Source organism: Zingiber officinale, chromosome 9A (assembly GCF_018446385.1).
Source record: "Zingiber officinale cultivar Zhangliang chromosome 9A, Zo_v1.1, whole genome shotgun sequence".
NCBI lineage: Eukaryota > Viridiplantae > Streptophyta > Magnoliopsida > Zingiberales > Zingiberaceae > Zingiber > Zingiber officinale.
In genome coordinates this window covers 65,495,794-65,639,972 of record NC_056002.1, presented here as the reverse complement: position 1 = coordinate 65,639,972, position 144,179 = coordinate 65,495,794, and the positions used below count along the sequence as shown (strand labels likewise).

At 37.6% G+C, this 144,179-nt stretch overlaps 1 protein-coding gene and 1 non-coding gene across 5 annotated transcripts; one reads left to right on the top strand and one right to left on the bottom strand.

The window, feature by feature from the left end:
- Positions 1–78,975: 78,975 nt before the first annotated feature.
- Positions 78,976–123,650, bottom strand: LOC122018578 (aspartic proteinase 36-like). 4 transcript variants are annotated; one of them, XR_006121827.1, is made up of 11 exons: positions 123,190–123,650; positions 122,977–123,106; positions 121,664–121,908; positions 110,396–110,617; positions 105,305–105,467; positions 105,162–105,232; positions 104,339–104,429; positions 96,213–96,345; positions 90,593–90,661; positions 90,152–90,227; positions 82,351–82,412 (listed from the first exon to the last, which is right to left on the bottom strand). XR_006121827.1 is itself a non-coding variant. In XM_042575931.1 (10 exons), exons 1-10 carry the CDS (start codon positions 123,426–123,428, stop codon positions 79,451–79,453), a joined length of 1,254 nt encoding a protein of 417 aa, XP_042431865.1. In that variant the 5' UTR covers positions 123,429–123,650; the 3' UTR covers positions 78,976–79,450. The 4 variants fall into 4 exon arrangements, 2 of the variants coding, with proteins under 2 accessions (XP_042431865.1, XP_042431863.1); XM_042575931.1 differs by lacking the exons at positions 90,593–90,661; positions 96,213–96,345 and adding an exon at positions 78,976–79,596 and having other exon boundaries at positions 82,341–82,412; positions 121,865–121,908; XM_042575929.1 differs by lacking the exons at positions 90,593–90,661; positions 96,213–96,345 and adding an exon at positions 78,980–79,596 and having other exon boundaries at positions 82,341–82,412.
- Positions 123,651–139,152: 15,502 nt separating this feature from the next.
- LOC122022000 lies at positions 139,153–139,258 on the top strand. The gene has a single exon (XR_006122751.1). It is a non-coding gene; the product is annotated as a small nucleolar RNA R71 (small nucleolar RNA).
- Positions 139,259–144,179: the final 4,921 nt, after the last annotated feature.

Sequence of the window (144,179 nt, the reverse complement as noted above, 5' to 3'; positions counted from 1 at the left end):
TACAGGAGCTACTTCAGGAGTCTCACCGTTCTCGATTTGCGATCCATCCAGGAGGTACCCGTATGTATCGAGACTTGAGGCGTTCCTATTGGTGGAACGGCATGAAGAAAGACATCACGGATTTCGTAGCTAGATGTCTTGTTTGTCAGCAGGTGAAGGCTGAGCACCAGAGACCTGCAAGGTTACTTCAGCAGATTCCTATTCCTGAGTGGAAGTGGGATCACATTACCATGGACTTTGTGGTAGGGTTGCCGATGACACGACGAGGTCATGACGCGATTTGGGTAATCGTTGATCGATTAACCAAATCTGCGCACTTTTTAGCGATTCGGAGGACTGATCCCCTGGATCGATTGGCAGATCTGTATTGTCGGGAGATTATCAGACTACATGGTGTTCCGTTGAGTATCATTTCGGATAGAGATCCATGGTTCACGTCTCGTTTCTGGCAGAGTCTGCAGCAGGCCTTGGGCACACAGCTCCGTTTCAGTACAGCTTTCCATCCACAGACAGATGGACAGTCAGAGCGGACCATTCAGACTTTAGAGGATCTGTTGAGGTTATGTGTTATGGATTTAGGAGGCAGTTGGGAGGACCATCTGTCGTTGGTAGAGTTTGCCTATAACAACAGCTTTCATTTGGCTATCCAGATGGCACCGTTTGAGGCGTTGTATGGTGGACCTTGTTGGACACCCGTCCTCTGGGATGAGGTTGGTGAGGCCCAGTTGTTGGGACCTCATAGAGTTCAGCAGGATGCAGAGTTGGTCTGTACTATCAGACGGAGGATGTCAGAGGCGCAGGATCGCCAGAAGAGTTATGCTGATCGGAGACGTAGACCACTGGAGTTCTCTGTTAGCGACCATGTATTTCTGCGAGTTTCACCCACGAAAGGGGTTAAGAGATTTGGTCTCAGAGGTAAGTTAGCTCCGCGATACATTGGCCCTTTCGAGATCTTGGAGAGGATCGGAGCGGTAGCTTACCGACTGGCACTACCACCGTTCCTGGCTGGCGTCCACGATGTATTCCACGTATCCATTCTGCGAAGATACGTGCCCGACCCGATGCATGTGCTGGCAGATATCCCAGTTCCAGTTCAGCCTGACATTACTTATGAGGAGGTTCCAGTACGGATTCTCGACTAGAAGGAGCGTCAGTTGTGGAACAAGACTATCCGGCTATTTAAAGTCGGATGGCAACATCATTCTGATGAGGAGGCTACTTGGGAGCTCGAGGATACTATCCGATCTCGATATCCCCATCTTTTTACTTGAGGTATGTGATTTATTTACCGTTCAGCATTTATACTCTATATCTGTTGTTAGTATTTGCTGATGGTAGATAACGAAATTTAGGGACCAAATTTTTATTAGTGGGGGAGAATGTAAAATACCAGAAAATAGGCGAATATGAATAAAGGAACTTTCCGGAATTTTTGGAAATTTTTCGGGAATTTTTCGGAGCTCGTATGGACGACTTAACGGGGATAAGATTTGGGTTACGGGAAAGCCTGTTTAGGCTACCCATTTAAGTGAGGAAAAGTTGAATTTCTTAATTCCTTTTCTTTATTTATTTTTCTTCTTTCTCGCCATTTCCTCTTTGTCGTGCCCGCATGCCCGACTTCTCCCTCTCCGCGTGCCCGACGCGATTTCTTTGCCTTAACCGCCGGCTGCGGCGGTTTTCTCCTCTTCTTCCCTCTCCACCGCCCGAAGCCAGTCCGCCGGCGACGAGAGCCACTCCTTTCCTTCGAGCACCGGCCATCAGATCCATCGAGTCATCGTCGGTGCCCTAGCCTCAAGCCGCGACACCCATCTCTTCGGCGACATCCGAGCACATCCGACCGCCGTCCCTCTCTGCCCTAACGCCGGCAGACGACCGCCTCCCCAGCGCCGCTGCCGTCTCTTGACCCGAGAAGGGCTATCCTCCTTGTGCCCTAACACCGATTCACTAGCATCCAGTGGCGAGTCTTTCTTCCATCTCGCTACTGCCTCCACATCTTCTCCCTCACTGTGGTCACGCCTCCTCTGCCCTAGTCCCTTATTGCTGAGCCAACAGGTGAGTGGGTTGTAACACTTGGTTGCACTCTTGATTTCCCCTTCTGACCTAATATGCAGGTGTAGGGTTTAGCGGATCACTGATTACGAGGGTAATCTTGTGCTGTTGATTGTTATTGGGTCTGGCAGCCACTTTCCAGCAGCTATTTCTTTCGGCAGCAACCATTTTTAGTTGTGAATTGAGGTAAGAGGTAAAGAATTTGATCATCTTGTAGAGGATTGGTTGATAGGTCAGCAAGGAATGTTAAATTAGGTTATGTTTTGTATTTGGTATGAGTTGGGTTCTGGGTTAGGTTTATGTGATTGTTAATTAGGGATTTTGCCCTAATTTAGAGTTAAAGAATTTATTTAGCTATTTATAGGAATTTAGCTAAAATATCGTATATCTATTGGATATAGGACTTTGACGCGAGACGAGTATCTCGATGTCGGATTTGGACATTCCTATTGGAGGCGGGTACTTTTGACTTATGTCATTTGATATACATAGTAGTGAATATAACAAGTTGCATTAATTATGTTCTTATTTGTTCCGGTTAATCACTACCCGATAATTGTTACATGATTGATTGATTGTTTGTTTTGCATCTCATGTATTCCTTACCTGTTGATACATGCTTATAAGGGTAGTGATATACCATGCTTCACCATGTTCAGGACCTAGGTTTTATACCTTCTGTGTACCTTTGATTTGATTTGATTCGTTGACCTATGATGCACTTTTATATATATATGGATTAGGTCAGGATATTTTATGGTTAGTACCATGCACCATTTGCATGATTGCATGCTGTGAGATAGTCCGCTCCATTATTGTTTAGCACATCGTCAGTTACATGGATCTGCACACACCACCACTCATGGGTTAGTGGTCGATTCAGGCAGAGTGTGTTGCAGCAGGGACTCTGTTAGGCACCGTTGGTCCGCTCATGGGTAGTGTGACACAACGTGTTATCTGGCAGGGATTCCTCCCCGTCATCGTGTACCGGGAGTTGAGAGCATTGCGCTCCCCCATTTATGATTTGGGGTAGGAGGATAGGTGTACTCCGACAGCATCCCGTCCACTAGGTCACTCATCAGGAGTAGTGACGACAGAGTGCACGGTTGTCACAGCCCTACCCACTCGGCCTCACTATTGTGTGAGATGATCAACTGGCGTCAGGGGTGACCAGGACGCATCATTGGCATCATATGCATGATGCATTTATTGCTTGTGTTTGTGTTTGCTGCATTTATATGCTGCATATTGTTTGGATACCTATGTTTGATATGCATACAGGATTTCCATATCACTCGGACTGTTTGTCCTTATACCCAGGTCCTGATTAGTACAGTTTCTCTTCTGTTTACTTCAGATGTATTTTTATCCTTCTTATATCAGGGGATTGTACGCATGATTAGTGCTAGGTGTTATTTCCTTACTTTGTATATCAGTTGTACCTGCTGAGTGTTGGACTCACCCCGCCTCCATTGTTGTTATTTTTCCAGGTTGATGCTGTCAGGAGAGAGTTCCAGTCGCTAGTCCCCTGCTGACCACGAGGGCTTAGTAATCTTTTGGTTTTCTTCTTTATTAGTCTATGTTCAGACTTATTCTGTTTTTGATACTATGGATCTGGTGTGAATTTTATGTGTCGATGGATTTTATTTCGATATGTTTTACTACATGCCTGCCTGGACGGCAGAAGAGGTGAGTAAATCGGATTTGAGCTTTACGAGTGTAGTTGAGTAGGGTTGATTTCGAGTCAGAATATTATTCTTCCGTTTACTTGTTATATAAACTGCGTGGAATGTCTGTGCATTGTATTTTATTTCTGCTATTATTCCAGCCGCATGTGGCTGAGGTATGTGGATATGTAGAAAGTTTCAGATTGTCCGCCGTACAGGGGAGATGCTGTCGAAATTTCTTCGGACAGGGACTCCTCCGGGGCGTGACAAATCTTCCCAAAGAACCCCAAATAAAATTGAAATCATCTCAAGAGCATAAACCATATTGAAATCTCATTACAACCTCCTTAGTCTGCCCACCACATCACAACCAGCTATAGAGAAACCCATATTCCATCAAATCTAAACCGGTTAACATTCGGAAATCCTTCCCAAGGTAATCACGAAGAAGCAAAACCAATTAATCCACTCCCCATTTCATTCAATTAATCAAAACCAATACTAAGAGGCCAAGAGATCACCGAAGTACCAAAACCATCGCTCAAATCTGGAGTAGAAAATAAACAAGATCCCTTGCGCCGAAACTAGGAGAGAAATCGAAGTTCCCTACCAGCCTGACTAAGGAAAACCAACATCCATACCTACTAGAGAAAATCTACTTGCCTTTCCCTCTTTGGTGCTACTGTCGCTGGTTAAATCAGAAGGAAGGGAAAGTTTGACTTGTTGATGATTGGCGGCGTTGGGCATCTACGATCAGGGCTTGCAAGAGTGAATGACTACGGCTAGGGCACGGGGCATCTGCGGCTAGGGCACGGGCACAAAATGAGGGCTTCCGACGAGTGCCTGGTGTCCGTGGCTAGAAGAGGGACGACAGTGACCGGTGGTCGGCAGATCGGAGCAGCGCTGGTTGACAGTCGTGCGATGGGGGAGAATCACGAGGGAGAGGAGCTCGGGAAAATGAGATCAGTGAGGAAATAACCTAGGTTCCCAATTATTTATACTTAGGATTATTTAATCAACCCCTAAGTTAATTCCTCTTTCTTTTAGCCCAATCGATCATTCCCTTAAAACATGTCATACGAATTCGTTTTTAATCCCAAAAAAATGTCTAAATATTCTTAGAAAATTTATAAGTTAACTCCTTAATTAACATTTATTATTTTTCTTTTAACCTGGCTCGTGGGATCTTAACACCAGCCTTCTCGAGCAACCTTCCACTCTAGCTTCTCATCCCTCGAAACCACCGTGCACTTCCTTCCGGTCCACCAGCGTACTCTTCCACAGCGCCTCATCCCTCGGGCGCACCGAGCTCATTGACTCTCTCCCGTGCCATCCTTCTCACTACCTGCGTCATTCACTTATCCTCCTGTGCTCCTAAGTTCTTGCACACTCAGACACAAGACATCAAAACATAATAGTACCTAACTTGACATGATTGATCACATCAAAACTACTACGGGGTACTTACAATCTCTCTCATTTTGATGTGAGCAATCCCAAGTTAAGTTAGGGTAAATCAAAACCAATTAATAGTAAAAATAACAAGTACATGATTTTTAAAAAAAATGTACTCTCCCCTTAGACTTAACCTCTAACTCTCTCCCCTTTGATCACATTAAAAATAAGGTCAAGCTTAAAATGACTTGGAAATACATTTAAAACAAAGTCTAAGAGATAAGAATATAATGACTATTATCCAGAAAAATCATCAAGTTAAAATTTTAAAAATCTGGATGTTTATATTTTATAAACAATATTTAAAAGAAATATTAGAATTATGTTTAATTTTTTTTAAAAAATTAAAATATGTACAACAGTGAAGTAAAAATATCCAAAGCTGTGAAAAAAATTGCACGAAATTATGAAATTGATTTAACTAGTAATAAATTATTTTCCTACAAAGGTATTTTTTTAAAAAAAATGTTTAAAAATATTTTCCAAGCTCATGAAATTGTAAAAAAAAATTGAAATGTAATAGAACAAGTATTTTTTACATAAAAATTATTTTTCAAAAATTGAATGAAAATAAAATTTTAATATTTAAAATATAATTTTTGAAGAAAAAATCATAGAAAAATAATACAACAGTCAAAAGAATTTAAGATTTTGATGGGTAACATGATAAGAGTTCACAAAAAAATAAAGTTTACAAAAATACTTTGAAAATTATTTTTAAATAGGAAAATGTAAATTTTGTTAAAAATTCATAAAATATAATTTAACAGTTAGAAAATTTTAAAATTTTTCCTATAAATAAGTGATGAAATTCTCTTTCTCTAAAAAATTAACTTTAATTAATTTCTAATAGAAATCATGCAAAGCCATTTACTTGACAATATTTGAGAGTAAAAAACTTTAATTCAATTTAAAAGTAAGGGATGCATTTAATTTAAGTAAAATTTTGGAACCAATATAAGTTCCTACCTACCGGATTGATCAAAAATTTACTAGGAACATATTTACATGACAATTTTCTAATTTTACCCGTCTGATATCTAAGGTGTCAATTGAGTCTAAAATTGGAAAGAGTAACATTTGTACCTATAGAATTTTTCAAGTTTTGAATTTGTTCTTTTAAATTTTCATTTTCTGTCTTTAGTTTGTCGAAATCTTCTAATCGACAAGATGTTGCTAGGGTTCCTTTTAAATCATTATTTTCTATTAATAATTTTTTATTCTCAATTTCTAATTTACAGAAAGTTTTAGATGGGATTTTCATAAATTTAAATAACTTATCAAGCAGTAGAGATTGTACCTGAATTACCTTGTTGATCTCATCATCTGAGACTCCTCCTGCTGAGATGCTCACTTCTGACGTTATTCCCGTTTCATCGATACTCTTGATGCTCATTGCAGAAGAGTTTACTTCATCTTCTTCTTCTTGGTGACTTGCCATCAATGCAAGTCTGGCGTAGGCTTCGATTTCTGATTCTGATGAAGTTTCATCCCAAGTCTCCTTTAGGTTCTTGTGCCTTTTTGGGTTGGTCTCTTGTCTTTTCTTGTGTCCTTGTCCTTGTTCTTTAGTTTTGGATAGTTGTCTTTCACGTGCCCTTCTTCATTGCAGTGGTAGCATCTTATTCTTATTTTCCTTCTTTTACCCTGCACTTGATTAAACTTATTAGTTTTAAATAACTTTTTAAATTTCTTTACCATGAATGTCGTTTCGACATCGTCAAGGGATGTTTCAGACTCTTGTTTGTCAGTTTTTGCTTTAAGGGCAATATTCTGCGTTGTCTTCATTCTTAGACCTGTATTTCTAGATTCATGAATCTCAAATATTGAAAACAACTCCTCTAAATCACTTACCTCTAAGTCCTTAAAGATGAAATACGCATCTACTAGGGTTGACCATTCCGGAGTCCTAGGAAATGCGTTAAGTGCGTACCTTAGTGAATCTCAATTGGTTACCTTTTCTTTGAGGTTTGTAAGTCCAGTGATAAGACTTTTAATTCTTGAGTGGAGGTGTACGACAGTATCTCCTTCTTCCAATTGGAGGTTGCAGATCTGGTTCCGGAGCAAGTCCCGTCTCATGAGTTTAGCTTGGGGCATACCTTCGTGTAGCTCCAAGAACTTCTCCCAAAGTTCCTTTGTTGATTCGTAGGCCCCGATTCTATTGACTTCTTAAGGAGGTAGCACACTCAGTAGACGGAATTCAGTTCATCCATTTTCTATGAAGTCTGCTTGCTCATTCTTGGTCCATTGACATTATTCTTTGTCCTTTGGTGCTACAAAACCATATTTCAATATTAGTAATAACTCAAAGTCTATTTTGAAGAATACCTCCATCTTTCTTTTCCAAATAGTGAATTCTCCCTCGAACTTAGGTGGGTAGATGCTTGGCCCAACCATCTCTTGTGATTCGGTCGACGGTTAGTCCTTCTGAAGCGTCCTTGCTCTGATACCACTTGTAGGTCCTTTGTAGGCTGGCAAAATGGGGTAAATTTCCCTACACAAAAAATGAATACCTTTCTGGATCTTTACATCTTGATTAAAACTAACACTTGCATAAAAGGAATTAACAAACTAATTAAAAAGAGAAAGAGGCACCGACAATTACTTGATTTGCAATCAGGAGATTGCTAATCCAAGACATTGAAGGTTCACTACTCAATCTCCTTCACACTACAAAAAAAAACATCCACATAGGAGTTGTTTTTTTTTACTTTTAAAAAAAGTTTTTAAGCGCTCTTACACTTTTACCAATGGTTGCAAAACCACTCCTATTGTTGTCGTCCCTATATCTTATAGTAGTGATTTTTGTAACTGCTGGTATAAGTTGAAAACTGCTCCTATTATTCTATTTAGGTACAGTTTGAAACCAATCTTACACGTTATCCATATAATAACAATTTCAAACCGCTTCTATAGGTATAAATCCAAAAGTGGTTAAACCGCTCTAAAGCCCTTTAGGTGTAAGAACAATTTTAAACTGCTCCTACACACCATGAATATAAGACCGATTTTCAAGCACTATTGATGCTAGAAATTTAGGAGCGGTTTAAACTACTTCTAAATGTCATGGGTATAGGAGCACTTTAAAACGTTGTTAAAGCTAGAAATATAGGAGCGGTTCAAACTGCTCTAGAGCCGATAAGGTTTAATAACAATTTTTACAATATATCAGCAGTTTCAAACCACTTTTAAATGTCATGGATATAGGAGCATTTTAAAATGTGGTTGATCTTGTCCAAAAGTCGATGAGATGGAAAGCTGAGGATGTGGTGCTCCCGCTGACCTCCTATGGACTCCGCTCAGACCTGCAACACAGATTACGTCAGTACCGAGCCAGGGAAGGGGTCTCCGCCATTCGCTCTCCGACGCTCAAGTCAGTCACTAGCGATGAAGTAGAAGGCGGAGCAAAATGAACAGTAGCAAGAACAGTGTCTATCACGTATTGCGTACCTCCGCTGATATTTGGACCCTCTTATATAGAGTTCTTGTAGTGCGCGCACACTCCCCAAGGTGAGCATGCTTTCCAAAGTTTTCCTGAAAAGACTTATCAGTAAAGTGCCCTGACACAGTACCTTAACGAGCTGAGCATATCTCTGAAGTGACAGTGAAAACTTACGCCGTACGATCTTCTGGTTGTCCATGCCCGGTGTCGGGGGCACCAACTCCCAAAAGGATGTCGATAGATATTAGAGGGAGTGTACTGCTAGGCCGAGCGGGTTGGCAGCTCGGCCAGAATTTTTTCATTCCAGTGTCCCATCCAGTCGGTCAGAACCTCGCCACTCCTATGCATGTGTTCGTTCGGCCATAACTTCGCTGCTCCTGTGTCCCGTCCACTCAGTTGTAACTTCACTGCTCCTGTGTCCCGTCCGCTCAACCGAAGCTCCGCTCTGCCAATGTCGAGTTCTACTGTCTGGCCAAGCGGGGTAGCCACTCGGCCCGGCTTCTGCACCTCGTCTCCTCCTCCGCTCGACGTCCAATACTATATTGAGTGTCGGTCATTTGACACCTCCCCGTGTTGAAGGCGGGATTAGCCCGGAAGCTTCCTCTCCCGGTCGGGGCATGCCCGCCCGACCGACCGATGCTATATACGCATTAACTACCTTGACTTTGACCTCCACCATGGCAGCTATCCTTCGCGGGGTGGGGCCCCTCCTTATCACTGCATCAGCGGTTAAAGCTAGACATTAAGGAGCTCTATAAATGACTCTAGAACCGGTGCTCTTACACATCATGAAATAAGAGTAATTTCAAAACTGATGCCAGAAATTAGAGTTGTTTCAACTCATTAATTGATTAAAAGTAATCGAAATAATTTTACAGATTATTTAAGCTACTTGATCAATTATGTAAATTAAAATTATCATGTTAATCATGCAAGATGATGAATATATCAACATAATTTGAGATTAGATACTTGCGAATACTGCGATTGAAAGATGTTTCTAATTACAACTCTAAAGATTCTTTTACTATATGAAGATGAACAAAAAAAGCCTAGAATTCTTGTGAGAGTGATCTGATTTCTAGTTTACTGTTGATGTGCATAGATTATATATACTTTTATGCATGCTTTGACGCACATCTACTTGTATTTCATTGGCATAATCTGTGTTTATTACACCATATTTCATTGTAATATCATACTTCCATTATATTTTGTTCGCAGATATGCTCTTTTCTTGTTTTGATTGATAGGACGCTATTTGGAGCAAAAATGGAGCTAAAATGCACACGGGAGCAACTCTGGAAGAATTCATGCTTGGGTCGTGTATGTCACATGGCCGTGTGGCCATATCATGCCTTGGCCGTGCCAAATGGCACGGTCGTGCTCCAGCACCAGATGTAAAGAAGGTCACGACCGTGTGTCGCACACGGCTGTGCTAAGCTTCCCGTGGCCAAGCAACACACGGCCGTGCCAAATGGCACGGCCGTGCCAAGTTTCCAGAGGAGAGAAAGGCCACGGCCGTGTGAATCCACACGGTCGTGTGGCCTCGGCAGTGAAGAAAAATGCCATGGCCGTGTGTGCCACACGGCCGTGTGACTCAACCAGAAAAGAAGCCGTGTGAGGCCATGTGGATCTCACACGTCCGTGCGACGAAGAACACGGGTCGTGCCACGGCAAAACAGAGCATGCTGAATTCTGGGCAGATTGCAGACTGATTGTAAAACAGCCATAACTTTGCGCTCGGTTGGAGTTTTTGGATGATCTTTATATTGAAATGTAGCAGACTTCAAGATCTACAACTTTTATTCAGGTCTAATAGAGAGAAAGACTTGTCTGCCCGTGCTAAATGGCACAGCCGTGCCTCCCAATAGTGGGTTCAACTGGACCTCTGCCCAGACTGCAGACCAAACTTTGATTTGCCATAACTTTCGGATCAGTTGGAGCCAGGGCTCGATCCAAGTATCCGATTGAAGATGATTTCAAGAGATACAACTTTGGTTCAGGGTGAATCATGAAAAAACCTGGTTTAGTGGGTGAAAATCCCGGTTTACCGGACCCCTATTTTCCTGGTTTTCCTGGGCAATTTGGAGGAGGTATATAAGAGTCAAGATCTACATTCTTTTATTCATCTTGGGAGATCTTGGATCTTGGATCTGGGACTTCGTCCATCTCCTTGGGGGAAGGGTTCTCCCCTTAGGAGAAAACCCTAGAGCTCCATTCTCCTCCATCCCTTGGTGATCCATCCATCTCCGGAGCAAGAAGACATCCCCAAGACATCGGAATCATCAGCAATCATTTCTTCTTCCCCTTCTTCTCAAATCTAGGGTTGTAAGTATGCTTTTATTTATGTTTTGGGGTTGTCTTTTCTTAGCAATGGAGTAGATCTCTAGATCTAGGATATAGGAAGTATTTGTGATGTGATGGTGATGTAAAATTATGTAGATTTGTCATGTTTTCTATTCAATGACTTGTTGATGCCTTGTTCATTTATGATGTAATGTGTGTGTGAATCTTGTTTATATATTTTGCATGTTTTATCAAATGGTTGAGTAGAATTGTTAATCCAGTAGGAGGAATACCCTAGATCGATTATCCGAGGGGCGTACATGACAGACATGCCCGTGTCAGGACGATTTAGGGTATCACCTTGAAAGAAGAAGCAAATCTCCACAAGGAAGTAGGGGATCGGGCATAATCACTATTTCTATTTCTATGTTATTGTGTGTCAATGTGTTTCTATGTTGATTATCCGAGGGACGCACGTGACAGGCAAGCCCGTGTAAGGACAACATACGAATCATTCCCATTTAGTAGCATAGGACATAGAGTAGGAGATAATGCCGACTTATCCACTGCAGGGGAGAGTCGGTAATGAATCTAACTTCCTACAAGAGCATGAACATAGAGGCTAGGAACTAAGCAATCTATGTAACATCACCTAGCATTACAAGGAAATCGAAATCCTAGAATCCATCATCCACCATCCTCTAAGCTCAATCCCTCTTAAGATCATTCTCGCTCTTTCCTCTTTTCTTTCTCTACTTTCTTTTCTCTTACTTTCTTACGTTTGTCTAGATAATTCGTCGTGCGAAGTTAACTAGTGCTTAATCAACAGTCTCTGTGGATACGATATCTTTTATTATTACTGACGACGTAACCATACACTTACGGTTCGTAACAACTGTTCCCTCCGCCTTTCTTCTTGGGTAGCAAAGTCTGGTGGATGTTGGTCACGACCCCACCATTGGAAATCGTCGCACGTGCTAGGAGCTTGCCAAGCTCCTCATCGTTCTTCATGGGCAATTGAATGTGCCTCGGGATGATGCGGCATTTCCGGCCAACTCCAACACCTTGAACAATAAAAAAATATAAATTTAAGTTGAGAAGGGGATCCCTAGTGAAAGAACAAAACAACGAAGCAATTTACCTCAGCATATATGTACTCAAGGACTGTAGAGAGAGATCGGTGCACCAGAACCAATGCACTGGCATATAGACTAAGGTAACGAGCAATGCACCCTATCGGGAACTGGAGGTTAGCCTTCTGCGACCAAGAAACAACCTTCATCCCCTTGGCCTTGCCGCGACCACTCTTAGTCATCGTCGCCCCCACCGTTGTCGTACTCATCGCAAGAGATCGAAGCTAGTCGACGGGAAAAAATTAACAGCAACAATGGATGCCAGATGGGTAGGATTTGCACATGATTTCATTGAATGGGTTGTCACTCAGATTGCCAGCGTAGAACAACTAAAAGCATTAGATGATGTATGAAATTTAGATATTCGACTATCACGATTAACTTTCACATGTGATAATCTTCCTTTCCAATTAAGTAAAATATATTCTTCAATCCTCCATTATCAATAATATTGAATAAATGATAATAACATGATCTAGTATTGGTTTTTTTCCTTTTTGTTTTTAAAATTTTTTACACGTTTTTACATTTTTTTTTTACCAGCATTCCCTTTTTTTATTATTATTTATACGGTTTTACTTTTTTTAATTGTTTACACACTATTCCTTTTTTTTAACACATTTTTCTGATTTTAAATTTTTACACATTTTCCCTTTTTAAATTATAAATGTATTTCTTTTTTTTTATTTACACGATTTTTCTTTTTAATTTTTTACTTGCTTTTCCTCACATTTTTTTTTATTTTTTGCATGTTTTTTTTTTGTATATTATTTATTTATCTACTAGTATAATTTAGACGAATGCAATTTGAAGTAGGTGTCATTTGCAAATCTATTCTTACCCATTAGAAAAAAATAATTTATTACCGTACTAATTTTTACCAATTAGAAGAGAAAATGATTTATATCAGCATTTTATATATAAAATGTTGTTAGCAATTTGAAAATTATTCCTAGAAATTAAGCAATATATAAAATGTTGTTAGTAATTTGAAAGTTATTCCTATAAATTAAGCAATAGAAATAGTAAGTAGCAGTATTTGACATAAAACCGTAACTACATAAATAATGTCAAAGTCTTATGATCCATTGCACCATTACCTTATGGTAGAGCTATCAATTTAGATTGAGTCTAGATTGGGCATGTTGAGTTGATATACTTTAATTATTATTTTTTAAAAATATTATTCATTAATTTTAATTTTGATAAGTTATTAATAAAATTTATTTGGTCAAAAATATTTAATTAGCACATAAAAAAAAGATATGTATAATAATTAGTGGATAAATATAATAGTATAAAAAATAACAACAAAATAGAGAAATTAAGAAATAAATAAAATTCAAAGTGAAATAATCTACTTTAATATTAAATATGTTTTATAAAAAGTAACCAATACATATCAGTTCGGATCCTCTGTCCCCATTTCTTTCTGTCCCCGTGACCCACTGCCAATCGGACGGGCCAGATTACATCTCAAGGATACCTTGCACATCACGAGAATACTGCACACATCTTAAAGATGCCATGATGCATTGAGATGTAATCTGGTTCGTCCGATCGGCAGTGGGACATGGGGACAGAGAGAAATGGGGACAGAAGATTTGAACTAAATACATATTTTAATTTATTAGTGAAACTTAGCTTGTACTAGTGAAAAATTAAATATTAATAATCAAATTTAATTTTGATGAATAATAAATTAAACATTACCAAAAAAAATAAATTTGGCTAGTAAAAAATTACATATTATCGACTAAATCTAACTTTGGTTATACAAAAATTAAATATTATCTGCTAAAATTTGTAAAAAAAATTACAGAATAACGACAAATAGATTTGACAAGTATAAAAATTAAATATTATTGGTCAATTCTAACTTAGTCAATAAAAAATTAAATATTATCGATTAAATATAAATTTGACCAGTAAAAAAAGTATACATTATTAGTCAAATCTAACTTTGGCCATTGCATGAATGAGGAAGAGAGAGTGCAAGATTAAGGTTTGAAGATCAAGAGCTGGATGCAATGAAAAGGATGAACAAATATGTGATTTAGATAGGAAAGAAAGGGAAGACAATGATTGACTATTTCAGTGATATTAAGTAGGGCATAGGGAATAGTAATTTTCAATTATTGGATCAATTTAATCTAATGGTGAATAATATCAAAGTTGGAGCACCTTGCTTGCAATCCATTGCCCTTGTTTTATCCAATGAGTGATTGCCACGTAAATAGACTATTTTAGATCTTAATCAGTAATTCAATGTCATCTTGATATCCTTTTAAAACTTTTTAAAAATTTAAAATACAAAACATTTCACAATTAAATTTTGAATTTAATATGAGTAATTTGAAAATTATTCTTAGAAGTTAGAACAATAGAAGAAATTAGCAACAACGTTTGATACAGAACTGATGTTAAAAGTACCCATTATCAGTAGTTTCAAGATTATTTTTTAATAGTTGTATCATTAAGAGCGATTTACAACAGCAATTAATGCAAATCGACACTAAAACTATGCAATAGAAGCAATTTGGAAATTAATTCTAAAACAATGGAGCAATAGAAGTAGTTTATAGTAGCATTTTACACAAAATGATGTTAAAAGTGTTCGGTAGAAACAATTTGATAATTGTTCTTAGAAGTTAAAACAATAGAAATAATTAGTATTAGCATCATTTGACATAGAATCGTTGCTAAAAGTACCAAATATTAGTAGTTTCAATATTATTTCTAATAGTTATATTATTAAGAGCGGTTTACAGCGGTGGTTTATTCAAATCTATGCTAAAACTATACAATAGGAGTAGTTTGAAAATTAATTCTAAAACAATGGAGCAATAGAAGCAGTTTATAACTGCACTTTACACAAAATGATGTTAAAAGTATTCAATAGGAACAATTTGATAATTGTTCTTAGAAGTTAGATCAATAGAAACAGTTAGTAGCAGCGTTTGACATAGAATCACTTCTAAAAGTACCCAATATTAGTAATTTCAAGATTATTTCTAATAGTTATATCATTAAGAGCAGTTTATAGTGGTGGTTTATTCAAATCAATCCTAAAGCTATTCAGTAAGAGTGGTTGCAAAACCGTTCTGAAAAGTTAAGACAATAGAAATGGTTTAGTTTAAACCGATTCTGTTATTGGATTTTCAAGAGCGGTTCTACAACTACTCCTAATAAACCGCTTCTATATGGGTGTTTTTTTTTATAGTGTTAGGCGAAGAAGCTCTTAAAGTAGTTGAAGCACTCAGTTATAGACCTAAATAAGAAAAGAATCATTTACAAGTGTTGTATTTAGCTATTGGGATCAGGGCTATATTTATAGCCCTGATCGGGGCGCATAAAAGGGTTCTAGGTACCTGAACGTGGAAAGAATTTTAGCCAAATCATACCGGATCGCAGCAAGTGGCTTTGCGATAAACTTTCTGGTCTGGGCGCCTAGAACAGGTCTGGGCGTCCGGGCTGAACCAGCTCGACCAGGGCGCTGTTGGTTGCTACTCAGAATACCGTTCTAGTTCTCCTGTACAAAAATTTGTACAAGCATAGAACTATCCTAACTATCCATGTGCTCTACTGAAGTTAAATTTGGATTACAAATGATGCTTAACATTATTAATCCAAATTTCCCTTCAGAAGTTAAACTGAGATTGGAAATGAAACTTAACATTCTTACTCCAAGTTTAACCGATGTGTTCTTCATAAGTTAAGCTATATTACAGAAGTTAATTAAATATCTATTTTAAATATAGGCTTCCAGGTTAAACATGGCGAGGCACTAGGCCTTCTTGGGTATGGGATCATTCACCACTTTCTAGACAAAACCTTTCAAAGAAATTGGATATTTAACTTCTTACAGTAAACTAGGTTTAACTACAGAGAGCTCAATAGAAGCACAATATCGAAACATGAAATTGAAAAATAAAATCGATAACAAAACGATAACCTAAAACCGATAACCACTTGTGTTTGGTTTTTCAAGATTTATACAAAAAGATGAACTAGTTATGATGCGGAAACAAATAACTAGTTATACCTTTTGTAGCTTATAGACCTCTTGATTTTCTGCTGTATTCCTCTCCTTCTCTTAGACGTCGTGTGGATGACGATCTTCCAAGATGAAATCCACCCAAGCTTCTTCCTTTGCTTCCAAGTTTCGGCCACCAACTAACCTCCAATGGCTGCTAGACAAGAGAGCTTCCTTCTCTTCTTCTTCTCCTTCAAGCAACCGGCCACCAAGAGATCACCAAACTTGATGTCGCCGGCCTCCAAGGAAGAAAACAAAAGGAGAAGAGAAAAGGAAGAGGGTCGGCCACCAATGGATTGGAAGAGAAGAATATAAGATATGTTATCTCATGAGGCACCCCCTCCATCTCTTTTATAATCCTTGGTCTTGGCAAAAAAGGAAAGTTTTAAACATAATTAAAACTTCTTTATTTTCCTTGCCAATGACTAAAAAGGAAAGTTTTAAAATAAAAAATTAAAACTTCCTTTTAATGCTTGTCATGGCCGGCCCTACACATGTGCTCCAAACAAGTTTTAAACATAAAATTAAAATTTCCTTATTTGTTTTTGGTAAGAAATTTTTAATAAAAAATTTCTCTTTTAAATCCCTTGTTGGTTATAATAGGAAAATTTTATAAATTAAAATCTCTCTTTTAAAACATGTGGATGGTTACAAAAAGGAAAGTTTTATCAAAAATTAAAAATTTTCTTTTAACTACAAATAAGGAAAGATATCAAACCCCTCTCTTAATCCTTTTTAGAAAGCTATAAGAGTAAAGATTTAAAATTTAAAAACTCTCTTTTAAAACCATAGCTTCCACAAAAGGAAAGATTTTAAAATTTAAAATACCCTTTTAATTTTTATGTGGCTGACCACCTAGCTTGGGCTCCAAGCTTGGCCAACCACAACTTGGGTCAAATCTTTGTCGGCCCAAGCTTGGGCTCCAAGCTTGGCTTGGCTGGCCACATCAAGATGGGTGAGAAGCTGGGCTTTAAGTGGATATAAGACTTTATAAATAAGAGGCTACAACAGGGACTGATAGGAGGAATTGGTTTTGCTCTCCCGATGAGCTTGAGCTTCCTGTGTTCGCCTGGAACACCCAACTCAAGTTCATCAATAATAACTCATACCACTAAAGAGTTATTATTACACTACCACACCAATCCCATATTACAATATGGGCTCCTTCTTATCATGAGTGCGTTAGTCTCCCTGTGTTTAAGATACCGAATGTCCACTAATTAAATGAGTTACTGACAACTCACTTAATTAATATCTAGCTCCAAGAGTAGTACCACTCAACCTTATTGTCATGTCGGATTAAGTCCACCTGCAGGGTTTACATGACAATGCTTATGAGCTCCTCAAGGGGACATCACCAACCTAGATTACTAGGGCACAGTTTCATTCTATAATCAACAACACACCATATAAATAATATCACATTCCAACTTATCGGCCCTATTGATTTAACGAACTAAATCTCACCATTTGATAAATTAAAGAAATAAATATTAAGTATACGTGCTTGTTATTGTATCATGATTAAGAGTACGCACTTTCATAATAATAAAGGTTTTGTTCTTTTTGTTAGTTAGAGCCATTGAGCCAATCATTTATTGATTGTATGGACTCATTGTATCATATTCTTGTATATTAATAAAGGCATTTAGTTTGGTTATTATACTTACTTATATTGGTGCCAAATAAACTAAGTATAATAATGTCCTTGAGTGGATGGTTCTCACCTATATCAATCGGTTAGTTGAACCGATAGTGAGATGATATAGGGAACACTACTCTAAATCATTCCTAGTCGAGTATTAACATTCAGGGACAATGTTAATACAAAAAGACTAGCATGTAGGTCAACTCGATGACTTGATCTCACAAGTCATAGATATGGAGATATCAAGTTGACACATGGGTATGCATTGCAGAATGTATACTGAATAACCCGTCATGAGAAAGTATCATGGATCGTTATATGAGTGTCATATACTTTCTCATGTGGCTATTAGTATGACTATTAGTCCTTAGACCTAAAGTCACCATGGATCCCTACATAAGGAGTTATGTACTTTGGTTTCGTCAAACGTCACCCGTAACTGGGTGGACTATAAAGGCGATTACTGGGTATGTAACGAATTATGCAGAGGGATGTGAGTGATGTAGATGGGATCTATCCCTCCTATATGACGGGAGTGACATCGATATTCTTGATAGAGTAAGACCACGAAGTGTATGGTCATACCCAAATGAGTCAATATGAGATATTGAGCTCATTTGATTGAGTGAGTCTACTTGGAGTTCAAGATTTAGATTGGTCAGAGGATGACACGGTCTATGCCTCACATTGATCAATCTAGATGTCTAGGATAGAAGGACACTTGTCATATATTGTGAGGAGTCACAATTAATAGTCACAAGGTGATGTTGGATCTCAACATTCTTGTAACTTGGGTAGCAATGATGTATTGCTAGATGCCGCTCATTGCTTATGTTTCTAAAGGAGTTTAGAAACATTACCAACGTTACAAGAACCTATTGGGTCACACACAAAGAACAAGTGGATGGAGATTAGGTTCATATGATGAACCAATTGGATTAGGTTCATATGATGCACCAAAGATTGGATTCAAATTAGACTTATTGAGTTAGACTCAATTAGATTCAATTGTTGAATGAGTCTAATTTAAATTTGATTCATTGAGTCAATTTATATTAATGAATTGAGATTCATTAAATTGAAATTGACTTGAATCAAAGGTTGGATTTAACTCAACAAGGAAGAAATTGGTCAATTTTGACTTGACCAAATGGAAGTTGAAACATCAAGTTTGACTTGATGCATTGCCACATCATGTAGGTTGACTCATCCTACATGGCATGACACATCCTTACCACATCATCACCACCTCATAATGGTGTGCCACCTCATGGAGGTTACACACCCATACCACTTAATGTGGCCCGCCACATTAAATGAGGGGGTTACATTGTGTGGCCGGCCACACAAATGTGAGGAGGGGTTTAGATTTTGTGATAATAATGTGTGCATTCATTCCATCTTCTTCCTTGGTCTTTTCCTCTTTGTTTTGCTGCTGTTGCCGTGAGCTTCCAAGGGAGGAAAAGGTGGTTGAGTGAATTCCAAGAGCAAAGGAAGAGTGAAGGTCACAAAGGAGGGATACTACATCTTGAGTGTATGACATTTCTTTTTACATCCTCTTTTTCTTCCTTTCCAATCCCATTCGAGAGCTCTAGAAAGTGCTAGCACACTTGGGGCTCTTTTCTCCATCCTTTGAGTGTGAGAGACACTCCTTGTTCGTGTGGATATCATTAGAGGAGTGTCTACGTTGACACTCTCGAGATCCGGCGTACCGTTGGACGAGCGGGATTTGCGAGGGCACGCTTCAAAGGTAAAAGCTCTCAACACATAGATCTAGGAGTAGATCTAAAGTTTTTGAAACTCATACTTGTATTTCATTCGGTTTTTTCTTGCACGGATCTACGGCTTTGGGTGATTCGGGGTTTCCACGACGCGAAAAGCGGTTTTCGCGGCCCGAAAAACTCAACAGTGGTATCAGAGCCACGTGCAAGGCTTGTACGAGTTTAAATTTTTGGTTTTATGAAAACTAAAGTTTCTGTAATTTTCTGTAAAATTATGTTTTTTGGGTTTTTATGAGTATTTTTCTCGAGTAATCGAAGCACAAGTGTTTAGACGCTTGTAGGCTTCGACTACCGGGAAGATTTTTCCAAAACAGTGATGTTTCGACCCAAATCCGTTTGGGACAGCGAGCGAAGGCGCTGTAAGATCACTTAGGAGCAACTCACGATAGTTAGATCGTGGGTAGGGGCACTCCCCGTAACCCCGCAAGGGGATTTGCTTCGCGATTGCGCCCGAAATCGCTAATCGGGACCGCCGGGAAAATTCTTCTCAAAGGTTTCGTCCCAAATTGTTTTGGGGCAGCGGGCTAAGGCACTGTAGGATCGCAAAGGAACCCTCGCGATGGTTAGATCGCGGGTAGGGGCGCTGCCCCTGGCCCCGCAAGGGGATCCGTTCCGCGATTGCGCCCGAAACCGCTAAACGGGACCGCCGGGAAATTTTACTCGTAAAAATTGTAAAAATTAATTTTAAAATTATAGAAAATTATGAAAATATATAATTTTGAATTATATATTAATTTTGTGATATTCATGGCCCAAAAACGCAATATGATTGGATTGTGTTGTAATTCATAATACGGCCTGCGTGTCGTTATGTGTTTGTGCGTGTTGTATGTTTTTATTTTTCCGCGACCTGCGCGTCGTGCCTTTCTCATATATTCTGGTTGTAAATTAGATTTAGACTCGAATGTAACTCGAGTTTCAAATTGTAATGTACAAATTGGAGCGGTGGAGGGTCCACACGAGACGGAGTTCCGAGGCGGGCACGAGCAACACAAGGTGGACAAAGGGAGGAGCTTGGAGAAGCTGTTGACCCTAGGTTGACCATTCGATCTTCTCATTGGCTTGAGAAGATCGTAATAGGGTCATGACTACATCACAAATAGATTAATTAGTTAATTGCTTATGTATATGATGCATGTTTAATAAGTAATTAATTAATTAGTGTCTTACGATTAGATTAGATCTAAGTCGTGCACATGATGCACCCTTGCTATTAGATTAGATCTAAGTCATGCACAAGATGCATCCTTTTCGATTAGATTAGATCTCGATTGAACCAACTCTAAATGCCTAACCGTGCCGTGATACCTATCACTACCTTGATCACATGTATTGTTGAATCTGCCAAAGCAGAGCAATACATATTATCTTGGTAGGGTACGGAGGGACAATCTTGGTCCCGCCTATCAACGCATGGGTGAATACAAACTCAATTAGATTGAGTATTCCTAGTTGCTCGGTTAGATCGAGTCAACTATAGGCATTCCTCCAACGGTTGGAAAAGATAGGTCAAAATCACATCTATATTAACTCTCGGGCGTATTAGCCAAAGCTAACTCGAGTTTTAATATAAATGCGGATATTGATTTTATAAACAAGAGTTGCATAGAGATGTAATTGGTAATCGTTACTTACCGATCATACTAAGCCTTGGGCGTATTAGCCAAAGCTAACTCAAGGGTTAGTATGATGTGGATCTTGTCCCACAAGAATTATAGAATTCAGTGGGAGCATCATTTAATTAAAGGCCTAATTAAATGATTTTAAAAGAATATGATATTTATTTCTGCAAATTTTCTGTTGTAGATAACCATGACGTCGAATACGAACTCTTTCTCCCTGCGTTCTGTCCTTAAGAAGGACAAGCTCAACGGAGCAAATTTCCTGGACTGGTACAGGAACCTGAGAATAGTTCTCACTCAGGAACGTAAACTGTACGTTCTGGAGCAGCCCATTCCGGAGGCTCCTCCTACCACTGCCACGCGAGCTGACCGGGATGCTTACAAGAAGCATCAAGATGACGCATTAGATGTGTCCTGTCTAATGCTCGCAACCATGAACTCTGAGCTTCAGAAGCAACATGAGTTGATGTGTGCTTACGATATGGTTGAACATCTTCGTCAACTATATCAAGGACAAGCAGGGCACTAGAAGAGGAACTTCACAGGATACCTGGAAGATCTTAACAAGAAGAGAAATAAGATTTCTACTTCAGGTATAAATGTTATATAAGTCAACCTCTGTATTTCTTCATCGTGGGTATTAGATACCGGATGTGCTTCGTACATTTGTACTAATGTACAAGCACTGAGAAATAGCAGAGCATTGACAAAGGGCGAGATAGACCTACGAGTAGGCAATGGAGCACGGGTTGCTGCTGTTGCTGTAGGGACTTATTTTCTATCTCTGCCCTCTGGGCTTATACTAGAGTTAGACGATTGTTGTTATGTGCCTGCCTTGACTAAGAATATAATTTCAGTTTCTTGTTTGGACAAGAAAGGATTTTCGTTTATAAAAAAGAACAAATGTTGTTCCGTCTATTTAAACGATATGTTCTATTGTAGTGCACCTCTGATGAACGGACTCTATATTCTAGACCTTGAGAGCTCTATCTATAACGTTAGTACCAAGAGGTTCAAATCGAACGATATGAACCACACCTATCTCTGGCACTGTCGCTTAGGTCATATAAATGACAAGCGCTTATCTCAGCTCCATAAGGATGGTTTGCTGGACTCATTTGATTTTGAATCATATGAGATATGCGAGTCATGCCTACGAGGCAAGATGACCAAGACTTCCTTTAGTGGGCACGGCGAGAGAGCGACTGATTTGTTAGGACTCATACATAGTGATGTATGTGGCCCTTTCAATGTCGCTGCTAGAGGCGGTTATAGATACTTCATCACATTTACTGATGACTTCAGTAGATATGGTTATGTGTACTTGATGACACATAAGTCTGAATTCTTTGAAAAGTTCAAAGAATTCAAGAATGAAGTACAAAACCAGCTTGGCAAGAGTATTAAAATACTTCGATCCGATCGAGGTGGAGAATACCTTAGCCATGAGTTTCGTGACTACCTAGCTGAGTGTGGGATTCTATCCCAACTCACTCCTCCTGGAACACCACAGTGGAATGGTGTATCCGAAAGGAGGAATCGTACCCTATTAGATATGGTACGGTCTATGATGAGTCACACAGATCTTCTGACATATCTATGGGGATATGCTCTAGACACGACAGCTTTCATACTCAACCGAGTTCCATCAAAGGCCGTGATAAAGACACCATATAGGATATGGACTAGGAGAGATGCCCAGGTGTCTTTCATGAGGATTTGGGGTTATGAGGCTTACGTACGACGTCAAGTCTCAAACAAATTAGGACCCAAATCCGACAAGTGCTATTTCATCGGATATCCCAAGGAAACTAAGGGATATTACTTCTACATTCCCAGTCAGCACAAGGTAGTTGTGGCAAAGACTGGGGTCTTTCTAGAAAGGGACTTTGTTTCTAGAAAGACTAGTGGGAGCGCATTCGATCTTGAAGAAGTTCAAGATACGAACAATAGCACTGATGCCTCGATGGAAATTGAACTGGAACCACAAAGTGTTGTGGATGATGTTGTTCCACAAGGAGTTGAGGAACAACAACCGGTTCAAGTAGACATACCTCTTCGCAGGTCTGATAGGGTACGTCGTCAGCCTGAGAGATACTCATTTCTCTTGTCTGACCATGATGACATTGTGCTCATAGAGGATGAGCCCACCACCTGTAAAGAAGCTGTGATGAGACCAGATTCTGAGAAATGGCTAGAGGTCATGAGATCCGAAATGGAATCCATGTACACCAACCAAGTATGGACTTTGGTTGATCCACCTGAAGGGGTAAAACCCATTGGGTGTAAGTGGGTCTTTAAGAGAAAGACTGACATGGATGGACTTATCTATAAGGGTCGCTTGGTAGCTAAAGGTTTCAAGAAAATTCATGGTATTGACTATGATGAAACTTTTTCTCCAGTAGCGATGTTTAAGTCCATTCGGATCATGCTTGCTATTGCAGCCTACCATGACTATGAGATATTGCAGATGGATGTCAAAACCGTGTTTCTGAATGGAAACCTACTCGAGGATGTGTACATGACACAACCTGAGGGTTTTGTAAATCCACAGCATACTAGCAGAGTATGCAAGCTGCATAGGTCCATTTTTGGACTAAAGCAAGCTTCTCGGAGCTGGAATCTTCGATTCGATGATGCAATCAAACAGTTTGGTTTCATCAAGAATGAAGATGAGTCTTGTGTCTACAAGAAGGTTGTAGAAAACACAGTTGTCTTCCTCATATTGTATGTGGATGACATACTGCTCATTGGGAAGGACATCCCTATGCTTCAGTCTGTCAAGACCTGGCTAGGGAGTTGCTTCTCAATGAAGGATTTAGGTGAGGCATCTCGTATTCTAGGGATACAGATCTATAGAGATAGATCTAAGAGATTGCTTGGCCTAAGTCAGAGTACATACATTGACAAGGTACTCCTACGCTTTGCCATGCAGAACTCCAAGAAGGGATTTCTGCCGATGTCACATGGCGTGAGTCTTTCGAAAACTCAAGCTCCCTCTTCTAGAGAGGAGAGAGACCGCATGGATCAGATCCCTTATGCCTCAGCCATAGGATCGATCATGTACGGCATGCTATGTACTCGACCTGATGTCTCGTATGCTTTGAGCATGACGAGCAGATACCAGTCAGATCCAGGTGAAAGTCACTGGATAGCAGTCAAGAATATTCTTAAGTACTTAAGAAGGACTAAAGAATATTTCTTGATATATGGAGGCAGTGATGAGCTAGCTGTAAAGGGTTATAGCTTCCGACCGACCAGGATGACTATAGATCGCAGTTGGGGTTCGTATTTTGCATTAATGGTGGTGTTGTCACCGGAAGAGTTCGAAGCAGGATACAGTAGCTGATTCTACAACAAAACATCAGAGGCAGCAAAGGAGGCAGTTTGGATCCACAAGTTCATCACTGAACTTGGGGTGGTTCCTAGCATTGCTGACCCCATTGAGCTCTATTGTGATAACAATGGAGCTATAGCACAGGCGAAGGAACCTCGCTCACACCAGCGGATCAAACACATACTACGGCGCTTCCATCTCATTGGAGAGATCATCGAGAGAGGAGATGTGAAGATTTGCAGAGTACCTACAGAGGCTAACATCGCAGATCCCTTGACCAAGGCTTTGACACAGAGAAAGCATGATAATCACACTAGGTCATTAGGCCTTAGAGCCTATACTGATTGCCACTAGTGCTAGTGGGAGATTGTTAGTTAGAGCCCTAGAGCCAATCATTTGATGATTGTATGGACTCATTGTATCATATTCTTGTATATTAATAAAGGCATTTAGTTTGGTTATTATACTTACTTATATTGGTGACAAATAAACTAAGTATAATAATGTCCTTGAGTAGATGGTTCTCACCTATATCAATCGGTTAGTTGAACCGATAGTGAGATGATATAGGGAACACTACTCTAAATCATTCCTAGTCGAGTATTAACATTCAGGGACAATGTTAATGCAAAAAGACTAGCATGTAGGTCAACTCGATGACTTGATCTCACAAGTCATGGATATGGAGATATCAAGTTGACACATGGGTATGCATTGGAGAATGTATACTCAATGACCCGCCATGAGAAAGTATCATGGATCGTTATATGAGTGTCATATACTTTCTCATGTGGCTATTAGTATGACTATTAGTCCTTAGACCTGAAGTCACCATGGATCCCTACATAAGGAGTTATGTACTTTGGTTTCGTCAAACGTCACCCGTAACTGGGTGGACTATAAAGGCGGTATGTAACGAATTATGCAGAGGGATGTGAGTGATGTAGATGGGATCTATCCCTCCTATATGACGGGAGTGACATCGATATTCTTGATAGAGTAAGACCACGAAGTGTATGGCCATACCCAAATGAGTCAATATGAGATATTGAGCTCATTTGATTGAGTGAGTCTACTTGGAGTTCAAGATTTAGATTGGTCAGAGGATGACACGTTCTATGCCTCACATTGATCAATCTAGATGTCTAGGATAGAAGGACACTTGTCATATATTGTGAGGAGTCACAATTAATAGTCACAAGGTGATGTTGGATCTCAACATTCTTGTAACTTGGGTAGCAATGATGTATTGCTAGATGCCGCTCATTGCTTATGTTTCTAAAGGAGTTTAGAAACATTGCCAACGTTACAAGAACCTATTGGGTCACACACAAAGAACAAGTGGATGGAGATTAGGTTCATATGATGAACCAATTTGATTAGGTTCATATGATGCACCAAAGATTGGATTCAAATTAGACTTATTGAGTTAGACTCAATTAGATTCAATTGTTGAATGAGTCTAATTTAAATTTGATTCATTGAGTCAATTTATATTAATGAATTGAGATTCATTAAATTTAAATTGACTTGAATCAAAGGTTGGATTTAACTCAACAAGGAAGAAATTTGTCAATTTTGACTTGACCAAATGGAAGTTGAAACATCAAGTTTGATTTGATGCATTGCCACATCATGTAGGTTGACTCATCCTACATGGCATGACACATCCTTACCACATCATCACCACCTCATAATGGTGTGCCACCTCATGGAGGATACACACCCATACCACTTAATGTGGCCGGCCACATTAAATGAGGGGGTTACATTGTGTGGCTGGCCACACAAATGTGAGGAGGAGTTTAGATTTTGTGATAATAATGTGTGCATTCATTCCATCTTCTTCCTTGGTCTTTTCCTCTTTGTTTTGCTGCTGTTGCCGTGAGCTTCCAAGGGAGGAAAAGGTGGTTGAGTGAATTCCAAGAGCAAAGGAAGAGTGAAGGTCACAAAGGAGGGATACTACATCTTGAGTGTATGACATTTCTTTTTGCATCCTCTTTTTCTTCCTTTCCAATCCCATTCGAGAGCTCTAGAAAGTGCTAGCACACTTGGGGCTCTTTTCTCCGTCCTTTGAGTGTGAGAGACACTCCTTGTTCGTGTGGATATCATTAGAGGAGTGTCTACGTTGACACTCTCGAGATCCGGCGTACCGTTGGACGAGCGGGATTTGCGAGGGCACGCTTCAATGGTAAAAGCTCTCAGCACATAGATCTAGGAGTAGATCTAAAGTTTTTGAAACTCGTACTTGTATTTCATTCGGTTTTTCCTTGCACGGATCTACGGCTTTGGGTGATTCGGGGTTTCCGCGACGCGAAAAGCGGTTTTCGCGGCCCGAAAAACCCAACACTTTTATGTAGTCAGTATAAAAAGAAACTACCTGAAATGGTCCTTCTCTATACATTCATAGTGTACTTGTGTAATTTTATAGTCAAGATAAACTAATACCAAATTACACTACAACCACTCCAATGGTTTGTCTCATTCCATCTTGGTTGTGAGCTACTATTTATAATTTATAAGGAACTAATAACATGATCTTTTGTGTAGCATCACACACCATATTATCTACAATATAAATTAAATGGACAACTACACTTAATATAAATGTAGACATTTGACCAATGTGATTTTTTATTTCAAAATAAATGTTTATACAAAAAGCTAGACTTTTAGTATACATTCAAACAATCTCCCACTTATACTAACAGACTATGCTGTCATACATCTGATTCTCATCCTCTCAACATGTCCATCAAAATCTCTTGCTGGAAAGGCCTTAGTGAAAGGATCTGCCAGATTATCATCTGATGCAATCTTGGTGACAACAACTTCTCTTTATTTTACGATGTCTCGTATCGGGTGGTACTTGCGCTCAATGTGTTTACTTACCTTATGAGCTCATGGTTCCTTCGAGTTTGCTATTGCACCATTATTATCACGATGATAATTTTGGGCAAACCAGGAATCACATCTAAGTCCATCAATAAGTTTATGAGCCATACAGCTTCTTTAGCTGCCTCAGAGGCTGCCACATATTCAACTTCCATGGTGGAGTTTAAAACGCATTTCTTCTTAACACTCCTCCATGATATAGCTCCACCTCCTAAAGTAAACACAAAACCGGAGGTCGACTTAGTATTGTCCTTATTAGTCCGAATCTGTGTAACCCACAGGGAGCAAATCATCTGCCTTATAAACTAGCATATAATCTCTAGCCCTCCTCAAGTACTTTAATATATGCTTTACGGCAGTCCAGTGTCCCGGTCTTGGGTGACTTTGATATCTGCTATCCATGCCCACGGCAAAATGGATATCCAATCTCGTACATAGCATTGCATACATTAGGCTTCCTACAGCTAAAGCATAAGGAGGTGCCTTTATTTCCTCTATCTCTTTTGATATCTTAGGAGACATCTCTTTAGATAAAGTTACTTCATGCCCAAAAGGTAGAAAACCTTTCTTGGAGTTTTGCATGCTAAAACAAGCTAGGATAGTATCGATATATAAAGCTTGAGATAAGCACAACATTCTTTTCTTGCGATCCCTTATTACTTTGATCCCAAGAATATGTCCACATTCTTCCAAGTCCTTCATATCCAATTGCTTGGACAACCATACCCTTACTTCTGACAACACTTTGACATTGTTGCCAACTAACAAAATGTCATCTATGTATAGTACAAGAAATACCACCACGTTTTCGTCACACTTCTTGTATACACAAGACTCATCCGGGCATTGAATAAATTCATAAGCCTGGATTACTTCATTAAACTGGATGTTCCAAGACCTTGAAGCTTGCTTTAGTCCATAAATAGACCGATTGAGCTTACATACAAGATGCTCTTTGCCCTTTGAAATAAACCCCTCTAGTTGCTTCATATGTATGTTTTCTTCAAGACATCCATTAAGGAAAGCTATCTTGACATCCATTTGCCAAATCTTATAATCCATATGAGCAGCAATAGATAAAAGTATCCAGATAGACTTAAGCATAACTACCGGTGAAAAGGTTTCCTCATAATCGATTCCCTCTTTCTGAGTATACCCCTTCGCAACAAGCCTTGCTTTGAAGGTTTCCACCTTCCCGCCTGTCCCTCTTTTTCTTTTGTAGACCCATTACATCCAATAGTTTTTACACCATTTGGTGGTTCTACTACCTCCCAGACTTTGTTAGAATACTTAGATTCTATTTATGAATTCATTGCTCTTTGCCAAGATGCTGCATCCTTATCTTGGAGTGCTTCGTCATATGTTCGGGGATCAGGTTCATGTTTACCTGGGATCAGGTCCAAAGACTCTCCCAAAAATATGAATCTTTCAGGTTGCCTAACAACCCTCTCACTACGACGAGGCACTACCTATAGTTGTGCATTATTTGTGATACGTGTTGCAGTTTCTTGTGATATTTTATCTTGCACTGTTGGTACTAAAGTAGACGTGTCCTCTTTCATTTCTTCTAGAATAATTTCACTCATGGGCTTGTGGTTCATTACATAGTCCTATTCTAAAAATCGGACATTGGTGCTAACAATGACCTTCTGATCTTTAGGACTATAAAACAAACCACCTTTCGTTCCTTTAGGATAACCTATAAACAAGCGAACTTTTGTACGAGATTCCAACTTATCAGCATCTCCCTTCAGCACATTTGCTGGACTACCCTAAATCCGAACATGTCTCAGACTAGGCTCACGCCCATTCTACAATTCTATAGGAGTAGAGGGTACTGATTAGAAGGTACCAAGTTCAGAATATATACTGTCATTTCTAAAGCATATCCCCAGAACGAATTTGGTAATTCTGAATAACTCACCATCGATCTAACCATTTCCATAAGAGTCATATTCCTTCTTCTGCCACACCATTCTGTTGGGGTGTACCAGGTGCAGACAATTGGGATTGAATCCCAACCTCTGATAAGTAATTCCTAAACTCTCCTGAGAGATACTCACCACCACGATCATACCGTAGTGTCTTGATACTTTTACCATGACGTTTCTTCACATCAGCCTTGTACTCTTTGAACTTATCAAAGCATTCAAACTTGCGGCGTATCAAGTAAATGTACCCATATCTCGAATAGTCATCTATAAAAGAGATAAAATATTCGAAACCACCTCTTGCCTGGATAGTCATAGGTCCATATAAATCAGAATGAACCAATTCCAACACATCTTTTGCTCTATACCCCTTGGCCTTAAAATGTCTTTTGGTCATTTTTCCTTTCAAGCAAGATTCGTAGGTTGGAAAGTTTTCCACCACCAATGAACCCAAGAGTCTATCGGCTATTAGCCTTTGAATCCTACTCAAGTTAATATGTCTAAGCCTTAGATGCCAAAAATATGTTTGGTTCATTTCCGAAGGTTCCTTTCTCTTATTAGAATTAGAGGATGTGTTATTAATTTTCATTTGTTGTTTTGTGGGAGTTATTGGATTTAGAGTATACAAATTGCTAACTAATGTACCAGAACAGATAACTACCCTATTTTTCTTGATAACCACTTTGTCATAAAAAGAAACAGTATATCCATCCAAAAATAGTTTAGAAACTGAAATTAAATTCTTTCTAAAACTTGGTACATAAAGACAATTTCTCAAAATCAAAGTTCTATTCCTATCAAATGATAAGTAAACATCTCCTACTGCAATAGCCGCCACTTTCATAGCATTGCCCATGTAGATGGTTATTTCTCCCTTATATAATCGTCAGGTTTCCTGCAACCCTTGCAATAAATTGTAGACATGATCAGTGGCTCCTGTATCTACACACCAGGTACTGGTAGATAACACCGCTAAACATGTTTCAACTACTAGAGAATATGATATACCTTTATTGTTCTCTTTCCTACGAGGACAGTCCGCCTTCCAATGTCCAGACTGCTTACAAATAAAGCACTTGCCCTTTGGCTTCTTCACTCCTGCTTTTAGTCCAGTACCTAGAGATCGATTTACTTTCTTTGCCGAGCCAGCTTGTTTCTTTTTCTTCTTCTTGTCTTTCGACTTAGAAGTAGAAACATTTTCAACAAAGTGGATTTGAGAACTATGACAAAATAACCCTTCTGCTGCTTGAAGTTTTGTCAGTAGTTCCGCCAATGAATAAATCCTTTTATTCATATTGTAGTTCAGGCGGAACTGCTCAAAACTTTTGGGTAGCGTTTAGAGAATAATATCGACCTGGGTTTCCCCATCGATTTCAGCTCCAACGATTTGTATCTCGTTCAAGTAAGCCATCATTTTGAGGATATGATCTCTTATGGGTGTCCCCTCTGACATGGTAACTGTCATTAAGTTTCTCATAGCCTCTTGCCTAGCAGTCCCATTCTGGTGTCCGAAGAGTTCCTTGAGATTGTACATCATGTTATAGGCAATAGGCATGGCCTGATGCTGATGTTGCAGCACATTTAACATAGAAGCCAAAATGTAACACCACGCCATCTCATCTGCCTTGACCCATTTCTTATGATATTCAATCTCCTCTTCACTAGAATCACTATTAGGCTCATTAGGGCAGACCTCTAACAGTATAAACTTATAGCCTTCAGCAGTTAAGGCAATGCCCAGGTTTCTTTTCCAATCTATGTAATTGGGACTAGTAAGTTTGTTCTCTTTCAAAATAACAGCAAGTGGGTTGAAGGCCATTTGAAATCCTAAGAATCACAAAATAAGTTTTGGTCAAAACTTAAGAATTTAGAATAATATTGATTCCTCAAATAATATCATTTAAATTCACCAACACCTCAAAACACCGTGAATTTTGTATGCCACGATAGTGTGGACGTATACAAATTCAAACATTTGTAAGAGGAGGTTTTACCCATTAATTTTATTCTTTTCAACCTAACTTTATGACAAATAAAATTAATAGTTGGTATTCCTTCGGTCACACAAATAATAGCAGTGACTCCGATGGGGAGGATACTATTAAATGCGCCTAAGTGTATACCATTACTTGATACTTAGTCCATTAAATACAATTGTGCCCCTTCAGATGGAGAAGATCACATACTCCTAAATAATTTCTTATAATCATCCATAATGGAGATCGTGGAATTTATTTAAAATCCCTCTTCCACTTAGTTATTTAAGATGAGGATGTTAACATGCAAGCACACATTACATGCACACACACACATCATAGAAAATAAAAGCAATAAATATGGAAAAATAATTTTCCAACTATTATGGCCTCTTCCATCACTGTCCTCCGTGAGCAGCCAGCCCTAGCAGTTGTCAAACCTAGCCGCTAGCCCTAGGGCTCATGTCGTCGTGTCCATCGAGCTTCCTTTTCCGCTGTGCCTCTGGTCCTCAAATAGCACCACGCCTCGTAAGGATACGATCCGCGACAAAAATAAAATTTTACATATATCGATCCTATATTCCACAAAGGAATGTACATAAAGTCTAGATCGAACAAAATGTAAAATCCTAAAACTAATACAGCTCCTGCTGTATTTAATAAATATAATCATGCACACAAATAAAATGCCCTCGACATGTCCGAGGGTCCAATCACACATAATCACAATAAGCCATAATAGTTAGAGCCTGCAACCACAGAGTTAATCTATTTGCACATCCTACTATTTTCATGCCTAAAATTTGTATGACATGTGCATAATTAAACTAAAAACCAAACACACAAAGGTAAAACCTAGCTCTGATACCAATTGTTGGTTGCTACTCGGAATACCGTTCTAGTTTCCGTGTATAAAAATTTGTACAAGTATAGAACTATCCTAGCTACCCATGTGCTCTACTGAAGTTAAATTTGGATTGCAAATGATGCTTAACATTATTAATCCAAATTTCCCTTCAAAAGTTAAACTGGGATTGGAAATGAAACTTAACATTCTTACTCCAACTTTAACCGATGTGTTCTTCATAAGTTAAGCCATATTACAGAAGTTAATTAAATATCTATTTTAAAGATCGGCTTCCAAGTTAAACATGGCGAGGCACTGGGCCTTCTTGGGTATGGGATCATTCACCACTCCCTAGACAAAGCCTTTCAAACATATTGGATATTTAACTTCTTACAGTAAACTAGGTTTAACTACAGAGACCTCAATAGAATCACAATATCAAAAAATGAAATCGAAAAATAAAATCGATAACAAAACAATAACCTAAAACCGATAACCTCTTGTGTTTGGTTTTTCAAGATCTATACAAAAAGATGAACTAGTTATGATGCGGAAACAAATAACTAGTTATACCTTTTGTAGCTTATAGACCTCTTGATCTCCTGCTGTATTCCTCTCCTTCTCTTGGACGTCGTGTGGGCGACGATCTTCCAATATGAAATCCACCCAAGCTTCTTCCTTTGCTTCCAAGTTTCGGCCACCAACTAACCTCCAATGGATGCTAGACAAGAGAGCTTCCTTCTCTTCTTCTTCTCCTTCAAGCAATCGGCCACCAAGAGATGACCAAACTTGATGCCGCCGGCCTCCAAGGAAGAAAAAAAAAAGGAGAAGAGAAAAGGAAGAGGGCCAGCCACCAATGGATTGGAAGAGAAGAATAGAATATATGTTATCTCATGAGGCACCCCCTCCATCTCTTTTATAATCTTTGGTCTTGGCAAAAAAGGAAAGTTTTAAGCATAATTAAAACTTATTTTCCTTGCCAATGATTAAAAAGGAAAGTTTTAAAACAAAAAATTAAAACTTCCTTTTAATGCTTGTCATGGTCGACCCTACACATGTGCTCCAAACAAGGAAAGTTTTAAACATAAAATTAAAACTTCCTTATTTGTTTCCGGTAAGAAATTTTTCATAAAAAATTTCTCTTTTAAATCCCTTGTTGGTTATAATAGGAAAATTTTATAAATTAAAATCTCTCTTTTAAAACATGTGGATGGTTACAAAAAGGAAAGTTCTATCAAAAATTAAAATTTTTATTTTAATTACAAATAACGAAAGATATCAAACCTCTCTCTTAATCCTTTGTAGAAAGTTATAAAAGCATAGATTTCAAAATTTAAAACTCTCTTTTAAAACCATGGCTTCCACAAAAGGAAAGATTTTAAAATTTAAAATACCCTTTTAATTTTTATGTGGCCGACCACCTAGCTTGGGCTCCAAGCTTGGCCAACCACAACTTGGCTCAAATCTTTGCCGGCCCTAGCTTGGGCTCCCAGCTTGGCTTGGCCAGCCACATCAAGATGGGTAAGAAGCTAGGCTTTAAGTGGATATAAGGCTTTATAAATAAGAGGCTACAACAGGGACCGAGAGGAGGAATTTGTTTTGCTCTCTCGATGAGCTTGAGCTTCTCGTGTTCGCCTCGAACACCCAACTCAAGTTCATCAATAATAACTCATACCACTAAAGAGTTATTATTACACTACCGCACCAATCCCATATTACAATATGAGCTCCTTCTTATCATGAGTGCGTTAGTCTCCCTGTGTTTAAGATACCGAATATCCACTAATTAAATGAGTTACTGACAACTCACTTAATTAATATCTAGCTCCAAGAGTAGTACCACTCAATCTTATTGTCATGTCGGATTAAGTCCACCTGCAGGGTTTACATGACAATGCTTATGAGCTCCTCAAGGGGGCATCACCAACCTCGATTATTAGGACACAGTTTCATTCTATAATCAACAACACACCATATAAATAATATCACTTTTCAACTTATCGGGCCTATTGATTTAACAAACTAAATCACACCATTTGATAAATTAAAGAAATAAATATTAAGTATACGTGCTTCTTATTGTATCATGATTAAGAGTACACACTTCCATAATAATAAAGGTTTTGTTCTTTTATGAAGTCAGTATAAAAAGAAACTACCTGAAATGGTCCTGCTCAATACATTCATAGTGTACTTGTGTAATTTTATAGTCAAGATAAACTAATACCAAAGTACACTACAACCACTCCAATGGTTTGTCCCATTCCATCTTGGTTGTGAGCTACTATTTATAATTTATAAGGAACTGATAACATGATCTTTTGTGTGGCATCACACACCATATTATCTACAATATAAATTAAATGGACAACTACACTTAATATAAATGTAGACATTTGACCAATGTGATTCTTATTTCAAAATAAATGTTTATATAAAAAGTTAGACTTTTAGTATACATTCTAACAGGCGCAAGCCCGAGGTGCTCTATGTCTAGGCGGTCCGGGAGTCTGGAATAGTTTCGAGCACTTGGATCAAAGTCAACTTCTAGTTGACTTTTTGTCTGGGTCTTCCGCTTCGGCTCCGCTCGCTTGGGTGATTTCGGTCATCCGGAATAGAGCTCACCCAGATCCATTTTTCGGCCTTGTCGAGCAACCTTATGCTCCAGCTTCTCGTCCCTCGGAATCGTCGTACGCTTCTTTCTCGTCCGCCAGCATACTCTTCTGTCGCTCCTCGTCCCTCGGACGCACCGAGCCCGTCGACTCTCTCCCATGTCATCCTTCTCGCTAGCTACATCTTTCACTCAACCTCCTGTGCTCCTAAGTTCCTGCACATTTAGACATAGGGCATCAAAATATAATAGGACCTAACTTGACTTGGTTGATCATATCAAAACTACCACGGGGTACTTACATATTAGGCACTCAGACTAAGATTCACTTGTCTATATATAAGCATTGTCTTGTTGGAAAAGCAACTAAAAAATTATTTGGTAAGACTCTAAGAGCTGAATCATCATTGCAATTAATTCATTCGAATATTTGTGGTCCAATAAATATGAAGGCTAGACATAGAACTTTCTATTTCATTACATTTATTGATGAATTCTCTCGTTTTGGTTATATGCATTTGATTTCTCATAAATTAGAAGCATTAGATTGCTTTAATCGTTATTTGAACGAAGTTGAGAATCAATTAGAATCTACGGTTAAAACCATACGTACTAACTGTGGAGGAGAATATTTGTCTGATTGGTTCAAGATAATGTGTAATGATAGAGGGATTATTAGACAATTAACAATCCCAAGAACTCCATAGCAAAATGAGGTTAGGTCTATGATGGCGTAGGGTAATTTACCAATCTCCTATTGGAGAGATGCATTATTAGTTGTGGCCTATATACTTAACAAAGTGCCTTCAAAGTCAGTTCCATCCACCCTATATACGTTGGACAGGTAGAAAATCGGATTAAGTAATCTGAGATCCTAGGGGTCAGTTGTTTATGTTCATGACAGTTCTCACAAGTATGGAAAACTAAGATCTAGGGGTAAGAAATGTATATTTATTAGATATCATGAGACCTCCAAAGGTTATATTTTCATAGGTGAGCAACTAGATGAAACCATCTCCGAAATAGATTCAAGAGATATGACTTTTCTCGAAACAGAGTCCTCAATTAGAGGTGAAATTGATAAAAGTGTTCTTTTTTTTTTAGGAGGAAGAGATATTATCAATAAGAGAGGTGTCAAAAGAAATATCTGAGTCTAGTAAACCTAGTGGGAGTGATTTACCAAGTCATAAGTTGGCTTCTCAACAACCCAACTTACGAAGAAATGTTCGTAAGATTAAACCTCAGAAATACTTTGATGATCTTGTCTAAAATCTACGAGAAGGTGTGTTAATCAAGATGAACTATGATTTCAAGGAAGATGAACTTCTGGAAATCTGAAAGAGCTCCTCAACGATCCTGCGCACAGTGAGACGAGCCAGTAAAGCGTTGGTGACCCAAGACCGAGGTGGGGATCCTTGGCTAGGCCCTCCGACGCTCAATTCAATTCTCTCTCTTGAAGGTGGAAGAAGAAGTACAGTAATGAAAGTATCAAGAAGTAGAGTTTTAGATGCAAGAGTTGCATACCTTGCCAACGAAGATGATCCCCCTTTTTATATTATCTCATATAACCTCCGTAGTTATGAGGTAGTCCTCGATTTGTTAAGGTATGTTAGAAGATGAAGTACCACTTTAGGCTTCATGTAATAATCCTTCAAGGAATCTTTTTTTACCTCAGATGTACCTCTTCTGTCATTTATGACTCATATTCATGATGAAATATGAATAGGAATATGTCCCTATAACTGAAGAAGCTTCTAGAGAATATTTCTTGCCAAATTTGCCAAGCTACCACTACTTGTACACCATCCTCTGTTAAATATGTCTCAGTCGATCATTCAAACTGGCCATGTATATACTGAGAATACGTTCTGTTAAGTATGTTTCAGTCGATAATGTACTATAAGCTTTACAAGGTAGAATGCCCTTTAAACCCGGTCGGGTTTTGTCCGGTCGAGTGCATATAAGCACACTTGTGCTCACTCAGGCTTCACTCGGCCAGTAATACATTAAAAATTATATAAGGCTAAGTGACTTTAAGCTTGGTCGGGCTTTGCCCAGCCGAGCGCATATAAGCATACTTGTGCTAGCTCAACCTTCATTCGGCCGGTAATACACTATAAACTGTATAAGGCTTAGTGCCTTTAAGCTCGATCGGGCTTTGCCCGGCCGAGTGCATATAAGAACACCTATGCTCGGTCAGCCCTCGCTTGTCGATCATATACTAGAAACTTTCATAAGGTTGAGTTCCTTTATGATCGGTCAGGCTTTGCCCATTCGAGTGTGTATAGGCACACTTGTGCTCGTCCAGCCCTCACTCGGTCGATCATGTACTAGAAGCTTTTGTAAGGTTGAGTGCCTTTATGCTCAGTTAGGTTTTGCCCATCCGAGAATGTATAAGCACACTTGTGCTTGTCCAACCTTCACTCAACTAATCATATACTAGAATCTTTCGTATGATTGAGTGCCTTTACGCTCGGTCGGGCTTTGCCCATCTGAGCGTATATAGGCACACTTGTGCTCATCTAACCCTCGCTCGGCCGATCATATACTAGAAGCTTTCATAAGGTTGAGTGCTTTTATGCTCGATCAATTTTTACATATCCGAGCGTGTATAGACATACTTGTACTTGTCCAACCCTTGCTTGGCTGATCTTATACTAGAAGCTTTTATAAGAATGAGTGCCTTTACACTCGGTCAGACTTTGTCCATCCGAGTGTGTATGGGCACACTTGTGCTCGTCCAGCCCTCGCTCAGCCAATCATATACTAGAAGCTTTTATAAGGCTGAATGCTTCTAATCTCGGTCAAGCGTCGCCTAACCGGGCACCTACAGAAAACCTTTCATTTGTTCAACCATTACCCTACTAACCATACATTCACCCAGTTATGGGCCTCTCCTTTCTCTCTCAACCATGACCTCCACATCATCCGACAGGACGGCTTATCATAACCCATATCATTTGATATTGAGAATAAGGTATTAATAACACTCTCAGTTGACACAATGAACCTCGAACATTTAAGTAAGCATTAAGATGCTCGGTTAGAGAAAAAAGGTATGTTATAATGGATGAAAAAATGAAGTCAATGAAAAAGAATTAAGTTTAGAATTTAGTTGATCTTCCTTTGGCCTAAGGGCTATTAGGAATAAGTTGATTCTCAAAATCAAGAGAAAAGCAGATGGATCAATTAATCAATATAAAGCTAGACTAGTTGCAAAAGGATATACCCAAATGAAGGGTATTATTTTTGAAGAGAAATTGAATAAATCTTAGGAGTGAAGATCATGAAAGATCGATCAAAAAAACTCTTGAGTTTGCCTCAAGAGGCTTATATCACTAAGATGCTACAATACTTCAATATGTTGAATTACAATATTGTATCCCAAGACTCCTGAAGAAATAGCTGAAATAAAAAAAATCATATATGTCAGTACTATTGGTAGTTTGATGTACACTATATTGTGTAGTCATCCTACTATAAACTATGTTGTTGGCTTAGTTAGAAGTTTCCAGTTAAAGTCAGGATCGAGACACTGGAAAGCGGTGAAGAGGATATTAAAATACCTCAAAAAGAATAACAGATTATTATATCTGTTTCCAAAATCTATGATGAGCCTAAAGGGTTGTACAGATGCAAATTAGGCAAGAGACCTTAATGACAAAAAAAACCACATCTAGCTATACCTTCTTAGTAAATGGTGGTGCCATCTCATGGAATAGCAAAAAGCAGACTTATGTAGCCTTGTTGACAATGGAAGCTATGTGGCTTGTCTTATGAAGACCCGATTTTGGACATGATGATGGACACTAGTGGTGATACCTTTGAAGGTTAAGTTAGGTTCGACTCCTAGAAATCTTAATACCATAAAAATTGAATCTAAGTTTATGATTACATTGTGTCATGTGTAGGCTTGAATCTTAAGAATTTCGGATATAGGGTCTAGTTACTCATATGTTTCTTCTATGCTCTTCATCATGAGAATTTAATGAGTCACATATTAATTTTATGTGTTTTAAATTTTTATTCTAGTTATATCTATATTTTTCTTGCTTTCTAACAAGATGACATAGTGAGTCATATGTTAAAATTTTATGCCTACATTTCTTTAGGTTTTATCATAATAACATAATAAGTCATGTGTTAATCCTTTTATGTAACTTGGAGTTGTTCTAGCTATGCCTATGTTTCATGTGCTAAGTTGTAATGGTATGGTGACCTTTCACCTAGCCTTTTTAATAGATGACTTTTCATCTAGCCATGACCTTTCACCTAGCCTTTTTAATGAATGCCCCTCCATCTACTTGTAACTTTCATCTAGCCATGACCTTCCACCTAGCCTTTTTAATGAATGACCCTCCATCTACTTATAACTTCCATCTAGCAATGACCTTTTCACCTAGTCTTTTTAATGAATGCCCCTCTATCTACTTGTAACTTCCATCTAGCCATGTGAAGGCGCTGGAATTTTGTTCTGTTTAAATTTTCCTGTAAAAAAATTGTACAACTACAGAACTATTCCTACCAACCCGCATGTTTGATCAGACATGCATTTGATCAATCAAGAAAGTTCTTGATGAATCAAAGTACAAGATCGCTGGCCTCTTGTGTTGGTATTCAAAATCGATAAAAAGAAAACTCGACTAATTACACAGCGAAATTAAAGAACTAGTTGTACCTTTCCTTTGTAGCTAAAGACCTCTTGATCTTCTGTCATATCCCTCTCCTCTTCTTGGACGTCATGTGTGAGATGATCTACGAAGACAAAACCACCCTCCTTCTCTTCTCGGTATCCAAACCGCCGGATACAAAAGGAGGCTTTAGGATGGGGCACATTCTAATCTTCTTTCTTCTCTTCTCTTCTTCCTCTTCTTCCTCTTATTCAAGCCGCTGCCCACCAAGGGAGAAGGGGCGTCGGCCCTTAGCAATAGGTGAAGGGGTGCCGACCCTTAGCAATAGGTGAAGGGGCGCCGACACTAAGCAAGAAGGAAGGGGGGATGGGTGCCGACCACAAGGAGGGAGGAGATGTGGGGCACCGACCATAAGGGGAAGGATGTGTGTCACCGGCCCTAGGAGGAGAGAAGAGAATTATGGGAAAAATTAGGTTTTAGGAGGCACCACCTACCCCTTTTATAACCTTTGCCATCGATTACAAAGAAAGAAAAATAACAGAATTCTATTTAGAAAAAATCTCTCATTCTATAACCTAGTTAAACTAAAATAAGTTAAACCAAACCAAGTTATGAATGGGTGGATGCGAGGCTTTATATAGAGGCTACAACAGGGACCTAGAGGAGGAATTGGTTTAGGCCTCCTAATGGGTTTGGGCTTCCTGTGTTCGGTCCGAACACCCAACCCAAGTCCATCAATAATAACTCATACCATTAAAGGGTTATTATTGAACTACCATACCAATCCCATATTACAATATGAGCTCCTTCTTATCATGAGTGCGTTAATCTCCCTGTGTTTAAGATATCGTATGTCCGTTAATTAATTGAGTTACTGACAACCCATTTAATTAACATCTAATTCCAAAAGTAGTACCACTCAACTTTTTTATTATGCCGGACTAAGTCCACCTGCAGGGTTTACATAATAATCCTTATGAGCTCCTCAAGGGGGCATCATTAGCCTAAATAATTAGGACATAGATTCCTTCTATAATCAACAACACACCATATAAATAATATTATCTTCCAACTCATCGGGCCTATTGATTTAACTAATAAATCACACCCATTGATAAGTTAAAGAAATAAATACTAAGTATACGTGCTTGTTATTATATAGGGATTAAGAGGACGCACATCCATAATAACAGAGGTTCTGCTCTTTTATGTAGTCAGTATAAATGAACAATCTCAAATGGTTCTGCTCAATACACACATAGTGTACTAGTGTAATTTTATAGTCAAGACAAACTAATATCAAATTATACTACAACTGTTCCAATGGTTTGCCCCAATCCATCTTTGGTTGTGAGCTATTATTTATAATTTATAAGGAACCGATAACATGATCTTCTGTGTAGCACCACACACCATGTTATCTACAATATAAATTAAATGGACAATTGCATTGACATATATATAAATATAAAATGCAAACATTTGACCAAAGTGATTCTTATTTCAAAATATTTCAAAACAGATGTTCATACAAAAGTTAGGCCTATAGTATACATCCCAACAATCTCTCACTTATACTAAAAGACTTTGCTGCCATAAATGATGTCATACATCTGATTCTCATCCCCTCAACATGCCTATCAAAAGCTCTCGCCGGAAGGGCATTAGTAAAAGGATCTATCAGGTTTTCTACTGATGTAATCTTGGCGACAACAACCTCTCCTCGTTTTACAATGTCTCATATCAGGTGGTACTTGCGCTCAATGTGTTTACTTTCCTTATGGGCTCATGGTTCCTTCGAGTTTCCTACTGCATCACTGTTGTCACAATAAATTGTGATAACTTTGAGTAAATCAGGAATCACATCTAAGTCCATCAAGAAGTTTCTGAGTCATATAGCTTCTTTAGCTGCCTCAAAGACTGCCACATACTCAGCTTCCATGGTGGAGTCTGAAACACATTTCTACTTAACACTCCTCCATGCTATGACTCCATCTCCCAAAGTAAACACATACCCCAAGGTTGATTTACTGCTGTCCCTATCTGATTGGAAGTCTGAATTTGTGTAACCCACAAGGAGCAAATCATCTGCCTGGTAAACTAGCATATAATTTCTAGTCCTTTTCAGGTGCTTTAATATATGTTTTACTGTAGTCCAATGTACCGGTCATGGGTTACTTTGATATTTCCTAACCATGCACATGGCAAAATAGATTTCCGGTCTCGTACATAGCATCGCATACATTAGGCTTCCTACAGCCGAAGCATAAGGAACTGCCTTCATCTCCTCTATATCCTTTGATGTATTAGGACACATCCTTTTAGATAAAGGTACTCCATGCCGAAAAGGTAGAAAACCTTTCTTGGAGTTTTGCATGCTAAAATGGACTAGGAAGTATCGATGTATGAAGCTTATGATAAGCACAACATCCTTTTCTTGCGATCCCATATTACTTTGATCCCAAGAATATGTCCACATTCTCCCAAGTCCTTCATATCAAATTGTTTGGACAACCATACCCTTACATCTGACAACATTTTGACATTGTTGCCAATGAGCAAAATGTCATCTACGTATAGTATAAGAAATACCACCACATTTTCATCATTTTTCTTGTATACACAAGACTCATCCGGACACTAATGAATCCATAATACTGGATCACTTCATCAAACCGGATGTTCCAAGATCTTGAAGCTTGCTTCAGTCCATAAATGGACCGATTGAGCTTACATATAAGATGCTCTTTGCCCTTCGCAATGAATCCCTCTAGTTGCTTCATATAGATGTTTTCTTTAAGACTTCCGTTAAGGAAAGCTATCTTGACATCCATTTGCCAAACCTCATAATCCATATGAGTAGCAATAGATAAAAGAATCCGGATAGACTTAAGCATGTCTACCAGCAAAAAAGTTTCCCCATAATCGATTCCCTCTTTCTGAGTATACCCCTTCGTAACAAGCCTCACTTTAAAGGTTTCCACCTTCCCATTGTTCTTCTTTTCCTTTTGTAGACCCATTTGTATCCAATGAATTTTACATCATTTGGTGGTTCTACTAGCTCCCAAACCTGATTAGAATACATAGATTCTATTTTAGAGTTCATTGCACTTTGCTAAGATGCTGCATCTTTATCTTGGAGTGCTTCATCATATGTCTAGGGATCATCTTCATGTTCACCAGGGATCAAGTCTGAAGACTCCCCCAAAAACATGAATCTTTCAAGTTGCCTAACAACCCTCCCACTACGACGAGGCACTACCTGTAATTGTGCATCATTTGTGACACGTGTTGCAGTTACTTGTGGTATCTCATCTTGTATCATTGGTACTAAGATAGAAGTGTCCTATCTTATTTCCTCAAGAATAATTTTACTCATGAGCTTGTGGTTCATTACATAGTTCTCTTCTAAAAATCGGGCATTGGTGCTAATAGTGACCTTCTGATCTTTAGAACTATAAAACAAACCACCTTTCGTTCCTCTACGATATCCCACGAACAAGCAAACTTCTGTACGTGATTCCAACTTATCAGCGCCCCCCCCCTTTAGCACATGTGCTAGACTACCCCAAATCCGAATGTGTTTCAAACTAGGCTTACACCCATTCTACAATTCTGTGGGAGTAGAGGGTATTGACTTAGAAGGTACCGAGTTTAGAATATACGCCACCATTTCCAGAGCATATCCCCAAAATGAATTTGGTAATTCTGAATAACTCATCATTGATCTAACCATTTCCATAAGAGTCCTATTCCTTCATTCCATAACATCATTCTATTGAGGTGTACCAGGTGCAGACAATTGGGATTGAATCCCAACCTCTGATAAGTAACTCCTAAACTCTCCTAAGAGGTACTTTCCACCACGATCAGACTGTAGTGTCTTGATACTTTTATCATGACGTTTCTCCACATCAGCCTTGTACTCTTTGAACTTATCAAAGCACTCATACTTTCAGCGCATCAAGTAAATATACCCATATCTCGAATAGTCATCTATAAAAGAGACAAAATATTCGAAACCACCTCTTGCCTGGATAGTCATAGACCCACACAAATCAGAATGAACCAATTCCAACACTTTTTTGGCTCTATACCCCTTTGCCTTAAAAGACCTCTTGGTCATTTTTCCTTCCAAGCAAGACTCGCAGGTCGGAAAGTTTTCCACTACCAATGAACCCAAAGCTCCATCGACTATTAACCTTTGAATCCTACTCAAGTTAATATGACCCAACCTTAGATGCCTAAGATATGTTTGGTTCATTTCCAAAGATTGCTTTCTCTTATTAGAATTAGAAGATGTGTTATTAATTTCCGTTTGTTGCTCGTGGGAGTTATTGGATTAAGAGTATACAAATTGCCAACCAATGCACCAGAACAGATAACCACCCTATTTTTCTTGACAACGGCTTTGTCATCAAAAGAAATAGAATATCCATTCATAAATAATTTAGAAACTGAAATCAAGTTCTTTCTAAAACATGGTACATAAAGATAATTTTTCAAAATAAAAGTTTTATTTCTATCAAAAGATAAATAAACATCTCCCACTGCAACAACCGCCACTCTCGTAGCATTGCCCATGTAGACGGTGACCTCCCCTTCATGTAGTCGTCTGGTTTCATGGAACCCCTTTATTGTTCTCCTTTCTACGAGGACAATCCACTTTCTAATGTCCAGACTGCTTGCATGTGAAGCACTTGCCCTTCGGCTTCTTCACACCTGCCTGCGGCCCAGTCCTTAGAGGTTGAATCACTTTCTTTGTCGAACCAACTTGTTTCTTCTTCTTCTTTCCGCCTTTTGGCTTAGAGGAAGAAATGCTTTCAGCAATGTGAACTTGAGAACTTTGACGAAATAGCCCTTCCATGTCTTGGAGTTGTATCAGAAGTTCCGCCAACGAATAAACCCTTTTGTTCATGCTGTAGTTTAGGCGGAATTACTCAAAACTTTTGGCCAGCGTTTGGAGAATGATATCGACCTGGGTTTCTCCATCGATTTCAGCTCCAAGGACTTCCATCTCATTCAAATGAGTCATCATCTTGAGGATATGATCCCTCACGAGTGTTCCCTCAGTCATTGTGGTCGTCATTAAGTTTCTCATGGCCTCCTACCAGGCAGCTCGATTCTAGTGTCTAAAGAGTTCTTTGAGATTGAGCACCATGTTATAGGCAGTGGGTAGGGCATGATGCTGATATTCTAGCACATTTGACAAAGAAGTCAAAATGTAACATCGCACCATCTCATCTTCCTTGACCTATTTCCTATGTCTCTCTATCTCCTCTTCACTAGAATCTTTATCAGGCATGCTAGGACAGACCTCAAGAAGTACGAACTTATATTCTTCAGCAATTAAGACAATGTCCAAGTTTCGTTTCCAATCAATATAATTTGGACCAGTAAGTTTATTTTCTTTTAAAATAACAACAAGAGGATTGAAAGCCATCTTGAAATCCTAAGAATCACAAAATAAAATATTTGATCAAAAATTTAGAATTTAAAATAATATTGATTCCTCAAATAATATAATTTAAATTCACCAACACCTCAAAACACCGTGAATTTTATATGCCACAATAGTGTGGATGTATACTAATTCAAACATTTATAAGAGGAGGTTTTACCCATTAATTTTATTATCTTGTCAACCTAACTTTATGACAAATAAAATTAATAGTTGGTTCATCTTCAGTCACACAAATAATAGCAGTGACTCCGATGGGGAGGATATTATTAAATGTACCTAAGTATATACCATTACTTGATACTTAGTCCATTAATTAAGATTGTGCCCCTTCAGATGGAGAAGATCACACAAATATAAATAATTTCCTATAATCATCCATAGAGGAAGTTTGATCTAGTAATCCGTAAACAAACTCATTCGATATGGAGGAAGACACTTAAAGCCAATGCGCAAGTTTGAATGCATCACCTACAAACTAGTAATGGCGATTGTGGGATTTATTTAAATAATCTCTCTCCTACTTAGTTATTTATTGAGGAATTTTAACAAGCACACACATCACATCACATAAAACAGCATATAAAGGCAATAAATATGAAAATAAAATTTCCAACTATCGAACAAAATGTAAAAAATAATAATAATACGGCAACTGATCGTATTTAATTATTACAATCATGCATACACAACAACCTCGACATGCCCGAGAGTTCAAATCACACACAAACACACAAAGTCATAAAAGTTGGACTTAGGACGCCTGCAACCACAGAGTTAATCTTTCTAGCACATCCTACTATTATCCTGCCTAAACTTATATATGAGCAGTGCATAATTTAACCGAAAACCAATCAGACAGAAGCAAAAAACTCACTCTGATACCACTTGAAGGCGTTGTAATTCCGTTCTGTTTAAATTTCCCTGTACAAAAATTGTACGTGTACGGAACTATTCCTAGCAACCCGCATATTCGATCAGACATGTGTTTGATCAATCAAGAAAGTTCTTGACGAATCAAAACACACCTTGATCGAAGTAAAAGATCGCTGGTCTCTTGTGTTGGTATTCAAAATCGATACAAAGAAAACTCGACTAATTACACAGTGAAATTAAAGAACTAGTTGTACCTTTCCTTTGTAGATAAAGACCTCTTGATCTTCTGCCATATCCCTCTCCTCTTCTTGGACGTCGTGTGGGCGACGATCAACCAATAAAAAACCACCCTCCTTCTCTTCTCGGTATCCAAACCGCCGGCTACAAAAGGAGGCTCTAGGATGGGGCACCTTCTAATCTTCTTTCTTCTCTTCTCTTCTTCCTCTTCTTCCTCTTATTCAAGCCGCCACCCACCAAGGGAGAAGGGGTGTCGGCCCTTAGTAATAGGTGAAGGGGCACCAACCCTTAGCAATAGGTGAAGGGACGCCGACCCTAAGCAAGAAGGAAGGGGGGAAGGCCCCGGCCACAAGGAGGGAGGAGATGAGGGGCGCTGGCCACAAGGGGAAGGATGTGTGCCGCCGACCCTAGGAGGAGAGAAGAGAATTGTGGAAAAAATTAGGTTTTAGGAGGCACCACCTACTCCTTTTATAACCTTTGTCGTCGGTTACAAAGAAAGAAAAATAACAGAATTCTGTTTAGAAAAAATCTCCCTTTATATAACCAAGTTAAACCAACTAAGTTATGGATGGGTGGATGTGAGGCTTTATATAGAGGCTACAACAGGGACCTAGAGGAGGAATTGGTTTAGACCTCCTGATGGACATGGGCTTCATGTGTTCGGCCCGAACACCCAACCCAAATCCATCAATAATAACTCATACCACTAAAGGGTTATTATTGAACTACCGCAGCAATCCTATATTACAATATGGGCTCCTTCTTATCATGAGTGCGTTAATCTCCCCGTGTTTAAGATATCATATGTCTGTTAATTAATTGAGTTATTGACAACCCAATTAATTAGCATCTGATTCCAAGAGTAGTACCACTCAACTTTATTATCATGTCGGACTAAGTCCACCTGCAGGGTTTACATGATAATCCTTATGAGCTTCTCAAGGGGGCATCATCAGCGTAAATAATTAGGACACAGATTCCTTCTATAATCAATAACACATTATATAAAAAATATTGTCTCCCAACTCATCAGGCCTATTTATTTAACGAATAAATCTCACACATTGATAAGTTAAAGAAATAAATACTAAGTATACGTGCTTGTTATTATATAGGGATTAAGAGAATGCACATCCATAATAACAGAGATTCTGTTCTTTTATGTAATCAGTATAAATCGAACAACCTCAAATGATCCTGCTCAATACACACATAGTGTACTAGTGTAATTTTATAGTCAAGACAAACTAATACCAAATTACACTACAACTGTTCCAATGATTTGTCTCAATCTATCTTGGTTGTGAGCTACTATTTATAATTTATAAGGAACCGATAACATGATCTTCTGTGTGGCACCACACACCATATTATCTACAATATAAATTAAATGGACAACTGCATTGACATATATATAAATATAAAATACAAATATTTGACCAAAATGATTCTCATTTCAAAATATTTCAAAATAGATGTTCATACAAAAGCTAGGCTTATAGTATACATCCCAACACTATGACCTTTCACCTAGTCATTTTAATGAATGACCCTCCATCTAGCCATCTCTTCATATGCCTTGGCCACCCCTTTATACCTATAAATAGCCAATGCATTGTCTTCCAAATGGACACTTAAATCTTTGTGCAAGTTTCTACGCAAGTTCCAAGCCTAAGTTCTAATTAACAAGTGCAAGTTCAAGTTCCATAAAGTTTTTGTCCAAAATCGAAGAAGTTTCTGACCAGGTAAGTGGGCTTTTCATTTTGAATATAGCTGCGATCTATGTTTTTATTTCATTATTGATCAATTTATGTTGTTCATTTTATTTTTTTGAATTCCAAGATGCACTATTATTACTCAAGTTAGATATGGTAAAAGGGAATTTTCAAAAACATGCTAAGATATGACAAGTTATGGCCCTGGTGCGGTGGGTAATAATAACCTATATATGACCTCACCCCTTAGAGGAATTACATATTGGTGACTGATCAGTAAAGGAAAATTTCAAAAACATAATAACATATGACAAGTTATGGCCCTGATGCGGTGGGTAATAATAACAACCGATATATGACCTCACCCCTTAGAGGAATTACATATAGAGGATTGATCAGTAATACCATGGAAAACAAAATGATTAACAGTGCTATATTTTTTATTAAGTGCTATGTTTTCGATTAAGTTATGTTTCTATCATGAATTCTGAATGTCTTGCTAAAAGTATATATTTTTTATTAAGTTATATTTTATCATGAATTCTGAATGTCTTGCTAAAAGTATATGTTTTCGATTAAATTATGTTTCTATCATGTTTCATGAAATATGTTTTCATCATGAATTCCAAATGTCTTGCTATGTTTTGTATTTTGTTGTGCTATGTTCGATCAATCCCACTTACTGGGTGCTTTCCCAAGCACTCACTCCCTTACTCTCATCCCCAGATAAAGAAGAGGAACAAGTCGAGAAGGAGGAGCAAGAGATGTTTTGGGGTTGGTAATGAAGTTGTGTCCAAGTGATTCGTCCGTTTAGTTCATGTTATCTTTATTTGTACGCTTTCGCTTTTGGATTGTAAAGACAATATTTTCATTATATTATTACTAGTTTGGTATGCACTTTATGAGGCTTATTATTTTTGAGTATTTATATTCATGAGCAACGTCGGTGTCACGCGCCTAGGTCACGGGGCATGACATTGAAGTGGTATCAGAGCCAAGTTATAATCTAATTGGGACGTTTATACATAAATCTGACGAAGTTAGATTTTCGACAAACGGCTAGTGCCCTCCGAAATGGCCTACGAATAATTCACGACCCCTTCATCGTGACGCATGCCATTTTTCTACTGAATTCCATTGTTTAGGCACCCGAAATCACGTTTTTGTTGTTTCAGAAAAGTTTTCGATTGCCTATAACTTCTCGTAGGAAAGTCAAAATTTGATTCTGTTAATCGATACTCCTCATTACTTAAGTAGTTATCTTTAAACTATTATGAACCATTTTTCTTATTCGATTTTAGGAAATGGCCGACAGACCCGTCCGGAACAACCGTAACCTCAACTGTGCCAACCGCAACAACAATGAAGATGCAAACCCTCCCCTAAGAGTTAGCATAAGTTGAGAAGATTTAATGGTCATCACTACCATCATAGCAACCACACTACAAGGGATAGCGACCCCAAGTGCTAACCAGAATCCCAACCCACCACCAGAAGCCCAGCCACGTGGCATTAAGTACTACTATGAGTCTCTTCAGAAGAACAAAGCCCCGACATTTGATGGCAACCCCGACCCAAAAGTTGGTCAAAATTGGCTCAAGAATATCGAAACTCAACTTCGACTACTGGAAATCCCGGAGGTGTTTAAAGTGGATGTTGTGACACCCTTCCTAGAAGATAAGGCACGCAAGTGGTGGAAAATCATTTCACCAGCAATGACTGAAGCTGGACTAGTGACATGGAAATAATTTAAAGAGATGTTCTTGAAGCAGTACTATCCGACTGAGTTCAGGTTATAGAAGTCAAGTGAATTTGAAAACTTTACTCAGGCTCCGAGTATGTCCATGTTGTTAGTTAGAGCCCTAGAGCCAATCATTTGATAATTGTATGGACTCATGTATATCATATTCTTGTATATTAATAAAGGCATTTGTTTGGTTATTATACTTATTTATATTAGTGCCAAGTAGACTAAGTATAATAGCGTCCTTGAGTAGAAGGTTCATACCTATATCAATCGATTAGTTGAATCGATAGTGAGATGATATAGGAAACACTACTCTAAATCATTCCTAGTCGAGTATTAGCATTCTGGGACAATGTTAATACAATAAAACTAGCATGTAGGTCAGCTCGATGACTTGATCTCATAAGTCATGGATATAGAAATATCAAGCTGACACATGGGTATGCATTAGAGAATGTATACTTAATGACCCGCCATGAGAAAGTATCATGGATCGTTATATGAGTGTCATATACTTTCTCATGTGGATATTAGTATGACTATTAGTCCTTAGACCTGAAGTCACCATGGATCCCTACATAAGGAGTTATGTACTTTAGTTTCGTCAAACGTCACCCGTAACTGGGTGGACTATAAAGGCGATTACTGGGTATATAACGAATTATGTAGAGGGATGTGAGTGATGTAGATGGAATCTATCCCTCCCATATGACGGGAGCGACATCGGTATTCTTGATAGAGTGAGACTACTAAGTGCATGGCCATGCCCAAATGAGTCAACATTAGATGTTGAGCTCATTTGATCGAGTGAGTCTACTTGGAGTTCAAGATTTAGATTGATTAGAGGATGACACGGTCTATGCCTCACATTGATCAATCTAGATGTCTAGGATAGAAGGACACTTGTCATTATTTTGTGAGGAGTCACAATTAGTAGTCACAAGGTGATGTTGGATCTCAACATTCTTGTAACTTGGGTAGTAATGATGTGTTGCTAGATACCGCTCATTACTTATGCTCCTAAATGGGTTTAGGGCATTGCCAACGTTACAAGAACCTATAGGGTCACACACTTAGGACAATTAGGTGGAGATTAGGTTCATATGATGAACCAAGAGGATTAGATTCATTTGATGAATCATATTGGATTAAGAGTAATCCAAATTGGGCTAATTGAGTTGGACTCAAGTTGATTCATGTGTTAAATGAGTCTAATTTAGATTTTGACTCATTGAATCAATTTAATTTAATGAATTAGATTCATTATATTAAGTTGGCTTGAATCATATGGTTGGATTAGATCAACCATGAGAGAGATTTGATCAAGTTTGACTTGATTTGAGAGGAAGAGAAAAAGTCATGTTTGACTTGACTTTTTGCCACATCACTAGTGAGTTGGCAAGATGTGGACCAATAGGATTGCTCCACATCATCAATGTGTGCCACCTCACGGAGGTTACAAGCCTCCATAGCATTTAATGTGGCCGGCCCACATTAAATGAGGAGGTTACACATGTTGCCATGTCATTTAGTGAGGTGGCAATATGTGGACCAATAGTGTTGATCCACATCATCCTAGAGTGCCACCTCATGGGGGCTACAACTCTTAATGGTTTCATATTAATTGCAATTAATGCAATTAATTTGGTGGTTTTACCATGGAGAGTGGCCGGCCACTTTGGGTGTGAATGAGAATTTGATTTTTCATTCTTGTGTTGCATCTTCTTCCTCCTTCCTCTCAAGCTCTCCCTCTCCCTCTCCTCCTTACTTGGCCGAACCTTACCAAGGTGCTAGCACACCTTTGTGTGAGGTTTTCTCCACCTAAGTTGTCCGTGTGGATACTTCTAGAGGACCGGCACTTGACGGTCTTGAGATCCGGCAACACCTTGGAAGAGCGGGATTCGCGTAGGGCGCGCATCAAGGGTAAACACTTTTTCCTCATAGATCTAAGTAGTAGATCAGTTTTTGAACTCGTACAAGAAATAGTTTTTTCGAATTTTTATACGAATCTTTGCACGGATCTACGACTTTGGGTCCTTCGGGGTTTCCGCGACGCGAAAAAGCGATTTTCGCGGCTCGAAGAACCCAACACATGTTAGAGTACACCTCAAAGTTCAATTCTCTTGGGACCTATGCCCCAACCATCATGGAAGATGACACCCTGAAGCTACATCGCTTCAAGAAGGGTTTGAGTAGCTGAATTCAATCAACATTAGTAATTTACAAGCCAACTAAATTTGTCGATCTAATGGGAGAAGCCATTAGAGTTGAAATGGACATCAAACGACGTGAAGATGAAGGCAAGAACAAGCGACCCCTCGCAAGTCAATCTTCCCTAAGTGAACAAAGGTTAAAATGGCTCAACCTATCAAGTGGCCAGTCCAAAGGACCTTCTTTCACTTTGCCATCCCAAAGCATTAAGCCATGTCCTACTTGTAACTTCAGATATCTTGGAGAATGTCGTAGGATCTCTGGTGCATGCTTCAATTGTGGGAAGAGGGGTATCGAATTGTGGATTGTCCTGAACCTAAGAAACAAGGGGTGGTATCAAATTCTGTTGCAATCCAGAATAAATCAAAGGAGAATAAGCCCAATGCTTGGGTGTTCACTATGACTCAAGAAGAGGTGGACAATACAAGTGATGTGGTGGCAGGTACCATTCTAATCAACAAAATGATTGTCGATGTATTGTTTGACTGTGGTGTCACTCATTCTTTTATATCTTAAAAATTCACTATGAAGTTAGGACTCAGAACTGAAATACTTAGTGAACCATATAGAGTAGCTATGCCCACTAATAAGGTCATTGAAACTCATAAGTTGCATCGAATCTGTCAGGTCAATATTGGTAATCATACATTCGAAGTTGATCTGATTCAACTAATGGTTGAGTTCGATGCCATTCTTGGAATGAATTGGTTGGCCAAGAACCGCACATTAGTGGATTGCCACAGGAAGAGCGTCAAACTTCGGACTTCTAGCCAAGAAGAAATCATTTACCATGGCAAGGTCAAGGAAAAGAGATTGCTCCTGTCCGCATCTCAGACTTGAAAAGCCATAAGAAGTGGTGATGGAATCTATCTAGCTATGATAAGTGAGGTGGAAGAGAATACCAAGGCTAGGCTAGATGAAATTCCAGTCATTCAAGACTTCCCAAATGTATTTCCTGAGTAACTACCTGGCACAGTTCCAGACCGTGAAGTAGACTTTGAAATTAGTTTGGCACCAGGTGCGACACCAATATCAAAGGCACCCTATTAAATGGCCCTGACAAAACTTAAAGAACTAAAAGAATAACTTTAAGAGTTATAAACAAAAAGTAAATCAGACGAAGCACATCTCCGTGGGGAGCCCCAGTCTTATTTGTGAAGAAGAAAGATGGGAGTATGAGATTGTGTATCGATTATCGAGAATTGAATAAAATCACAATCAAGAATAGGTACCCCTTCTAAGGATAGATAACCTCTTCGACCAACTTAAAGGGCTACAGTGTTCTCCAAACTCAATTTAAGGTCAGGCCATCACCAACTGAAGGTTAAGGCCAAAGATATACCAAAGACGACTTTTAGAACTAGGTATGGACACTACGAGTTCATGGTAATGTCATTCGACTTAACCAATGCCCCAGCAGCATTCATGGATCTCATGAATAGGATGTTCAGACCGTATCTTGATAAATTTATGGTGGTGTTTATCGACGACATCCTCGTATATTCACCTAGTGAAGAAGACCACAAAGAGCACCTTTGCCTTACCCTCCAGACACTAAGAGATAAGGAACTATATGCCAAATTCAAGAAGTGTGAATTTTGGTTAAAAAGTGTCACCTTCTTGGGTCGCATAATCTCCAAAGCAGACGTTTCTGTAGACCCCAAGAAAGTGGAAGCAATTTTAGACTGGCCAAGACCAAAGACAGTAACAGAGATTCGAAGCTTTTTGGGGCTAGCCAGCTATTATCAAAAATTCGTTGAAGGATTTTTTTTCTCGATAGCTATACCTCTCACCAAGCTCGCACAAAAGAACTCCAAATTTAAATGGAGTGAAGAATGTGAGAAGAGTTTTGTAACCTTGAAGAAAAGGCTTGCATCTACACCAGTACTAGTACTACCCGCAGAGGATAAGGATTTTACTATTTATAGTGATGCATCAAAAGAAGGTCTGGGATGCATCCTTATGCAAGAGGGAAGGGTTATTTCTTACACTTCATGACAACTGAAACCAAATTTGGAGACACTACTTATATGGTGTCAGGTGCGAAGTGTTTACAGATCATCAGAGTCTCAAGTATATGTTTATACAGAAAGAATTAAACATGAGGCAACGACGATGGGTTAAGCTCTTAAAAGATTATGACTTAATAATAAGCTACCACCCAGGCAAAGTAAACAAGGTAGCTGATGCATTAAATCGAAAGAGCATGGGAAAGACAGTTTTCGCATTGCTCTCAGCACAACCATGCATTCGAGAAACAATCAAGTTGAAGCAGAAGCAAGACCCAATGTTGGCAAGACATACAGAGTAGATCAAAAAAGAAAAAGCACCTGATCTTCAAATAAATGATAGCGGGATCTTATGGATGAAAGGAAGGTTGTGGGTGTCTGACATTGATAATCTTCGACAAGAAGTAATGTCTGAGGCCCACAAATTAAAATTCTCGATCCACCCTAGCAGTACAAAGATGTATAGGGATTTGAAGAAGAACTTCTGGTGGAGCGGAATGAAGAAGGATGTCGGGGAATTCATCTTTAGGTGCCTAGTATGCCAACATGTCAAAGCAGAACCCAACAACCTGGAGGACTTCTTCAACCTTTAAAGATTTCAGAGTGGAAATGGGAGCACATTTCCATGGACTTTGGGGTGGGATTTCTAAAGTCAAGACAAAGCCATGATGGGATATGGGTAGTGGTGGATAGACTCACAAAATCTGCACAGTTCCTACCCGTGCGCATGAGTGATAATCTGGATAAGTTGGCTACTCTATACATGGACAACATTGTGCGGCTGCATGGAATTCCGACAAGCATACTATCTGACAGAGACCCAAGATTTGTGTCCCATTTTTGGCAAAGTTTTTAAAAAGCTATGGGGACTAAGGTCACTCTCAGCACGACCTATCACCCTCAGACTGATGGTCAAACTGAGAGGACAATATAGACACTCGAAGACATGCTAAGAGCATGTGCTTTGGACTTCAGCAATAATTGGAGTGAGCACCTTCCCTTAATCGAGTTTGCCTATAATAAGAGTTATCATAGCAACATTAGAATGGTCCCATATGAGGCTCTATATGGGCGCAAGTGTCGGTCACCTCTATATTGGGATGAAGTAGGAGAAAAAGATCACTGGACCTGACCTTATCCAAACCACGGTAGAAAAAGTGGCTATCATCAAGGAATGGCTCAAGGCTACTCAAGATCAACAGAAAAGTTGGGCTGATTTAAAAAGAAGACCAATGGAATTTGAAATAGGTGATAAGACCTATATAAATACTTCGCCAATGAAGGGGTAGTTCGATTCAATAAAGTTAGAAAACTGAATCCTAGATATGTAGGGTCTTTCGAGATTCTAGAGAGTGTGGGATCACTAGCTTACAGACTGGCATTACCACCGGATATGTCAAGGATTCATAATGTCTTTCATGTCTCCCAACTAAGAAGATACATTGCAGACCTGAGCCATATTTTGGAAACTAGACCACTCCTAGTCGAAGGGAACTTGAATGAAGAATTGAAGCATGAAGAAGTTCTCATTAGAATTATTGACACCAAGGATCAAGTACTTAGACGAAGAACCATCCCGTATATCAAAGTACAATGGTCCAATCACACTGAAAGGGAAGCTACCTGGGAACCTGAGGAAAATATGCGCAAGCATTACCCATATCTCTTTGAAGATCAAGCGAGCTCAAGTTTCGAGGATGAAACTTCCAATAAGGAGGGTGGGATGTGAAGACCCAATTTTGGACATGATGATGGACACTAGTGGAGATACTTTTGAAGGTTAGGTTAGGTTCGACTCCTAGAAATCTTAATACCATAAAAATTGAACCCAAGTTTATGATTACTTTGTGTCATGTGTAGGTTTGGATCTTAGGAATTTCGGATGTTGGGTCTACTTACTCATATGTTTCTTCTATGCTCTTCATCATGAGAATTTAATGAGTCACATATTAATTTTATGTATTTTAAATTTTTATTCTAGTTATATCTATGTTTTTCTTGCTTTCTAACAAGATGACATAGTGAGTCATATGTTAAATTTTATGCCTATGTTTCTTTTGGTTTTATCATGATAACATAATAAGTCATATGTTAATCTTTTTATGTAACTTGGACTTGTTCTAGCTATGCCTATGTTTCATGTGCTAAGTTGTAATGGTATGGTGACCTTTCACCTAGATTTTTTAATGGATGACTTTTCATCTAGCCATGACCTTTCACCTAGCCTTTTTAATAAATGACCCTCCATCTACTTGTAACTTTCATCTAGCCATGACCTTCCACTTAGCCTTTTTAATGAATGACCCTCTATCTATTTGTAACTTCCATCTAGCCATGACATTTTCACATACCCTTTTTAATGAATGCCCCTCCATCTACTTGTAACTTCCATCTAGCCATGACCTTTCACCTAGTCTTTTTAATGAATGTGTTGGATCGAGATTGTGCTAGGGGGTGAATAGCGCTCGTGACTTTCACGTGTTTCGTAATTGGAAAACTATCGATTTAAAACATATCGGAGTAATGCAGCGGAAATCTAAGAGACACAAAAGACAAGGGCACCAAGATTTACTTGGTTCAGAGCCTTGGGCGACTCCTACTCCAAGGCCCGCGATCGTTTCGGTGGGCAACAACTATAATATCGTTAAAGATTACAAATTTAAAGTACAATCTTAAAACTGAAATGACAATTATACCGATGAAAAATAACAATCTTGAAGTTTCGGGTCGTCGGGGACTTGTCGTAGCTCAACCGAAATGTCTTGTTAGCAGCATACTGAAGAAGGATTGTTTTTCGGTTTTTTTGCCTAAGCTGCTGGTCGAAGTGGCCTTAAATAGCTTGTTGAGGGTGCCTCCAAGCCTGTCCGAGGTGCCTCCAACTTACCGAGTCAGCCGTGCGGATCAGCACAGAACTGGTCGCAACTTATTTGGTTGAAGGCGCCTCCATCACCCTTTAAGGCGCCTCAAAGCAGTGGTCCAGGGCGCCTCCAATGACCATTGAGGCGCCTCCAGCTCCTGTTCGCAGCCAGCTCACACTCTGCCCCCAAGGCACCTCAAGCTCCATGAGGGCGCCTCGAGTACTGTTCATCCGAGGCAAGATGTGCACTTTAGTCCCTGCAAAATATATTAGTTCACAAGACACCCACATACCTTGCAAGACAAAGTTAGCACATATAAATACAAAAAGAATAGTATTCAACAATCTCTGGACTGTCCGGTTCTGATTTCGGATTTCCAACCGGAAATCCTAGGTCGAACCGACGCCTACTGTTACCTCTTCCGGGGAACGCATCCTCACCTACTCCACTCAGGAGAGCATACCTGATGTCAGTCCGGTCCTCCAGACCGACTAAACTTTCCGCCTAGGGTTACCACCCCCTAGGGTTTTTCGCCACCTAGGATTACCTCCCCCTAGGACCTAAGGTTACCCCCCTTAGGATTTTCACCACCTAGGATTACCACCCCCTAGGACCTAAGGTTGTTTCCCCTTAGGGTTTTCCACCACCTAGGGTTACCACCCCCTAGGACCTGAGGTTACGACCCCTTGGGATTTTCCACCTGCCTAACCGCAGTTAGGACTTTCCTGCAAATTCATTCAAGTACATTAGATAACAACACAACTTAACTTGAACCCTTTGACATAATCAAAACATAGGTTCAATCGTCGGATGCTTCCTGCACCAACAGAATGACCCTCCATCTAGCCATCTCTTCATATGCCTTGGCCACCCCTTCATACCTATAAATAGCCAATGCATTGTCTTTCAAATGGACACTTCAACTTTTGTGCAAGTTTCTACGCAAGTTCCAAGCCCAAGTTCCGATTAACAAGTGCAAGTTCAAGTTCCGTAAAGTTTATGTCCAAAATCGAAGAAGTTTCTGACCAGGTAAGTGGGCTTTTTGTTTCGAATATAGCTGCGATCTATGTTTTTATTTCATTATTGATCATTTTATACTGCTCATTTTTTTTTTTGAATTCCAAGATGTACTATTATTACTTAAGTTAGATATGGTAAAAGGAAATTTTCAAAAACATGCTAAGATATGACAAGTTATGTGTTGGTGCAATATCCTTCAGGTCAAGGTTGACCTGGGTAACCAAGCTGAGTCTTGGTTTGGGTTTAGATGTTTGACAATAAGATATTGATTGAAGAAGAGTCAAGTAGGTCAAGGTTGACCGGATACTTGACTGGGAAGTCCTAACTGGGATGTTAGGCAAAATGAAAGACCTAGTGAGTGAAGCTAGGCAGTATGAAAGTCCTGGTGAGTGAAGCCAGGCAGAAGAAAAGTCCTGGTGAGTGAAGCCAGGCAGAAGGAAGTCCTAGTGAGTGAAGCTAGGCAGATGGAAATCCTGGTGAGTGAAGCCAGGTGAAAGTCCTAGTGAGTGAAGCTAGGCAGATGGAAATCCTGGTGAGTGAAGCCATGTGAAAGTCCTAGTGAGTGAAGCTAGGCAGATGGAAAACCCTAGTGAGTGAAGCTAGGTGAAAGTCCTGGTGAGTGAAGCCAGGCAAGGGAAAATCCAGATGGATCAAGGATGATCGGACATCTGGTGCTGGGAAGTCCAAATAGGTCAAAGGATTGACTGGATACTTGGCATGAAAGAAAAGTCCAAGTAGGTCAAAGGGATTGACCGGATACTTGGCACGCGAAAAGTCCAAGTGGGTCAAAGGGATTGACCGGACACTTGGTAAGGGAGTCCTAGCAGGTCAAGGAGTGACTAGATGCTAGGCATGACATACCAACAGGTCAAGGTTGACCGGATGTTGGTTTGGGAGGTTTGGGACTTGGTTTTGGACAAAATCAAGCCGGATCGATCGATGGATCGATCCAGGCTCGGATCGATCGGTGGATCGATCCGAGACCCCAAAGCGAAGAGCGCTGGATCGATCCGTGGATCGATCAGAGGTCCCAATCGATCGATGGATCGATTGGGACGCTCTTTCGCGATAAGCGCCGGATCGATCCGTGGATCGATCCAGCGCTTAGATAGGCGCTGGATCGATCCGTGGATCGATCCAAAGCCTCCCCGATCGATTGGGAACATTCGAATCGATCGGGATCCGACCGTTGGCGTCGTTTATAGCTGCAGGCGTGTGATGGCTGCGGCATCCCTTCTCCGATTCACTCCAGATTTCTCGCCAGCTCCTCCACAGCACTCACAAAGCTCAGATCGCCAGTTCTTGAAGGATCTTGGAAGTTTTCCAAGTCAAGAGGCGGATCAAAGCCAAGAAGAGAAGCTAGGGTTAGGGTTTATACTCATTGTAAGCTTGTAAGCTTGTATTTCTTGTATCCTTTCCCTCTCTTCTTGTATTGAGTCTTGTAGGGCTTCTCCGCCCTTGGTAGTTACCATAAAGGAGAGTTTTATTTAGTGGAGGGTGTGTGTGTTGGTGTGGATCCTTGGATTAGTCACCTCTTGTGAGGTGGATACCAAGTAAAACCAACCGTGTTAGCATTGTGTGTTTGTTTCTGTATTTTCCGCTGCACATCTTTGAAGGATCAAGCAACGCCGAGCAACGAGCAAACGCGACGAGCTATTCACCCCCCCCCCCCCTCTAGCTACGGTTGGTCCTAACAAGTGGTATCAGAGCGAGGCCGCTCTTCACCGGAATCATCGCCGGAAGGGTCAAGCATAACAAGAAAAGCTAGAGGGGTGAAGAAGTTGGAGCAAATTCTTCAAGTTCAAGATTTTATCAAGCTCAACTTCAAGATGCAATTCCAAGATGGACTTGGATTTGACACAAGGGTGGCTCCACCATATTCATCTACAAGCTTCGATTCTTGGAAATCAAGAATCAAAAATTTTCTTATGATGGAGATAGAGCAATGGTTTGCTCTCATGGAAGGTTTTGAAGCTCCCACAAATTCCAAGGGCAAAGTACTCAAAAGGAGCAAGTGGAGCCAAGAGCAAGTCCAAAGGTGCGAGGCCAATGACAAAGTGACCAAGCTTTTGGTCAATTTATTGCCAAGCACCATCCTTTGCAAAATTGGAGAATTTGAAGATGCAAAGGAACTATGGAGCAAATTGGCCAAGCTTCATGAAGAGATCCCCTCCACTGTACAAGAGCAAGAAGTATCCAGAGAGGGTGACTCTTTGGAGCAAGACCAAGAGGAGGGCTCCGAGGTTGAGAGATGCTCAACCTCCGAAGAAGAGGAAATCCAAGAAGCTTCATCCTCAAGGGAATGCAACGAAGGGAACAAGGAGGGAGCATACTCCTTGTTTCATATTCAAGATGATGAAGCCTCCACCTCTAGGATTGAGGGGGAGCAATTTTTGGTGACGCCGGATCAAGAAGAAGGAGAAGCTTCTACATCCGGGTCAAGTGAAGAAGAAGAAGATGGTGCCACCTCCGAAATTCAAGAAATATCAAATGGAGGAGCAAGTGTCATCCCTATACAAGAAGGTATAAATGTTTCAATTAAAAATAAAAATCATATAATATGTTTTGAGTGTAGGGAACATGGGCACTATAAGAGCAAGTGTCCCAACTTGGCCAAGAAGAAGGGCCAAGTGGCACAAAAGGGCAAGGAGAAGCCCAAGGAGACCATCCCCGGAATAAAAAGGAGCAAGGAGCACATTGTGTGTTTTTCTTGCAACCAAAAAGGGCATTACCGAAGTCAATGCCCCAAGGGGAAGAAGATGGTCAAGGCTCAAGGAGGCATTAGTCAAGGGGGAGCCTCCAAGGTAAAGAAGAAGGTAACATTTATTGAGCCTACCCCTTTACATTATGGTAAAAAGCATGATAGTTCTAACTTTTATCATTTTAATGCAATTTACCATAAGAATAGAAAGCATGAGGGCTTTAAGGAAAAACATGTGGCCCTACATGCCAAAACTACCCAACCTAAGGTTAGGAAGGTAGATAGACACTTGGGCAATAACTCTAAAGATTTTAGATACAAGCCCAAAAACAAATATGCTCATGAATCAAATGAAAAATCTAAAACTAAGGACTTAGTGATAGAAAATCAAGTCTTGAGGTCAAGACTTGATAAAATGGAAAAGACCCTAAAAAGGATGGAAAATATCCTATTAGGGCAAAATGAGCATAACCTAGGTTTAGGGGTACAAAAGCCATCCAATGGCCATAGAGGTTTGGGATACAAACCAAAGGCTAAGAAGGATGTGCCCTCTTACCATAGAGTTCCATATATTTATGGAACAAACCCTAGGTCTAGTGGTCAAGCCAAAAATACTAGGGAAGTCATCCCTAAGAGTATTTTTGCAATAAATGTGACTAAAACTTCTAAGAAGTCTAAGAAAGTCACAAACAAGGTCACAAGGGAGGTTATCCCTAGAGTTGACCTAGAAAATGTGACCAAGGCTTCTAAGAAGCCCAACAAGGTCACTAGGAAGGTATCTAGGGAAGTTATCCCTAGTGAATACCTAGAGCATCCAAGGAGCACCAATAGGCTTTGGGTTCCTAGGAGCATCTTCTCTACCCCATAGATGGGTTAGAGAGTGTCAACTCCGATTAGAAGGGTAGTTAACCCAACTTTGAGGAAATTGACACTCAAGGAGCATTTTCAAGGTTTTAGTTAACCTTTGAAAATGAAATGGAATTATTATTTACTCCTTGAAAGAGTAAAATGTGCCTAATGGTGAAAAATTGATTTTATCTTAAAATGGCATAAATTGGGAAAACCTAGAGAAATACCAAGTTGGGATTTTGGTATTCTCTTAGAAATTTGAGGCAATCCGGGCTTTGATTTATGTGATTACTCTTGAGGAAAAATGGAATATGCCAACATTTGAGGATATGCTTAATTTTTAAGGGGCATAAACAAATCAAGAGAAATATAAATGTCAATTTAGGTTTTGACATTTCTTGTAGTACTTTAGGGCAATCTAGGTTTAAGGTGTAAGTTTAGCTAAGACTTTAAGGATACTTAGATAGTTAATCTAGGTATATTTTATTTATGCAAATCTTGTCATGATTATTTGCCCATCATATGCCATGACATCATGTCTAGTTTTTGCATTCATGTTTTATTATGAAAAATCCAAAAATACCATGTCATGACATTCATACATGTAGTAATAGGACGAATGGCATTTAACACCATGTCTTTTGAAAATTATTTTCTTTTGATGTATGCCATAACATAATCATGCATTAAGTTTAATTCCTTGTAATTAAGGACGAATGGCATTTAACGACACTTATTGACAAGTGACATCCTGGGTGGATGTCTAATATCTCTAAAATGCCTAGATAGATATGCATGATCCCTATAATAGGGCAAAACCAAATTTTACATCTCACAAAGACTATAAGGTGACTTGTATGTGTTTTAGTGCATATTATATACAAGTGAGATGTTAGGATGATGAACAAAGCTCAAGATGTTGATTTAGTGCATTCCTTTGAGTCTTAAATTCATCAAAACACATAGTTATGTGTTTTCCCATCATTGGGAAAGCTAATGTACAAGTCATGTGCATTATGCCCAAGGAACATGATGGGATATTGGTTTTGAAAATGTTTTCAAAATGATTTTGGAAAACCTTGGTGAAGGCTATCTTTTGATAGTAATCATCATTGAATAGTTAGACATAAACTTGAAGAAAACACTAAAGTTTTTGCAAGTTCTCAAGTTTGTGTCAATCTTTGAAAATATGAAGTATTTTCATAGAAAACTATTTTTCCGTGATAGTAAACGCCCTAAATAATGTCTACACGAAATTTCATAATTTTTGGATTTTTGTAGAATTTTCTAGGGGTTTCTGAAGTTGACTGAAATGGAATTTCAGCAACTATCAGAGCTCCGATCGATCCATGGATCGATTGGAGTTCCTGAATCGATCCATGGATCGATTCAAACGGCAATTCCCGCAAGCTCGATCAGCCGATCGATCCAGGGAGTCTGAATCGATCAGTGGATCGATTCAGCAAGGTTCAATCGATTGGAACCCAACTTCAATCGATCCAAGTTGCTGGTTTTGGCTGGGAAGGCCTGATTTCAGCATCTTTGAACCTATTTTAGTCTAGGTAACCATTCCAAACCCTTAAATACATTTGTATACATACAAAGGGTGTTTTCATGTTGAAAACAAGGATGGATTGGTTAACGAAGACTAAGTAGAAGTTTAGGTTGAGGTTGTTTCAAATTTTGAATATTTGAACCTCAAAACTTCTAAATTTGGGTTTCCTAATGTTTTAGGGATTCCAAGTCATTGTTGGTGCAATGACAGAAGTTACCACCATGTCTTTAGGGGGAGGGACTCTTTAAAGACATGAAAATTATTTTTCATGAACCTTGGAAGGTGGTTAACCTTCTGTTGTGAACTTGCTCAAGGTTGAGCATTTAAACTTGAAATGGGGAGAAATGGGGAGTGGATATCCTCATTATTTCAAGTGGACACTCAAGTGGTAGATAATGCTCAAGGTTGGGTAGTTGTCTACATTGAGGGAGAAGTTAAGGATAAATGAAGGGTATGGGACCTTCATTATCGTGTTGATCACAACGAGTGATGTTGTGAACAACGATGAGCAACTCTTCAGGGGGAGAGTCTTCAACAAATGGATTTGTTGAAGTGTGCCCAGAATTGGAGCATAGGTTGATGTGTGTCCAACGATGGGTTGATGTGTGCCAATAGGGGAAGAATGTATGGTTAAGCTTAGTCCTTCATTACCTATGGGAAGGTCATAGGGGGAGAATGAAAGGACTCATGAAAGGGAGTAAGTTAGGCTTTCATTACCTAGAGGGAGTTTGCCCTCATAGGGGGAGAATGAAGAGCTTAATTTATGCTTTCATTACCTAGTGGCATGAAGAAGGAGGCTATGGGATTAGCCTAACTTACATATGGGATTGTAAGTGTTATTGTGGTATTGTCAAACATCAAAAAGGGGGAGATTGTTGGTGCAATATCCTTCAGGTCAAGGTTGACCTGGGTAACCAAGCTGAGTCTTGGTTTGGGTTTAGATGTTTGACAATAAGATATTGATTGAAGAAGAGTCAAGTAGGTCAAGGTTGACCGGATACTTGACTGGGAAGTCCTAACTGGGATGTTAGGCAAAATGAAAAACCTAGTGAGTGAAGCTAGGCAGTATGAAAGTCCTGGTGAGTGAAGCCAGGCAGAAGAAAAGTCCTGGTGAGTGAAGCCAGGCAGAAGGAAGTCCTAGTGAGTGAAGCTAGGTAGATGGAAATCCTGGTGAGTGAAGCCAGGTGAAAGTCCTAGTGAGTGAAGCTAGGCAGATGGAAATCCTGGTGAGTGAAGCCAGGTGAAAGTCCTAGTGAGTGAAGCTAGGCAGATGGAAAACCCTAGTGAGTGAAGCTAGGTGAAAGTCCTGGTGAGTGAAGCCAGGCAAGGGAAAATCCAGATGGATCAAGGATGATCGGACATCTGGTGCTGGGAAGTCCAAGTAGGTCAAAGGATTGACTGGATACTTGGCATGAAAGAAAAGTCCAAGTAGGTCAAAGGATTGACTGGATACTTGGCACGAGAGAAAAGTCCAAGTGGGTCAAAGGGATTGACCGGACACTTGGTAAGGGAGTCCTAGCAGGTCAAGGGAGTGACTAGATGCTAGGCATGATATACCAACAGGTCAAGGTTGACCGGATGTTGGTTTGGGAGGTTTGGGACTTGGTTTTGGACAAAAATCAAGTGCTGGATCGATCAGTGGATCGATCCAGACCTGTCCCAGCGAACAGAGAGCCTCTGGATCGATCCGTGGATCGATCCAGAGGTCCCAATCGATCAGTGGATCGATTGGGACGCGGCTGCTTCGCGCGATAAGCGCTGGATCGATCCGTGGATCGATCCAGGCGTTTTCCCAGAGCACAGAGGCGCTCTGGATCGATCCGTGGATCGATCCAAAGCCTCCCCGATCGATTGGGAACATTCGAATCGATCGGGATCCGACCGTTGGCGTCGTTTATAGCTGCAGGCGTGTGATGGCTGCGGCATCCCTTCTCCGATTCACTCCAGATTTCTTGCCAGCTCCTCCACAGCACTCACAAAGCTCAGATCGCCAGTTCTTGAAGGATCTTGGAAGTTTTCCAAGTCAAGAGGCGGATCAAAGCCAAGAAGAGAAGCTAGGGTTAGGGTTTATACTCATTGTAAGCTTGTAAGCTTGTATTTCTTGTATCCTTTCCCTCTCTTCTTGTATTGAGTCTTGTAGGGCTTCTCCGCCCTTGGTAGTTACCATAAAGGAGAGTTTTATTTAGTGGAGGGTGTGTGTGTTGGTGTGGATCCTTGGATTAGTCACCTCTTGTGAGGTGGATACCAAGTAAAACCAACCGTGTTAGCGTTGTGTGTTTGTTTCTGTATTTTCCGCTGCACATCTTTGAAGGAACAAGCAACGCCGAGCAACGAGCGAACGCGACGAGCTATTCACCCCCCCCCCCCTCTAGCTACTTTTGGTCCTAACATTATGATCCTGATGCGGTGGGTAATAATAATCGATATATGACCTCACCCCTTAGAGGAATTACATATAGGGGATTGATCAGTAAAGGGAATTTTCAAAAACATAATAAGATGTGACAAATTATGACCCTGATGCGATGGGTAATAATAACCGATATATGGTCTCACCCCTTAGAGGAATTACATATAGAGGACTAATCAGTAATACCATGGAAAACAAAATGATTAACAGTGCTATGTTTTCGATTAAGTGTTATGTTTTTGATTAAGTGCTAGTTATGTTTCTATCATGAATTCTGAATGTCTTGCTAAAAGTATATATTTTCGATTAAGTTATATTTTATCATGAATTCTGAATGTCTTGCTGAAAGTATATGTTTTTGATTAAGTTATGTTTCTGTCATATTTCATGAAATATATTTTCGTCATGAATTTCTAATGTCTTGCTATTTTTTATATTTTGTCGTGCTATGTTCGATCGATCCCACTTACTGATTGTTTTCCCAAGCACTCACCCTCCTAACTCCCATCTCCAGATAAAGACGAGGAACAAGTCGAGAAGGAGGAGCAAAAGATGTTTTAGGGTTGGTAATGAAGCCATGTCTAAGTGATTCGTCCGTTTAGTTCATGTTATCTTTATTTGTACTCTTTCTCTTTTGGATGGTAAAGACAATATTTTCATTATATTTTTACTGGTTTGGTATGCACTTTATGAGGCTTGTTGTTTTCAAGTATTTATATTCGCGAGCAACACCGGTGTCATGCACCTACATCACGGGGCATGACATGTCTCATGTAGCCTTGTCGACAATAGAAGTTATATGACCAAGCTTATGTAGCATTGTCGACAATGAAAACTGTGTGTCTTGGCTTGTGTAGTCTTGTCAATAATAGAAGTTATATGACTAGGTTTGTGTAGTCTTGTCAACAATGGAAGCTGTGTGGCTTGTGCATTAGTTGTACAACAATTTGTCTAGTTGAAAAGGTTTCTGAAGTATTTAAAAATTATTGAGGGTGGTGGGAGTCCTGTTATAGTATACTGTGACAGTTAAGCTGAAGATCCCAAATATCACAGCAAAGACAAGTATATAGAATTACGTATAATTTTGTAAGGGATATTGTGGACAAGAAAATGATAATTCTTGAGTATATCCCTATGCTTGCAGATCATTTTACTAAGTCATTGAGTAAAGAGTTATTTCAATGATATGGGAAATCATTGTGACTTCATAAAATATAACACGTTGTAAAATATTATGATCTATTCATTGTATATGTTGTTACATTTTGGATTAAAGACTCGATGAACATGTTGGCAGGTTGAGATTGATCCACTCACATGGACAATCATATTTTATTCATTAAGTATAAATAGAGGTAAGACCGTTACTTATGGGACAGCTTATGTAGTTGTGAATAAAGGCATACCTATAAGTTAAGATCGCCTTGATAATTGTGTCAAGATGAAAATATTTATGTAATGATCGGAGTAAATGTACCCATCGTTTACTAAATCTACTTAAGGCCAAATTGAAATTAATATATTGAATTCAGGATTAGACATTAAGTACATCTAGATTGAAATCTGTATGATGTTAAAATTTGATAAAAATATGTGCTCTTTTTTAGTAAAGTGAATAACATCATAGCATGTGATTCATACCACATGTACTATGGCGACAAGAAGGGTGGTAAGAAAATGAAACCTTGTTTCTCTACTATGTGAGACCCTTGAGATTATAAGTTAATCTCAATTTTACCCTAAGTGAATATTTAGCTATCTTCTTGAAGTTATAATCAATGTTTACTACTTTAGCATGCTCTCTATTGGCTATGGATGATTCAGTCTATGGAGAATAACTAAAAAAGTCATTGATTAGAATGAATATGTTCTAGCTAACAAGGAAGATTAAATTGATTTACATATTTTGATGTTATTCACTAGTCGACCCATTTCTGTTATGTATAGAAATGATTGTGAATATTGAATATGGAACATACTCTTGATATAATAGTCATTATGAGGGATTAGAGATGTTCATATTGATATAAATAAGATTATTTAATCTGGATAAATAGCAAGACATGGATATCTCCAAGATAATAGTTGTGTGCCATTGAGAGATTAGATGTTTCCTGGATAACGGATATGTACTGCTAGGAGAAAGGCTATGTGCCATTATGAGAATGCCTCTGATTCGTTCTATAGAGCAGTTATGTAAAGTGTAACAATCTTCTTAACAATAATTGCTCAGTGTGCTTGTTGTCGCACGAACTATTTTCCCTAAAGTATGGATTGAGTGTTCTTATTTGATTTTTGTGACTAACTAGTGTTTTGCTCTAGTTTTTGTGACTTGATTACAATATAGTTTATGTGACTTACATAGTCTTTGTGACTAGATGACCTTTAACGATTGACTTGGACGAGTGGGAGATGTTGATATTAAGAAGGTAAAAGGATGCCTCTTCCCCTTTAGCTTCCAACCCTTTCACCTTCCTCCATTAATGGAGGTAGAGGAAGAGTCATCTTCCTATATAAAAGAGCATCCAAGGCAATTGGTACAAGAAGAGAAAGAGGGGTGCATGCATCAGAAAAAGGTTACTGCATTGTATACGCAGATGAGATCGAAATACAACAGAAGTGCTGTCAGAATTCTACCGAGACTGTGTCTTGTAGAGAAGAATATCCGAGGCTTGAGATTTGGTTCGTGGAATCGTGAAGAGCTTTCCAATTCGTTCGTGATGGTTCTTCCTACAACAAGTTATTTTTCGATATCTTCTCCGATCTTCTTCTTCATTTTGTACGAAAAGTGAAGATCAAGATCTACTACGGGAGATCACTGTGAGTTTTATAATTTTTATATTTATGTATTTTTCATACTTTAGAACTATCAACAACAGTCTCATCCATGTCAATTAGAAGTTTCACCATTAATGCTCAGTAAGGAAGCCAGTTTTTAACACATCAAGGCACTTCTATCTATTATGTTTTAATTTTATTGTCATCTCTCATTTTATATGCTTTGTTCTATGGGAACACCTTATTAAAATCAATGCTAGAATCAATTAATTAGTTGTTCATGGACTAATATTGCTTCTTGATCCTTAACCACATGTTGTGTTTTTCTATTATTAGTTCTTTCTTAGCGGCTTCTACTCCCTTATGTTTATCTTAATTGGCTTTTTAGTTGTGATTCATCTTAATTAATTTCGGAAAGTTATCCTAAAATGTTATAATGTGCCTACTGACTAGCACAGTTATTTCATACAAAAGTATTGTTATCAATAAATCAAAGATCAATCTTCAGGGAATGCGAAATGTCCTGGTGATTGTCTGAAATTCTTCTTTGAATATATTGTTATTGTTGGAAGAAGTCCGAATGATTTATTTCCCTTCTAGATAATAGACGTCCACAAATATCATCTTTGCTCCCATGCGTCAACTGTATCATTCTCTGTTTCTGACAACATCCATCTTCTTCCTTGTGTGTTGATTAGATTCATAGTTTGAAATATGATATGGTACCAAACTCGATAGTATTGGACACTGGAATAATACCTCCTGTCGTTGACGGATAAAATGTAATTCATATATGATACTATTCAGCACCTGCGATTGAATTCCATATATGGAATTTTTTTATTTAAATGAGATTTTTTACATTTCACTATAATCACGATGGAAGTGTAAATTTTAAATTTTAAAAAAGAAGAATATGTTTAACTTGTGAAAAAGACAATTTTGTGGATGTTAATAATTTGAATCAGAAAGTAATGAATTGCATACGACCAAGTGATAAATTATAATAAAAATGTAAATTTAAGGGTCGATAACTATTTTTGATAGATGATATTTATTGTTCTAAAAATATAAAATCATGCATTTCTTTTTCGATTAATTTTGCTCTTTATTCACGTATTCTGAAGTTCCTAGCCTTCAAGATAGATTATTCAATGGCAAGTGATAAATTGTTGTAAAAATGTAGATATCATTGGCAATGATGAATTGTAATAAAGATGAAATTTAATAGCCATCGACTTTTAAATTTGATAGATGATATTATTGTTATTTGAGTTCTTTTAAAAGCATAACATCATGCATTTCATTTTCATATCCTGAAGTTCTTAGCCTTCAAGGTAGATTAATCGTTGACAAGTGATAAATTGTAATAAAATGTAAATTTAAGAGCAATCAACTTTTGAATTTGAATGATGATATTATTTTTAATTTTTTTTTTAAATATATATATATATATATATATATATATATATATATATATATATAATCATGTATTTCTTTCTTATATCTATCCGCTTTGCACTTTATTCTCGTATCCTAAAATTTTGGATTAATCATCCAAAAAGTTGCATAGTGTTTTAATGATATTTTATCAAAGGCAAAAGTTTAATATAGTTTATGCAATTTATTTGCTCTAACTTTAATATAAACTAAGGGTACAATCAAATTGAACCTAATAATATAAAAATATTAATATTTAAGTTTGTACTTAAATATATATAATGAGATTTGAAGTTTGAAAATTTAAATAATTTTAGTTTGAATTCGATTCAAAATAAAATTTGTACTTCAGTTCCATTTGAATTGTTCAGTTCCATTTGAATTGTTCGAATTTTGACTGGATCAAAATCAAACTATATTTGAAATGCTTTAAATTTGAATTTGGTTTGAATTATTTGGACCTCAATTTAAACATAAAAGGACAACCTGATACACAAAACTCTCGTCAATGCGAGATCCCGAGAAAAAATCAAATCATATTAGATTTATTATACGTAGTCTTATCTTACATGCGAGTTCAACTCGCAAGTGGCTCATGAACAATCAAATAAAATATTATGGATTTGAATTTGACTTGAAAAAATTATTGATCATGTTCAAAAAATTTGACTTGAGTCCGTTAATTTCAAATATAAATCAAATATTTTTCAAACTAATTTGAAAAACTCACGAACAAGCCCCTACTATAAACCAAGTGCATTAGCCAAAATTTCCATCTTGATTGCAACAAAAGGTAATAATTCTCACCCCGGGAACCTCCCAAGATTGTCCCACACAATCTAGAAGGCAAGTCACGGAGAACTTCGCCCAGCATAGCAGTCCTTTGCATGAGGTCAGGTGACCAACAAGGCATTGCACGCATACTGGGGATCAACCCCGTGACCTATTACAGTAACACCATATGCAGATATCAACTGTGTCAATCCGTAAGAGTAAAATTTACATCTCGATGAACCTTTTTTTATGAGAAGTAAATATGTATCATCGAAAAATAGTACAACATAACATGTAGCCCAAGATAGCTATTCGTTTTTAATGAAGTATCAAATCCAAGTAACTATCTAAGATGTAACATCACATACATATTTTCACACCCTCATGGGTACCATCCTCACAAAATACTATCCACTTTCCCATCCCTGATCATAAATACCGTCCCAAACCAATCGACTGTTATATCTACATCATCTGGCCATAGGCAGGCCACACCCTGGCGCTGCCAATATCCAAAGACATAGATCCAATGCCAACCACATCACTAGCAGTCTGACGTATCAGAATCATCTAGTATCTGCTCTTGTTGATATCCATCCAAATGCACTACATCCCCAAAGCCTCTAAACAACTCCTGGAGCATCTGAGCCCGCCAAACTGAACTCTATAGACCAAAATGCCAACCTCTAAAGAACAATGCGCCATGCCGAAAATGATACTGATCCTGTCAACAGGCATCGTGAGGAGTATCTGGTGTCGACACTCTATCATCACTGTCAGGTCTCCATCTCTCTGAATCCTCCACCATGCAACAACCCAATCTCAAAATCCATCCAACCCTACTGTAGTCACCAACCAACCCGATGTTCACTTTTAACAAGTGACCAACTATCAATTAATTTTGCATGTCTTTATCGCTAACCATTTGCTACGGACTAGATAAATCTTATGATGAACCTATTTACCTTGATAGACTTTTTCACAAAGCCTTAGCCATAAACGGATTTGACTTGTCTTTACTATAACCATTTGCTATGAACTAGATAGATCATTTAATTTGTGATGTATCTGTTCACCTTGTCTAACTATCCCCTCCACCACACAATCCAGATACATACTCACCCTCCATCCAACCTCACCACCCAACAACAGGAGTCCTCCCCTACAAGACCCAAGCAACAACTCCCCCTCCTAATATGTAGCCCTCCCCATACAGTATGTGCCCTCAGACTCAGAGCTCACAAAAAGCCTCCAACAAGTGATCTCCCCTAGGTGCTAGCCAGCACCATCCATCAAGTAGGCTCCCCACCAAGATACTGCTCCAGATGGCGCCAAAGAGGACACTCCGAAACTCCAGCTGCTGCTACCAACCAAAGAAGATGCTCCAAAAGAACCAGCTGAAGAAGAGACACCAAACACAAGCTGCTACTACCACAGGGCACGCCGAAACACAAACTCCAGTTCCATGATGCAAATGAGAAGGCCATACCTACCCAAAAAGAAGAGGCTACAAAAGTCACCGATTTTTTTTTTTTGTTTTTTATTTTATTTTATTTTTGTTTTTGAACTGTACACAAATTATACCCCTCCCAAACCAACTGTATAATGGACACAATGTATACCCATCCCAAATCAAAATGTATACCCTACACAGATATGCTCAACCCTCACACACGGCCACCCAAAATGTGCCCACTTTATTACACCACACCCAAAATGTATCAACCCCACTCCCAAAATGTATCTACACCACAACAAACCCACAACCCAAAATGTACCCCTAGCACTCAAGGTGTACTCTCTCCCCTTATGATGTACCTCTCACATGATGTACCCCTCCATAGACCCGACCCCGGGCCGGGTCTGGCCCGGACCCGGCCCGGGCCCGTAACCGGGTCAACGGGCCGGTTGCCCATTGACCCGATTCGCCGGGTCGAACCGGAACCGGTCCGGCAAGTTGCCGGGCCGGTTCCGGTTCATTGGTTGTAAAATCGACGGGTTGAACCGGCGGTTCAGTCGCAAATTTTTTTTTTTTTTTACGGCTTGAACCGCCGGTTAACCGGCCGTTCATAGCCGTTGGAACCGCAGCGGTTCGTAGCCGTTGGGAGGGTTTTTTGGGTATTTTTTTTCAACGGTTAGGATCATTTGATCGTTTTTTTTATCAATGGTTATGATTCAGTGTCCGTTACTATCAAAACTCTAAATAGAGAGCTCATTTCATCATTTTTCATACACATCTTCTCTACTCTTAATCTCATTTTCGTATTCTCTAATCTCTACACGCTTTCGTTTTCAATTTTCAATTACAATGGAAGGAGGTCGTGGAGGTGCATCATCTCGAGCTCGGAAGGGAAAGCAAATAATGAATCCGCGGGAGGAGGACCCAACATTCAATCCACCGATGATGAGATCGAGCATCTTCCGAATCCGACACCCGAAACATAAGGAAGTACCGATGCAATTACTTCTAAGGTTCGGGAACTTCCTCCTCTAAAGTCTTCTATTTTTACTAAACATTTTGAGAAGGTCACTCTTCCGTCGGGAGAAATGCGTGCAAAATGTAAGCACTGCAATACTTCCTACAAATTCCAAGCCGGCGGCGGCTATGGGTCGTTGAAACGACATGTAGAAACGAAGCACCCGACGGAATATGGACTCGACTGTTCTCAAACACAATTATCAAGATTTTCTTCAACTAGCAGTAGTACCGATTCCGGTTTATTTTTATATTCGGATAATAAATTAAGAGAATCATTAGCTAAATTTGTTTCCGTAGAACATCTTTCTTTTAGTTTTGGATCTAAATGCACATTTGAAGATTTTTGTAAAGAATCTCTTAATCCATGTGCTAAACGTATTCCTAGGACAACATGTAAAATACTGAAAATTAGCGAATAGTGATAAGGGATTTTTCCGGAATTTTTAGAAATTTTTCGGGAATTTTTCGGAGCTCATATGGACGAGTTTACGGGGATTTACGGGGATAAAATAGGGCCCGGAAAAAAGCCAGTTTAGGCTACCCATTTAATTGAGGAAATGTTTTATTTTCCTTATTTATTTCTTTACTTTTTCTTTTATTGCTTTTTCTCGTTTCTTTTCCCTATCCTCACCGAACTGTGCCTTTCCTCCCGATTTCCCCCTGCGACGCCGAGCCCTAACCACCTCGCGCCGACGCCTTCCTTCTTCTCCTCTCACGCGACGGTTCCACCTTCTCCTCTTCATCTTCTTCCTCTCCTCATCCATGCCGAGTCGTGCGCCAATCACCGGCCACAGGGAAGCCAGCACCGTTGCCTCTGCCCTAGCGTCGACGACCCACTCCCGACGCCACAGCCGTCGCGGCCGATCGCTTGCCACCCGAGCTCTCATCTCCGGCCGATTCCCTGTGCGCTAGTTTGGGTTCACAGCACCGACACCGCCCGATCCCGCACTTCTCCCATCTGCTGATCTCCGATTCTTCTCCGATCAACAACGCCGTCTGCTATTGCCGGAGTTGCAGAGTCCCTCTATCGCGGAAGTCATGCCCTAGCCCCTCTGTTGCGATTTGGCAGCACTCCAGCCGAGCCCTAGCTTCTGGTCTGTGGTTTCCAAGGGTGTTCGGTTGCTTCGGCTGCACTTGGGGTCTCCTTCGGCAGATGTGAATCTGGATTGGGGGTGAAGCTTGCAAGGATTTGGGAATTGTAGTGTTGGATTTGGAGGTTAGCGGTTCCACCTAGCTCCGAGCATTATTCTGGCAGTAACTTCTCCAGTTGTGATTCAACAGAGGATGACAAATTAGCGGCTGCCCTTATTCCGACAGGAACCACCTGTTGTGGACCAACAGAAGAGACTTTGATGTTGAGGTAAGGAATAGAGTTTTGATTTTTGTTATAGATCATGATGTAATCTAGATTATGTGATTACGTTGTTGTGAGGGATTATAATTGTTGCAAGTTCTAATTTGTATGAACTAGTTATGAAATGATTGAGGAGTTGATGATCCAATTAAGGTTTAAAATTTGATTTGGATTTAGGTTAGCTTCTCGGGAATTTGATTTATCTAATTAAGAAATATGTAATTAGCTAAATCTGTATATCGTGTTGTTACAGGACTGTGATTCGAGACGGGCGTCTCGACATCGGATTGGTTCGGTTCGATCTATATCGGAGGCGGGTACCTCTTGACTTATCTTTATGATATTGTCTATTGGATATGCATAGTATTTTATAGCTGCAAGCAATGATCATGTTTACCTTGGTATGTCACGGTTTGATACCCATAGCATGATCTGTTGGCCGTTTGTTATGTATCCATGTTTACGTTTCAGGATTATTGCCATGAGTACCTTGGTTCCTAGAGTAAGTGGCATACCATACCTACTGAGGTTCGGACTAGGTTCTGGATTTTATTTTCTGGCATGTGTATCTAGATTATCTGATACCTAGGTTTTTATACCATACCTGACTTGTGTACCTCTATTTGTATATCATATATGGTTCGTGTACCTAGACCTTGATTCTTGATATGTGCATATTGTTGGTACATATGTTATGGAAGGAGATATGTTTAGGATCTAGGTTGCTATACCATAGAGGACCTGTATGCCCTAGATCCGTGGATTGACCTACTGATACTGTAGAACCCATTTTGTATATATGGATATGGTTATGTTGATCAGTTTTTGTTATGCATAGTGACATGCATCATGATTACATGCTGTGCGATAGTCGACTCCATTGTTGTTGAGCACATCGCCAGTTACATGGATCTGCACACACCACCACTCATGGGTTAGTGGTCGATTCAGGCAGTGTGTGTTGCAGCAGGGACTTTGTTTGGCTACGTTGGTCCGCTCATGGGTAGTGTGACACAACGTGTTAGCCGGCAGGGATTCCTCCCCGTCATCGTGTACCGGGAGTTGAGAGCATTGAGCTCCCCCATTTATGATTTGGGGTCACAGGACAGGAGTACTCCGACAGCATCCCGTCCACTCGGTCACTCATCAGGAGCAGTGACGACAGAGTGCACGGTTGTCACAGCCCTACCCACTCGGTCTCGCCATTTGTGTGTGAGATGACTGACTGGCGTCAGGGGTGACCAGGACGCATCATTGACATCATATGCATTGATGCATTTATTTCTTGTGATTGTGTTTGCTGCATTTGGTTGGATGCATATGTTTGACATGCATACAGGATTTAGGGCACTTTCGGTTTGACGACCCTTTTGTTTGGATAGGAGTTCCTGGTGAGTACAGCTTCCTTAGTTACCTTTCAGTTTTGCATCTTTCCTAGATATATGATTAGGAAGCTGTATTCCATGTTTATTGCTGTTAGATATATCTTACTAGGCATGTCTATTGGTATTCGCTGAGTTGTTGAACTCACCCCCGTGGACTCTATATTTTTCAGGTACCAGGTTATTTATGGTGTCGCTTGGAGCATCCTGTCTGCTGGTCCCCACGTCACATCAGAAGACATATCGGTTTCACGTATGTTTTATTTGTTTATGTATCAGTTTGTTTTAGCTCTATACTCCGATTTTGTTTTTGGAGTGTTGATGTTGTTATGTGGTGTTTTGTATTTGTTATTGGTTGTGTAAGCCTAGCCGGCTAGCAGTTTTGTGTTTTGGTTTTGGTACAGCCGAGTGGGCTGCTTTATTTTTAACTGCGTGGTTGTGTCAGCCAGAGGCTGAATCTGATATTAACTGCGTTGGTGTTTGTTTTCTTTTATTGTTATTATTCCAGCCGCATGTGGCTGAGGTATATAGTGCTTGTAGATAAGTTTCAGATTGTCCGCCGTACAGGGGAGATGCTGCCGAAATTTCTTCGGACAGAGACTCCTCTGGGGCGTGACACAACACTTACTCGTACAATTAAAAAATTAGTAAAACAAGGGAAAAAGAATTTAATTGATGAATTTAGTAAATTAGATAATAAAGTTTCTTTATGTTTTGATATTTGGAGTGATCATTGGCAAACACATTCGTATATGGGTGTGACTTGCCATTGGATCGATAACTCTTGGAACCTCCAAAAAAGATTATTAGCTTATAGAGTTTTTGATGAATCACATAATGCTCATAATATCGCACAATTATTATGTTTAATTTTAGAAGAATATAGTTTAACTCATAAAATATTTTCAATATCATTAGATAATGCTAGTTCTAATACCGCTTGTATAGATGATCTAAAATTTGTTTGTCAACCTATTATTGGAGGTTTATTTTTTTATATTCGTTGTGTATGCCATGTTTTAAATTTATGTGTTCAAAATGGTTTAAAAATTTTAGAAAGTTATATTAAACCAATTAGAATTGTAATTTCTTATTTATGGTCTCATCCATCTATAATAAAACAATGGGGTAGGTTTTGTAAAATTAATGGAATGAGATCTAAAAAATTTCCACGTGATGTACCAACACGTTGGAATTCAGCATATCAATTATTACAAGATTCATTTCAATATAAAGAATTATTATGTTCATTTTTTGTACAAAACATTAATACTAATATATATTTATTTTCACAACAATGGAATATTTGTAGTAGTATTTGTGAAATTTTAAAAGTATTTAATGATGCAACCGAACAACTTTCCGGTGTTTATTATCCCACTGCTCAATTAGTTTTAGAAAATTTTTCTAATATAGTATTAGTTTTAATGAACATATTAATAATGAATCTTTATCTCCTTGCATCTTAGCTATGAAAACTAAATGGGGAAAATATTTTTATTTAATTCCTGAAATTTATTTAATTACATTTGCTTTAGATCCTAGATTTAAATTAGAAATTTTACAAGAAATGTTAACTTTATATTATGACGCTTTAATTCCAATTAAAGATTCTTCTTCCCCTGATCCAGTTAATATTATATATAATGTTAGAATTTATTTATATGATATTTATAATCAATATTATGCAAAATATGAAACACAAATTAATATTTCTGAAATTCAACAAACTACTAGTAGTAATTTAAAACTTACAAAAGCACAACTCTTATTAAAAGAACGGACAAAACGTCCACGAGGATCCTCAAGTTCCACACAGAAATTTGAGAATTGTTTTACGACTTCTTTTGATTTTAATGAAGCAGATAGTGAAAACTTCGATATCTTAAAGTGGTGGTCACAGAAGGCTCAAAGCTTTCCCGTTCTCTCCGTGAACGCAAAAGAAATTTTAGCTTGTCCAGTGTCAACTGTTGCTGTGGAGCAGACGTTCAGTGTCGGCGACAACATATTAGATGAACGACGATCAACTTTGTCTCCCGACTCATTGGAAGCCCAAGCATTACTGGACGATTGGACCAGAGCGGAGAAAAGAATCCAAGGAATGCAACTTTCAGATGACAAAGTTGAAGATTTTGATACTGAAGGAACAAATACGACAGGAACAGGAAATGGAAATGAATGAAAATGTAAAAGGATAAAAATATAAAAGAACTACGTGGGCTTTGATTCCCCTAAAGGGATACGTAGGCAATTTAAATAAATGCAAGCCCTTTTTTCAATAAATTTTAATTTCTAATTTTTAATGTTTAATGTTTAATTTTTAATTTTTTTTAACATATTAATCTTGAACTGTGGCGAACCGTGACGAACCGTGAACCGAACCGTGAATCGGCGGTTTTGAACCGTGAACCGTAACCGTCTTGGGCGGTTAAGGTTAAGGATCGGCCTGCCTGGAACTGTCGAACCGGCGGTTCCGAACCATCGAACCGTCGGTTCCGAACCGTGGTCAGGTCTACCCCTCCATCCAAACTACACCCTCACCACCCGAGACCGGCTCTCACTAGCCCGCAGGACTAGAGGTGCATACCTATCTAAAGCAGTGCAGCATCAGAGTATACATCAAGGGCTCTGTAAACATGCACCTAGACCTTCCGGAAAAACAACTCTATATCAAGTCTCCCACCCTCAAATATCCCATGATTTCAAGTCTGCCATACATGATAAACCATAGCTAGATGTCGTGCATATAGCAACCTACTCATGCTTCGATACTGCCTGATGAAAACTCGAAATATCCTCCGATAAGTGCTCATATTTGAAGTCATATGCAGCCAGCTTCGTATGTAGTCCCATAACTAGTGCACCACCAAACATCTGAAAAAAATATGCTCAAGTCTCAAGTTCCATCCGGCAAAAGGTACAAACTTGTTCATCATACTCTAGGTATTGCAACTGATCAACCATAGGGTGAACGAATGGCCAGGATGCACATACTTCTTCCATACCGTCCCTGCCCAAACTTATCCCTCTATGGTGCTAACCATGCTAAGTGAACCATTCGGCTAACTTCTACTCTGCTAGCTCTGCAAATCCCAATGATGCCACCAACTGATCTCTAATCTGAAGTAACTTTTTGATGAGTGGAGAATCAGTATGTTTCACTTGCCAAAGCTAGATGTCTGCCCGCTGCATGTATGTGTGATGTACCCATCAAATCCACAACGCATCCTGCTTGTCCTGAATTCTCCACAATACTTTGGCTAAAAGAGCATTATTCCAAGCCTTGAGATCCCTGAGGCCCAAACCACCTTCCTCCTTTGGCTTACACAACTCCAACCAACCAATTGGAGGGTGCTTGGTAATCCATAAGAAGCTACAGCAAAGGCTATAGATTTGGTCAATGACCCCAGCTGACAATATAAGCATCCAATAACATTTTAACCCCTTGCAGCACAGACTTGATTAACTGAGCTTTTCCTGCATAAGTCCATGTGTGCTTCGGCCAGGCATTCATCTTTTTTGCCAAGGCATCAATCAGTGAAGAATAATCCGCTATTTACATCTCAATGAACCTAGTTTCTCTTATCCATTTATAATGATAATAACAAATAAACTTGGCATGGAAGAATCCAATTTACATAAATTGATGACATCCAATTCATCAAACATCAAACAAATCAAGATTATTTCCTTCAAAATTTGTTAATATACATAAATAATGCATTATCAATTTTTTACAATGAATTCCCCAAGTGAGAAGTTGTCCGTTGCTTGAATTGGATAGTTTCGAACATGAATCAAATATTTTTCAAGCCGACTCGAAAAGCTCACGAACATGCTCAAATCATTTGCACCCATACTATAAACCATGTGCATCTAGTGAAATTTACATCTCGATGAAGCCAACTTAGGTGGAGAGAGACATGGTTGCAAAGCGACAACAATGTTGGGTGAAAACACCGTAAGCAACAAAGCCCTAGTTTCTTTTATACATTTATAACAATATTAACAAACAAGCTTGAAATGAAAGAACCCATTCTACATAAATTTATGACATCCAACTCATCAAACATCAAACAAATCAACATTATTTCCTTCAAAATTTGTTAATATACATAAATCTATTATCATTGCCTGTGGTCTGAGGAATGAATTCTTCAAAGGAAAAAAAAGGGGTCATGTTGAAGCCAGAAAGCAAAGGGACAGTTTTTTTTAAAAGAATATGAATGAGGCGAATTTAGTCAAATTCAATAAATCCAATGAAGAAGATAGGCTAGGAGCAATAATACCGTCGAACTTTGCAGCTGCAATCTTCTGCCAGAAGAAATGTTATGAGCATCCACAGAATAAGTTGTCGCAGTCTTGCCTTCCTGGACTTTGATGCTTGAGGAACCTAAGATGAGTGCAGTTCATGAGTAAGTTATACCTGAATGAAGTGGGATAACTCCAAAATTGAATCAGTTTAAGGGATCTTATCCATTCTGCACTAAGGGAAAGCAATTCATTCTTAAATTTGATGAAATGGAGAAAACAATAAGAAACAAGGAAACTGGATGATAAACAAAAGTGTTTGGTTGCTGTGAGGAGAAACGAAAATATATTATGCTTGAAAAAGTTGCTCTGCTTGTTGTCTGGTGTCAAGTGCTAACATGAAATGATACTCATCGATACAATTGACACAACACATGAGACATTATCTCAATGTTGAATAGTGTCAAGTTTCGGTAGTTTATCAAAATGATACATTTTAATCATTTCGCTCGACACGGTATGAAATTTCAAGCCATGCTTCTCCTAACTGACTGTCAATTCCAGCTGCTTCAAGTCTCATTGTCTTATTGTGTCTATTGGTTCTTTGGTCTTGTGGTTCTACCCTTCTTGTCAATTTTTACCATTGCTAAATGTAATGAGTCTCAATTAAAGCTACATGATAATAATGACGTGTAATTCTATTGCATAAACTTCTGAAATTTGGATATGTTAAACAAAAGGAAAAAGTAGGAAACCCAACAGGTCAGAGAGAACCTCAGGTAAAATCGTCTTCAGGCAACATATGTATCGGCAAATTATACTATTTAGCACATCAATCTTCACTCTAATATACCCAACTGTATCAATTTATGTTTCATTTTAATTTCTTTGATCATATTCATAACTAAATAACAAATTGCATTTAGATCAAGAATTCAATCATTTCAAAAGGTTCTACTTCGATGATTTAACTAAAATCAATTGGAATCTGATTCAGGTTTTTAGTCAGGAAGTGACTAGTACAATATGGTGATCAAAAAAGCATTCAAACTGTCAACAGTAGACCACTAAGAACCGACAACAGGCTTCAACCTTAAACAAGAATGTTCAGAACAAGAATAGATTTTTAAGTGTGGCTTGGTATGACTAACTCATTACAATGATACTTTTGCTCAATGACGAACTGTATGAACTACAATATGAATAATCACAGGAGGTGAAATAAGCAGAAATATAAAAGACAAATGCATCAACGAGATAGCAAGATAGTATAAGTTGATAACAGTACTCCAGGTGCATAAGGCTAAGGTAATGTCATATCTGGAGGTTCAATGTAAGGCCTTACTCTAGCATATGAACTAGTTTTCAGGTTGCAACGAGTAAACTCACACTTGTACAAAGCATCATCCTCACGAAAGCAACTCTGATATTATTAGTTTGGTGAATTAACCAATGTAAATAAAAACTAAATTCAACTAAAGTGTTTGCCGAGAACTGCACGTTTTTAGTTGTTCCCAAGCATTCACAATTTCCTGAATGGCTTTGCACATAGGATATTCACTTCTAATATGGGCCTCTTCCATTTGCATATATGGCTGCACGCATTTCCATCTGTTCACTAAGTTACATAGAGATATGATACAAGCAGATATTTTTATGGAAAAGAGCAGGAGTGCAAAGAAATGAGAGGTCTAATCCAGCTGTTACTGTTGTTTTTTTGAAGCAGATAAGTTCCATGATTGTTTTTAGTGCAGAGAAATTACATCCATTGCCGAAAGTACATGCATGCCAAAAGTTACCTGATTCACCATCCATGTTATGCCTACAAGGCTACAAGTTCTAACATGTCTGCTGTTACATTGAGAGTTGCTAGGTCTGATTGGGAGAAGCTTTCCCACTCCACTCCCTCTCCCATCAAGGACATCTAATTTAGCTGCTCTTAGTTTGGTTTGAAACCTTCAAAGCATGAGAAGAAAGTCCTTTGGGATCATATTTTGGGTGAATTTGGCCATCCAGTGTGAGTGGAACAATTACATTTTCAGGCAGACCCAAATTGACCTCAAGAGTGTTCCATTGGCTGATAAAGATGATAGTCTTATCATTTTATAGATGCACTCTGATTTTTATTTAGCTTTTTATTTGAATTTCTAATTTCTAAACATAGGCATATCCATGGTTTGAAATTTTATAGTGTGCCAGGCGAAACGGTAGAAATGTATTGTTCTAGTAAATAACTAAAACTCAATACCACTCGGCACACGATACACTCGGCACAAAGAATATCTACTTTCTATGTTTCATCTCCTTCTTTGCGCATTCATGCCCTTCTTAAACTTCATTTATTTTGTCATTCAATCTTCAATCCATCACTGACACCATGCATCGGAACGTTAGTAGGATACTAAAATAGTATGGTTCTAGTGAAAGATCGAAACTCAAGATTTTGAACCTTGGGCATCTACATGTAGATATTTTTAATGTAACTGATTTAGATTGGTTTTTTGCTTTCCTTTAAAAAACTGTTATCATGTTTGTCAGAAGCATCTTGATGATGGTCATTAGCACAAATATCATTGTCTACTGTGCTCAATTCCCATTTCAAATATGTTACCAAAGCTCAATTCAGATACATGAATTCCATATGTAAATTGAACAGCTGAGGGGAATGCTTTGATTAGAGTCATTAGCACAAACACTACTGTCTACTGTGCTTAATTTCCATTCAAACATGTCATCAAAAAGCTCAATTGGCAAACAAGAAATCCACATATAGATTGTAACATCAGAGTAGAGGCAAATCAATCATGAACTCTTAACGAGTATTATTATTGTTATTTACTTTTGTTTTAGCAAGAGAATTTAATAAAAATATTGAGGGCAACTTACAATTGTATTCAGTCCATCCAATGACTTGGTTCTCTAGATCATAGACGATTAACTTATTTGATAGGACTAGATCTGCAAAATAAGAATTTCAAATATATCATGATGTGAGATGAAAGTCAGTTGCAGTGACATGTAGAAAGAAGTAAAATTAAAAAAAAAAAATCTAAACTAAGACCAGCAAAAGGAAATTGGGTTTCAGTATCATTTTCTTTTTGAAAAAAAAAAACTATACACGCGCGGATGGTAAATAACCATTTTCATAATGCATGGGAAGTCTATGGAGAATTGAAACCTCAACAGATGCATTTATATGTGTTAACATCCCAGTATTAGCCAGAATCTGAAACGACAAAGAATTTTACTCACAAATGATAGGCAGAGATGAATCACAAATGAGGTTCTAACAACTATTCAGGAGCCACTTGCGCGATATTAACACCATATATGATTCTTTCAAAATAAACTCCTCGTATATAGGCTCATATCAGTATGGTTTTTAGTTCCTTATATGTGAAACCTAACCTACTCGCCTAAATAACTAGTGATGTCAATATTTGAAAAATGTCTTCTCTACACCAAATTGCAACAGCCCAACTTTTTGCTGCTTTGAACGATGAAGTTGAGGGAAAATATCATGCTGGATTTGTAGAAGAGTTAATGTATAAGATATGATTGAGTATTACACATAAACATCACCAAGTAGATTCGTATAAAAATAACTCTTTAACATATTAATTTTTAATTCTCATTCTCAGACCATTGTGAATATCAACCACAAACAGACCGAGTCAGTACAGCTAACAGTGTGACAAGTCAGTAAAGTTTTTTTTTTGCTTTTTTTCATTATTTCCTATCCATTTGGCTTATGTTTCTCTTTGATTTCCCTATGCTTTAGGGTTATATTCTCTTCCTCTTTCCTTGTCTTCCTTTATCCCAAATCTATATATTGAGACATATATTTTTGAGTGCCATGCCTGATCAACATACAAACTAATTTATACAACTCCAATATTTAAAACTTAACCTAGTCAGTCAGATGCAAACACAGTAAATCCAAGTCGAAGGTCTCTTGGCTCTCCGCTGACAGCAAGGGAGGGGAAGGCAGTGGCTCTCGGAGGTAGCCGGAGGGTGAGGGTCCAAGGTTTTTTCTTAGCGGTACAGGTGAGTTCTCTCCTTCTTTACCTCTCCTAATCCAGTGATTTCTTCTCCCCATCGTCCCCACATATAGTCACTACAACACCAGAGAGTTTTCTGGGTCTTTGGAGGTTTTCCGGCCATCACCAGCATCATAGGTGAGGGCTGCTGGTCATCCTGGGTAAGTGTGCAGGCCAATTAACAGCCTTAGTCAACCAATTGGCTTCCCAACAACTGCCGGTTGGTCACTGGTGGAAGCTGGGTGGTTGCCCCCATTGGGGCTGCCTTTCCAAGGAGGCTGGTTGCTGATTGGGGAAGCTGGACGGCAAATCCTTCTTGGGATATGTTGAGGTGTTCTTGACCAATGAGAAAAAAAAAGAAGGGATCCAAACAATCCCCCATAAGCCAGTCCAAGAGGGCATCATCTAACAAAGTTGTTGGCCCAATCGTTGCTGGCCCAATTGCAGCAAACCACCAAACAACACCATTGGGCAATCAAGAGGCGCCAATTTTGAATGCCAATGGGATTGATGCCTGTAATGACATGGAGGACATGTCTGTTATGGACAATGCTGATGTGGCTGCTGACCAAGCACACAATGCCATGGGGGACAATGAGGATACTCCATCTGCAACTGAGGTGGAAGGCAAGATGAGACTGTGGATGGTGATCAGAATCGGGAAGAGGCCGCTGATCAGAATCAAGGGGCTGGAGTAACTGAAGTGTCGGCTGGAGATGTTGAACGTCCGATAACAGATAGTCCTCTTGGTGGAGAAGGGGCTCAGGAACATAGGAGGTCCTGAGCTGGTCTTTTCAAAGATAATCGGAAGGCGAAGATGGCAACACATCTACAACAGCACAAGGCCATAGGGGGAAGAATACAGTTTGGTTATAACGACATTGAAACGCTGGAGGAATCAATGGGCCATTGTCTGGTCGGATGCTTCATAGGAAGGTGCCCAGGGAGGGACGGAGTGCAGGCGATGGCTCATAGATGGAGGGTTCCTTACAAATATTTCATGAACAAAAGCGGCTGGGTAATTTACAGATTTGATTCCATTGCGGATCAGGAGAACGTGATGCTTGGAAGGCTTTACTTTACCTTTGCAATTCCGTTATTCTTGAAGCACATTCCAAACTGTTATCTCTTCGAGGAGGACGGGAGGTTCATTCTAGCTTGGGTTCAGATTCATGAACTCCCTTCGGACTGTTGGACACCAAAGGTACTTAGCATGATTGGTTTTGAAGTGGTCAGGCCACTGTACACCAACAAGTTGATGCATACTCAAGAGAGGTTGACATTTGCTCACCTCTTGGTGGAGATCTCAGTAATTGGAGAAAGAATCAAGAGGGTACTAGTTACACTACCGGGGCTCATCTTGATTTGGAGACATTATATAAGGTTATGCTGGATTTCTGTGAGGAACGTCGAAGAATTGGACATCAGACAGAAATACAGTGAGCAGACGCTCCCAATCTGCAAGAGGTAGACGTCGTTCAAGGTATGGATGGCAAACAAGAGCCCCTCCACAAGCAAATGGTGAAGCAACAAATGAAGAAGCTCTAGCAAATGAACTTGCCATAGTATAGGTGGTGGATCTAGTGGAGGTGGAACACCCAACTGATCCTGGCTAGTTTGAAGGACAGTCGGATATTTCCCAATTGCATTCAGAAGAGGAGCAGCAGGGGGAAGCAGAGCACCACTGGCTCAACCTCAATGGGGTGAGGCTGCAAGTTCGGTGCGTAAAGATGATCAGTCCGAAAGTGCCCGGCATCAAGGCTCTTAGCCGGTACTGTGCAACTTTCTTCCAACACTGCCACATCTGGAGGATCTCAACCCTCAACATTAGGCACAAGCAAAATATTCAATATAGAAGGCGATTGCGAGCGCAAGCAGCCCGAACAAATGCTCAATGAAGGTCACCACTTGGAATGTAAGAGGCTTTCACAACACCTTCTCAAGCACAAAAATCTGCAAGTATTCGCACTTCTAGAAACTAAACTCAATGAGGTCGCCCTTGATCCAATTCTACAACGGATCTTTACAAGTATGGGTAATGCAAATAATTTGAACTATTCTAACCGTGGGCGTATACTACTTCTTTGGGATGTACAAGTTGACATGAACATTATTATGGTAACGGACCAGTCATGCGCTGCCATATCAAGTGCTGAATTACATAGAGGGGTTTCTTAGTTATTTTTGCCTATGGATTGCATGTTATAGTCACTCAAGGACCATTGTGAGAGGGTCTTACCCAACTTGACGAGAATATAAAAGAACCTTGGCTACTCATGAGGACTTTAACTCAATATTATCTATCCATGAAAAAGAATGGAGGGCTATCGGTTACAAATCATGAAATGATGGATCTTCAACTTTTTGTCCAAGCTTGCGGCCTTGTGGACCTTCGTTCAATTGGATGTCGTTTAACTTGGACAAATGGTGTGGTGTCTTGCAAATTGGATAGAGCTCTAGTAAACTGACAATGATTATCAGTTGAAGTTGATTATGATAGTTATACAGAATTCATGGCTCTGGGATGCCTATCGGATCACTCTTGTAGTGAAGTACATACTCTTGTCTAGGATCGTGCCCCTAATAGACCCTTTAAATTCTTCAACCTATGGGCACTACATGAAGAATTTCAAGGTGTGGTTAAGGACTCTTGGGAAGCTCTTGTACAAGGCAATGCCCAATTCAACCTCAAGGTGAAACTCACTAGACTGAAGGGCCGGATAAGGGGGTTGGATAACAAGCATTTCGAACACATTTCAGAAAAGGCTCGAAGGGCAAAAGATGAACTAGAGATAGCCCAACACATCATACTATCAGGGGGAAGCACTAGTTGACTATGGACACTTAAGGAAGAAGGCCACTCTACTTGGGAAGTAGAAAAACTATTCTATCAACAAAGAGCAAAGAATGCATACCGCATAAATTTAGACCGGTGCCCAATGTTTTTTAATAATCTAGTGAAGAGGAACTACAAAAGGAATGTTATTGCCACGCTAGCAAAACAAATAGGGGAATAAACAAAAAGTTTACGGGAGGTGGTTAGTGAATTTGTGGAGTATTTTCATGGCTTATTGGGTAAATCGGCTTCATGTAAAGAAATAGATAGCTTTTTGCTTTCGGGCCAGCGGTTAAACAATATCTAAGCAACGAATCTTATCAAGCCAATCACGGTGGATGAAATCAGGGATGCTTTATTTGATATAGGTGTGGACAAGGCCCGGAGGCCAAATATGTATGGCGCAAAAATTCTTCACTGCTACATGGGAAATGGTTGGGTCAGATTTCATTGGTGCGGTTCAGGAATTCTTTCGGTCTGGTAAATTTCTCAAGCAATGTAATCATACTTTGATTGCTTTAGTTCCAAAGGTTGATCATGCCTCAGGGGTTGCGGATTATAAACCAATATCTTGCTGTAATGTTTTCTACAAGGTCATTGCCAAAGTCTTGGTCGGCCGGTTAGCTACAGTTATGGGCAGCTTGCTGGATTCACCACAAGCATCTTTTGTGCAGGGGCACTTCATAGGAGACAATATCAATCCAGCACAGGAATTGCTCCGAAAGTATGCTCACAAAAGGATATCCCCTAGATGTATGATTAAAGTTGACTTATGGAAGGCCTTTGACATGGTTGATTGGGACTTCCTTATGTCAACACTCGTTGATTTTGGTTTTCCTCAACAATTCTGAGACTGGATCTGAGAATGTGTTTCGTATTCTATAAGCCTAAATGGCAGCATTCACGATTTCTTCAGTGGGTGGCGAGGGCTAAGATAAGGAGACCCACAATCACCCTTATTATTTGGCCTTTGTCTTGAAGTACTATCAAGGAGATTAAAGGTAATTTCATCGCTGCCTTCTTTTCATTTTCATCCCATGTGTCGAGAAGCACAAATCACACATCTAGCCTCTTGATGTTTGCAATAGCTGATGTTACCTCTATTACACTGATTGCGGGTTGTCTAGAGGATTTTGGGGATAAAGTGGGTCTGTGAGCTAATCCCTAGAAGTCTAACACGTATATGGTTAGAGTAGATGACACAACTAGCGCATAATTACTACAGATTACCAATTTTTAGGAGGTCGCTTTTCCTTTTCGGTATTTGGGTATTCCTCTTGCTACGGAGAAGCTACGAATTGCCAATTATGTGCCCTTGTTTGATGTGATAACAAAGAAGATAAATGCATGGCCAAAGCACACATTATCCTATGTAATGCTTAGAATTGGTCAGATCAGTCCTCCAAGGTGCAAATGTTATTGGCTGTCCATTCTTCTCATACTGAGCGGAGTGATTGATAAAATCTATGGAATTTGTCGGACTTTCGTTTGGTCTTCCAAACACCCATCAATCTCTTGGGTTAAGATGTGCCTCTCGAAGCAAGAGGGAGGTTATGGACTTCGGGATTTACAAGCATGGAATGATGCCTTCTTATGCATGACCTTACAGAATATACAATGAAAGACAAATTCATTATGGATGTGATGAGTCCATCATCACTACATCAAAAGAACTGATTTATGGTAATGGCGTTTGAAAGCCTCGGATTCCTCCTTGGCTAAGTGAGTTGTTGACATTTGAGATCAGTTGGTTCAAAGGCTAAACTGACAAGGAACAACAAACATGAAGTTGTTGGAATGGTTTCCTGCAGAGAAAAATGGGACAACCAATGCATATGAGTTCTTCCGGCCAAAGGAACCTGCGGTAACTTGGGCATCAGTGATTTGGATCAAGAGCTGTACATTATGCCGGCAAGTGAACGAATCGAATGCACACATTTTCTTTGAGTGATCCATTTCCTGAGCTTTATGGAACAAGGTGAGAAGATGGCTTAACATTCGATATGAGGTACGAATGATTGGAAGACTAATACAAATTTTCCAGCAGCATTATAGAGGCAACGAGCGCATTATGAAGGCGCGGGCGATACTTGGTGGCTTCATGCATGATTTATCTTTTGTGGGAATGTTGCAATAGATATCGTTTTGAGAATGATATACTTGATATTGATAGAACGTTCCACAAATTACAGGCGCATGTCTATCACGCTATGGATCTTCATTGATTGTATGTCTGATTATATGCCAGTTTGACAGCTATACATATATTTACCTTTCCCCCAAAAAAAGGGAAAGATTTACTACAGAGTGACAAGTTTGATTAGTGTACAAATTGTTATGTAACTCCTACAGAACACATTAACTATGGAAATACAACTACAAATGCTGCAAATTAAAGTTCAAAAAAGTTGAGGAAGAGCTTAAACATGATGTTCCCAAAGATGAAAAAGATATTTAGTGAAATAATACATTAACAAAGATAGAAAGACAAGATATTAACACTTAAGCATGTGATGTTTTTGTTAATTTTTGCAGAAGGAAACATGCTTACGTGTAAATATCCTGTCTTGCTTAAGCATGTTGTGTTAGTGTAGGCAAAAATAGAATATCTAATGCTGGAAGTAATGTTGACAGGGTTCAGGTTCAGTGGGCTGTGCAAATTTCTATCACAAGTCATCAAACCTGAACGAGATGAACAACTGATAACTTGACCTTCTAAAATAATTTTGTTTAGGACCAAAATGAAGTGGACGCTGAAATGATTAATTAAGACCTTCCTTTTGCATTTCTACAATGACAATACTTGCTAAGTAATCTCCTTCACGATAGCTGACAACATTTTTGGAAGTGTGTAATCCATCTTAACTAATTGAAATACGAAGTCATCAGTTATCTCAATCAAGGTCAGAAAGTTTTCTTGATGAGAAAACAAAGATGCTCATCATCAATAAGGGTAATCAAACAAGTAGAACAAGAATCTTATTTCAACCCAACAAGAGGTCAAGGTAGTTGAAATAGAATTGTACCCTTCAAAACACCACTAAATTCGTTTGTAAAATCAAATCCTTAGATATTTATCTAACCTCAGTAGTGTATACAAGAGTAGTAGTTGAAGTGGAATATTGTCAGAAATTCAAATTGCTACATGTGAGAAATCAAATTGATTAAAATGAAAGTGTACTAGGTAAAGGGATAATGAAGAAAACTTTAGTTAATATAATAAAAAATAATTTAAATAATTTGAATATTACTAATAATATCCCTTAGGTAAGTTCAATGGAGGGATAAGGCCTACGTAGCCAACCCCATAATAGTTTGACAAGCATGGGTTAACGAATGTTATGGATTGCTATTATGAATTGCTACATTACTGACAGGTGAATAAAGGTTCACCCCATTAAACTTACTAAATTTAGATTGTCTAAGACTCAATACCAAATTTTTAGGAAGACACTAATCTATATTTATATTCTTAACACTCCCTCAGTGTCGGTGACTCACCAAGATTTGATGTCCCAAATCCAGCACATTAGTGCACTCAATAACTGGATACATAGATTATTGAAACAAGGACTTGACCTGTTGCATATTTAATATGAATGGCTGATCTACTATCCCAAAGTCTTGATCTATTAGGAAACTGACCAAGACAATATATTATTAGTTATATTGTCAATCCAACCTTGCCATCACATTTGAAATTGCAATTCATGATGTTTCTTTTGATGGTTACACAATTTTCTCAGGAGTAAAAAAGTACCTTTGAACTAAAATGTAAAAGAATGAATAAAAAAAGAATATGGTTCTTATTAGATATTTACCTCCAAGAAGGAACATATCTTTGCCATCACTAGACATGGTACCTCCGCTTTGCCATCCAACACAATAATCATCGTCCTATGTATTCAAATACCATGAATGAAAATACAAAATTTCAGCTTCTATATGCCATACTAAAATCTGAGAACACTCGCAGCAAAAGAAGGCATCATTATAAGCCGGAATTTGGAAACAATCCCAATAAACGATAAGACCACGTAATTATAATATCTTTAATTTGCACTGTGGAAATAGTTGCTAATCATCATGATAAGCAGATGATGGGGAGATTGGTCAAGGAAATAGTGAGCATTATTCAGGGATTAGGTTCTCAAACTTCAATGAGGAAACATTAACAAAGAAATGATATATTGTAATTAAATCCATTCTAGGAGAAAAATATAATTTTTCTCAAACTGCAGCCGCTGAGTAGGATGGCTCACATAATATCTGACTTCTAATGCTTCAATCCACTTCCTCTCTAACGCTTCAGCTCACTTCCTCCTAATGTCCTTAGATAGAACATGGTAAGAATATTAAAATATAAAAGGTAAACAAGCAATTGCATTTGATAGAAAATTGCAGAATTACACAATAAAGACAGGCTCCCAACATAGAGTCATAAACCCTATGACAAGACAACAAGCTCAAGTAAACTATACATTCTAGTATTTCCACTCAAGTTGGAATACAAATATTCTGATTTCCAAATTGTAACACAGTCACAAAATAAATTTAAAAAATAACTCTGCAAATATTATCATGTTGGGCAAGTATAACGAAATGCAATCTTCTCAACTCCTCAAATTAAAGATGCAACAAGAACCAAAATTTGCATAGATGGACAAATGGGAGATAGACTAACTTTCCAGTTTCTATCTACTCGAGAAAGAATAAAGCAGAGAGAATATAGTGTGCAAATAAGTAGGAACTTGATTTGTATTGAAAAGACAAATAAAAATTGTCAAAAAAGTCAAAAGATAAAATGAAAAAAAAAAAACTCTAAACTCTGCTTGATAGAGAAGAGAGAAGGCACTTCTAAGAGAAAGGATTACTGACTGATCTATCTTGAAATTGCAACCAGCAAGAAAGCTAACAGTCGAGATAAAAAAATGTGACAATAGCATTCCATCAAGCTCTGAGAAAGTAGAAGAAATTAAGAGAATTTTTTATATTTACTAGGAGAGAGAAAGATGTCAAGAGAAAGAATAACAGTGGTATTGCCTCCAGACGATGAGATATACTGGAGAGAAAAATAATAATCAGTTTCACTCTATTCTTATAGGAAAAAGATCAAAGGATTATGAGAGAAGAAATTAGTGAGAAAAATATAAATGGTACTTCAACTTTGAGATATATCGAGGGAATAGAAAGAATGGGGATGTTTTGATATCTCAACTTCAAAATATGCAATCTGTTTATTCACCATCATTTCCCTCATTTTATAAGTTATTGCCTGCTTTTGGTCATTTTCCTCATTCTTATAAGTCATTTTATAAGTGGGAATAATAAATCGCAAATCGACTTTCTTATGGTTAAGAAGAAGGATAGAAAGACTTATAAAGATTACAAGGTCATCCTTAGAGAAAGCTTAACTACCCAACATAGGTTAGTAGTGTTGGATATACGTCTCAAACATAGTATCAATAGAAAGAAATATATATGACTCCTAAAATTAAGTGGTGAAAGTTAAAGGATGGGAAGCAAAATATATTTAAGGAAAAGATAGGAGTACAAGCATTAGGTGAAATATACGGGGACTCAAATACGACATGGGATAAAATGATATCAAAGTTGAAAATAGTAATTAAGAGTGTACTCGGTGAGTCAAAGGGACATGCACCACTAAGTAAAGAATCTTGGTGACGGAATGAGAAACTACAAGAGAAAGTGAAGAAAAACCGAATAGCTTATAAGGAATTATATATTTATAAGAACGAGGAAAATTTAAAAAAATATACAATAGTCAAGAAAGAAGATAAATAGTGAATGAAGCAAAGAATGAAACTTTTAAACGATTATATAAAAAATTAGATACAAAAGAAGGGGAAAGAGATATTTATAAAATAGCTAAAGTGAGAGAAAGGAAGACACGAGATCTTATCCAAATAAAATATATTAAAGATTAATGTAATAGAATACTAGTAACGGTTGAGATATAAAAGAGCGGTGGAAGAGGTATTTTCTTCAACTTTTTAATGAAAATTTAAGTGATCAACTTAACTTACGTAATTTAAGTGAGTCAAATGAGCATAGAAATTTAAATTTTTATCATAGAATTCAAACTTCAGAAGTAAAACAAGCTTCAAATGAGATGCACAATGAAAAAATCATTGGACCAGATGATATTCTGATAGAGGTATAGAAGTGCCTAGGGAAACAAAGTACTAAATGACTTACAAAATTATTTAACATAATATTGAAAATTAAAAAAAAAATATGTGATCAATGGAGGATAAGTACTCTAGTTCTCTTATATAAGAACAAGGGAGATGTACAAAATTATGCAAACTATAGTGGTATTAAACTAATGAGACATACCATGAAACTTTGGGAAATAGTAATACAAAAAAGATTAAGGAAGGAGACCTCGATAACCGAAAATCAATTTTGGTTCCTGCTTGGAAGGTCGAGATAGAAGTTAAACATCTTCTTAGACAATTAATTGAAAAATATCAAGAGCAAAAACAAAAGCTACACATGGTATTCATTAACTTAGAAAAAACTTATGATAGAGTCCCAAAGAAATTATATGGAAAATTCTTGAAAAGAGAGGTGTTAGCGTAATATATATTGAACTAATTAAAGATATGTACAAGGATATAATGGCCAGAGTAAAGACTTCAAGCGGAGTAACTAAAGTATTTCCAATAAAGATAAGGTTACGTGAAGGATCAGCTCTAAGTCCCTATCTTTTTACTCTAATTATGGACGAACTCACTGCACACATTGACAGTACCGTGGTGCATGTTGTTTGCAGATGATATTATTTTGGTAGATGAGACACGTGAAGGAGTAATGTTAAACTAAAATCTTAGCAGGAAAGACTACAAGGGAAAGGTTTTAGGCTTAGTAGAATAAAAACAATATATAGAAAAAATTTAAGTTTAGAAATATTAAATGTAATGAGACAATTGTTAAGATAAGAGATGATGAGTAGCCCAGAATCGAGAGCTTTAAATATTTAAGATCATTTTTGTAAAACGATAAAGAGATTGAGAGAGATGTCTTGTAATATACCAAAAATATAAATAAAGATGTAAATAATTAATATTTGATATAATTAAATAATTTTAAGGAAAATAAATATATTCCAGCAGATAATTTATTGGGAAACATATTTATATGAATTTATGGTATTTATTGATTTTTTTTTGGATTTTAAAGGAATTATTTTATATTTTAACGGGTGTAAATGGGTAAAAGATAAAGTCTGTTTGAAATAGCTAATTAAAGTTAGGAGTTGATTAAGTATATAAACTTAAGTTTAAAACTAAACCCTAAGTTTTAATTGCCTAGATTTGCTTGAACAGATTTGAGAGCTTGTAAACAGTTTAGGTTCTAGATTTGCTCTTTTGAAATGTTTCTTCGAATGACGACCGAATTGACAGAGTGGCTGTGGTTTATGGTGAATCGATTTAATAAGCTGGAATGTGATTTCAAAGGGGTTTTCATTTCTTTTGATGGCTTCACGTTTGTTTGGACAGATTCGAAGGTGTTGAATTGTTTTCGTCGTGCTCTTAGTTCTTGTGTTGGCTGTGGTATTCCGGACAGATTTAGAGCATTTAAGATGGCTATTCATTGTGCCTTGATCTCTTGTGTTGGTTGTGGTATTCTCGGACAATTTTGAAGTGGTTAAAATGGCTTTCAGGGTGCTTTTATTTCTTGTGTTGGTAGTCGAATTTTCGAATAGATCCGAAGTGTTTAAAGGTGGTTTGTCATTGTGCTTTCACCTTTTGTGTTAACTGTGAAAATATTGGACAGATCTGAAGGAATAGGAATGGGTGTGGCTTAGGTGTTTTAGGTAGATGATTTCGTTGTTCCTCTATGATACTTAGAGGTTTCATTGTTCCCTTATGATACTTGGATGTTTTCATTGATTTCTTATAATATTTAGATGGTAAATGCACTGCTTGAAGTTTTGAGTTGGGTTCTTTATGAGAGACAATATAAGACCATGCATGTTTACTTGCAATCTATAATATGCATTGAGTTATGTTTGTTTATTTTTATTTATGATGATTGGACGCTTAAGGGTATGTAAGGTAACAGTACGGGATGAGTGCTCCGGGATGAACTCCAGGGAGGGCTCTTCCATACAAATGTGATAACATGAAATATGTTGACCTAAGCCATATGAATATAAGTCTCCTAACAGGTACCTCTGGAGTTTTGATCATGAATTAATTGAATAGGCTCAAATGATGGTTACCACTAAGTTCCTTTAAGTACATGTTTATTTGGTTATACCTGTGATGTTTGCTTTTATATGTTGTCATGATCATGCTCCGTGTTCTCCAGCTTTCTTCTTTTCAGCTAACCTTATGTTTACATTCATGTATAGTAAATGTCTATGCTATGCTTCATACTTTTCGCTCCAATTCATTACTTATGTCATATACCTATTAGTGGATTATGTTTAATGGGTCCGTGGACTCATCCTATTATGATTGCAGGTGAGAAAGATGTCATCCCGAATGTGATAGGGGGCACGGAGGCAGAGTAGCTGAGGAGATGGGGTTGAATGCATCACACACTGTCCAGGGGCCCTAAGTTGCTAGTTATTATTCCTTTTCCTTTGAATTGTTATATTAGTATGAGATGGAGACTACTTGTTGGCTTGCATTGGTAGGAGATCACACATGTTTTCTTTTTTCTTGAGAGATATGTTTTCTTATTTGTTTTTGTAATTTCAGACAAATATATGATGCAAAGTTGTTTCCTTCCCGCGTGGAATTTATGGTTTAGTTTCTAGTAAATCACCTGCCAGTGTATTGTTGATATTGTATGTTCAGCCAACGATAAGTAGTAAGGGTCGTTTCAGTTGGTATCAGAGCGGTCGTTTTCAAAGGACAGTGTGTGCATGCAATCTCATCGAGGACTCAGATATTTCCACCTTCAAGTTTATAAGATTTATCTTTAAAATTTTAGTCCTAAATTTAATTATGTAATTTAGCTATGACATGAATATATAAACATGCATATGTGAGGTAATGATGAAGGTATGTTGGGACAGGAACTTGATAGGAACATCTATAAATAATAAAGGCCGAGCACCTCCACTTCTACATTTCTTTATTAAATGTTACTGAGGTTCATAACATTTCTTGGAACTTTTAGGTCACCTAGGTGTGTGTAATGTAAACTAATATTTTATAGCAATTTCCTTACAATGTTTAAATGATAGAAGTCACAATGGCTATAATCACTAGATAGGCCAGTATTACTTTCATTATTCTGAGATTTTCGGCTACTTATCCATGAAGACTTCAGCTAAGCATCACAATAATATGGTCTAACTTGTTTGAGTCAGATTGTTCTTTGGTTCTTTACTGGAAGCTATAAAATTTTAGTATCTTAGCCATCATTACTTTGCCAACATTAGTGATATAAATGGATCCCTTAGTCAGCATATCTTGATCATCTCTCTAGTTTGATCATCTCTCTAGCTGCTCTATGAAATAAATGTATATTTAAAATAATGGTACTGAAGGCATGAGATTTTATTAAGGTCAACTAAGCATAACAATAAAGATGGTCTAATTTGTGCAGCTAGTTTTGGTCTTTGTTCTTGATTGGAACCGGTATCCACCAGGTAAGATTAATTCTGTTGAATGAAAATGGCAAAAAAAAAAAACATAAATTAGTCTATCTACTACTTAAACTGGTTTATTTTATCATGCAACCCAAAGTTAATATATGGCTATTTGTTAATGTTCTGGTTTAGAGCTTTCTGGTAATCCAACTTTTCAATGGTCATCAATCATAGGGTAAATGGGTTGTTTGCTTGAATGTTCTTTTAATTCACATTGGATCTTTGCATTAGTTTATCATTATACATACCATCACATGGCATTTAGGATGATCTTTTTGTAGGGAAACAGGTAGTTTTGTAGCTTTGGAGCAGTATTCTTGTTTAGCAGAAACCAATGGTGGAGAACAGGAACCCTGATATCTGAAATCTATCTTGGGAAATCTAGGCAAAACATGTTGAAAGGAGCTAAATAAAGATCAAAGCACAACTACTTAAACAACACCACTTTCCTATTTAACAAAACTAAAATTGTGAACAATAAAAGAATCACATAGCTTCATTTATTTGCTGAATAAGCTCTTGCTAACAAACGAAAAATTGAATGATCGAAAGACAGACAACATCAAAATAAAATTCAGAATTCTACAACTACAATTAACACAACAGAAATTTATAAATTATTAGATTACTCAAGAAAGTTGATAATATGCTTAACCATTATAGTGATGATATGAAAGTGGTATGTAGTATGTCAGATATGAAAGTTGTATGAAGCATGTCTAGATCATAAATAACAAACTGGTCAACGTCAACTTCTCCAATTTTTTTTTTTAAACAAATCATTGCATCTTGGCATGAATATTTTGGGTTGTACAACATCTCTTTATCTTCTCTCTTTTTTAGTCTCTATAGCTTCCTCATCAATAATATGTTTTCAATTTGCAATTTGTCATCCTTTCAGATTCTATGATTTTTACTTGTTCCAATAGACACTAATCAAAAAATTATACATGTAAATCTTGTCATCATTAGAGTGCTGCTGCCAGCAGAAGTGTATAAGGTACAACTCCGTTTTGTTACACTAATAGGAGCCCTCCTACAAAGATTTTGTATTAGCTGATATCCCGTATTCCATATTTTCATAAAGAAAAAGAGGACCTTTGTGGATATCATCCCAAATAGATAAGACAACTCAGGTCCTTCAATTAAACTCAATGGTGTAATCAGATTGAACAAGATCCTGTTGGATTTAAAAGAGCAAAATTAAGGGGCCTGTTTCCGTGAAGAACCTTACAATTTCTCCTTTGACCATTGGGTTGCTTCTACAACCCCTGGTTTGACTTCATTTCGATTGTCGGCTTATTTGCAACAAAGATATGTTCTCAAAATACAAAATTATTAATTTAAGACCACCAAGCAAAATCTGCCCATCTCCCATTTCCAGTATTGAATTTCCTCTAAAACCATATTCATCAGAACTAAACCAAGCAACTAATCGTTTCTGCAAGAATCAAGCTTCAAGTAGCTTTCATTTCAATATGAATTAAGAATGAGCGATCTTTAGGTAGAAAGAGAAATTCGCACAAAAGTTCTCACCGGAACAGGGGCATCAAGTGAAGTTTCCACCATCCTATCTAGAGGAAACCCTCATCAATATCTAATCAAAGCCAGAGTAAAATTGGTAGGGTATAGCTCATGTGGGTTTTGAACTATAAGGTGCCTTATGTTGCCTCCTTTTTCTGTGAATACCTTGTCAACAAGGAAAAGGAAAACTAAAGAAAATGAAGAATGGAAGTGACTGATTTATTTTCCGTTTTTATTGTGTACGGAAGTTCTTTCCAACATCTTTGGTTCAATGCGGTGTACTGCTCATTTTTCATAGTGTATTTTCAAGTAAATACCATTATGGGATTTTTTGACATCTTTCTTTGACTTTACCAGAGTTTGTGTAATTTGCCATTTTGATTACGTTTCCAGTCAAATTACTGCACAAATAACTACTGTTTTTGGTTAAGTATTTCTCCTATGTATCAAGATGTTTGGCTGATAGGAGTTAGCTGATGTCATCTTCACATATTATTTGTCTAGGCTAACGTGTCATATTGCAACCTACCCTATTTCCGTCCATTTTATTCATGGATTTCACTAATAAATCTTTAGATATGCATTCATTGTCAATATCTATGAGTTGTTGTTAATTTGGGCATCATTGACCTTGCATATTTGAATTGCTCCTCAGAATAGTTTTGTTTCCTTAAATCTAATTGTGTGCAGTACATGGTTATCCCATTGTTCTTTCTGAAACAACTACAGTAGGTAAACATGCTATTTTTCTAAAAAACTACTACGCTACGCTAAGCATTTTTGTATATGTCTGCTTTCATTCCCAATATAAACCTATTAATATTATGGAAGAATTTCAATGGTTAAAAAAAATTTGCTAGAATGGATTCAAGTGAATCAAAGTGATAGGGGAAGTGTAGTGAGCTCATAATCCGCCGGTAGATTTACTTTGGAAAACTTTGTACCTAAGTAGAACAAGGGTAAGTAGAACAAGGGTAAACATAGTACGATGGGTTTTGGAGGGTACAGGATTCGAGTTGGATGATCATTGACCGATTAACCAAGTTTGACCAATTGGCCCGCTAGACTGACTTTTTGGATTACTTGGTGGAGTGTCTAACGAGTCATGTGCACAAAACTTTATTTTGTGAATAAGTTCAGATGGACTAACGGGCAAAGCGCACCATTCGCTAACTGGAGGACTTACTTGAAGCATGCAAGATGGGCATCAAAGATGGCTAGAAGATCATTTATACCTTATGGATTTTATTCACCACAGTTAACTAGACGGTAACATGGGTGTAGCTACAACAGGTTGGCTCGTAACCCATAGAGTAGTGATTCTTCATCTTAGAATGGATCACTAAATAGTTATAAGGAGCTCCTATTCTCTAATAGTTATAACCTCCCATGCTATTAGAATGGACTAGTATTGGATTAGTATGAGGGTGTACCTTTAGATGAAACTATCATAATACTGCAGTTTGAGTAGTAAGTTGGGGACCAAATTGAGAATGTAATATACCAAGAATATAAATAAAGATGTAAATAATTAACATTTGATATAATTAAATTATTTTAAGAAAAATAAATATATTCCAACGGATAATTTATCAGGAAATACATTTATATGAATTTATGGTATTTATTGGAAAAAAATTTTGATTTTAAAGGAATCATTTTATATTTTAAGGAGTGTAAATGGGTAAAAGATAAAGTCTGTTTGAAATAGCTAATTAAAGTTAGGAATTGATTAAGTATATAAACCTAAGTTTAAAACTAAACCCTAAGTTTTAATTGCCTAAAGTCATTCCGCCCTCACCCCTCACCGATTCTCCTCTCCGTCGACGCAACCCCCGCACCCTATGCCCTAAGCCCCAGTGACCTCCTCGGTGGATGACACCACAAGGAGCAGACATCCGCCGCCACCTCGATGGATGACGCCACAAGGAGCAGACATCCGTGACCACCCTTCACTGTCGGTGCGTCATCCCGTGGGCTAGGGTTCTCATTAGTGGCACAAGAAGAGGAAAAGGCAAGTATAATTCCTCTAGTTGGTATGGATTTTCGGGGAAAGGAATAGGAGTAGCTGTGCAAAACGGTTTCGAAGAAATCCTCTAATTTTTCATGAAGTTTCATGTTGGCTTTCGATTCCGGATTTGTGGAGTTCGCGATTGTTTCTTTTCCGATGTTGCTTCGTTCTTCCGTAGGGAATTTGATCTGCTTGAATAGATTTGAGAGCTTGTAAACAGTTTGGGTTCTAGATTTGCTCTTTTGAAATGTTTCATCGAATGACGACCGAATTGACAAAGTGGTTGTGGTTTATGGTGAATCGATTTAGTAAGCTGGAATGTGATTTCAAAGGGGTTTTCATTTCTTTTGATGGCTTCACGTTTGTTTGGACAGATTCGAAGGTGTTGAATTGTTTTCATCGTGCTTTTAGTTCTTGTGTTGGTTGCGGTATTCCGGACATATTTAGAGCATTTAAGATGGCTATTCATTGTGCCTTGATCTCTTGTATTGGTTGTGGCATTCTCAGACAATTTTGAAGTGGTTAAAATGGTTTTCAGGGTGCTTTTATTTCTTGTGTTGGTAGTCGAATTTTCGAATAGATCCGAAGTGTTTAAAGGTGGTTTGTCATTGTGCTTTCACCTTTTGTGTTAACTGTGAAAATATTGGACAGATCTGAAGGAATAGGAATGGGTGTGGCTTAGGTGTTTTAGGTAGATGATTTTGTTGTTCCTCTATGATACTTAGAGGTTTCATTGTTCCCTTATGATACTTGGATGTTTTCATTGATTTCTTATAATATTTAGATGGTAAATGCACTGCTTGAAGTTTTGAGTTGGGTTCTTTATGAGAGACAATATAAGACTATGCATGTTTACTTGCAATCTATAATATGCATTGAGTTATGTTTGTTTATTTTTATTTATGATGATTGGACGCTTAAGGGTATGTAAGGTAACAGTATGGGCTGAGTGCTCCGGGATGAGCTCCGGGGAGGGCTCTTCCATACAAATGTGATAACATGAAATATGTTGACCTAAACCATATGAATATAAGTCTCCTAACAGGTACCTCTGGAGTTTTGATCATGAATCAACTGAATAGGCTCGAATGATGGTTACCACTAAGTTCCCTTAAGTACATGTTTATTAGGTTATACCTGTGATGTTTGCTTTTATATGTTGTCATGATCATGCTCCATGTTCTCCAGCGTTCTTCTTTTCAGCTAACCTTATGTTTACATTCATGTATAGTAAATGTCTATGGTATGCTACATACTTTTCGCTCCAATTCGTTGCTTATGTCATATACCTACTAGTGGATTAAGCTTGCTGGGTCTGTGGACTCATCCTATTATGATTGCAGGTGAGGAAGATGTCATCCCGAATGTGATAGGGGACACGAAGGCAGAGTAGCCGAGGAGATGGGGTTGAATGCATCACACACTGTCCAGGGACCTTAAGTGCTAGTTATTAGTCCTTTTCCTTTGAATTGTTATATTAGTATGAGATGGAGACTACTTGTTGGCTTGCATTGGTAGGAGATCGCACATGTTTTTTTTTTCTTGGGAGATATGTTTTATTATTTTTTTTGTAATTTCAGACAAATATATGATGCAAAGTTGTTTCCTTCTAGCGTGGAGTTTATGGTTTAGTTTCTAGTAAATCACCTGCCAGTGTATTGTTGATATTATATGATTTAGTCGACGGTAAGTAGTAAGGGTTGTTTCATGTCTTATATAGAACACAAGTAGGATGGTTGAAATAGAGGAGTGTTGGGTGTTTTATGTAACTGTAAGTACCTCTAAAACTTAAAAGAAAATTCTACAAAACCACAATTAGACCTGTTTTATTATATGAAGTTGAATGTTGGGCTATGACTCAAGTATATGAGCAAAAGATAAGAGTCGCAGAGATGAGGATGTTAAGATAGATGTGTGGATATATGAGGATGGACAGAATAAAAAATGAGAGCATTAGAGAGAAAGTCAGAGTTGTATCTATTGAAAAAAAACTCCGAGAGACACGTTTAAGATGGTACAAACATGTATTTAGATAACTAATAAATACTTCAGTTAAGCGATGTAAAACTATGACAAACACGCATATCAAACGAGGAAGAGGAAGACCAAAAAAGACTTGGTTAGCAATAATAAAACAAGATAAAATTTATTTAAGTATAGATGATGATATAGTAGGAGATAGAACTCAATAGCGTAAAAAATCCATATAGCCAACCCCACCTAGAGAGATAAGACTTGGTTATTATTGTTGTTGTTTACTACTTTTACAAATTTTATTGTTATGTACTCTAGATGTGTGGAGGAAGTGACTTTGGGCTTGAGATATTGTTTGACTTGACATCAGCCCATTAAGTATTGCCTAGGTGAGAAACCTAGGAATGAGCAAAGAGGGTTGCAAGGACTTGAAGGTACATTTGATCTGACAGATTGCATTTTCCCATCCCAATGGTGTCTAAAGTTTAATAGAAATTTCACGCAAAGGAGGACCTATTTGCATTGCAAAAGTACATTGAAAGGGTATGGATTTAGCAAGGTTTAAAATATGAAGCCATGCTGATGTTTCAACAATACTATTTTAGAAGTGTATCATGTTGTGCCACTACAATTTTGATTCTTATTTAATCAAATTATTAATAATGACATATTTAATTTAACTGAAAATAAGTTATAATTTCAATAGCATTCAATTAGGGCAATCAATTGGGATGAAGGAGCTAGCAAACATAATATTTCTATTCGTGGCTAAGTTGACTAGGCAGTCGACTGATGGCAAGCAATAAAGTAATGGTAAGTTACTAGCCGACTCATAGCTAAGTTGGAAAGAAGTCAAGAGTCGTTCTTCATTACAACCATCAATCATGAAAGGTAACATAATGTTTCTATTCGTGGCTAATTTGACTGGGCAGTCCACTGATGGCAAGCAATAAAGTGATGGTAAGTTACTAGCCGACTCATAGCTAAGGTGGAAAGAAGTCAAGAGTCGTTCTACATTACAACCATCAATCATGAAAGGTTGGTCCACTGATTGTGCAGAACAGTCGATTGATAGGTGGCAAAAAGCAAGAGACGTTATAGGATTGAAGGGTGCAAAAGGAGAGTTCGGTGGGGCTTCAAGGCTAGTGAAAATAAGATTCATTGTCTTATCAGAGCTTCTCCACCGTGTTTTAAGCTTTTATTATAATCCTTGTAACTCTTGGGCTTGTAAGAGGTTTCTTCACCTATGAAAGAGTTCCAAGAAGAAGAAAATTATTAACTTTTAGAGAGTAATCTTTCAATAGATGATAGGTCATGGAGTAAAAATGCAAGAGACTAGCGAACCACATTAAACACTATTATTTGCAATTGTACCTTCTTTCTTTATGTATGTTTTTATTTCGTTGCTAATCGTGTTTGTGGCATTGCTATAAATAGCAAGAGCAGTATAGAATCACACTTGTAAGTTATAATCACTATTCTCACCCTTTCTAGCGCACCTTGTAGGTTCTAACAATGTCAATTATCTAAAGGAGTGCATGATGAAGCCCAACATCTATGCATCAGAGACAACTAACCACAACTAACTTGAAAGGGTGTTTCGACTACCCAAAGGGTGGGTCGAGTAATCGGAGAGTCGTGGACTACCTAAGGGAGTGCCTAGACTACTCAAGATGGTGCTTCTACTTGAAGGGGAATGCCAACCTAAAAATGTGCTTTCACTATCCAAAAGGGTGCATCTAAAAATTGAAGAGACGTGATCCACATTGCCAATCTCTTAATCCATCATGACAAACCACACAAAGGAGAAAAGCTACACTAACAACAACAAGTGCTACTAGAGCATGGAAGCTAGTGGGGCAAAGGTGAGGTAGGCTGCATGGAGGAGAATGGAGAAGGTTTAACAAAGCAATCAATGATTTGTAATTGTAAAGTGGTGAACCATGATTAGACCAACATGTGAATCAAAGGAAAAAAAAAAGCTGAGAGCAACATGGTCGCACCATAACCATTGTTTATAGGTCGTATATGTTATGTAGAATCTCTTGTCACATAAGATTGTCCTAGCCAAATTGATTGTTAACTTGTTAAATTTAAGTCTCAAACTATTTCAGTAGGCATGAGCAAAACTTGCAATATACCGATAAAAAAAATTTGGCATGGTTCGACTTCGCAAGATCAATTGGCACCAACCAAAATCATGATGATACTAGGTGGTTATGACCTTCTTGCTCAACAACGATTTAGACAAGGGTTGAGGTTTTGAAAGTAAGGAAGGAGGAATTGACTGCAGAATAAGAAAATTTTTACTTAAAATACATGAAGAGGAGGCTTCGACTTTGACTTTGGCTTTGACAGTGAAACTTACCTTTGGCTACAAGATGTGTGACAACCAACATCAAGTGAGAGTGGGCATTGGGTATATATGTTAGGGGATTTAAACTTGGACCTTATAAGTTGCGATTAATTAAAAAGATTATTAAGTGGGATGGTTATAAGTTAGGGTTTTCTAGTTGACATAAGCACTCATGATTCCACAAGTTGTTATAAAAGAGACTCAAGTCAAGTAGCACAAAACACTTAAGTAACAACACATGAACTTTCAGAATATTTTCACAATATTTGAAACAAAACAAAAAAGAAGTGCATCTTAAAAGAAAATATAATATGTCCAATGTGATTAGGAGCATTTATTTCATGTATTGTGTGCCACATAATCTAAGAAGAATTATAGTAAAATGAAATTTTGAGAATAGAAAGGGAAGAAACAAGAATATTATGTACAATATACTTGAGCAAGCAAATAGATTTTGCAATTACAATAAAGATTCAAGATGCATCACAAACTAGAGATATGCAACTTACCCCGTTTTGAAAAAGATAATCATGAGGATAAACATTCAGCAAAAGTGAGTTCTCAAAATGAAATACAACATCTGGAAATTCATCATCAACACTGCAATAAGATAAACAAATAGCTAGTGACATAAATGATCCAGAATTCTTACCTGGAAACTACTTTACCTGAATAAAAATAGTTTATGTCACACGCATAACCAGATATTGTTTAGTATCATTTGCTAATCTCTGTATATTAAAAGCTCACAATCAAAAGCATCTTGGGTACTAAGAGATGCTGTACTCAAAATTATTTGTCCATAAAATCCTTTGACAAAAAAAAATGTCTCAGGGACACAAGCTAGAAATAAGCAACTTTGATTCAGCACTTATTTCATCACATCTAGTCATTCTTCAAAATTTAATTTTAAAATATATCATGATTAATTACCTGTTATTATCTCATATTTCTCACCTCTACTTCCTGTTATGGTTGATCCTTAGTTACTTACTCGACCACTTGTCATTTCGGTCAATAAATTTGTATAATTTCTTTTCTGCATCAATAGTTTGCATATATGTTTCTATCAATATGAGACCAGGAATGGACAATAGGAACTGCAACTATGAACCATTAGAAATTGTTTTTTTTTTAATTTTAGGACCATGGTCTTGGTGAAGAATTTCTTATTGAGATTTCAGATTCAAGTAAAAGTACCAGTTTGGTTTGTGCTTCTGTAGATAAGTTTAGATCAACAAGTCTCAAACAAAAATTATCAGTTAAAGTCAACTGCTTAACTTGTGAAATTTAAATCACAATAAAGTAGGCTCATCATATTAACTACCATACCTTCCAGAATATAGGAAGCACAGAAAGCCTTGAATGTTGTGGAAGCTCAAATTCGGATGATTGGAAAATATCTACAGAGAAATAAAAAGTGACTATTGAAGATGTACAATGGCGGAAAATTAACTACAGAGAAAGCATCTTACTGCTTTCATCACTGCCTGGTAGGCTTCGTCTGGTAGATAAGTCATTGTTGTTCCGCTATCAATTATGGTCCCTTTCCCGTCGCCAGTGTCAAATAAATAAGTAGGAAGTTGTAAGAAAGCTCCACCCACTCCAATTCCCTTCATATTAACATTATAGTGTGGCCTGTGTCCAAGAGATAGTTTGTTAAATATATAAGAAATAAAAAAATATGGATACTAAGGTTTCAAATATTATCCCATGCTAGAGTTATAGTTCCAAGCAGAAGCGGTGCAGTTTCAGAATTATATGATGCTGACACTCTTTAACATGCATTTAAGCATATGCCAAAATAAATTCAAAGAAGTTTCTCCTAAAATCTCCTTTCACTTACTTTATTTACTTCAAAAATATAAAAAGATAAAACTATGACACTTAGATGGTCAATTGAATTAAAATTTTACAAATAATATCCCATGTCAATACTCAACAAGTGATAAAGCTAGTCGAGGTGAACTAAGATTGGTTTTACTCATTTCATTGCCTTTCTCTTAGACTTTTTTACTTTTAAAAATAAGAGTATGAATGCTTTTCAAAATGAAAATTGAGTTTTGGTTCATTTTTTCCTTCAATGTTTGTTCAAGATGAATTTAAACTATTTATTCACCTTTAATTTATTTCTCTTAGCTATTGAGAATTGATTTTTTGTAACCAATTAAGCAGGATCCATTATTTAAAAATGTCATCAAACATAGATGATCTATTTCACTTGTAGTTTGTCGTAAAATCATTTCTTTAAAAAAAAAAAAAGACATCCCGGTGCACGAAGCTCTCGCCATGTGGGGTCTCGGGGAAGAATCCATTGTACGTAAAATCATTTCTTAAGTGAATAAAAAAATAAAATCTAAAATAAGTGACTTGAGTGATGGTGAAAATGGAGCACTTGTTTTCGGATTTAATCCAAATCATTTTGTGATCAAACAAGAACATAAGGTCATATGTGAGCATAGTCCACCAATGTGTAAGCTTTGAACAAAACCCAAGTGTGCACATGAGCCTAACATCATGTAGGACACAAAATGAATGAAAAATTTTTTTATATAAGAGATAGATGCATGATAAAGTTGTAGCCGTATGACCTAGTGGTTCGAGTCTCAAAAACAACCTTTTGCAATGTAAGGTAAGACTGCATACAATAGACCCTTCCCCAGGATCCGCATTGGCGGAAGCTTCGTGTACCAGACTACCTTTTATGAGAGATAGATGCACATGTGACATGACTAGCTATTCCCAGTATGGAGGGTTCACCACTACCCACATGGCAAACCACATTGCTACATGAATAGCGGACACATGGTATTGCTTTGTGGATATTGCATGGAGCCATGAACAAGAGCACAAGAATTGTTAAATTGACCAAAGCAAAGGCCATGTGGCCTCTATGTTGGGTTTGACTAAACATCGAAGTCAACATGTAATGGGCATGTTTGTGCAATAGTAGCAACCCTCTTCTCTTGAATTTTGATCTTTCTATTCAAATTAATGCCATTCAATTTAAACTTAGTAAGAGACTCATCCATTTAATTGTCTCTTTATTGTGCCCTTCCACACATATAAAGGAGACCCCCTCTTGCATTTCATTTCACTCAAAATTTAAAGAAATCTAACATCTCCTCTCTTATCCTCACTTGAGCATTCTTTCCTCCTTGGCAAGTTCTAAGGTGAAAATGGTTCAATGATATGTAAAATGTAGAGTACTACTATTCAACATAGGAGGTTCTTGCATCCTAAGAGACAATTTAAATCCACTGTGAGCACCATAGCAGCGCAATCTTGTCTTAAAGAAAGTCCAACTATCGCCTTAGCCTGATGAATTTTCCACTCATCCTTTATGGATCATGACAACCAAAAGATCCTTAGTGATCATCCATTCCTCTTATTGATGAGTAGCATCCTTGAGATCACAATGTTTTAGAGATCCTTAGCAATCATTCCCTCGTCTTAGTGATGAGTAAGATCCACAATATCACAATGCCTGGGAGATCTCTACAAGATCATCCCCTCATTCTAGATGAGTGTTTTTCCTTGATCCTTCTAGATCAATCAACCATTTAAGAGGCATTACTCTATTCGATAAATTTCGGAGCCCAGTAGTCGTCATCAACTCATGACACAAATCTATGATTCAAACAAAGTCAAGACACTATGAAGTCATTATTAACCTATTTACTTTTAATCATTCCCTCGTCTTAGTGATGAGTAAGATCCACAATATCACAATGCCTGGGAGATCTCTACAAGATCATCCCCTCATTCTAGATGAGTGTTTTTCCTTGATCCTTCTAGATCAATCAACCATTTAAGAGGCATTACTCTATTCGATAAATTTCGGAGCCCAGTAGTCGTCATCAACTCATGACACAAATCTATGATTCAAACAAAGTCAAGACACTATGAAGTCATTATTAACCTATTTACTTTTAAAAAAAATAATTATGAGAGTAAATAAAAGATGGAAGCGAAGTCTGCCAAATTTAAAAACAAATCTATAAAGTTTTTAGATGCATGACAAATGTTTGCATGGCATGATACTCATCAACATGAGTAGCATTAAAAACATGGAAGAGAAGTCCGGTAAGTGAGCATTGATTATTTATTTGTTAATTTACAATAGTGGTATGTTATGTCTCAACCATATTGCCCAACATGGCACAAGAGCTTTAAACCATGATACCAAATCTCTGAGTTAAGGCATTCACTGCTAGTGAAGTAAATCCAATTACAATATCACATTATCTCTATCTAACAACAGTATATTGAAATTTATAGATATAAATGCATAAAGAGAAAATTTTGCATACTTTAGTGATATTAATTATCATAATAATGAATATATACAAAAAAAAATAGCAATGATGCACAAGATTTTAGGGAATTGTTCATGGTACACTGATATTGTTTGAAAGATGAATGACAAGTGACAACCAAGTAGGAGGTTCTCACAATTTCCTTTAATGATTTTAATTATATTTCGACAACTGGCCAAACCAAACAACTATAATATATTGGGAAATATATTGTCTAATACTCCAACTGTAATTGAAAAGGCAATATTAAATTAATACCAATTGGAACCAAACTAAAAGACCAGTTGGTGCGCATAAGTCAGATTGAAACTACTGATTAGAAAAACTAAAGAACAGAGTTTGAATCTTCAACATTCTCCACATGGGATTTATGGTATTCTTAGTGTGATTGTATGGATCAATGGCCTTTGCAGTAACTAAAACTGGAGCACGCTACGTTTTGACCTATAATCCTCCATATTGAACAACATTGGCCGCCTTTGGTTGAAGTATAAGCAAATAGATGCACACAAATAAACTAAGTTTATATATTATTTCTTACATGAAGTATGTCCTACATTGTGATTGGATAGGCATACTTTTTCTTGCTTCAATCACATATATGAACTTAAATAAGTGTATAATCAGAGTAATCCATCAAATTAATTAAATGGAGGTTGATAGAAAACTAACCAAGAAGCCAATCAACATCATTTAATCAAGGAACTTGATGCAGGGATATGTGACTTTGAGGTCATAACTTTTGACTCGGATTAAATCACGAGACCTTTGATATATCAAATTGAAGTTCGTTCAAAGATCTATATTTGTTACCGGGTATAACCCATAACGACCCGTCTTAGGCCCAAAAAATATTATTTAAAGCCTTTTTGGAGGATCCGAATAATTTAGTCTTTTTTATTAAGGTTATTTTAGTCTTTTTTGCATCGTTAAGGTTTTGAGACTATTTAAACATTTGTTTAGCTGATGTTAGGGCGTTATCTTTTTATTCAGTTAAATCTTGAGAAGAGTTCTATGCATTTGGCGATTTCCTATGTCTTCCCTGGAATTTCTCTATTCAAACTAGCGCATAATTGTTATTCTGTCCGACGTCAAAACTATTTTTCATTGATTTTTTGGTTCAAATTACTTTTTTTTTCTACTCAGTTTCCCTCATTTCTCTTCCTCACTCTCCCTCTTTTTCAATTCCTCTATCTTTTCTCTCACCTCTTTCACCCTTCTAGCGCTGATGCCAATGCCCTGTAGGCAAAACTGCCTTTGAAGATATTGCCCTAGCAATACCAGTAATTACAAGGAAGAGTAGGGATGGATAGAAGAAAGAGGAAAAGGAGATGAGAGATGGGAAATAAAAAAATTGGGACGAACTTGAAAAATAATTAAACATTTTTTAAAAATCATGAATAATTGTCCTCATAGATTACACTAGTTTCCATCATTTCAATTACGTAGATGTCCACAACAATTGTCTAAGTAAATATATGTATTGAAAAATATCTCCTATTAAATAATGTATTTACTCTATTAACTAATTTTGAAATTTTATTATTTTCTAAATTTGGTATTCAATCACCAAATAATCCTATAAAGGTAAAGCTACTGAGTAGTCTTCAATCCTACCATAATTCAAGGATCATACCTCCACCTATGGACATGTATTGATGAATAGCTTTGTTATAATCTGTGTTGAATTTGGTCAAAAATTAAAAGGACAACTGAAAAACCACACTTAAGTTGTACCTTCTAACACAATAGCCAGATTTATATGCCTTATAATATTGCATGAACAATTTGAGCTAATTGTATGTGGATTTTCAACTTGTTTTCTCCCTTAGAACAATGATGTCAGCATGTCTTGTATTAGAGCCATAGCAAATCAGCACACATGTTTTAGCCAAAAGGGATATGTTGGGGATTGCTATCCATAATGTACAAAAAGTCAGCTAAGCAATTTTGTATTTATTCAACTTTGAACTGAAGCTTGCCTATAGTTCATTTAAATTGAAAATGTTAATAACGCCTATAAACATTCAAGAAACCATAATTAGAATGAATGACATTACTTTTTGTCAGTCAACATTTTATCTTAACATGGAAGTCAATATTAGATAATATCCTTTTCCATACTTAGCATGTTGATGCTAAGATTAGCACCAATGAAATGTAAAATGGAGTCACAATAACTGTAAAAGCTTAAGATAAGAATAAAGAAGAAAATCTAATAGTTCGACCAGGTCTAGAATAACATACTGCGCAGGTACCAAAGGTGTTGTCTTCACTTTAGGCTCTACTACATGTCCTATGATAAAAATTCCACCTCCACTTACTGTATCTAAACAGTGAGCAAATATCCTGCCAGATTTACCAGAAGCAGCAAGCTGTGAGATCATGGATGAATTTGACTGGCCAAAACCAAGAATTCCATCAAGTGATACCCTTGTACCCAAATCCCCAGATTGATGAGCACCACACCTGTACCAGTATGAATTATGAGAATATATTAAAAAACCATCACAATGGTCATGCGCAAGAAAATAATGACAAGGTAATTAGAATCTAAGCACTATAGCACAATTAGAAATAGTATGTCAAACATATGGATCCACACTCATAATGGGTACTCCAACCCAATCCAAAAAATATAGATGATTACTAGAGAACTCTTAATGTTCCAAAAATTTATTTTCAAACTTCAAATTCTACAATCCAATCTGCATCTAGTTAGAAACCTCCTGCCATTGTCTTGGAATAGAATTTCTTCTTTTAATTTTTTATTTTATATAACAGTAAATAACTAAAGAAAACTAAAATCAAAGAATTATAAAATGGAACTCATTGAAGAGATTGTGGCATGAGGCATTGATCACTTTGAATGTGATTTGTTATTGGTAGAAGTGAGGGGAACAATAACAATAGGAGGGGATGTGCAGTAGAGGATAGTAGTGGAGAGGTCGGTGGCTTTGATAGTAGAGACTTAGATCTTATCACAAGGTAAGCTAGAGAGAGAGAGAGAGAGAGAGGAAAGATCATATTAGGCGATTGGCCTCCAAATCCAAAGGCAATAACTGTTATTTGTATTTATTTGCTTAATACAAAACAGACTCAAAAGGTGATTAGTTTAAGGATGGAAGAGGGTTTCTTGTCAACAATAACATAATTAATTCTAGAAAGAAAATGGAAATAATTTATTCTAGAGAAAATAAAGGGAATAGCTAAATAAAGGAAAAAGATTCCAAATTAATGGGTAGTAACATAATTAATCCCTTTTTTCGGAAGTGTATCAAACAATAATGTCCATTTCCAAGCAATGGTTATGGCATCCATTCAAGGGAGTTTTGTGATGCTTTGCTTTGAAGGAAGAGCACAATTTCAGTGGTATATCTTGGCTTTTTGTTATATGGTATGGCTGGAGACCTTCCCAAGGATGAATAGGAAAATCAACCATAGATGTGTGCTAAACTCGACATCTCAAAAGTGTAGGCATTTCGAATTTTCACTTGTGGTTACATCTTCGTACATATCCTTAGTTGTTTAAATATACATTATACTAATATCTTTCTTTTCTAAAATTCTACACATAATTTCCATAAACTTTTTTTAAATCAATGAATATCATGTGTAAGTCTCTCTTCCTTTTCCGATATTTTCAATTAGTTGTCTGAGAAAATATATAGCTTCTATTGTCAACCTTTCAAACATGAAACCAAATTGATTTTTGGTCAACTTAATCTTTTTCCAACTGAAAGGGAGCCTTGACACAATGGTAAATTTTTCCAACTCTTTCCAAAAGTTTCATAACATGACTCATTAATTTAATGTCTCTATAATTTGCAAAATTATATTCATCTCCTTTATTTTTAAATAGGAGAATTAAGTACTTAACGTCCATTATTCTGGAATTTTTTCAATTTGATATCAAGATGAATATCTTCGCAAGTCATTCAATACTTTGCTTTTCTAGACAGTTTCATATCTCTATTGGAATATCATTCAATCCAATCATTTTTTTTATTTTGAATCATTTATATCTATTCTACTTCTAAAATTTGAATTCTCTAATAAAAATTTAAATTTTTATATTAATTTGACCTGCTTAAATTTTCTAAGCTAAGTTGGTCTCCTAAATCATCATTAAAAAGTTAATAAAAATATCTCTTCTATCGCTCCTTTATTTCGTCATCCTTCACTAATATCCTACTTGATTCATCTTTAATACATGTTATTTGGGTAAGATCCTTTATTTTCCTCTTGCTTTAACTATTATATATATGTTTCTTTCCCCTTCTTTTATATGAAGTTGTTAATACAAGCGTTTAAAAGTTTTATTCTTAGCTTCTTAGCTTCACTCACTACTCCTTGACATCTTTCTTAGCTACTATATAATTTTATAAGTTTTCTTCATTCTTACAAGTTACAATAACTTATATAGGTTGTTTATTTTTCCATCACTTTCTCCTATACTTCCTCATTTCACCACTAAGATTCATGATTTAGTAATGTTTGTCCTCTTGGCTTGCCGACTATGCTCTTGGCCACCATTTTCAAATTTAATACCTTATCCTATGTCACGTCGCCCTATATTTCTCCTAATAGTTGTGCTCTACCCTCTCCTTGAATATACTTTACTTTCCACCATTTGATTGTAGAAGTTATGCATATTTTCCTTCTACTAATATTATATTTGAGGAATGTATTTATATTACTAACTTATATTGGGTGGTTAAGTTTTCTCCAAAGCTGAGCTAAGTTGGTCTCCTAAATCATCATTAAAAAGTTAATAAAAATACCACTTCTATCGCTCCTTTATTTCCTCATCCTTCACTAATATCCTACTTAATTCATCTTTAATACATGTTATTTGGGTAAGATCCTTTGTTTTCCTCTTGCTTTAACTATTGTATACATGTCTCTTTCCCCTTCTTTTATATGAAGTTGTTGATACAAGCGTTTAAAAGTTGTATTCTTAGCTTCACTCACTACTCCTTGACATCTTTCTTAGCTACTATATAATTTTATAAGTTTTCTTCATTCTTACAAGTTACAATAACTTACATAGGTTGTTTATTTTTCCATCACTTTCTCCTATACTTCCTCATTTCACCACTAAGATTCCTGATTTAGTAGCGTCCGTCCTCTTGGCTCGCCGACTATGCTCTTGACCACCATTTTCAAATTTAATACCTTATCCTATGTCATATTTACGTCGCCATATATTTCTCCTAATAGTTGTGCTCTACCCTCTCCTTGAATATACTTTACTTTCCACCATTTGATTATAGAAGTTTGTTAGTTAGAGCCCTAGAGTCAATCATATGATGATTGTTGTATGGACTCGATATATCATATTCCTATATATTAATAAAGGCATTTCTTTATGGTTATTATACTTACTTGTATTAATGTCAAATAACTAAATATAATAGCATCCTTGAGTAGAAGGTTCTTATCTATATCAATCAATTGGTTGAATTGATAGTGAGATGATATAGAGAACACTACTCTTAATCATTCCTAGTCAAGTATTAACATTCAGGGACAATGTTAATGCGATGAGACTAGCATGTAGGTTAACTCGATGACTTGATCTCACAAGTCATGGATATAGAGATATCAAGTTGACACATGAGTATGCATTGGAGAATGTATACTGAATGACCCGCCATGAGAAAGTATCATGGATCGTTATATGAGTGTCATATACTTTTTCATATGACTATTAGTATGACTATCAATCCTTGGACCTGAAGTCACCATAGTTCCCTACATAAGGAGTTGCATACTTTGGCTTCGTCAAACATCACCCGTAACTGGGTGGACTATAAAAGCGATTACTGGATATGTAACAAATTATGCGGAAGGATGTGAGTGATGTAAATGGGATCTATCCCTCCTATATGACGGGAGTGACATCATGATTCTTGATAAAGTGAGACCATTAAGTGCATGGTCATGCCCAAATGAGTCAATATGAGATATTGAGCTCATTTGTTTAAAGTGAGTCTACTTGGGGTTCAAGACATAGATTGATTATAGGATGACACGGTCTATGCCCCAATTGATCAATCTAGATGTCAAGGATAGAAGGACATTGTCACATATTGTGAGAGTCACAATTAGTAGTCACAAAGATGATGTTGGATCTCAACATTCTTGTAACTTGGGTAGTAATGATGTATTGCTAGATACCGCTTATTACTTATGCTTCTAAATGAGTTTAGGAGCATTGCCAACGTTACAAGAACCTATAGGGTTACACACAAAGGGCAATTAGATGGAGATTAGGTTCATATAATGAACCAAGAGGATTAGGTTCATATGATGAACCAAATTGGATTAAATATAATCCAAATTAGATTAATTGAATAAGACTCGATTAAGTTAGACTTGAGTTAGACTCAAGTGAAGCTAGACTTGAGTTAGACTCAAGTGAGACTTAATGATGATATTCATTGAATTTTGAATTCAATGATAAATGATGACATTCATTGAATTATGAATTCAATTTGAATATTAGATTCAAATTTTGATTCAAATTATGAAGAGAAGAGGAGTTTCAAAATAGCCATTTAATGAAGAATGAATATTCATTAAATACTCATTAAGACTCATTAATGAGGCTCATTAATGGAGTTAATGAGCATTAAGTATTTTCATTAGATGAAAATACTTAAGTTATTTTACTCTTATTTTTCATAATAAATGAATCATCATTATTCTTCTTCTCTTCTAGCTCTCTCTCCCTCTCCTCCATTGCCGAGCCACCCAAGAGTGCTAGCACACTCTAAGTGGTTCTTCTCCACCTATTGTCCGTGTGGATACGTATAGAGGAGTGTACGCTTGACACTCTCGAGATCCGGCAACCTTTCGGATGAGCGGGATAAGCGAAGGGCTTCGCAACAAGGGTAACGCTTCTTATTCATGTAGATCTAAGGTAGATCTAGGTTAGAAACTTGTACATGATTTATTTTTATATATCTTCGCACGGATCCGTGGCAAGACTTCGAGGTTTCCGCAACGCAAAAAAACGATTTTTGCGGCTCGAAAGTTCCAACAGTGGTATCAGAGCCACGTGCGAAGCATGTACAAGTTTGTATTTTATTTTTATGAAAATATTTCAGATCTGTAAGTTTGCTATTTTTATAGATTTTTTGAGTATTTTTCTCATAGAAGCGAAGCAACAAGTGCTTGGGCACTTGTAGGTTTCAACTACCGAGAAAAACCTTTCGAAACGGCAAGGTCTCGCCCAAATCGTTTTGGGACAGTGGCTTAAGGCGCTGTTAGATCAAGATGGGACACTCGCGATATTCATTTCGCGAGAAGGGGCGCTGCCCCTAACCCCGCAAGGGGCATTGTCCCACGATCGCGCCCGAAAACCGCTAAACGGGACCGCCGGGAAGTTGTGACTCATAAAATCGATAAAATCAGTAGTAAAATTATAGAAATTTATATAAAATATATAATTTAGAATTATGTGTGATTTTGTGATGGTCATGGCCCAAAACTCCAATATGATTGGTTAAAATGTGTTGTAATTCATAACATGACCTGCGCGTCATTTTTGTGTTGTGCGTGTTGTATTGATATGCGACCAGCGCGTCGTACCTTCTCTTTTATATTCTTGTTGTAAATAGAATTTAGACTCGAATGTAACTCGAGTTTCACATTTGTAATGTACAAAAGAAGCGGTGGAAGGTCCACTCAAGAAGGAGTTACGAGGAGGGTGATTTCAACACATGGCGATCAAAGGGAGGCGCTTGAAGAAGTCGTTGACCCTAGGTTGACCATCCGATCTTTTTATTGGCTTGAAAAGATCATAGTAGGGTCATGACCTCATCACAAAATAATTAGTTATCTATCATTGCTTGTGTATATGATGCATGATAATGTAGGATAATTAGTGTCTTGATGCATATAAGATACGAATCCACGATTAGATTAGATCTTAATCAAGTCAACTCGATATGTCTACCAAGTTTTGATACCCATCACTACCTCGATCATTTGTTGTTGTTGAATCTGCCAAAGTAGAGCAACGCATATTATCTTGGTAGGGTGCGGAGGGACAACCTTGGTCCCGCCTATCAAAGCTTGGGTGAGTACAAACTCAATTAGATTGAGCAACTAGTTAACTCAATTGGATCGAGTAAAACTATAGACATTTTCCAACGGTTGGACGATAGGATAAAAATCACATTTATACTAAATCTTGGGCGATTTAGCCAAAGCTAACTCAAGTTTTAATATAAATGAGATTTTTGATCCTATAAATAAGAATTGCATAGAGATGTAATTGATAATTCGTTATCTACCGATCATACTAAGTCTTGGGCAATTTAGCCAAAGCTAACTCAAAGCGTAGTATGATGTGGATCTTGTCCCGCAAGAATTATAGCTAATTGGTATGAATCCAGTAGTGTGGTTTGACCACATCCATGACTTGATTCTACAAAAGCCCTATAATTCAGTGGAAGCATCATTTAGTTAAAGGTCTAATTAAATGATTAAAGGAATATGATATTTACTTTCTGCATTATTTCTGTTATAAATTGTCATGTCGACAAACACGAACACCTTCTCCCTGCGTTCTGTCCTTGACAAGGACAAGCTCAATGGAGCTAATTTCCTGAACTGGTACAGGAATCTGAGAATCGTTCTCACACAAGAAAGAAAATTGTACGTCTTGGAGCAGCACATTCCCGATGCCACGCGAGCTGGCCGAGATGCTTATAAGAAGCATCAAGACGACGTTAGATGTGTACGTCTCGACGCCATGACCATGAACTCGAGTTTCAAGCAACACGAGTTGATGATGCTTATACGTGGTTGAACATCTTCGACTATATCGAGGACAAGCAGTCTTGGAAGAGGAACCGCAAAGGATACAAGATTTTAAGAAGAAGGAAATAAGATTTACATATTTATTGAAGTCAATCTCTATTTCTTCATCGTGGGTATTAGATCGGATGTGCTTCTCATTTGTACTAATGTCAGTGACTTAGAAATAGCGAGGCATCGATGAACCTAGCGATGGAGCGGGTTCTTCATAGAACTTACTTTCATCTCTCCCTCGGGCATCTAGAATTAGATGAATGTTGTTATATGCTGCTCTTACAAAGAACATCATTTCAGTTTTGGACAAGAAAGGCTTTTCTTTTGTAATAAAAAATGTTGTTTATTTAAAAGATATATTCTACGTACTCTTATTAAGCGGACTACATTCTGACTTAGAACCCCATCTATAACATAAGTACAAGGTTCAAGTCGAATGAAACCCCTCTCGTTGTCACGTATAAATGAGAATCGCTTATCTCGACTCCATAAAGATGGTTTCTTGGACTCGATTTTGAATCATGAGACGCGAACCAACATCCAGTCATCCATGACTTGTTAGGACTTATCGTTGCCTAGAATATAGTCAATGATGGTTATTTCTTGATGATATATGGAGGTGACGAGAGGCTCATGTAAAGGTTCGACGAACTAACCAGATGATTATAGATGGCGATGGGTTCGTGTTTTGCTTGAATGGCGGTGATGTGAGCTAGAAGAGTTCGAAGCAGTACTACATTGCTGCATCAGAAGCAGCAAAAGAGGCAGTTTGGATCCGCAAGCTCATTATTGACCTTGGGGTGGTTCCTAGCATTGACGATCCTATATAGCTCTATTGTGACAACAATAGAGCAATTGCGCAGGCTAAGGAACCTCGCTTACACCAGCGGACCAAATACATACTACGGCGTTTCCATCTCATTCGAGAGATTATCGATAAAGGAGATGTGAAGATTTGTAGAGTACCCACAAAGGCTAACGTCGCTGATCCCTTAACCAAAGCTTTGGTACAGAGAAAGCATGATGGTCACACTAAGTCATTGGGTGTTAGAGCCTACCCTGATTGGCACTAGTGCTAGTGGGAGATTGTTAGTGAGAGCCCTAGAGCCAATCATGTGATGATTGTTGTATGGACTCGATATATCATATTCCTATATATTTATAAAGGCATTTCTTTATGGTTATTATACTTACTTTTATTGGTGTCAAATAACTGAGTATAATAGCGTCCTTGAGTGGAAGGTTCTTATCTATATCAATCGATTGGTTGAATTGATAGTAAGATGATATAGAGAACACTATTCTTAATCATTCCTAGTCAAGTATTAACGTTCGGGGACAATGTTAATGCGATGAGACTAGCATATAGGTTAACTCGATAACTTGATCTCACAAGTCATGGATATAGAGATATCAAGTTGACACATGGCTATGCATTGGAGAATGTATACTAAATGACCCGCCATGAGAAAGTATCATGGATCGTTATATGAGTGTCATATACTTTCTCATGTGACTATTAGTATGACTATCAGTGCTTGGACCTGAAGTCACCATAGTTCCCTACATAAGGAGTTGCATACTTTGGCTTCGTCAAACGTCACCTGTAACTGGGTGGACTAAAAAGGCGATTACTGGGTATGTAACAAATTATGCGGAAGGATGTGAGTGATGTAGATGGGATCTATCCCTCCTATATAACGGGAGTGACATCATGATTCTTGATAGAGTGAGACCACTAAGTGCATGGTCATGCCCAAATAAGTCAATATGAGATATTGAGCTCATTTGTTTAAAGTGAGTCTACTTGGGGTTCAAGACATAGATTGATTATAGGATGACACGGTCTATGCCTCAATTGATCAATCTAGATGTCAAGGATAGAAGGACATTGTCACATATTGTGAGAGTCACAATTAGTAGTCACAAAGGTGATGTTGAATCTCAACATTCTTGTAACTTGGGTAGTAATGATGTGTTGCTAGATACCGCTCATTACTTATGCTTCTAAATGTGTTTAGGAGCATTGCCAACGTTACAAGAACCTATAGGGTCACACACAAAGGGTAATTAGATGGAGATTAGGTTCATATGATGAACCAAGAGGATTAGGTTCATATGATGAACCAAATTGGATTAAGTGTAATCCAAATTAGATTAATTGAGTAAGACTCGATTAAGTTAGACTTGAGTTAGACTCAAGTGAGACTTAATGATGATATTCATTGAATTTTGAATTCAATGATAAATGGTGACATTCATTGAATTATGAATTCAATTTGAATATTAGATTCAAATTTCGATTCAAATTATGAAGAGAAGAGGAGTTTCAAAATGGTCATTTAATGAAGAATGAATATTCATTAAATACTCATTAAGACTCATTAATGAGGCTCATTAATGGAGTTAATGAGCATTAAGTATTTTCATTAGATGAAAATACTTAAGCCATTTTACTCTTATTTTTCATAATGAATAAATCATCATTATTATTCTTCTCTTCTAGCTCTCTCTCCCTCTCCTCCATTGCCGAGCCACCCAAGAGTGCTAGCACACTCTAAGTGGTTCTTCTCCACCTATTGTGCGTGTTGATACGTATAGAGGAGTGTACGCTTGACACTCTCGAGATCCGGCAACCTTTTGGACGAGCGAGATAAGCGAAGGGCTTCACAACAAGGGTAACGCTTCTTATTCATGTAGATCTAGGTTAGAAACTTGTACATGATTTATTTTTATATATCTTCGCACGGATCCGTGGCAAGACTTCGAGGTTTCCGCAACGCAAAAAGCGGTTTTTGCGGCTCGAAAGTCCCAACAGAGTTATGTATATTTTCCTTCTACTAATACTATATTTGAGGAATGTATTTAATACCACTAACTTATATTGGGTGGTTAAGTTTTCTCCAAAGCTGACCTTACGATATTTATAAATTTTTCTATCTCTTTTCCTAACCATAAAAAAAATCAATTTGTGACTTATTGTTCACACTTTTGAACATAACCAGATGTTTTTCTCTCTTCTTAAAAAATATATTAGTTATTATAAGTTCATATGTTATTGTGCAATCCAATATAACTTTTCCTTCTTTCTTTATTGTTCGAAAAATCATAATCCCCATGCATCCCATCATATTCCTCATTTCTTACTTCTATATGATTTTTGTACTACATTGTCTAGGTCTTCCCTAAATTGCTAATGTAATAATGTTAGTCCCAAGCCCGAATGAAAAAGGTTGAGAGTTGCTTTAGATTACAGCGTTAAACATAGGCAAATGTTCTATGAATGGATACATCATCTAGGTCATCCCAAAACTGTCTTCATCTAATCCTATCTAAGGTGCATATATGTTAATTACATTAATAATTTTCTTTACTACCACTATCTTGAGAGTTATATAATCTTATCTCATTCTTAAATACTTTTACTATGTTGTCTTTTAACAAACTATCTACAACAATATCTACTCTATTTCTTGTTTTATATTTTCGTGCGTATCATAACTTAAAAACCTAAATTCACCATCATCTTTGTCTTCTCCCCTACTTATTTAATCTCTTGTAAACACAAAATATTACTTAGGCATGGAATAAGGAAAAAAGTGAAACCAACAAGGATTTTTTAAAAATGCCTAGCTATGTTAATAATACAGCTAACTCAACAATATAGAGAAAAGAAGGATCAGCGTATTCTTTTTATAGACTTAGAAAAACTTACAATTAAGTTGCTAGACAATTACTATGGTGGATTTCAGAAATAAAGAAATATATAGTGTTGGAAAACATGATGTTGTAATCAATCTATATCCCTAAATATTAGACTAAAAATATTCCATAAATCACGAGATCATGATTCCATAAATTATATGGAGTGCCAAGAATCTATTCCAAGATGGAACTATGATGGAATGAAGAGGACTTGAGCCGTTGTGTAGAGGAGAGCATGATAGAGAAAAAAGAGCAACAACGATTGGACTTGTTAATCTCAATCTCCTCTTTACTACCCTTCTACAACTTGCACTATGGAGAAAGTTTTTAGGCCCACCTGACTCAAAGATGATATCATCAAAATTCACCTATTGAAGTGCATAAATTAAGTAGCCAAAGCTTTATCTATAGAGCAGAAAAAAGGGTGTTGCTCAAAGAAAGAGAAGAGACTTGTCGCTTGTTGTAAATACGAATTAAATTTAATGTGAATCTACCCGACTCATTCCTAGGTCTTATTTAGGCTAATCCACATCCTTTAGTTGACTCGTATCTCTTAAGTTGCACTCATCTAGGTTTATCATGGGCCACTGGAATGCAATCTAGATAGCATCAATTGAAAGCACTAGTTCATCTAGACACATTGTGTGAATTGGTTGTACCACTTGGGCCAAATCCATTAGCGTGTGGCCCAACCTTTCCACATGGAAAATGAAGTAAAGGGTGGCTTCCTATTTTGCAATAAATCAAATATGTGTCTGAAACAAAACCCATATTGTGCCTAAAGCACATGATAGTGCATTGCAATAGTGCATAGTATGCTTTTGCATGTGAGCTAGAGTTTTTATATGCATCGCACAAAGACCTGCCATGTGCAAAGCATGTCATTCTTTCTTATCAGTCAAATATTTATTAATTATGTAAAAATCATTATTTTAACTCTAGAAGCATCAAATATCAAATTGGAAGCTAACATTATGCACTAACCCAAATGTGACAGTTGCATTAGCTAGTTGAGTTTGGTGGCCACTTGATACTTGATTATACTCAATAGTGTCTGTGATAAAAAGACCCGCAGTTGTGCTCCCATCACCATAAACCACTTTATACTCGCATGGAAAATTCGAAAAGCAGCCAGGTATATCTCCATATGTGGATAGGCAAAATTTATCTTGACAGGAAACCAACCTCGAAGTTGTAGAAGCCTTTGGATCATATAACATCAAATCAAACTGCAACATAAATAGAGACAAACAAATGTAACATGCATTAAATATAGGTAAAATTTTCAAACCACACACTTAAAGTTATGAAATCCTCAATGGGTGCATTTAGTTTCGTAAATGTCTAACAAACACACCTTCCTATAATGAAAACCCCAAAACACAAACCTTTCTCATCCGGTTATATCAATATACGTTTGGTACCATCATCCAGTTGATTGAATTAACCCTCCAATTTACTGAATTAGCCCACGAGTTGAATTGGCTAACATAGACCTTTGTAAGGTGAAATGGTCATTTCACATTTGATAGACTTATATACGTCAAAATCAAGTGTAACGGCATAGATGGGTGCCTGGGAGCTCTAGGATCACAACGATGATCTCAAACTTACATTTTGATCTATAAATGTTCATCAAGGTGAAACTTAATGCACCTACTATGATCTAAATGCGAGTGTGAAGGCATGGAAGCACAATGGCGATCTTACATTTGTATTTTAACCTGTGGATATCCATTCAGGTGAAATGACAATTTCACTTTGATAGACCTACAATAGTCTAAATACAAGTGTGGGGATATTGATGAGTTCCTAAGAGCACCATGAGTGCATGTAGTCTGAACTTGTATTGTTAACTATGAACGTCCAAAGTTTAAAAAAAGAAACAATTTGAGGCAATCATTTTGGTTCTACAACTCTCAAGAACTCATTCATGTTCTTATTCATGCATTTAGACTTGAGTAGGTTCATCAAGGTGAAAATCATCATTTTACTATATATATAAAGGCCTATGTTAGCTAGTTCTAGTCGATTAGTGGGCCAATTCAATCAACCAGATAGTCAATTATGAGTTAATTCAGTGGAATTGGAAATTCAATCAACTGACTCAATTAATTGGATGGTATGTGTTAAGATGGTCCGGTGAGAGGAAGCTGTTTTTGAGTTAGGGAGGTGCATTGGGCATTTAAGAAACTAAACGTGCCCATTAGGCATTTTGTAACTTTAGTGTGTGGTTTGGGAAATTTGCCATAAATATAAAATTAAATAGGAGCAAAAGGACGAAAAAGGAATCATACACCAAGATCGCTCTTCTTAGGGCACTCCACGCACGAGATGCAATTCACCCAAAGAAGGTCGCTCCCCGTGTCGACTTGCACGTGGAAGTTGGTGGGCGGAGTCCCAATCGCAATTTCCGCATAGTATAACCTATAAAATTTATCACAAAGGAGCGCGATTTAAAAAAAAAAAAAAAGTAAAACGATCAAATAAGACAATGTTTTGGGCCGAACCCAGCGTCGGTGGGGATGCCGGAGCCACCGATAGGGATATCGACCGCGGCGAGGATCCTGCTGTGGCGGTGGATGTCGTGGGTGCGGAGCTCGGCGATGGCCTGCCTGCGGCCGAGAAACTTGTGGCGCACCTTAAGTAGCCCAACGGCAGTAATTGACGGAGCCAACGCCAGCAGCAGCACGAGGAGCAGAGCGAGAAGCGATGAGGAAGAGGAAGAGGGAGAGTATTGGGGAACCATCGCGGTAGGATTGTCGGGACGAATAAAGTCGGTCGGTCGATGTTCCTCAGGGCAACCACATCGCCGTCGGGGAGGGTTTGAGGAGGAAGGAAGGAAGGAAAGAAGGAAGGGCGATAAATGAATAACAGGGGCTCGGCCTTGCCTTCCCTTGCTTGTTTTGGAGCGGGAAAATGGGAGAAAAGGAGAGAACAGAGAGATGGCAGAGGAAGGTGGAGAGGAGAAAACGGGGGACGACGAGATTTAATTAAATTAGATTGTATTAATAAATTTATATTAACACAAAAACATTCCATTCGTGTGATTTATTTATCCGTTTTGTATGGTGAAATTGATAATATTGAACGTTTTGGGATGTGTGATATTAAGGACAGGAGAAAACGGGAGACCACAAATTTAATTTAATTAATTTATATTAATAAATTTATTTTAACAAAAAATATTTCCTTAAGTATCCATGTAAAGGCATTATGATTTAATACTCTAATAATTTATTAGTCTATATTTTATTATACGATGGATAATATTAAACCGTTTAAATTAAGCGGATCTTTTGTTTCAATAAATTAAACATTGATTTTATAATATGCTATATAAAATAAGGAAAGTATTTCTAATTATTCATGTTAAAAAATATAGGAAAGAAATTAAAACATCATCTCAAATTAAGTAAATTATTGAGAGGACGTTTTTTTAAAAAATATATATATATTAAGAATAATAATAAAGACATTCCATCAAATATGTTATTCTAGACTTTCAATATATCTGTAACAGCTACAGCTACTACTAATTGCAATTACGTTAGAAGTAATTGGGTAGTTATAACAACTTATAACACTTAATATAATATTGTTATAGTATTATACAAGCTAGTAAATAGTTATAATGATTTTAATTAATTTAAAATAATTTTGACTAAGTTAATAAAGGCTATTTAAATATAATATTGTTTATGATTTAAGATTTAAATTTTTAGTAAAATAATTAATTTTTCACGTTGTACCAACTACCAAATAGCTTTTACACACGGTAGCAATACCAAATAGCTTACACACACTGTAGCAACTACCAAATAGTTTTTATACGTTGTAGTAGTTATAGAGTTGCTTGTATACATCATGGCTAAATTATAAATCTTAAACTCTAAATCTTAATAGTTGATTTTTCACGTTGTAGTAGCTACCGAGTAGCTTCTACATTTTGTAGCAACTACTAAGTACCTTTTACTCGTTGTAGTACCTACTGAGTAATTTTTACACATTGTGACTGAATCCTAAATATTAAAATTGTAAATCCTAAATAATGAGCTCTAAACACAGTTATATCAAAATAAGTTTTACCAACTTGGTCCAAATTATTTAAATTTTATCAAAATCACTTTAAATTATTCAAAATTATTTTAAAGCAGTTAAAGCAACTATATAGTAGCTTCTACACATTACAATTGCTACAAAGTAGCTTCTATATATTACAGCAGCTAATCGTAACTACTATAATAACTCTGAAAGTAAGGAATAACGTTGTAGTAACTACTAGTTGTAGCAGCTATTGATAACTGCTACAACAACATTGGATAAAAGGTATTTTGAGAATAAAACATATTGGTGCTAGAAGTACCAGCTAATTGAACTTGTATTTTGATATTGATAAAGGTTCAAAGTTAAAAGTTATTGTGATCAAACGAGTTTAACTAAGTATACAAGAAAGTCTTAGATGAGTCTAGACAAAGAAGTCATGGTCAAGTGGATTTGGCAAGAAGTCATGGTTGAGTGCATTAGGCAAAGAACTCCTAGTCGAGTGGACTAGGCAATTGTTTTGGCAGATCAAGGATATCGGTCAGAAGTCCTAGGGGTCAAGGACACTAGACGTGAAGCCTTAGGGGTTGTGAACACTAGACAAAAGTTTAGGCGGATTAAGAACCAGACATCTAGAGGGAAGTCATGAATGTCAAGATCAATTGCTGAGCAAAAGTCCAAACAGATTAGGAGGATCGGATGTTTGGCAATAAGTACTCTCCTAAGAGGAGTAGGTGATGACACGTTTCCCATTGAGGGAACAGTAAGCATCAGTCTGATCTAGAGTTTCAACAAAATCCAAAAGTCAGGACCAGATAGTCCCAACACTGTCTAAATATTTTGTACTTATATTTCATATTATATCTGTTGTACTAACTCTGTGATGCAGGAAATTGAAGTTGGAGTAAGGCATTTCAGACACCCAGAATAGATCTAAACGCTCAGAGATCCGGGCGACTAGAAAGGATCTAGGTGCTCGGAATGTCCCAAATTCAACCATGCAAGCAGTTGAGTTGGCATACCCTAGTTATCTGGCACACGTCAGACTCCAAGCGCTTGGAAGGGATCTAGGTGCCCGGGAAGGGATAAAGGTGACCCAGATAAAGGTTTGCCAAGGTGAAACCACGTTAGTAGTCTAGGCACTCAGAAAGGATCTAGATGCCTAAAGTTGGATAAGTCAGCTACGAAGGTGGATCAGATAGGCTAGAACTGGTCCAGGCGCCTAGAAGAGTCTATAAAAGAAGGGTTCGACCAACAGCTTGAGACACTCATTCCATATGACTTTCATTCTCGTGTGATGCCATTATGACGCCAAAACGCTACTCCGACAACCAATGCCTCATCTTCAATTCTTGTCTATTGTAGGTATAATTTAATTATTATATTGTACTCAAGTTTTGTAATTCTTCATGCTTTAGTGAATTGCCCAAAGAAAAAAAGTACTCAGCTAGTGTAGGCCTTGAACTAGTAGTCGTCGGGTTGTAAACCAAGTAAAAAAGAAAGTGTCTTAATATTGTTTTTGTGTTCATTTAATTCCACTGCATTTATCTCTCATGTTTTTCGAAAAATAAAAAAAAAGTGAAACATACTATTCACCCCCGTTATAGCGCTTACTTTGATCTTACAATTGGTATTAGAGTGGGGTTGCTCTGAATTGGTTCAACCATTGTTCAAGCTTTCTTAGAATTTTCTCAAAGTTGGTGTAATACCACTCGAGCAATATTTCTTTTTGATTACGTTATTCATTTCTTCCGCACTACTAATTTAAGACATAGTCTTGGCAATACTTTTGATTGTTTCTTTTTTTGCAAGTTTTTTTTCTATACATGGCTCATCAAGAAGGCTATAACACTGTTCATCCGTCTCTTTTCTCTTACGAGTATTTTAACTACTGGAAGGGCTGAATAGAGTACCACATGAACACTCAAGTAGAGATATGGATTGAGATCCAAGTAGCATTCACACTCCCCACCAAAGATGGAGTACCTCTCGCATGCGACAAATGGGATACACCAACCAAAAGGAAGATTGAGCTAGACGCAAAGGCAACTTAGACTCTTTAATAAGGACTAGCCAAAAAAGAGCTGAACCGAGTCGGACCGTTCACAAGCACAAAAGACCTATGGCAAAAACTCATAGAATTACACAAAGGGACTTCCTATACAAAGGTAAGTAAAATTGATTTATATCTAAATAAATTGTATAATATCATAATGCAAATAGAGAATCGGTAAGTAAACTTTATGTTAAAATTCAAGATATTTTCAATAGACTACACACGATTGGACAACAAGTTGAAAACTGCAACATAATTAGATACATTTTGAAAGCATTTCTGAGAAACACTTTATGGACATCTATGGTAAATACTTATAAAGTTTTAAGGGATCTTTCAAAGGTTAAATTAGACAAACTTTTTTCGTAATTTGAATTACATGAACTTTTAATGCTACTCATGTTGAGAAAGGTGTTGCTCTAATTACAAGTAGAATCAAGAATAAGAAGTTGAACCCCAAGTTTTGAACTAAACTCGAATCCAAAGATGAATCAAAAGACGACAAAAAAATCACCGCCGAACTAGTCAACTGGTTTAGAAAATGCTTAAAAAGAGAAAGATTCAATCAAATAGCAAGCAACCGAGTCTAAATCAAACCACGAAGCCCAAGTCAGAAGTGACCAACTATGGGTGAAACAAGAAAGGGCACTACGAGCTAGAGTGTCTAAATGCAAAAGAAACCAAGAAGTAAAGGAGAAGAAAGGCCCTGAAAGCAATGTGGTCTGAATCGTCGAAAGAGTCAGACAAGGAAGAACAAACTCAACCAAGCTTATTGGCACTATCGGTACAAGCTCAAGTTGTTGAGATTGGATTCGAAGCCGAGTCCAAGATTAAATCCGAAGCTGAGTCTAAGTCAAGCCATGAATCCGTATTCGATTCAGAAGATTCCAACACTGCTAAAAGTCCTACTTTAGTTGAAAAGTTATATAACATGATTTCCTATTTGACTCGTAAATTAGCTAAGTCCAACGTTTAGGTCAAGTCACTCCAAAAGGAGGTAAAAGCCCTTAAGGAGGAGAATAATCTAAGTTCTTTAACTGAACTAGTTCAAAATGGATCTTTAACATAAGTTCAACAACTTGAGGAAGAAAATTCCATCTTAAAAATTCAAGTCAAAGAACATGAAAAATCATTAGAAAGATTTACTTTAGATTATAAAAATCATGATATGATTCTTAGAAAATAAAGGGTTGTATTCAATCAATCCAAACCAGGATGTTGAGGATCGTGGTCTAATTAGAATGGGGGTTAAATAGATGATCACCCCAAATTATCTGCTTCCTACATATTTATTAGTACACAGTAGAAATACAAAACTAATACGAATACAAAAGCTAAAGACAAGAAAGAAATGCAAACTCTAACATATTTGTTTAACGTAGTTCGGAGATAAAGCTTCTACTCCATTACTATTCGTAAGGTAGATGATCCTTATCCATCGATGGATTAGTCATCGGCAAACTCCAACTAGCATAATCTATTGGGTTGCAAGGTTACAAATAAAGTTCCACATTTAAAACACATAGAAAAGATCATAGATTTATAAGAAAAGATATCTCTATTGGTATGAGACCTTTTAGATAAAGTCTCAAAACAAAACCATGAGGACTTAGGCCCAAAATAAATAATATCATGTTATTGTAGAAATATCTAAATTCCTTTTAGTTCTAACAATTGGTATCAGAGTTTGGACTGCAAGAAGGTATAACTGTAGACTGTGTATAAGAGCTATTGTCTAATTGAGCCATGTGAGTAAAATATTGACCTTGAACAAAGGAAGTGGGGGCTTCCATGTCCAAATCAAGAGGATCAGACACCAAATAGGAAGTCTTAGTTGCGGCTAAGCAAGGAAGTCCTAGTAGGTCGGGTGGACAGAAGGGCAGGAAGACCCACTGAAGATTAGACATGGGAAGCCTATGATCCTTCGTTTGAGGATTGTTGGGTTGCAAGGTTGCAAACAAAGTTCCATATTAAAACAAACATGGGAAAGATTATGGGTTTATAAGAGAAAGATATCTCCATTGGTATAAGGCCTTTTGAGTAGAGCCCAAAAATAAAATCATGAGGGCTTAGACCCAAAGTGGATAATATCATACTATTGTCGAGAAATCTAAATTCCTCTTGGTCCTAACACAATCCTCCTTGTCGGTGGAGAAACCTCACCACAACTCGATCAAGAACACTTGGATTGCTTTAAGAACTTAGAGACTCTAATTAGGGGTTAACCACCTCTAATTTCGTCACCCAAGCCAGTTATCCCAAACTAATAATATAGAGCTTGGGGGAAAACACCTAAGCTATTTTCTCGTTACCAGTTAACTAGCTTTTATGCAAATTTGACCATTACAACCCAACGGTTCAATACCAGTCATCTAATCACTTGACCAGTCGACTGCTTCACAATAGCTGAGTGAACAGAACCCTCTGTTCACTCCTACTAGTCGATTTGTAAAGTCACTAGTTGACTAGTAAACTCTAAACCTAGGGTTTTACTCCGAGCACAATATCTCATGCACTCGTTCTCGCACGCACAACCTTAACCTCACCTTCTAGTCATCTTTCCTCATCCTTGCATCCCTCGAATGCTTCCTCATCCTTCACATCTTGCCTTTAAGATACTTCCTTCGGCCTTGCTCTTGTTGTCGGATCTTCTATTCGCTAGCACAATCTTGAAATTGCCTTCTAACCTCCTTCATTAGCCTCCTATCCCTCGGATGCTTCCCCATCCTTCGCGCTTTACCTTTAAGAGCTTTCTTCGGCCTTACCCTTTGTTGTCGGGTCTACCATTGCCAAGTCGCAGTTGGGCTTATATTGCCAAGACTACACACTTGGACTTATACTACCAATACTCCACTTGGACCTTGCCTTATTGTACATATATCTTGCTTACTCACAAGCGCATATCAAATATAACAATAACCTAACTTAAACCTTTGCTCAAACATCAAAACATATGATCACACTGATTGCTCCAATAATCTCCCTATTTTAAATATTTGGCAATCCATTTAAGTAAGGGAAAAAAATAATGTAATAACATGTAAATAAATGTGCAATATTTGTAGGGATCTAGATCTCTAAACACGCTTAAGTGCAGCGGAAAATTAACTAGATCCTCTTCAAAAGATCCATGCGAAGGAGAAAACAATTATATACTAAGTTTTACAGAGAGGTATACCTTTGTTGCGTGCCCTTCACAATCCTGATAGCAACTTTTTCTTTGGATGCAGATCTCAGCGCGATCAAGCATCCGCACCTCTACAGTATCCACACGAACACATCCTTCGTTCGCCACACGAACGAAGCCTTCGGAGAAGAACCACCTTCATGGTGCTAGCCACTCATGGAGGTTCGACCAAGAGCAAAAATCACCCAAGGAGGAAGAAGGAGGAAGAAAAGGGAAGATTAAGAGTTACACTTTTCATCTCTACATGAAAAATCTAATCAAAAACCTATTTATATTCATCTAATGAATACCAAGAATTTTTATCTCTTTGTATTCTTCTTAATGGGTTGGATTATTATATTGGATTAACCATTAATCCAATAACCCAATAAGTTTAACCCATTAAGTCTAACCCATTAATCCAATGTGTCTAATTCAAATTGGACTTAATCCAATGAGTGAGTGCATTTGAGTCTAACTCAATGAGTAACCCCAAAAGCCTAATCATCTCATAATTAGCTCTTAGGGCTAATTACTAACAATCTCCCACTAGCACTAGTGTCAATCACCACTAAGATGACACTAACACTTTAGATTTACCCATTATTCTTAAATCCTTAGTATTTTATGTTGGATCGAGACCGCGCTAGAGGGGGGGGGGTGAATAGCGCTCGTAGTTTTTTACTTTTTCATATTCAGAAAATGTTCGAGTTAAAGCAGCGGAAATGATAAACGAAATAAGCACAAACACAAAAAGATACTAAGGGTTTACTTGGTTCGGAGCCTTGGGCGACTCCTACTCCAAGGCCCGCGATCGTTGATCGCTTTCGGTGGGCAACAACTATAATGGCGCAAAATGGTTACAAGTGTGTATTACAATAAGTGCAAATAAAAAGTTATACCGACAACACAAATTAGGAATCTCGAAGCTCCGGGTTGTCGGTGACTTGTAACAGCACTTCAGGGCGTCTCTTGAGCAGCGAACAATGACTAGATCGCTTGTGTATTGTTGTCTTAAGGCTGCTGTTTGAGCCCCCTTATATAGCCTACTTGAGGCCCCTCTAACCCCATTCAAGGCACCTCCAAGTTGCCGAGTCAGTCACGTGGATCAGCGCTGAAATCTTCTCCTCTTATCCTGCTTGAGGCACCTCCATGGTCACTCCAAGGCGCCTCCAAGCCCAAAGCGCCTCCAAGCCCTGGTCTGAGGCGCCTCTAGCTCCTCTTCACAGCTAACTTCTGCTTTGCACCCGAGGCGCCTCCAAGCTCCATCGAGGCGCCTCGAACACTGTTCATCCAAGGCTTAGTTTGTTCCTTTTGTACTTGCAAGACACGTTAGTCCCAAAACAATAACATACCCTACAAGACAAAGTTAGAATAGAATAAACATAATAAAATGTTTGACAACCTTCAAGCTATCTGGTTCTGACTTCGGATTTCCTACCGGAAACCTTAGGTCGAACCAACGCCTACTGTTCCCTCTTCCGGGGAACGCGTCCTCACCTACTCTCTCAGGAAGGTTTACCTTTTGCCAGTTCGGTCCTCCAGACCGACTGAACTTTTTCTCAGCGTCCGATGCTTCCGGTCTTCATGCTGGACGTCCGGTCCATGACCCATCCAGACTTCTACCCGGTTCGCGACACCAGGATTTTAACCTAGGGTTTCCACCCCTTAGGATTTTTGCCCGAAGCTCCGACCCGCCAAGACTTTCCACATAGGGTTACCACCCCCTATGACCTAGGGTTACTGCCCCCTAGGGTTTTCCACTTGCCTAACTGCAGCTAGGACTTTTCCTACAAAGCTTATTCAACACATCAGAAAATAAAACACCTTAACATTGATCCATTTGACATAATCAAAATATAGGTTCGATCGTCGGATGCTTCCCGCACCAACATTTTTGTCAAACTAAAATGCTCATCTCCAAACTAATATGTTCTTTATGTGTGACCCAACAGGCTCTCGTAACGTTGGCAATGTATCCAAATCAACATTTGTGATACATAAGCAATGAGTGACATCTAGCAATGCATCATTGCTACCCAATTGACGAGAAAGTCGAGATTCGACCTAACCTTTCTGTGGCTATTATCTTGTAAGACTCAATCCTTCTATCCTTGATATCTAAATTAATCAATGAGACATAGACCGTGTCATCCTCTTATCAATCTTTGTGTTTCTTGATCTCTAAGTAGGCACATTAAACAAATAAGCTCAATATCTCACATTGACTCATCTGAGTATGACCATACATTCTTGTATCCTACTAATCAAGGGGCCTACAGATATTGCTTCCGTCATATGGACGAGATAGATTCCATCTACATCACTTACATCCCTCCGCATAATTTATTACATACCAATTATCGACTTATAATCTACCCTGTTACAGGTGACGTTTGACGATACCAAAGTACACAACTCCTTATGTAGGGAACTGTAGTGACTTCAGGTCTAAGGACTATTTATACCAATAGCCACATGAAAATGTTTATGATACTCATATAACGATCCATGAAACATCTCATGACGGGTCAATTCAGCACATATTCTCTAATATATACCCATGTGTCAACCTGATATCTCATATCCATGATTTGTTAGATTAAGTCATCTGACCTACATGCTAGTCTTAACACATTAATATTATCCTTGTATATTAATGCTTGACTAGGAATAGTTTAGAGTAGCGTTCTCTATAATATCTCACTATCAATTCGACCAATTGATATATTGTTGATTAGAACCTTCTACTCTAGTACATTATTATACTTATTCATTTGACACTGAATTGAAATAAATATAATAACCATAACCTTTACTTTCTTATGAAATAATGAAATATGATACAAAATGTCCTAAGTCAATCAACTCTTGATTGTCTCTTAGGGCTTACACTAACAATCTCCTTATCTCACTAGTATCAATCACTGAAATATCTAATATCTATTGACCTAGTGTAACCATCATACTTCCTCGGTGCCAAAGCCTTGGTCAAAGGATTCATAATGTTATCATTGTTTGGTTCTCTGCATATCCTCATATCTCGTATATCGATGATCCCTCGAATGAGATAGAATCATTGTAGAATCCAATACCCAAGACCACCATTTAAGTAAAATACATGTTCTAACTACGAGCTAGAATCATCCTTGTCAGTTTGAAACTTGCACCATTGTAACCCTTTACATCAATAGTTGCAACCCTTTACAACAAGCTCTTCATCGCCTCCAAAGATCACGAAATAATCTTGAGTTCTTCTCAAGTACTTAAGAATATTCTTGACTGTTGTCCAGTAACCTTCACATGGATCTAACTGGTATCTTCTCGTCATACTTAACACATACGAGGCATCTGGATGAGTACAAAACATGGCGGTCATGATAGACCCTATAGTAGATGCATAAGAAATCTGATCCAGGCGGCCCCTTTCTTCCTTAGAAGAAGGGCATTGAGTCTTTGAAAGACTCATACCATATGACATCAGCAGGAATCCCTTCTTGCAATTCTGCATGACAAAACGTTTAAGCACCTTGTCAATATATGTACTCTGGCTTAGACCAAGTCATCTCCTGGATCTATCTCTATAGATCTTGATGCTTAAAATATACGCTGCTTCACCTAAGTCCTTTATTGAGAAATAATTCCCAAGCCAAGTCTTCACTGACTGAAGAGTAGGGATATCGTTTCCAATGAGAAGTATGTCATCTACATACAATATGAGAAAGATGACTACACTCCCACTAACCCACTTGTAAACACAAGGTTCATCATCATTCTTGATGAAACCAAATGCTTTAATTCACCATTGAATTAAAGATTCCAGCTTCTAGAAGCTTGCTTTAATCCATAAATGGATTATGCAACTTACACACCTTTCCAGTATGCTCTGGATCGACAAAACCCTCAGGTTGTGTCATGTACACATCATCGAGTAGATTTCCATTAAGAAATATGGTTTTGACATCTATCTGCCAGATCTGATAATCATAGTAAGCTATAATTACAAGCATGATCCGAATAGACTTGAGCATCATAACTGGTGAAAAGGTTTCATCATAGTCTATACTATAAATTTGTTTGAATCCTTTAGCTACCAATCTACCTTTATAGGTATGCATATGTCTATCCATGTTAGTCTTCACCTTAAAGACCAACTTACACCTAATGAATTTGATCCCTTCAGGTGGATCAACCAAAGGTCATACTTGGTTAGTGTACATGGATTCCATTTCGGATCTTATGGTCTCTAGCCATTTCTCAGAATGTGGGTCCTGTACAGTTTCCTGATAAGATATGGGCTCGTTGAGACCAACTAGCACTATATCACCATTGTCAGACAAGAGAAAAGAATATCTCTCAGGTTGATCACGACAGGTCCTATCAGATCTGCGTAAAGCTTGTGCTACTTGAACAGGTTGTTGTTCCACAACTTCTTGTGGTGTAAAAAAATCCTGATCCACAACATCTTGTGGTACTATTCAATTTCCATCAAGGCGTCGGTGCTAGTTTGTATATCTTGAATTTCTTTAAGATCGACTTCACTCCTAGTAGTTTTTCTAGAAATAAATTTCCTTTCTAGAAAGACATCAGTTCTGGTAACAAACACCTTGCCTTATGTGGGATTATAGAAGTAATATCCCTTTGTTTCCTTGGGATATCTAATAAAATAATACTTGTCTGATTTAGGTCCTAGTTTATCTGAGACTTGTCGTCTAACGTAAGCTTCATAACCCTAAATCTTCATAAAAGACATCTTGAGACTCTTCCCTGTCCATATCGTATATGGTGTGTTTATGATGACCTTGGATGTAACTCGGTTAAGTGTGAAAGCGATCGTCTCTAGAGCATGTCCCTAGAAGGAAGTAGGAAGATCTGTATGACTCATCATCGATCGTACTATATCTAATAAAGTACGATTCCTTCTTTCTGATACACCATTCCATTGTAGTATTCCAGGTGGAGTGAGTTAAGATATGATCCCACACTTAACAAGATGGTCATGAAACTCTTGGCTAAGGTATTCCCCACCTCGATATGATCAAAGCATCTTAATACTCTTACCAAGTTAATTTTGTACTTTATTCTTGAATTCTTTGAACTTTTCAAAAGATTCAAACTTGTGTCTCATTAAATACACATAGCTGTATCTACTGAAATCATTAGTAAAGGTAATGAAGTAATAATAGCCTCCTCTAGCTGTTATTCTAAAAGGGCCACATATATCAGTATGTATGAGTCTTAACAGATCATTAGCCCTTTCATTGTGTCCACTAAATGGAGTCTTTGTCATCTTGCCTTAAAGACAAGATTTGCATGTCTCATATGATTCAAAATCAAATAAGTCTAAAAGTCCATCCCTATGGAGTTGGGATATGCGACTCTCATTTATGTGACCCAAGCGACAATGCTAAAGATATGTTTGGTTCAAATCATTAGATTTAAACTGTTTGATATTTATGTTATAGATTGAGTTTTCTAAGTCTAGAATATAGAGGTCATTCATAAGTGGTGCACTACAATAGAACATATCATTAAAATAAATAGAATAAAATTTGTCCTTTACTACAAATGAAAAATCTTTCTTGTCTAAACAAGAAATAAAGATAATGTTCTTTGTCAAAGCAGGCACATAACAACACTCTTCTAGTTCTAAAACAAGCCCAGTGGGAAAAGATAAGAAATATGTTCCTACAACGACAGCAACAACTCTTGCACCATTGCCCACTCATAGGTCCACTTCACCCTTTGTCAATGTTCTACTATTTCTCTGCCACTACACATTAGTATAAATGTGAGATGCACACTCGGTATCTAATACCCGTGAAGAAGAAATAGACAGATCGACTTCTATAACATATATACCTGAGACAGAAGTCTCACTTCTCTTCCTTTTCAGTTCCTCAAGGTATAACTTGTAGTTCCTCTTCTAGTGTCTGGTCTCACCGCAATGGAAGCAGGTTCCTTAACAACCCCACCTTTGGGTTTCAGTGCATGAGTCTTACTCTTTCCTTTGGCTTGGGTCTTACCCTTACCTTAGGTTTCCACTTGCCTTTGCCCTTACACACCATCAAAATGGTACTAGACTTTGCCTTCTTAAGGTTGAGTTTAGTAGTTCTCAACATGCTCAACATCTCAGGTAGTGGTTTGTCAATTTCATTCGTGTTGTAATTCATGACAAATTGACTATAGCTATCGGGTAATGACTGCAAGATAAGATCAGTGGTCAATTCTTGGCCTAGTGGAAATTCCAATCATTGTAGATTTTCTACATATCTAATCATTTTGAGTATATATGGCCCTACTGGACTTCCTTCTTGCATTTTGCATTAAAATAGAGTCTTAGAGATCTTAAATCTCTCATGCCTTACTTGTCCTTGATATAGTTGTCTAAGACGCTTAACCATATCATAAGCATCTATGTTCTCATGTTACTTCTGAAACTCAGAGTTCATGGTGGCGAGCATAAATCATGACACATCTAATGTATCATCTTGATGCTTCTTATAAGCATCCCTATCAGCTCTAGTGGAAGTAGTGGGGGTGCTTCAGGAATGGGCTGCTCTAAGACGTACATTTTTCTTTCTTTCTTGAGAACTATTCTCATGTTTCTATACCAGTCTAGGAAATTAGCTCCATTGAGCTTGTCCTTATCAAGGACAGATCACAGAGATAATGTCTTCTACGTACTAGATGACATGGTGATCTACAACAATAAAATACAGAAATAGGTATCATATTAAGATCATTTAATTAGGCATTTAATTAAATGATTCTCCCACTAAATTCTAAAGCTTGGTAGGAGCAAGTCACTACAAGCTCTAAACCTAAAAGCAAAGATATTCAAGTGGGACAAGATCCACATTATACCTCATCTTGAGTTAGTTTTGGATAATCGTCCAAGACTTGTATACATTAGGTAGGCAACGTATACCAATTGGACAAGATCCATATTATACCTTATCTTGAGTTAGCTTTGGCTAATCGCCGAAGACTTAGTACAACTTATGTATATAACGTTTACCAATTATATTCTATGTAACTCTTGTATCTTTAGGCGAACAAGACTATTTGTTCGTTTGCCCATCTTATGAAATCTACATTATAACTCATCTTGAGTTAGTTTTGACTAATAATCCAAGACTAGTATAATTTGAATTTCATCATATTGGATATGCCTCTAAGTTCTCAACTTAGTTAAGTCACATCCAAAATTCAATAGTCGGACATCACAATTGTTCTGTCGTACTCTACCAAGATAAAATGAGTCACTTTGCTTTGGCAAACCTTATGGCAAATGATCGAGGTAGTAGTGTGTACCAAATTTTAGTATACATATGAAAAGGACCTAATTATTTTTGGAATGTATACTAAAAGCCTAGATTTTTGTATAAATATTTATTTAGAAATAAGAATCACATTGGTCAAATGTCTACATTTATGCTAAGTGTAGTTGTCCATTTAATTTATATTGAAGATAACATGGTGTGAAGAGACACACAGAAGATCATGTTATCAGTTCCTTATAAATTATAAATAGTATTTCACAACCAAGATGGAATGAGACAAACCATTGGAATGATTGTAATATAATTTGGTATTAGTTTATCTTAATTATAAAATTACACTAGTACACTATGAGAGTTTGAGTAGGACCATTTGAGGTAGTTTCTTTTATACTAACTATATAAAAGAACAAAACCTCTGTTATTATGGAAATACGTACTCGTAATCATGATATAATAACAAGCACGCATGTTTAATATTTATTTCTTTAATTTATCAAAGGGTGCGATTTAGCTCGTTAAATCAATAGGCCCGATAAGTTGGGAAATGATATTATTTATATGGTGTGTTGTTGATTATAGAATAAAACTGTGTCCTAGTAATCTAGGTTGATGATGCCCCCTTGAGGAGCTCATAAGGATTGTCATGTAAACCCTGCAGCTGAACTTAGTCCGGTATGACAATGAAGTTGAGTGGTACTATTCTAGGAGCTAGATATTAATTAAGTGAGTTGTCAGTAACTCATTTAATTAGTGGGCATTCGATATCTTAAACATAGGGAGATTAATGCACTCATAATAAGAAGGAGCCCATAATATAATTTGGGATTGGTGTGGTAGTTTAATAAAAACTCTTTAGTGGTATGAGTTATTATTGGTGAACTTGAGTTGGGTGTTTGGGGTGAACACAAGAAGCTCAAGCTCATCAGAAGACCAAAACTAATTTCTCCTCTCGATCCCTATTGTAGCCTATATAAAACCTTGTATCCACTAAGTCCACTTCTTATCCAAATAATGGGTCGGACACAACCTTGCTTGGAGCAAGGGGGCCAGCCAAGTATAGGCTTGGAGCCCAAGTAGTGGTCTGCCAAACCATGCTTGGTGTCCAAGCATGGGGCCGGCCACATAGGATTAAAGGAGATTTTAATTTTTGTTAAAATTTTTCCTTTTATAGACATTCATGAAAGGGATTTAAAAGAGAAATTTTATTTTTAAAATTTCCTTTTGTAGTCATCCTCATGGTTTTAAAAAGAGAGTTTTAGATTGAAGGTCCTTTTGTGGAAAAGGAACCCTTAATGAAGGTCTTGGGAAAGACTGAACTTCCTTTTTCTCAAATTCCCTTTAAGCTTTTGGAGGAGGTCCAACTTGCTTATCTAGTGTTGGTGTGATTAATCGTTGAGGGAAAGGTACTTGGGGCCTTTGGGAACTTCCTAGAGAAATGGAACTGAGTTCTTGTGATCTTCTATTATTCTTCTCCTCAATTTTAAACATGTCATTCTTCAGAAGTTCTTCATGATTTTTGCCACTTCTCAACCCAACATCATCACACTTTTCATTAGATCTTGACTGTGTAGGAGGGGGATCTTCTTTAAACCATTTTGAAACAATACTATCAAGCTTTTCCCCCAAATGTTTGAACTCCTCACTCTGTGACTTGTGAATTTCAACATTTTTAGGCGGTTGAACTTCATTTTGTTTGACATGCTCTCTTACATTTATGGCTTGCACTTCTTAAATATCTGAGGGAAATTCCATCCAACTTTTGTTCGACCATTCATGGAGATTCAATGTCACTTGATCAATTAATGAATAAGCTTCATCTACACTTTTGTCCATAAAAGAACCTCCAGCTGATGAATCCAATAAACTCTTGTCTGAGAAAGAAATTTCCCTATAGAATATGTGCAAAATCAACCATTTTTCAAAACCATGATGAGGGCATTGTCTTTGAAGACTCTTGAATCTATCCCATGCTTCAAATAATGATTCTCCATATGCCTGAGCAAAATTTGTTATGCAATTCCTCATATATATTGTTCTACTTGGAGGGAAAAAATGATTCAGAAATTGCTTCTCCAATTGTTCCCAACTTGTGATGCTTTGAGGACAGAGAGAATATAGCCAAGTCCTTGCTTTATCCTTGATACTGAAAGGAAATGCCATCAATCGAACTGCATCTGCTGATACTCCTTCACATTTCACCAAATCACAAATCTCTAAAAATGTTTCAAGATGCAGATAAGAACTTTCTGATACTTCTCCTCCAAATTTGTGACCTTGTATCATGAAAATTATCTCTGGGTCTAGTTGGAAACTTTCTGCTTCAATTTGAGGTTGTACAATGGGAGATAAAAATCTTGCAGAAAAGGGTATAGAAAAATTTCTCATGGGCCTGCTTGACATGTTAGTGCTCATGGATATTCAAGGAAAAAAGAAAAAAAATAAAGAATCAAAGACAAGAAATAAAATGCAATATGAAAAGCAAAAAAGAAAATGTAGAATTTAAATTACAAGAAAGAAAGTGCATAATGAAAATAAGAAAGAAAAGATAAAAGAAAAAAGAAAAATGTCTAGAATAATTCATATGCAAAAGATTGCAAGATATGTTTACAAAAGAAAAGAAGAAAGAAACTAGATCAAAAGAGAAAACAGAAAAAGTTAGATTAGAGTACTAGAAATCAAGAATGCAAAGTTAGAATTAGAATTAGAATTGCAACAAAAAGAATTGTCAAGAATGTTATTCAAGAAAGGAAAAACTAATGAAAATAGAATTCTAAAAGTTAGATAACAACTATGTAAATGAAAAGAGAAGTTATGTCTAGTCTAACTCAATTGAAAATTCCTAATGTTATAGCGCAGTGCCCGGCAATGGCACCAAAAACTTGTTCACTCTCCGCAAGTGTACGAAAATGTCGCAAGTAATATAAAAGATTATCGTATCCACAGGGATTGGAATAAGCACTAGAAATGTTTCAACACGAGTTAGCTAAACAACTAATCAATTGGTTTCCAAAAGCTAAATGTAACTAATGAAAAGTAAACATAGAAATGAAAGATCAACAAACAAGATTATGGGGCTATGATAAAGGAATGTTCTAGGAGTTTTGGTTTCTTTGTAAGATTCCTCAATGTAAATGATCCACCAAATCATATTTCTCAATTTTCCAACATTTATAGAAGGTTGCCGGTTCTCTCTTGCAATAGACAACCGGCCTAGGACTGAAATCTATACCTAAATGTGATTAAGTATATATGAACTTATGTTGTCCTTACACGGGCTTGTTCCTGTCACAAAGATCCCTCAGATGATCAACACAAGATCATACTCCTCAACCCATAAGATATAAAGATTAATCCCTAAATCTATCCTACCCTCTTGAATTATCCTCTTTTTCCCTAAATCTTATCCCTCAAACGTCCTTACACGAGCTTACACCTTTCGCGTGCTTCCCTCGGAAAATCGAGTGGGAGATAATCTTTATAAGATCCATAGGACATTCAAACAATCAATCTAAAATGAGAATTAGATCCACAACACAACAATTCATTCAAAATTGAATTGATACAAACAAGACAATATCATAGAAGTAAGAAAATGGCAAATCCACAAGAGTTTACATCAATTCATCATACAAATACTCCCTCATCCTAAAACAAAGAGATCTACTCCATGAATCGAAGAGAGAAATCCGAAAATACAAAGATTACAAGCATTTCTTGATCCCAAATCCAAGAAGAGGAGAGAAAGAAAACTTATCTAAGATGAAGCTTGGTGTTCGGATCCAATCCACGCTCCCGGAGTCGAATCCGTTGAAGATCCTCCTTTAGATCGCCCAAAAATCCTCCCAAGATTAGAAGGAAAGACCCACATCTCGCTCTTTACCAAGAGGGAGAAGATCCCCTTTCAAATCTTGAAAAAGGGTTTAAATAGAGGTGAGGTTTGGGCGCCACACAGCCTCGTGGCACGGCCGTGTGAGGTTCACACGACCCTGCCCATTCTCCTCTCTGTCAGCCTTGCACGGCTGTGTGTGAGATACAAATGTGTAAAACCTGTCAGCTTTACAAATGTTTGAATTTGTATACGCCCACACTATTATGGCATACAGAATTCATGGTGTTTGAGGTAATTTTATTTGTCATAAAGTTAGGTTGTCAAAATAAAATTAATGTGTAAAACCTCCTCTTACAAATGATTGAATTTGTATATGCCCACACTATCGTGGCATACAAAATTCATAGTGTTTGAGGTAATAAAGTTAGGTTGACAAGATAATTAATGGGTAAGACCCTCCTCTTACAAATGTTTGAATTTGTATACGTCCACACTATCGTGGCATACAAAATTCACTGTATTTGAGGTGTTGGTGAATTTAAATGATATTATTTTGCGGAATCAATATTATTTTAAATTCTAAAGTTTTGACCAAATATTTGATCGAAGACAGACCAACTATTAATTTTATTTGTTATAAAGATAGAATGACAAGATAATAAAATTAATGGATAAAATCTCCTCTTACAAATGTTTGAATTTGTATATATCCACATTAATGTGGCACACAAAATTCATGGGGATTTTAAGTTGTTGGTCTTGACAAAATATTTTGTGATTCTTAGGATTTCAAATGGTTTTCAATTCCCTAGCTGTTATAATAGAAAATAGACTTACTAGTCCCAATTATAATGATTGAAAATAAAACTTGGACATTAAGGTGGGTTGTCCTCTCAAAAATGAAAACAATAAAGGTGTATCTTATTCATTAGTTGTAGAAACATGTTTAGTGGTATTATCTACCGGTACCTAGTGTGTAGATACGGGAGCCACTGATTATATCTACAATTCATTGCAGGGGTTCCAGGAAACCCGACGACTATATGAAGGAGAAATCACTGTTTACATAAGCAATGCTACAAAAGTAGCAGCTGTTGCAGTGGGAGATGTTTATAGGAATAAAATATTGATTTTGAGAAATTATCTTTACGTACCAAGTTTTAGAAAGAACTTGATTTCAGTTTCTAAACTATACAAGGATGGATATTCTATATATTTTGATAACAAAGGTGTTATCAAGAAAAATAGGAAAGTTATCTATTCTGGTACATTGGTTGGCAATACTCTAAATCCAATAACTCCCACAATGCAACAAATAACACATCTTCTAATTTTAATAAGAGAAAGCAACCTTCGGAAATGAACCAAATATATCTTTGGCATCTAAGGCTATGTCATATTAACTTGAGTAGGATTCAAAGGTTAATAGTCGATGGACTTTTGGATTCATTGGTGGTGAAAAACTTTCCAACTTGTGAGTCTTGCTTGGAAGGGAAAATGACCAAGGGACCTTTTAAGGCCAAGGGGTATAGAGCCAAAGATGTGTTGAAGTTGGTTCATTCTGATTTGTACCTATGACTATCCAGGCAAGAGGTGGTTTTGAATATTACATCTCTTTTAGACGACTATTCGAGATACAAGTACATTTACTTGATGCGCCACAAGTCTAAGTGCTTTGATAAGTTCAAATAGTACAAGGCTGATGTGGAGAAATGTCATGGTAAAAGTATCAAGACACTACGGTTTGATCGTGGTGGAGAGTACCTCTTAGGAAGAGTTTAGGAGTTACTTATCATAGGTCAGGATTCAATCCCAACTGTCTACACCTGGAACACCCCAACAGAATGGTGTGGCAGAAAGAAGAAATAGGACTCTTATGGAAATGATTAGATCAATGATGAGTTATTCAAAATTACTAAATTCATTTTAGGGATATGCTCTAGAAATGACAATAAACATTCTAAACATGGTATATTCTAAGTTAGTACCCTCTACTCCCATAGAATTATGGAATGAGCATAGGCCTAGTTTGAAACATATTCGGATTTGGGGTAGTCTAGCACATGTGCTGAAGGGAGACACTAATAAGTTGGAATCACGAATAGAAGTTTGCTTGTTTGTAGACTATCCTAAAGGAACGAAAGGTGGTTTATTTTATAGTCCTAAAGATCAGAAGGTCATTGTTAGCACCAATGTCCGATTTTTAGAAGAGAACTATATAATGAACCATAAGCCCATGAGAAAAATTATTCTTAAGGAAATTAGAGAAGATACGTTTAAACTAGTACCAACTGTACAAGATGATATACCACAAGAAATTGCAACATGTGTCACAAATGATGCACGATTACAGACAGTGTCTCGTCGTAATGGGAGGGTTGTTAGGCAACCTGAAAGATTCATGTTTTGGGAGAGTTTTTGGACTTGATCCCTGGTGAACATGAAACTGATCCCCGGACATATGACGAAGCGCTCTAAGATAAAGATGCAGCATCTTGGCAAAGAGCAATGAATACAGAAATAGAATTTATGTATTCTAATAAAGTCTGGGAGCTTGTAGAACCACCAAATGGTGTAAAAATCATTGGGTGTAAATATGTCTACAATAGAAAAATAGGGACAGATAAGAAGGTGGAAACTTTCAAAGCAAGGCTTGTTGAAAAAACGGAATCCATTATGAGGAAACCTTTTTACCGGTAGTCATGCTTAAGTCTATCCATATTCTTTTATCTATTGCTGCTCATATGGATTATGAGATTTGGTAAATGGATGTCAAGATAGTTTTCCTTAAGGGAAGTATTGAAGAAAATATCCATATGAAGCAACCAGAAGGATTCATTGCAAAGGACAAAGAGCATCTTGTGTGTAAGCTCAATCGGTCTATTTATAGACTAAAGTAAGCTTCAAAATCTTGGAACATCCAATTTAGTGAAATCTTATGGATTTATTTAGTGTCCGAATGAGTCTAGTGTAGACAAGAAGTATGACGGAAACGTGGTGGTATTTCTTGTACTATACGTAGATAACATTTTGATAGTTGGCAACAATATCAAAGTGTTGTCAGAAGTAAGGGTATGGTTGTCCAAGCAATTCGATATGAAGGACTTGGGAGAATGTGG

What these genes read in the sequence shown, in the direction of transcription:
- LOC122018578 (XM_042575929.1), bottom strand. Translation starts at nt 123,428, where the DNA reads ATGGTTCCCCAATACTCTCCCTCTTCCTCTTCCTCATCGCTTCTCGCT. An exon ending in TGCTTCCTATATTCTGGAAG is followed by an intron (nt 104,430 to 105,161) that starts GTATGGTAGTTA and finishes ATCTTATTGCAG; the next exon opens with TGTTGATGATGAATTTCCAG. An exon ending in TGGATGGACTGAATACAATT is followed by an intron (nt 79,597 to 82,340) that starts GTAAGTTGCCCT and finishes CACTCATCTTAG; the next exon opens with GTTCCTCAAGCATCAAAGTC.